The sequence below is a fragment of the Pseudonaja textilis genome, chromosome 1 (assembly GCF_049901715.1).
Source record: "Pseudonaja textilis isolate UNSWEBS1 chromosome 1, rPseTex1.2, whole genome shotgun sequence".
In the NCBI taxonomy this organism is placed as follows: domain Eukaryota; kingdom Metazoa; phylum Chordata; class Lepidosauria; order Squamata; family Elapidae; genus Pseudonaja; species Pseudonaja textilis.
In genome coordinates, this window is record NC_141990.1 from 38,905,582 (window position 1) to 39,033,715 (window position 128,134).

At 38.0% G+C, this 128,134-nt stretch overlaps 2 protein-coding genes and 1 long non-coding RNA gene across 10 annotated transcripts in view; 2 read left to right on the forward strand and 1 right to left on the reverse strand.

Annotated features, from left to right (window-relative positions):
- LOC148127567 (uncharacterized) overlaps positions 1-11,774 on the forward strand; it is a 37,972-nt gene extending 26,198 nt beyond the window's left edge. Inside the window, exons 2-3 of the long non-coding RNA XR_015743279.1 lie at positions 7,797-7,963; positions 10,097-11,774. This is a non-coding gene — a long non-coding RNA (uncharacterized LOC148127567). The remainder of the gene's footprint in view (positions 1-7,796; positions 7,964-10,096) is intronic.
- The window catches only part of ANAPC1 (anaphase promoting complex subunit 1), a 56,971-nt gene extending 30,383 nt beyond the window's left edge, over positions 1-26,588 (reverse strand). For 2 of the 6 annotated variants that reach the window (XR_015743278.1, XM_026695927.2), the window contains exons 1-27: positions 26,429-26,588; positions 25,174-25,410; positions 23,849-24,010; positions 22,476-22,527; positions 22,208-22,311; positions 21,899-21,981; positions 21,327-21,400; positions 20,369-20,517; positions 19,829-20,049; positions 18,743-18,949; positions 17,783-17,878; positions 16,231-16,321; positions 16,064-16,129; positions 14,587-14,724; positions 13,282-13,422; positions 12,362-12,422; positions 11,768-11,955; positions 10,074-10,148; positions 8,057-8,322; positions 7,338-7,429; positions 6,253-6,401; positions 4,706-4,784; positions 4,544-4,580; positions 3,741-3,814; positions 3,105-3,283; positions 2,403-2,629; positions 491-609 (exon numbers count right to left, since the gene is read on the reverse strand). Coding sequence is in view for 5 of the 6 variants with exons in the window: in XM_026695927.2 (XP_026551712.1) it covers positions 491-609; positions 2,403-2,629; positions 3,105-3,283; positions 3,741-3,814; positions 4,544-4,580; positions 4,706-4,784; positions 6,253-6,401; positions 7,338-7,429; positions 8,057-8,322; positions 10,074-10,148; positions 11,768-11,955; positions 12,362-12,422; positions 13,282-13,422; positions 14,587-14,724; positions 16,064-16,129; positions 16,231-16,321; positions 17,783-17,878; positions 18,743-18,949; positions 19,829-20,049; positions 20,369-20,517; positions 21,327-21,400; positions 21,899-21,981; positions 22,208-22,311; positions 22,476-22,527; positions 23,849-24,010; positions 25,174-25,386 (3,343 nt within the window). In the remaining variant the exon portion in view is untranslated. The remainder of the gene's footprint in view (positions 1-490; positions 610-2,402; positions 2,630-3,104; positions 3,284-3,740; positions 3,815-4,543; positions 4,581-4,705; positions 4,785-6,252; positions 6,402-7,337; positions 7,430-8,056; positions 8,323-10,073; positions 10,149-11,767; positions 11,956-12,361; positions 12,423-13,281; positions 13,423-14,586; positions 14,725-16,063; positions 16,130-16,230; positions 16,322-17,782; positions 17,879-18,742; positions 18,950-19,828; positions 20,050-20,368; positions 20,518-21,326; positions 21,401-21,898; positions 21,982-22,207; positions 22,312-22,475; positions 22,528-23,848; positions 24,011-25,173; positions 25,411-26,428) is intronic. The other 4 variants (XM_087931569.1, XM_026695930.2, XM_026695929.2 and 1 more) reach the window with 4 other exon arrangements.
- Positions 26,589-42,501: 15,913 nt separating this feature from the next.
- Positions 42,502-121,598, forward strand: MERTK (MER proto-oncogene, tyrosine kinase). 3 transcript variants are annotated; one of them, XM_087931606.1, is made up of 20 exons: positions 42,539-42,758; positions 45,389-45,495; positions 48,152-48,587; positions 49,746-49,846; positions 52,418-52,591; positions 56,837-56,923; positions 63,194-63,309; positions 67,951-68,134; positions 69,287-69,438; positions 78,050-78,203; positions 80,320-80,476; positions 93,970-94,055; positions 95,232-95,327; positions 97,610-97,690; positions 98,380-98,472; positions 102,307-102,425; positions 114,166-114,275; positions 116,578-116,737; positions 118,346-118,482; positions 120,901-121,598. In XM_087931606.1, the coding sequence occupies exons 3-20, from the start codon at positions 48,220-48,222 to the stop codon at positions 121,400-121,402; spliced, it is 2,877 nt and encodes a 958-aa protein (XP_087787732.1). In that variant the 5' UTR covers positions 42,539-42,758; positions 45,389-45,495; positions 48,152-48,219; the 3' UTR covers positions 121,403-121,598. The 3 variants fall into 3 exon arrangements, with proteins under 3 accessions (XP_026551709.1, XP_026551710.1, XP_087787732.1); XM_026695924.2 differs by lacking the exon at positions 45,389-45,495 and having other exon boundaries at positions 42,502-42,758; XM_026695925.2 differs by lacking the exon at positions 45,389-45,495 and having other exon boundaries at positions 42,502-42,758; positions 80,353-80,476.
- Positions 121,599-128,134: the final 6,536 nt, after the last annotated feature.

The window sequence follows — 128,134 nt, forward strand, 5'->3', positions numbered from 1 at the left end:
CCACCTGTGGCACGCATGTCATAGGTTCGCCATCACGGCTATAGGATATGAAACACCTCTCAGGTCCCAAAAGCAAGTAAACCATACGTAAACAAAATAGTTTTAGCAATTGATGTGGTGGTTGCTGTACCTGTCTTGGCTGGCACTCTCCCTCACAGTGCATTCATCAGTTTAACATCTAAAGATCCTGGTTCATAAATACCCCTTTCCCCAAATGTACTGAAGGCTTGGGATGGGCAAATGTGCGATAGCCAGTGGCTGCACTTAACATGGGGCTGGAGGCGGAGGTAGGCTAGCACTACAAAGTAAACAAAGCTGGAATTTGGGGTGTCCTTTAATAGGAAAATGCCGATTTTAGGCATCACGCTACAATTATCATTCCCTAACTAGCATGGTAAAATACTGTTAATAAAACACAATTTTAGCATAAGTAATTTCATGTCTTAACCCAAGCATGCATCAAACCTATGCATCACACTGCTGAATATACCTGTCAGGTTCAATTTAGGAATAGGCAACGGCTCCGTTGGAACTGGGTGATAAGAAAACAAAGTAAACATCCCCCTTCCCAAAGGGAGAGCCATAGTTCTTTGACATAATTGTAGAAGCCTGTAACAGAAAAGAGGGTGTAAGCAACAATATTTAAAACAAATGGAAATATTTTAAGGACCAATTAAAAACTATGGTTCAGGGCTGGGGGAGGGAGGTTGTGCTCTTAAGTTAGTGTTGACTCCTAGCAGCTTCTTTGATGAGTCCTTGCAGTTTTCTCTGCAAAACAATTTCAGAAGTGGCTATTCATCACCTGCTTCCTGGGATGTGAGAGTAACTGGCCCAAAGTCACTCAGGTGGCTTCATGCCTAAGGCAGGATTAGTCTCACAGTTTCTATCCTGATACTTTAATCATTACACCAAACTGGCTCTCAATAAATATGTTCCACAACGTATATAGGAACCAAAGTTCTTCCATTTAAAAATGCCTATTTTGTGAGCTGCTTTGGGAAAGTTGTTTTATAAATGGGAAAAGCAGCATATATATTTCTTTAAAAATTCAATAAATATGAATGAATAACAAGAGAATATAGTACAACTGTAAAAGAAGTTATTGGTTTAATTCAAATTATAACTGAGGTGCATCAGTACTAAGCTTCATAAAAATATAAATATATAGTCTGGAAATACTAATTTCATGACTATATGTTTATATCTTTATGAAACTGTTTCATGTTTCATTTTTACATTAAGGCCTTGAATAACTCTCCAAATATTTGCTAAAAGTTCAGTAGCATCTTCATTGGTTACCTCTATATATCTGAAAATATTCCAAATTCTATTCATTGATACCAACTGCTGCTTTCAATAGTGACTACCACTGATACATTATGGAAAGATGCTTATTTCAAAATCCCATTTTCAAGACCAAATTTTAAGAGTACTTTTTTTTAGTTTGTCGAATATCTTAAAAACATCAAATGACAACAAAGTTAGTGGAGTTTTAATCTACTGCATTTAGCATGTTTATATTATGCTCTGTTACATTATGCCAGATTCCCACAACATGCTAGGCTAGAACAGGTTAATTTGGGATTCATTGTGCTGTGTGAACACTGCTGGTGTCACTTCAGGGTATTTTTTATCTTCATACATTAAAAGATGCTGTGACCTCAAGTTCACCCATTTCCTTCCTCAGACAAACTTTGGCAGTGGCCAAAATCATGTAGACAACCAAATCTCCCTGGGATAAAGATTTACCCCATGCATAGGCAACACATTAACAAGGGAGAGAACACCTATGATCAGTCCTCCCAGGTCTGATTGGGAAGCTATCTGTTCCTTCTCCCTCCACTTTCTGTCCCTCAATATGCGCCCCCCCCCCCATGTAAAAGCTATAATGAGTAGTAGTGGAAGTGGTTCAGCCACCATCCAGCTCTTTCTTCACATTTTCTTATATCCCTGCAAGGATATAAGCCATAAAAAAAACCCAGAGAGCCTGAGCTTCCTAGGGTAGCCCCATTATTCTGCTCTCATTGCATGTCACTGTTTCTGTTTTGACAACAGGGAGGAAATGTAAGTTGCCAGTCAGTGATGGCAATTTGGTAAGATAAGATTTCATGGTTTCCTTCTATTAATGGCAGCAAAAACAGAGGCCTATTTGTTTGCCAATTAGTGGACTCTGTTGTCTTAAGCAGCCAAGGGAAAAAGTGGGAAGAACTACCTAACGCTGCAAGGGCTGTAATTGCCATAGTGGAGGCATTTATGCAGTATCTTAGATAGGATGATGATTTACTCTGGCAAAAGTATGAGAACCAGTACTTTCCAGTATAATGTTCTGTAATGCAACAAAATACAGATCTTTGTACTTTGTATAAAGTATAGAAACTTTAAGAGGCAAAAAAAAAAATTACCGGTTTTCTTTTTCTTCAATATATTCATGGTCACTGACTTCTGGCATCTGAACTACATTCACACGAACTGGATGGGCACTTTGTAGAAGCCTGCGCACCTCTTGCACTCTCAGGTCTTCGCTCCATATCAGTGACATCACTTCCTGGTTCATATCATTCATCCCATCATCTTCCTCCTCTGACTCCACGGTGGGAGGCATATCAGATGACAACATTTGCGGGTCAGACTGTGGAAAAGAAAGATTGTGTCATTCCCACTAGATGGACATGACCAAGGAATCAATTCTACAAAAAAAGCTTACATCTACTTTTACTGAGATGAGCTATTACAACAGAAACTTGCAAATCTGATCACGATGTACCTCCTCATTCTTATTGTTCAGTGAATTAGGGAGACATCTGTCAGTTGCTTCCCAATATTATCTGGTTGTTCTGAACTTAAAAATAGCCACAGCCCTTTTTGCCAAGGCAATAGCTCCTGCATTACTCCATCAAGGTCATCTTATTTTCTAGAGATACGCACTTTGACTCTATCTTTGACTACAAGGATGCACAGTCAAATATTTGTTTGATCTTCTTTCCAGGAAAATTTAAGATTGATTTAAATGACAAAAAGACCTCTAATCAACATCATCAAATTATAGAACGCGGTACTTGAAAATGATTTTCTTGGTTTTGCTTTTTTGAAATTCAAGTACTTACTGCTTTACATTTTGGAAGGTTTCCCTCACGAGCCTGTTTGGAAAGATCTTGACGACCAATCAGAAGGCACACTGCTTCCGGCCAATCAGAGGCAGGCTGCTGTCGACAGTGATAGATTGCATCTCTAATAGGAAGAGCAACTCCAAAAGGCAAAGACTCCAGGTCTCTTAAAGTGAATCCTTTTTAGAGAGAGAATGGGAATCATTTCACATTCTGTAAATTCATATTTACAGAATATTCTATAAGTCCATTTATAGCCCCAGGAACAAAAAGAGAAAATTTCCCACAGAACAGATCTGCAAGGCTATTCTTAAGCTGGACATGCATATTTCTGGTATCCCATTATTGTCCCATACCAAATTGGAATAACTAAACTATAAAATCTATTTTGGTCTATGACAACAATAGGATATTTTACAAGCAGCAGTCTACCATTCAAACTGCCACTGGTTCACTAAAGCTACTGCCTGTTTCTAGCTTTATATATTAGCCATTTAAAAATGAAGTTTCCAGTCTCCAAATATATTTAGGAAGCCTAACATTGCATGTCAAACCTATTCAAATGTCTTTGGTTTGATGTACAAACTCCTTACCCTCTTACAAAACAAAAACAGAAAAAATAGAAGATCTCCTTACCTACATTTGCCATCCAGACAACTAGTTTTTCTGCAAGACTAGAAGCAGATGGACTGTTCTTCACACTGCATCTGCTAACAAGGAAATAAATATAATTGACTGATTCTTTTGACACACAAAGATATATCTGCTGCATCCTCTCCCAACATGTTGCGCCTTCAAAAGGACCTCAATTCCCTACTTCTACTGTATTCTTGCCAGGTATTACTGAAGTCATAAAACAACACGTCTGGAATAAATAAAGTTCCCAGAAATTTACAAATGAGAAATAAGGGAAAGGCAAGTCAGGATGCTTGAAGAGAAAATGTTTACAAAAATTTCCAAACACTTACAACTACTCTATGAATCTCCACAGACATTGATAACTATGAAATCTGTGCTGCTGAAGAGAGCAGAAGGCAAATTTCTTCTAGCTTTGCTACTGTTATATAATAGATAGCTGATAAGAAGGGCTGTAACTACATGTCAGAATACACGATTTCAAGAAACCTTGAGTCCCAACACTTTTATTTAAAATTCCCTGAAAGGGGAGTGGGAACCTCCACAGGGATGGAGCCCTGCAAGCCAATCTAGAAAAATAAGGGCAAGATCCTTCTTCTTAGAAGGTGAGTCTCAGTCTTTCTATTCACTCTAACTCCTTCATTTTTCAGCCTTGCAGGGAAAAGAAGTACAGCATACAAAAATAGTGAAGGAGAGGGTGCAAAAATACAAGGGAGCCCCTTAAATATCCTTAGAGCTACATTCTTATGTTATTCATGAGAGCTAACAAATGGCAACACTCTTTCCTCCACCAAATAACATACCTAGATTCTTCCTGTTCAGTCTGCTGCTTTCGCTGTCCTAAAAGAGAAAAGGAGAAGCCATGGAAACGCAAGCACTCCCGTCTTTTTATAGCAAGGGGTGTTGCAACCGTAATAAGCAAAAACATCCATTTCAGAAATTGTGTAGCTCTGAAAGTGTATTACCTGAAGTTATCCTGGACAAATAGTTGGAGGCTTCATTTGAAACAGCACTTTCATCACCAAGTATATACAATACAACGCTCTGCTCGGGAGAAAGTAATGCTGCATTACATAAGAGTCAGCAAATTCATCTTAGCAGGAAAAGAGATGAGCCAATAGTTGAGCTTAAAAGAATCTGGACATCTTTACTAAATACACATGAGAATGCACTTCTATATTCAAGGCCAAATAAGCCAGACTCAGTGACAAATTTACACGGAGATATGAAGCAGCATTATTTAGATTCAGACTATTAACCTATTAAAATCAGTATTATTTATAAGCAGTAACCATTCAGGACCTTAGAGTCTTTCTAATTCTGCATCTTCAGATCTTTTCAGCTGGTAGTGCCAAGAGTATTATTTGAAATCTGTACGTTGCACGTAAAACAAATGTTGCCAAAGGCAGGAGACTCACTGTTGGGGAGTCGCATCCTGTTGCCATGGCATCAACTTCACAGCTCACATAATAGTGCTATAATTTAGGAAGGTTATCCATGCTAATACCTAAATTATGCTTCCAGAATTTTGGCTTCAGCACAACTGATGTAATGTTACTACTCAAAATCCTACTTCAAATAAATATACGTAAAACTTTTTTGTTTGTTTGTTAAGGAAAACAGGTGCATTTCTATATTAGGCATCAAAATTTAATAAATAAAATACATATTGAAATTTCAAATCCCAATATGTATTTCTCTCTCAAAGAATAGAAAAAAAACTATTTAAAGGTACATTATACTGTTTCCTAATATGATTTGATTGCTTAATGTATCCTATGACTACTTTTAAGTGTTGTACCTTATGATTCTTGACTCTTGATGAATGTATATTTTCTTTTATGTACACTGAGAGCATATGCACCAAGACAAATTCCTTGTGTGTCCAATCACACTTAGCCAATGAAGAATTCTATTCTATTCTATTCTATTCTATTCTATTCTATTCTATTCTATTCTATTCTATTCTATTCTATCCTGAATCTGTTCAAGTGTAACTGTTCTTTGTGTAGAAAGAATCCAGAGTTAAATAGGGAGGAAGAATATGTCCTTTTCTATATTAAGTAATACCCAAGGTATTTTCTGGCAGAAACAAACTAATATAATATAAACTAATATAAGTGGCACCTGCCTACATTTTCTTTAAAAAAAGCCTCCAACAGTTCACTGATATCACAATAATTTTGTGCATAAACATATAATCTGAAAGCACATGCTGAGTAGCTGTCTGTAGTCAAACATATCTGAATAGTTTATACAAACAAATATATTTACTCCATTATTTGAAGCAGAATTACAGCCTAACAGCAATTGATTGTTGAGTAATTAGTTCCTAACAAATCAATTCTCTGTGAATTCAGCCAGTCTTCCTCCCTTCCTTCAATCTGTTTTTTTCTCGTATCCAGAAAATTCTAGGTGGCCTGCAGCTGAAAACCTTTTTTCATTTCTTAATCATTTGAATTCATACTCAATGTATCATAACACTTCTCTAGATTGTCAGTTTAATACATACCAACACTACCAGCTTGCTCCTTTCACAAATTCCAGGCAAATAAGGATAGGGTGGCACACTTTCTCCCTTTAAGCAAGAGCACAGCCATTGAAAGATACTTGGTGGCTCAGCCGAAAAAAAGGAAGGATGATGCATAAAGCCTGTTTGGGCTTAAACATACAGAACAGGAGTCATTCATGTACCATTTTAAAGATTATATCAAAGCTGCCTTACTGCCTGAAAAAATAGAGAATGAAGCTACTTTTTCTGGGCATTAGACTTTCTATATATAAACCCAGCATTTTTCAAAGGAGGCAACTTTAAGATGTCTCAACTTCAACTCCCAGAATTCCCCAGCGATCATGGGAGTTAAAATGTACCGACTCTATTCTGGGAGTGGAAGTTCACACAAAGATGCCAACTTTGAAAAGCACTGATATCAATTGACATTGGTGATACCCAAGTCTTTCTTGAATGAAAAAAAGTCAATTGTTTCTGGGCATAAACAATGCTAATTTGATGGTGGGGTACTTATTTCCCCTGCTTTGATTATAATAATGACAATCTGTTTCTTTTTCTTGGGTGTCACCTATCATACACAGCATGGGCACATTCTTAAATTATAATAAAACTTATATAATCTGTGGTAAGATGGGTTATTTTACTGACAGAGGTTAAAAAGACTGAACTTTCTCCCATTTACTCAGCAGGCAAAACAGTATCGCCCCAAAAAAACTCCTCAGGATTCTCTTCATTTCCAAAAATTCAGGTTTATGAAATAAACATTCTGAGAGCAGCAGCTATTTTTTAAGCAGAAGAAAAAACCTGTTATGTGTGTGTATATGTTTAGAAGAAATATAATAATTGTTTATGATGGGTTATAATAACCATAAAACATTATATATTTCTTGTTCAACTTCACACTAAACTAAAACAACGTTACTAGATTTCCCACAAAAGTCAGGAAGAAAGCTCACATCAGCTGAGATTTGATTACTTTAATACCTCTATGATAAACATGGGGGGGAATCAAATATTTTTATTAAAATTATTAATAATGCACACTATCTTTTGTCAAGAATTCTGATTATTTTCTGGATACTTACTGGGATCAATTATGCAAGTTTGCTTAGAATCCTTGACAAGCATGGGATAATCTCTGTAATAATAATCAAGATACGCTTCCAGTTTTAAATCCCTAAAAGGAGAATATAAAAATTGAATGATGAATACAAAAAATATAAGACATGTATTTACTTATTATTATATTTCTAATTTATCTGATACTTCCCTTGTTAGGGTACCTATTTGTTAAAAACATGCAACATATAAACTTTGGCTTACAATAAAAATGCCAGCATTATATAGATCAAAACAAAAGCAGTGATTACAACAGTAATAAAACAATATGCAGCAGCAAAAAATACAGTAAAACTGGAATAAAACAATTATTCTAAACTGTTTTTTTTTTAAATTTTGGGGTAAACAAAAAATATTTTTGGTGCCAGACAATCCATCAGATGAGGTTCTCTAGGACATTGCTGACATAGCTTTTTCTTTTGTAGAGGGAAATTGTTTCACTGGAGGAAGCATTTGGAAAAAAATGTTTGTTGAAGTTCTCAACAATGAAGAGGCAAACAAAAATGAACCCAGCAAAAGAAGACTTATCTCCTTTCTCTCTGAAGCTCTTATATTTACTCTGCTGATTGAAATGTAGCAGGTAAAACTCTGGGCAAGTTATACCTGTTTACATGTTTCTTTCCAAGCTGACTTAATTGTTGCCAAAGAACACAACTAGCCCAATTTTTTTTCAAGGAGATCGCACCTTGCTAGTTGTACCAGAAGGACAACAAGAGAACGAATTCCTTCACTCATCAAGCAGTTCAGCTTGAGTTCCTCGTAAATTAAATGCAGCACACAGAAAATTACAGGGATGTGGGGGAAGAGAATAGTGGTGGAATCCAAGCAGTGGTTGTGTGAAGGATTATCCTTAGGGAATTTGGCTTCCAATGGATCCAGTCGCAGAGCTTTAGCCAAAGGGTGAGACTCAATATTTTTATGGTAGTCTGAATTTAGTAAATATTCCCAGTCCTGGTAAAACAAAAATAACAAGTAATAGAGTACTTCATACTGGATTGTTACGTTTGTTAGCATGTTGACACAGTAACAACTGAAGTCTGAAATAACAAAGGTAATGTTTAAAATGTACATATTAGTATCAAATGCTGGAATCCTAAAAAATTGAGGCATCTTAAATATATTTCGCTAATATTTATTATATGGATATTTTAACGTTTGATCTTATTGCTTTTATTTGGTTGTAAGCTTCCTAGAATAACTTCTAAGTGACATGGGCAGCATATAAATTTAATAGATAAATAAATATAATTAGTATCTGCAGCATGGTACTTCATTGGGAATAATAATTACAATATTTTTTTTAATTTATATGCTGTCTGACCTCCAGCAATATTGGGTGGTTAATAAATTGTTAAAAACATTTAAAAGGAGGAACAAAAACAAATACAAAAACATAAGAACAACAGAAAAGAACAGAGATGGCAAGAGAAAATAAATTCAGAAGGGAACATTGGCATCTCCTGCTTGGACTAGTGCAATGCACTCTACATGGGGCTACCTTTGAAGAATATCTGGAAGCTACAGCTGCCACAGAATGCAGCCACGAGGACAGTTCTTGGGATTCCTAAGGCAGCCTATGTTACATTGCTGTTCCACAAACTACTCTGATTGCCGGTTTATTTCTAGGTCCAATTCAAGGTGCCGGTTATCACAGCATGAGTCCAACTTACCTGTCTCACCATGACTGAATTTGCCCATCCCACTCATGCCTGCAGAAAGGCCATAGTATAGGCACAGTAAAGTCAAGGAATTCCAGCTGATGGGGTCCAGGAAAAGAGCCTTTTCTGCCAAGGCTTCTGCCTTTTGAAACATTGTGGGGGGGCCCCCAGTGAGATCTGCATCCACCCTTTTGACATTCCAAAAAGGCCTGAGGACCTGGCTCTGCCAACTGGCCTGAGATCCCAATAGGGATGCAATGTTCTGGAGGTGGTTAATGGACTAAATTAAGATCCCACCTGCCCTCATGTGCATCTTACTCCCTTCATCCCAACTTGTTAATTTTAAATTAATTTAATGTTATTATATACTGTTTCAATGTTTTTATTGGTTTTAATAAGGTGAGATGGGGGTACAGTATATAAGTTGAATAATAAATAGATAAATAAATAAATAAATAAATAACACAGAAAAGGAAGAAAAGGCGTGTCAATTATCCTCATCAAAGGCCTAGGCAAAGAACTACACATTCAGGGCCTTCAAAATACCAATAAGGTGGGGACCATATACATCCCTGGGAGAACACTCTTCTAAACAGCAGGTATTACTATAGAGAAGACACTTTTCCATGGTCCTGATAGGTGGCATCCTTTAATCAATGGAACCCAAAGTACATCAACCTTGCCAAATGAAACCGGCTGGGCACACGCTATGGGAGACAAGTTTCTAACATGGCACCTTTAACCACTGTACCAAACTGGTCTCAAGGTCAGCATAGCTTATTTCAAACTCAAAATAATTGTTTTGCACATCTCTATTTGTAAATGATGTCAATTTCCTTCAGTAACAGATGGAACCTCTCTGAAGATTAAAAATAAAATTGCTACTCATTAAATCATTAATCAACAAATTATATTAACCTTCAGACAAAAACAAGTCTCTTTTTGCTGTGCATATATATGATCCATTAAACAAATTCCTGAATAATATGAATTCAGACATTTTTAACCTGTCTGGAATGATTAACTAAATAATTCTTCTCTTACTTCATCTGATCCTGTCTCTGAAGGCCGAGCTTTTTTGGGAGCAATGACTGGTGAAAGAGATCCTTCAAAATCAAGCTAAAGTGAACAGAAAGAAACAATCACACAGAAATTCAGGATATCACAGGAATATTTGGAGCCATTCGTGATGAAATTCAGAAGTTCCACATACAATTTGCCATTATTCCTTTACATGTGTTCTACTACAAGTAATTTCAAAGAATGAATATATTACTGTATTTCCTAGTCCACAAATTATGGATGCAAGGATTCAATACATCAATTGATGATTGCAACTCTGTTTGAAAAGTAAAAACCCCCAACTTTGAAATAAAAAGCTGGACCCAATGAGCTAAGGACAAGCAATCAGATGTAACCATCTTATCTGGTTGGTGAATTGCCTCCAGATAACAATTTACTACCGTATTTCTCATATAATAAGGCCAGGTCTTTTTTTTTTTTTTTTTGAGCCCTGAATAAATGGCTAGGGCGTCTTTTCGGGGGTGACTTAATTCCCCCCCTTGCATCTTTGGGTGGGCAGGCGGAGACGGCTTGGATGTTGACCTTGGCGTTGGTGGGGCACTTCGTATTGGGGTCAACGCAGGCAGCACCATATCCAGGTGTGCAACAAAAGTACTTCCTAATGGCAAGCCCCCCCCCACCATTCCCCCCCATTTCGCATGTTTTAATATAGGCCTTAATTTGGGGGGAGGGGCTTAATTTCATTTCATGCCTATAAAATATGCTGGGACTTCCTATTGGGGGAAGCCGTATTGTTGGAGAAACAAGGGTACATTGTCCTTGACCACAAAGGATGGAGCAAAAATGGACACACAATTATTCATGTAAAAAAAAGGAAGTTTATGAATTGTTTTCATGTATCATTTTTTGGTACTGTAACACAAATTTAGTGTGAATGGTTAGGACAGTAAGAGAAGAATTTCTAATAAGATTAACATGCTAACATATTTAAGGAATAGCCACTGGGAGATTGCAAATGAGATCTGACCTCTGACAAAAACAGCAAGCTCACATCAAGTTGTAGACTGTTGCTGGTGTTGTTTATAAAAAACATCTTATGTTTCACTCACAAGAAAAATATTTGTAAATTGTAAAACATAGAGAATTCATATTTCAATGTTACACTTACATTAAATTCAAAATAATGAATAGTAACGCTAGAGATTTATTGATTACTTCTATTCATGCACAAAAAATCATTATGAGCAAACGTTCCTGTAAAAAAAATTCATGTGTCCAATTTTTTTATATATATAAGATCCATCTAATACCAAATAATACTGTGTATTCAGTCAAATAAAAAGCACTAGGATATTTCTGTAAAATATAGGACTTGAAAGTAAAACATGGGGAAGAGATGAAACGAGAAGAAGAGTGCAACATTATTTCAATAATCTCTTTTATTAATATTAGCAAGGCAAGTACTATTTTACTGGGGGTATCTGAAAATAATAAGCACTTATAGAGAATTACTTTTCTTAGCAGGTGACTCAAAGTCAAGAATCACAGAATGGAAGGATTAGAAAGGAACTTAGAGATCAGCCCGCTACTAAGAATCCACTCCTAAATCATTATAGATAAATGGTCATTCGGTCTTTGTTTAAACACCTATAGTAAAGATAAGATCACACTTTCAAGGCAGCTACTATCATTTATAAGATTGCAAGTTTACTTACATTGCGTGTCCATGCCACTCTCTCTGTGTTATAACCCATCATGTTCAACAGACAGGTCACAAATAAGGTCCATTCTGAATAGTAGCTTGGCCCTCCAGGTGCATTGTAGGCATTATACCATCTGACAAGTATTTGGACAGCAATCTCTTTGGGCAAGATACTCTTAATGCCTTGTAAACATGTTCTGACTATTTAGGGTAAGGCAGAAAGAACACAAAAAAAGAATGTTAGTAAGTCAGTAATCCAGAACCTATTATTTGTAAGCCAAAGACTTGCTCTACGCTTCACTTGGCATATTTGAGGCCAATACAATTATTTCAGCAAAAGAGCAGCTTGCTTATTTCAATAAAATCAAGATAATTAAGTTTCACATTGCATGTGGAAGAATGTGACAGGTTTCCAATGAAATGAGATGAGATTAACAATAGCATCTTTAACATTAGCTGTTTTTGTTTTGTTTTGAACTTAGTTAGACAGAGAAATAAACTGATTCAGATTCCACAGCTGTTCTAATGATGGCTTGCTTTTAATTTGCTCGATTCCACAGCAGTTTTTAATAAAAAAGAAAAGGAGAGTATGGAATTAATGTCATACCCAATTCTGAACTTGCAATTTCAGGAATGGTGATTCTAACCATTGAGCCATTATTAAATTCCTAAAAGAAGAAAGATAGATTACATCATCCCACAAGGAATGTATTCAGCATCTGCAATATATATTATTATATAAGCTACAGCAGCTTTAAGGTATCCCAAAGAAAGCTGTTGTCACCACATTGTGTGGGTTTTAGTTTGAAAGGATTGTCATCCTCCATTTTAATTGTTCAAGACAGTTAATATGTCAAGCAAACTAACTAAAGCAAAAAGAACCATCTCTTTATAAAATTTAATGATACAGTTATTAATTGTAGGATACTTTTAGAACTAGTGGGATTAAAAATCAATCAATCCTATAGCAGTAAATCACTCACTACATTGTACCATGTTGTAAAATGTAGTTAAATATGGTAAAAGAAACTTGCCTAAGAACCTAAATACTAACATGACAAGGAAACAGACAGGTTTCCTTGGACCAATACTTTTAAATGTTCTGATCTTTCTGTTTCAGATAATCACAGTCAGGGATGGGATCTGACAGGCATAACTACCGGTTCTGTTGCTCTGCGTTGTGCACACATGCGTGTGCGCGAGAGAACAATTTACGAACTGCTGAGCTGCCCAGATAGTTGAGCAGCGCTATGTGCAAGTGCACAGCGGTTGGAAAAGCCCTTGTGTCGCGCAAAGCAGCTGCGGTTGAAAAAGCAGGAAATAAAGGTCAGGTAAGAGCCTGGGCGGGCGGGCCAAAACAGCAGCAAACCTAGAACCGGTTCTATGTATGCTCTCTGTTTGCTGCTCGTTAGAGCAACCGGTTCTACAGAAGTGGACAGAACCGGTAGAATCCCACCCCTGATCACAGTAGATATATGCTATGTGTATATAACGTTATGTGTACATTAAAGCAATTTTAGGCTTTACCAGAGTCACTCTGTTCTGAACAGGATCTCTTACAGAATGAATAAAAGTTGAAAGTTGCTGAAAAGTACAATCATCAATATAAGAGGAGTCTTGAAGTTTGGAGGAATCCCTCAACTCTGGAACAGGGGACAGCACACCTTGCTATAAAAGGAGAAAACGTTTTGCAGTTATAAAAACCATTACAGGAAATCATAGCTGGAAAAAATCTGAGATGATGTAGTTCAGCCTTCTCTTAAATTAGCAACTCTGACTGCTATTTGAATCAAACTTGAGTTAACATATAGCTCCAGTGAACATTCTGAACTTCAATGATGAGTAGCAATGGGAACAGCAGTCCACCAACACATTGCCTGAAGACCTGGTTGAGTTTGGCTTCTGATGACTTCCATGTAGTTTTCTTAACCTGTAATCAGGCCTAAATTTACCATTTTTGGACTTTGTAATAAAAGTTTATGTGCAATCCTCAGTATAAACCAGTGTGTCATGTCCTTGTCGGAATTTGATTCAAAGGGAGAGGCCGAGCAGCTGACAGGGAGTAGGAGTGTGGCTCCGTTGGCTGGGGAAGAAACTGGGGAAGGGCAAAGGCTGGCTGGGCACAGCACGGGAGAGGTAGATCAAGGGAGAGGGAATTCGGAGGAAGACCCAGGCCCTCCCCCTCTTCATCCTAAGGCACTCAGGGAGGAAAGGGCCCTGATTCCCTTCATTAGCTGCAGCTGGGAAGACAGTGTTTAAAAAGGGAAGCTGCGCATAGCAAAGTTGTTGGGAGCAAATTGTGAATTATCTGGTATTGTCGAGGCTTATCTGGATTCCTGGCATCTTCCCAACTGTGTGTGTTTTGCTGGCCTTTCAAGTCTGCAATTCCTTCTCCTGCCCTGTTGAGTTAATTACTGCAGCATGATTTGTGTGGATTTTTATTTACAGTTTGCATGTATTTTGTTTTCGGACTGAATTCCTTCCCCTTAAAGACTGTTCTTGGTAGAGTTTTTTCTCCAGCCGAAGGTAACCTGGACATTGGAGGCAAAGTTGGAGGTAATAAAAGGACACTTCTTGCTTATACATTACATAATGTATAATTTGTATACATTAATTACAATCTTGGGTACTGACAAATTGGAAGAGGTGATTTGGCATCTACTGTATGTACAAATAAGTCTGAGTACTGCCGATACAAAGATACCCTATGGGGAAAAAAGACCACACAGTAAGGCAAAATTTCTGAACTGCTTCTTTAATATTAATATAGAGAAATGTGGAAAAATAAGCAATGCAAGCCTTGCCATCTAAAGAATTACCATTATTCCTTACCTCATCTAAGGGACCAAGGAGTTTGTTCAAAGGCTTGGAAGGAGTGCTGATACTATCCAGAGGAGTGCTTGGGCGAGGCATTTGATTTGACATTGTCATTGACGGCACTGGTAAACCAGGTATAAATACTTTTCCTACCTTTTAATAGGAAACAAAGCAGACAGTTGTTTCAATATAGGTAGCTTTTAAAGGTAAAATATTCTTAAGACATTCAGCCTAAGTAATTCTTTTTAGAACAATTGAACAGCCCAACATCTTAAAGTTGTCAGATTTGAAGAACATTGATCTAGAATGCTGGAACAAGAGCTATACTTAACAACTATTGTGGTAAACTGAGTATTGAAAAATGTCCAATGTAGAATTGGATAATAATGTCTCATGTGCGAGAGCAAAAACAAGCAAAATCGGAAGATTTCTGGTTTAACATATACAGGTGCCAATCACTTCTCCCAATGAGAAATTAACAATTATCATTCATTACATGGTAAAGGTGAAAGAAATAACCTGTATATAGAGCTTAAATCTTAAGAACCTTGTTATTAAGAGTTTTCTAATATCTACAATAAAAGTATTTAATCAAGCTGCATTCTTGAATCTCTAGATGCAGATCTTCTAGTTCAAGTCTGAATGAATCCTGACAATATGCAGCCACCTTAGATTTTACCTTAACTACTACTTAACCTATTAGTGTCTACTCAAAGAACTGGCAATGTTTGCACATCCAAGACGTACCAAAATAAATAAATAATGCCCCAAATCTGTCTCCTTTCATTCTAAGACTATGCAAGAGTATATGTTTATAATGTATGTTTTAAAATCTTACAAAACTTTTGTTTATTCCTTTCATTATTAAGTTGAAAGAAACAGATATTCTCTACAGTATAACAGGGGATCTAGTTCCTTCAAGTAAATGTTGTTTTCCCTTATCAGCAGTTGATTTAATGATCAGCTTTTAAATTTACTGTTCCTGTATTTTAATTTTTCTTTCTTTCTTCTGGAGCATTGTCTGTTGGACATTGCCCTTTTTGTGTTGTTTCCCTGAGCGATATGATTTCTACTATAAAAGGGGAAAAAAAGCTCTCCCAAAGTGGAAAAATTAAAAGGCACTCCCTTTTTTATTGTTCATTGCAGCTTTCATTTTTTATATTCTTGTTTTCAAAAACAAGTGGGAGTAGGAAAGAGGAAGAAACCGATATGACTATCACATGTCAGACCCTACTGCTCATTTGAAATAGAGGCAACTGAATACAATAGCACACATCTGAAGAAAACAAGTTTCACAAACAATACAATGAAAGGGATATGGAAAGAAGAACAGAGATGCTATTACACATAGGGGAAACACTACAGAAAAGAGAGAGCACATAAACAGAATAGAAAGGGCTTGCACAAGATGGAAAAAAGGAAAGAAATGTTACAAAAGAGACTATGAATAAAACATACATAAGCTATTAATGAAGAAAAATAATGTACATACTCGAACCACTCCAGTATAGAGCACTAAGTTTCCATTGCCTTCCAGAACCAACATTGTATCAACGTTCTGTAAATCCATCAAATGAAGAGAATACATTAATCTTCAATTATCTGGGTAAATGCTGTCAATTAATACAACTTACATGTAATTCACACACTCATACTTACATCAACTGCAGCTGCATCCTTTGCCTGGATGTTGGTAATGGCACCAAAGATCAACTGTGACTTGTCATTACTCTGCTGAAACTTTACACACCTAAAAGTGGAGTTGGGGGGAAACAGAGCAATCTTACATAAAAATGACTGTTAACATAATAGGAACAAAATGTCTATCAATGAAATACAATACAATATGTATAAATATTTGACCTAGACTAGAGACTCAAGCCTTTAGCCTTGACAAAAAAAAAAGTTTTCCTTTGATTTGGAGCAAATGTCACAATTGGAAGGTTATGCTTTGTTATTATGACTAAGATAATCAGAAATGTGATTTATACATAGGTACATATAACTCATACCCATGAGTTGTTAAGTATAGTTTGGCATAAGTGAATGGTAGAGCAGTGGTGGCTAACCTTTTGGGGCTCCTGTGCCAAAAATTGTGTGCGCGCTTGCATGCTCACATGCCAGCACCCAGAAGGCAATGCGTGCACCCCCATGCCCCCTACGCATGCGCATGCTGTGAGGTAAGTTGGCCTGCAGCTCGCGTGCCGGCACAAATGGCTCTGCATGCCACCTGTGGCACACGTGCCATAGGTTCACCATCATGGGCATAGGGTATTCACTTTAGCTCCAAAAATGAAAATTCTGAGCAGATTCACCCAGACAATTACCAATTAGCAATAAGATTTATATATTGCTTTGTAGTGCCTTACAGCACCCTCTAAGCAGTTTACAGAATCAGCTTATGTTGCTCCCAACAATCTGGGTTCTCATTTTACCAACCTTGGAAGGATGGAAATCTCAGCTGATCTTTGAAAACTTGCAGATTTGCACACAAACCACAAACCACCATGCAGAGCAGAAAGCAGGTTTCAAGGGTTTTTAATGTCAAACAACAAATTTTCCATCCAACAAGAATGGTATCCCAACCGGTTTAGGTTAGCACTGGAAGTTTCTGCCTTACAGTGTTATTTAAAGGTATAAACACACCCACCTAAAGGCTTCTATCTCCTATCCATGCCCCTAATTATTCCCTTCATCACCCCTTATTCCCATCATCCGGTTTACCTAACAAGTCCACTATTTCCTTCCCTATCACCTATCCATCGCTCATGATTCCTATCTCCTCGTGAGTAAACTAAATAGTTAAACTCCCCCTCCAATTGCCTGTTCCTTCATCACAGTTGATTCAACAGCCGCACAGGCTTTGGCAGAATCATCAAATTAAGTCCAACAATCCATCAAACACAGACAGGACTTTCCTTTCAAGTTACAGATGACTGAGGATCCCCTCACAGGTCATGAGTCTCTGACACTGCAGCTGTCGCAATTACCAGGCAGGGTGCGACAGCTCCTGCAAATCATTTGACGGGCTTAGATCATCTATCATCCCTAACGGAGCCCAACAGTGAAGGCCGAGTCAACCTTGAGCTGCTTAATAAATTAAATGTGAAAAAAATCCAAACAATATGCATTTCCTATGCATTTGGAAAACTAAACTGTATCTTTAAATGTATACAATAAATAAAAATAATAAATATCAAAACATACTTACCGCAATTGGAGCTGGGATTCCACTAAGTAGCACAAAAACTTTTGCCCACAAAAATCAGTTGTAATAAATACTTTGGAGGCTTGACAATTCTTCTCTCTATAAATATTTATAAGCAAAAAAAAATAAATATAGACTTCTTCAAGTAAAAAAATTAAGTATTTGTCCTATCAGTCTAAATGCTAAATATATATTTGTATATATGAACTCAGAAGAAAATCACAGAGTTCAATCAGACTGATGGGTAGCTATACTGTGGATTTAGGTTGTGACTAAGACAATCAGAAATGTGAATTATATATAGGTTATAAGCCATGAGTTGTTAAGTATAGTTTGGCATAACTGAATGGTAGAGCATATTCACTTTAGCTCTAAAATGAAACTTCTGAGCAAATTCACCAATTAATTACAAATTAGCAATAGCATTTAGATTTATATATTGCTTCATAATGTTTTACAGCATTCTCTAAGCCAAGAGTGTCAAACTCATGGCCCAAGGGCCAGATGCCACGTCTACTCCCCAGTTTAGCAAAGGAGGAAAGTCATGACACATCACATGACACCGCGAGTTTGATTACCCCTGCTCTAAGTTTTTGGGGGAAACACCATTAGTGCTCTTCACTGTTTCAGTGCAATAACTGTATTTTACTTCACAATAAGCTTATGACCGTGGCTTATTAAATCACAATGTAAAAGTTCACTCATATGAACTCAATATTGTCCTGTCATTTATACAAGAAAATAAATATATTAGCCAAAGAAAACGGAGATAGTGGTTTAATGCATTCAGGGTTGCAAGAGAGTTTCAAGTCAGAGGTTGTTGTTCCCCCAAATGCTTGGCTTATCATTAGATGCAAAAATATGGCCACATAAAAGTATTCTTCTCTGAAAGTTAAATCATTTAGTTTGAGGAAGTCAGGATTGTGCAAAGACTTCTTTTAGATGGAATAGATTCTTCCAAACCTCAGGGTAGTGAAGGCTTCTGTCCATAGATGCTCTATGCAAAGCTCTGGAACAATGAGTTCAGTTTCTGGGGCAAGAAATGACTCAGTAGCACTGTTTGGAGAATGGCAGACACTGTGCCTCCTAGGTGACTGAACATGACTGGAGAAGTTGAATCTCTGTACTCCTGAGAAAGAATGTACCCCTAAGGCTGGGGAATGAGATCGGCTGCAAAGACAAAAAAATACATTTATTTTCTCTATGAGAATACATGTACAGCAGCTAACTTCCCTTTCCACTAAGGCCCAAATTCTTACATCTTAGGATTTCAAGCACTACAAACTAAGAACATAGCATAAGAACATAAGCAATGCCCTGCTGTATTGGAACCCTGTCCTACCTAGTCCAGCTGTCTGTTTTCACACTGGCCAACCAAGTACACAAGGGAACCACTAGTCTCTCAACCAATAGAGAGGCAGGAACACTGCCAAATCCCCATGACTTTAATAAATTGGTCCAGTCCAATTCTGAAGCCAACCAAATTAGTAGCCAGTACTATACCTCATGTTAACTACTACTATGGACCAAGGATTCATATATCCCAATAAACTAAATGAAATAAAATACTGTGGGATCCAATCTGGATCGGTCATGGGACCAGAAGTTTAATCTTCCGAGCTTTTGGACTCGTGCTAGAGCCCATCCTCATGGAACTTCTTTCTCACCAGAATGTGACATGACTAAACCTCTGGTCCCAGTGACCGACCCAGATTGGATCCTGGAATATTATCCTGGGACATGCATATTTGTCTTTGTTCATGAAATAAAATACTATATGAATTTATGGCAATATGTAAATATAACGGTGACACTGAAATGATTCAGGGTTACTCCAAAACTGAGAAGGAGAAATTAAGAAATCAAGTATTTATGACTACAGCAGGAAATCCTAAACCTCAAAATTTTTGAAATCTCACTTAGTTTCATTGTTTACAAAATAGTCATAAATAAAGGAAATGTAGATCTCAGCAGCATGCCTGATCTCTGTTTATAATTAAAATCCTGAAATAAAAGAAAGTACAAGGGCAGGAAAAGTAAGCAACCTACCTCAAAGCTGCCATGTTGGAAATGGAAGGTGAACGGGAATGGATGCTGGGAGATGATGCCGACCTGCTTTGGCTACAAATAGAGGAATAGTTCTGGAATGGAGAAGCCATAGGTGAGTCACCCTTAGACAGATTCTTAAGATGGACAGTGAAGGAACTGCTGGCAGCTGCATGCTGTGGGGTCCATGCCTGCTCAGGGACCTTCAAGACTGCACTTTGCTCCTACAGATAAAAATGTTTTATGTGATTCAAATAATCATATGCATAACATCACATTTTAAGACAGGAATTTTAAAAAGTGACCTTTCAGATGTTCTAAGTATCACTTCCATAAATTTCCAGTAATCCAGCCAATGGTCATTAATTATGAGAGTTATAATCTAAAACCTTAGGAAGCCACTAACTAGCTGACCTCTGTCCATTCGGGTGACTGTGCAGTGTCACAAACTACAAACAACATCCACTCACAAAATAGGCAAGCCATTAATTATCATCTTTGTTTTCTATACCATGCTCACTTCACCCTTAATTTTTTTTTTACCTCTGCTTTTACTCTTCGCAGGGCCCATATGGAATGCAAGCACTGAGAGGTATCATACGTCATGAGAATGGAGGGCTCAGCATTGACGAAAACAATTCTCATGGAATAATCAGCAACATACTGTATTCTGGCAGTGGTAAACAAGGCTGCTAAGTAGAGAGAGGATCAAACTGATTACTTGTCAAGAGACAAGGTTTAAAAACAATTATATGTATACTTTGATAACCTTTTAAATAGCTTCAGTTATAAATAAAACAAATCAATTTTCAACTTATGCCCCTTTATTTCTTTCACCTTGGTATGTCTGTTATGTCCCTTTTTCTTTTGTAACTAAATTCCACTACTAAAAACAATGGGATAAATGTCAACATTTTTTTTAAAGTGAAGATTAGCCTCCTCCAAGTCTAGCTAGACTTTGGGTGACTTCATGAACATGCCCATGTTTTTGGCAAAAATACAGAAATGGTCTGCCACTGTCTTTTTCAATATTTTTTCAACTTTCCCACTTAGCTTACAGCCCTATATTCCCTATAGGCCTCCCATCCCAGTATTAATCAAGTATAGTCCTCCTTAGCTTTCAACAAGGTTAGCCAGCTGCTGAGCTGTTTTCTGATAATCCTTTTCCAATTTAATGTCTTCCAGATGTATTGCACTATATTTCTAATCATCTAAGCCACTGAGTACAGTATGGTGACTGAACTTATGGGATTTTGCCAAAATATCTAAATGGCACTAAATTGGGGAAATCTAAACAATTCAAGTTTACTGTTCTATGAATTCAATTTCAAGATAAATATCAAATATGTATATCTGAACACATATTTATAAATAATTCAGTATGTATCCCAGTATCTCATATTTTTAAAAGCTATCAAATGCAGAGCAGTCAACAAAGCTAAGTGTCTCTGATTACAGCTGATCTAAAATTATCTTTGTTTTTGCGCATTACATAATTTACCTCCAGACTTACAAACCATTGGTGTTATTTCATCTAATGGGTGAAGCATGCTGAACATGGTAGGCAAAGGTTCTCTAAAAAAAATGAACAAAAGTTTTAAATACATCCACAAATGTTCTGATAACAACTTCAAATTGAAGTCATGTCCAAAATTACCATGAGCTCCAATGTGACAATTTGCATATTAGCAATGAACTGTGATTTGATCAGAAATGTTCTAAGTCAGGCATATAAGTTAATGGAAGGAAATACGATGCTATGCACACACACATGAACATTTGCATAATTCCCATCCATTATTCTGAACAATAGCTTGAAAACTAGGAATATGGCAATCGTGATATTTTGTCTTTATATTTCACTTTTTTTCTGACAATACATGTAGCCTATTTGGGAGGGTCTCCTCAATTTATAACAACAATCTTGGGAGATGTGTTGTGATTGACAAGTCCCGCATTTGCCCACTGTTCACACAAATGGGGATGCATGTGTGTGGAACCATCCCCACCATTGGTCCACAAAACTGAAAAGGTTGAGGGACTCGGATCTAAGCAATGAGCATCTTACTTTACCTGTTTGGATTTAGAGACACTTCATGCGATGAACTACTACGTTCAAATAACAAGCCGTATTTTGTTGGCCAGACATTCGCTACCTATAAAAAGTTACATTAAAAATATTTCATTATAGTGGAAAAATATCTAATTTAATCCAACTAACAGAAATTTCACGTTTTAACTATTTATCCATAATTTCTATTTTACTGAAAAATTGTCCTTTAACCATGTTCAATTATAAAAAGCATTTCAAAAAATCCAGAATCTACTACAGCTACTTTTCTGGTTAAAAAAGAGGTGAAATAATACTTCGATACAGCTTACCTGAAAGGGTAAAGAAGCAGTGTAATCCTTTCCTTCAATACTGTGGATATTTATGCAAGAGCTTTGTAATATGCAGATACATTTTTCTACTAACTGACAGCTATCTAAATTGGGAGACAAGTGAGATTCAAATTATCTTCCATTCATCTATTTTTGTCACAAAAGGCTGCATTTTCTGCACTGATTTCTGGAGCAGCTTCATATCAACGTGGACAATGCTTTTCCAATTCCAGATCTTAAATCAAATGGTCTAAAAGATTACTTTTACCTTTATTTCTTTCAGATTTTTCCTGGGGTATTGAAAAGTCACACCACAATGCCTAAAATAAAATAAAAATCAGTGAAATAAATAATTTGCTTTGTTTTCTTCTATGTTCTGAAAACAGTCCTATATATTCAAAACTAGTTATCAGCAATTATGGTATTATTATTTTGATTTTCAAATTCTGGCTCAGTATAGCTCCACTAAAATGGCAACATCCCTACATAATAGTGAGCTATTAGAAGGCAAAACAAAATGAAAAAAATATCCTGAAAAAGAAAAAAAAAACTTCTCACCCCACCAAAACATTCTTAATCCATTAACATGGTGCTTTACACAGTTACATCACTCCTACTTTAGAGATGAGTGAAAGAGAAAAAAAAACGTTGTTCTGAAGCTGCATGCTTTTCTTATGATTCCATTGATTGAGCTTGGAATGCCAACATTCTGTCCTGAAGACTAAGGCTAAATGTGCAGGTTACAGAAAGTTCTCACTTAACAACAGTAATCAGGATTGGAAACTAAGCAATGACTAAGCAATATGGTTGTAAGTGGCAATGTCACATGACTGACTTACAAGTTGCTATTGTTAGGCGATTCCTGGGTGGTCACAGCATCCTGCAGTCATGTAATTGCCATTTGTGGCCTTCTGCCAGTTTCCCCTTTGACTTTGCTTGTTCCAAGCAAACAGTGAAGGTTGCAAATGGTGAACACATGAGGATGGGATGCTGCAATGTGATAACTGCGAGCTAGTTGCTAAGCACCTGAAGTGCAATCACATGATCATAAGGATGCTGTGACAGCCACATCTCTGAGGACTCATTGGAAGAACTTGTATCTCTGAATGGTTGATGACCTTAAATGAAGATCGGCTGTCTTGCCAGATTTTTTTTAAAAAGCAGAGATGTGGGACGTTGAAATTGGGTCAGGACTTTATGAGAAATTATAAATCCTTTTCTTTATCACTATTTTCCTCCTGAAAATCATTTGTATCTCATGCTTTTTTTTTCCCAAGTAGAAAAAAAAATGCTCTCGTTATTAATAGGACAATAACAATTTCAGGGGAAATTTTTTTAAGCAGGATACAAGCTGAGGAAAAAATCCCTTTTTTAAAGTCATGCAACCTTGTTCTCACATTCCATATTCTTCTGGACAGATACTTTTTAAGATGAAGTATATAGAAAAATCAGGAAATGAAATTATAGATCACATGAACATTAAGCAGTTTGTGCTAATGAAGCTTTTTCTCCATTCTCTGGTTGTTATTTTCAAAACAAATTTGAAACAAATCTTAAAACATAAAGCATAAAGGCAAGCATGACCTTAACTTTCCTTGGCAATGTAGCTAAACAATTTCTATACTGTACCACTTTTCGTACCTGCAGAACAGTACTGTCAACAGTAAATGCTTTATAAACTGCTGAAGATTGGTTTTTACTTCCTCTGCTCCAAATGACCATATTACCAGCCACATACAGTTCTTCATCATACTCTACTTCTTCCCCAACCTCACTGATGCCCTTCCTTAACTTCCAACTTTCCTAAAAGGAAAAAAAAAAGAATATCACTATTATTGTGCGGTAATGCTCATTTAGACAATAAGTGTAGTTTGAAAAAAAATGATGATACACTGCATAACTTATTTTAGTGGTTCTGGTGATTTGAAGATCAGTAGATTTAGCTTTCTAAAAAGGCTAATGCAAAAATTATTTTAAAAAACTAACCATAAATGTTTAGATTTTTTCTAGCATCAGTTACAAAAGCAATCTGTGTTCAATCAAGTATCACCCTGTTTTCCTGAATTTCTCAACAATTTTTGGTTCTAATACGGTATGCTTAGGGATAAAATACATTTGATGGGTAAGACAGCACAATTACAGAAATAATCTATAGTAATCTGATAAAAAAATCTGACAAAAAACTCAGAATATTTCTTTCAGAACAGAACTGTTGTTATAGTCAAAAATAGAATGCAGAAGATACAAAACATTTATTCTATTTATTTTTATCCTGCCATTATTATTTTTTATAAACAATTAAAGGCAATGAACAGTCCTTCCTCCTCCTATTTTACTCACAACAACCCTGAGAGGTGGGTTAGGCTGAGAGAAAGTGGGTAGCCCAAAGTCATCTAGTCCTAAGCAGTACTAGAACTCAGTCTCCTAGTTTCTCGTCTGATGTCTTAATCATTATTATCCAAACTGGAGAATAGTCTCAATGAAGTCTCTCAACAAATCATTATTGTACTTAATATTTTAATGTTGCTATACTGTTTAATATTTTAGTCCTAACAAAAAAAAGTGATAGCCTTCTTCTAAAGATTTATACATGAATGCTCTGGGCCAGCTCTAAATGTTGTTTTGGTAGAAGACAGTGAACAAAAGAGATTAAAAGTATAGGAGCAATTTGGCAGATAGCAAACATTCCCAAAATAGAGAATTGGTCTTTAGTGCTGTCGTTTATCTGTTGATTAAGCTCTCTAAAGCTCTACAAGCCTGTTTATGTTCTACTTGTATGATCAATGCTTTTAGTCACTTTTTAAATGTTGTATCAATTCAGTGTTTACCTATGTATTTCTAAAAACCCAGAAACAGGTTTAACAGAATATATTTCCCCTATCGTATCCACAGTCTTACCACTTTCTCATTCTATGCTAAGTACAAGTTTGCTAAATATAAAATACTGCTTTCAAAAGTATTTCTACCTTATGTCTCTCATGGATGGTAACTTCCTGAAGTGACCCCACCAAACCAGCTGCTCCATCTGATGACCAAAGTTCTGAGGCTGGTTGCAGCTGCCGTAGTTGCAGGTTCAGCGCATTAGGATGATGTTTGCAGTGGTCACGGCCAAAAGGGACAAACTCCTGCAAATCCCCTGCTGCAATCATTGTTAACCTCTCTTCATAGATGTTCGACATGAGTTCTAAATATCAACATTATTTCTAAAGCAAGTCCAAAACAGAAACCAGATTACCCAGGATCCTTCAAAACATACACAATACTGTGCAATTCTTACAGTTTTTGTTAGCCTCATTGATATCAATATCCCTGAAAATCATAAAGAAGGAACTAAACTAAAATCTCTTAACCCCAAAGTCCACCTTTCATTGCACTGGAAACCATCAACCCAAATATTCTTATAAAAATTCTACCAAATAATTGATGCAAATTGTTCTCTCTAGTGATTTAGCACAAGTATTTGAAATGGATTGCTGAATTCCAAAGTATTCGCGATAACACACTCCTTATTATATGTGCAGGACAATCCTTCGGAGATATAATAAAACAATATATGTTGATATTCTAAGACAAGGGTCTTCAAACTTGACAGCTTTAAGACTTGTGGGCTTCAACTCCCAGAATTCCTGAGCTAACATGACTGGAGGAGGAATTCTGGGAGTTGAAGTCCACAAGTCTTAAAGCTGTCAAGTTTGAAGACCCCTGTTCTAAGATATAATAATCATAAACCATATACAACACTCAGAAGGATCCAATGAGTTAAAAAAACACTGCAAAATAAATGGCATAAATTATAGAAAAATGCAAAATTGTTACACCATTTTACTGCCTACATTATATTTAAAAATCGTAAGAGTGAGATTCTTCCTCACTTCCTTTCAATACAACTGTTGATATTGTTTCTACTTATGATTTACTCATCTGTAGATTCAAATAAAAATATTGTCACTTTTCCCCCTTTGGTACATCCTTTGAAAATTTTGAAAAGCCTGAAAATGCCAACACATGCCAATTCCAAAAGAAGCAAAATAACTACAACTGCCTTGTATATCAGAGCACAAATTTGTCACAACTACTGATGACGAATGAATGAAAGAGTTAGAAACACTCGGAGTCGTCTCTGGGTATGCAACGTGCAAGCCAGCCCTTGATGGACTGGAAAGCTAAAGGAAGGCGGGAACTAACTGTGATAAACTGTGGGAGGCAGAGGGACCCACGGACCTGAGTGACACAGGAAAGGGCGATCGGCTGCGGGCCTAAGCTGCAGCGGCTTCTCCCCGTGTCTCCCCTCAGATGGCGATTGCAGTTGCAGCAGCGAGTTCTCCCCTCTTCCAGGTTCTTAAGCGGGCGCGGCCATCTTGGAATTCCCATCACCCTCCGCGAGAAAGGAGGGGCGGGGACTACAGCGGGAATTGATGAGTTTCTCGGGTTGGCGAAAGAGAAAGCCTAGAAAGCGCCTTTCTTCCGTTTCGTCTTATTGGGAACAGGGTGCTGGGGACGAAGAAGCGATCGAAGGAACGGAGTCTTTCGGTTGTTACTATGGTGATAAGAAGGATGATACTGTACCCTCAGCTGTTTCTATGGCAATTGGTTGCCTGCTGTAGGGAAGGACGACGCGGTTGGTTATAGCACGGTCCAATCTCCGCTTAGTGATAGCTCAGAAACGGCCTCCCGCCTGTTATTTGACATGCAAATGGTGATGCGTGCAATCTGTTGAAATATTGGCCTGAGATAATAGAATAAACTGATAAAGGAGAATACTTGTAGCTCAGGGTTGACATGAGGGGTCCTTGGTGCTCTCTGACCTTGCTTGTTTTTGTTGCAAATGTTTCATTACCCAAACTAGGTAGCATCAGTGATCAAGGACTCCTCAGAATAAACTGAATGATCTTAAGGCTGTTTTTTCTCATCCCTGGCAGCTTGAAGTTGTGTGAATTTCAACTTCCAGAAAGGGAGGCTTGGGAATTTGGGGAGTTAGTCAACATCTATATTGTTCTACATCTACACTGACGTGCTTCATGCTGCTTTTTTGTTATTTGCAAAAAAATATTTTCTTTTTGTGAATGCTTTTTAAAATAAATGGATTGTGTAGATTAGGCCTGATTTCTAAAATGAAGCATGTCAAAATTACTTGGATTTTTTTTTTTTTTTTGCAACCGAAGCAGTGAGGACACTGTAGTTTGTTGCCATATTCTGTTTCTAAAAGAAATGGTACTCAGGCCTTAATATGTATGCATCGCCACCAGATTTGTTTGGATTATAGCTCCCATGCTGTGAATGAAAGCTGTAATTTAACATATCTGGAAAGTACCAGTTTGTTCAGTGAATTACATGATAACTAATCCATACTAATAGAATTTTTGGCTGGGTAAATGAGCAGAGATCCATTTTAATCAATCTGTTCAGAAAAAAAATCCAATTTTAATATCCAATCAACATGGCAACTGTTAATAAAGCCAATGACTGCTGTCTGTGCTTCTTCCACCTGATTTAATAAATGTATAGGCCTACCAACCTCCATCCCAATTCTGCATGGAATACAATGTGAAACAAAAATAGAAGAATACAAAACATGTCCAAGAAACCATGCTAACAATTCCCACTAGGGCTATATCAATCAGGCAAGAGGGACCAGATTTTAGAAGCTTAAATAAGGTCAGGTAGAGGTCTCATAAATCTCTGGTATACATCATTCTAAGGGACAAGTGTTGGGAGACCTTACTTCCCATTTAGCTTACTTCCCTTTGGTCTCATTGTAATCTAATCTAACTTAATCAAGAGAATGTTGGCCATTGGAGAAGATAATTGTACTATGGACAAAATTGAATGTGTCTGATAAAATAGAGTATAGGCCATTAAAGATTAGGCAATAATAAATGCATTAGTTCATAAGATGAAGCAAAACCTATGCATGATTTTACATAACTTGCCTTTTTTCTCATTTAAATTGAACTATTTGAGCCCCTTAATTATTTTAATTGCCTCTTTTATATATTTTTCCTGCTATATTTTCTTTCAAATGTGGAGAGCCAAGATATATGCAATACTGCAGATACATGTAATTTGTTTAATATACATTATTATATTGATAATTTTAGTTCCTTTCCCACTGATTGATCAAATTTGCCTTTGTCAAAACTGCCATGCATCAAGTTAACATCTTCATTAAGTTATTTGCTATTACTCCAATATATTTTTCCTATCTATTTAAAGAAGAATCCAACCTCATCAACAGATTTTAAAAATCCAAACATTAAAATATTGTTATCAAGTATCACCTCCATTCATATGCTCATTGACACTCAAAAAAGTTAGCTGTTTGATATAGCAAGGTTTACTTTGATGGTATCCTTCCTGATTTTTTTAAACAAGACATAGAATCATAGAATAATAGCTCTGGAAGGGATCTTCGAGGTCATTCTAGTCCAACCCCCTGTTCAAGGCAGGAGTTCTTCGTGATCTTCTGTATGTAGCTTTTTTTTCTCTTTAATTACTATTTCTACCAGCGTGTCTGAAACAGATACCATGTATTAGCCTGTAACTCAGAGTTATGCTGGAGATGTAATCAGAACAATGTTTCTTTAAAACATGTTATTACAATGTCTCATAGTAAGTGCATTTGGGGAGAAAGTAGTGGACTATATATAAGTGTGATTGTGCAATAAAAGCTAAAACTTTCAGAGAATAATATTTCTTGAATTATATACCTAGTATCTGGAATTTGACCATTGAACAACATTAATGGATTCTCTATGCCCTTATAGCAATAGCAACCTTGAACCTGGCGAGGTTCGATCTGCCAAATTGCAGTCAGCCAGCAGTCAGCTGAAGTAGCCTGCAGTACTGCACTCTAACCACTGCGCCATCGCAGCTCATATATATATATATATAGAGAGAGAGAGAGAGAGAGAGAGAGAGAGACCTGATTATTCTTGCTACTTATGAGCAGATTACCTATACACAGACTTTTATTGATAAATATGATACTGCATATAAATGTGATTTTAGCAATGATCTGTAATTTAAAAAGATACAAGAATTCAGATATGTAGAAGTCATTATCTGAACATTTGTACTTAGTTTATTCAGTTTTATTATGCTTGTAATTCTCATATATATAAACTTACATATTCATATAAATATAATTCAAAAATTCTTAAGAAACTACATAAGACAGTTTGGCCAAGGAAAACCAAAATACTATCAGGCCTAAAAACTAAAGACAGAGAAATCTCATTGAATGATTGGAATGATAAAACTTTTAAAATCTTGAATAAATGTAAGGGACAAACTAGTGATGTCTGTAACTCACAGGTTGTAATAGTACAGAAGAGGGACATCATACATGGAGCAAACTACCTTTACTTTGAAAGGTATACTACCTATCTTTTTAATTATTATTATACAGGCTTCAATCATAATCCCAGCTATATATTATAAATCTTGAGGATCTAAATTACATAGAGAAAAAACACATTCTTTGGTTTAAGTTGATTATATTGTACTTTGTCCTCTGCAAGGAGAGTACTATATTATAAAAATGTTTTTCCACAATTACAGGAAAATGTGTTTTTGGTTTTAAGAGATTGCAGCAGGTGCTAGGTCTATATACCATCCCTACTTTCAGAAGCTTTTCTTAAAAAAAGCTAGGAAAACAAGGACATAAAACAATACTGTAAAAATTAAAACTAAAAATAAATAAATATTGTAATCAACCTTCTGGAATGGGGGAATTCTACCCTACTGAAATTATTCTTGTCAACATCTACCCTACAGAATATTCAGCACAATTCTAAATTATACAATTTAGAAATCAAACAAATTTAATATCAGTGTGAAAACCATGTCCATGCTGGTTTGTTTGGGTTTTTTTGGCTAAATCCTATACATAGGAATCTTCTCAGTTAATAATCAGGATTTGGTTAGAATTAAATAAGTGTTGATGGCAATCAAGTGGGGAGGTGGGGTCAGACTTACCAATTGTGGACCACATAACAACTCTAAACCAATTCCTCTTTTTACTCCTCTTCCTGGCTTTGCCAGTCCTCCTGCATTTAAGTAAACTAACCAAATACGGTTTTCAATTATGTCTTAATTGTTTAATTATTAGATTGTAAAACTAACAATTTTTAAAAGTGTATCATTCTATTTTTAATAGCACATTCATTAAATTGATATTCAGTGACTTACTGCCAGGAAATGGCTAACAAGCAAACCTCACAAATTTCAACAAACCCACCAAAGCAAGTTCTTATTATTTTCTCAGATACTATATTATTAGAGCAGGTTGTTTTCGGCCAAATGAATACAAATGCCAGAGTTATGCAAGCGTTCAATAAAGGCTCATCTGTTGAAGAACCCTCTTCTTAGTGACAAGTCCCTGGACATCATCCAGCACATTAATATGCCAAGCGATGCTTCCTGCAAATTGTGCCTTGGACTGAGACAACTCATTCAGAACTTGTGGGATAAATCAATTATTCTAGTGCAGCAGCTGTCTCATTCAGTCCCAAAGCACCACTATTGTAAAACTGTAGCAGACAATGTATCAAAATATGAACTGATTAAAACCCTTTTTTTTATATTGTTGAGGAGCAGAACTAAATGTACCAATAAATTCACTTTGCACAAATACAAATAACCCTTTGAAAAGTTCACACTCTGATGTTCTTTGTTCATTAACGAAGAACAGAATATAGTTCACTCTATAGGAATGATTAACTGTTAATCTAGTTACTAGTATCATGTGGGAGTGGAAGGAACTTTACTTTTTCTTCAGGTATAGCATGGCTACTCAAAAGAGATTTTTACTTTTTCTACTGCATTATTAGTTTTGCATGTCACATCCATCTAGTTTGTTTTATTTTTCCCTTTTTCACATATTTTTGACAAGCTCTATGTGCAAATGTACTATAATAAATGTGCTGGCTTTTTAAACATTAGAATATTATTTGCTGGTTGTACTGCTATGTTTCAAATAAATTAATGTTTTCATATTAACCTGATTCTAGGAATGATCAATCAGCTTATTAAGCTACAGAATATAACAGCATTTAATAGAACAAATGTCCCCAACAGAGGGCTAATCTCAGTTCTTCCATGATAAATTTAAATAACTAATAACTATGATTGGTATTTTAAAACCACTCAATATAAAATAGTCACATTAATCATAAGCACACGTTTTCCCCATAATAACTTCAAAGAGAAAACACTGCGCTGTTTATGTTGTTGCTGGAAAGCACTTGGTGATCTTTTGGAAATTTCAAAATATGGGAAATTCTATGACTTTTCTTTAAAAAGATGGATTACAAGAACTTTTCACTGGTACTTCAGTCTCTCTATACTCTTTTAGGTCTGGTTTCCGATGTTGCAGATGACCAATAAATCAAACCCTAAAGAGCTCATATTTGAAACAATTTACAATCAATTTTCCACCATGATCTTTAAATTTGTACAAGAAGATGCTTTCTGAAATACATCATTGTTGTACCAAATTAGTATGTAGAGAATAATTCTTCAATATGGAAATTATTTAGCCCTGGAAATTGCACTGCTTGAAGCAATTGCATTTCTACATGCTTTTGGGGAAAGGAGATTGGAGCAAGAATAATTTTAGCATTCCCTTTCCTGGTTTTTTCTTTGTTGGATTCATTAAGCCACTGGAAACTTTTGCAATCAGTAATGAGTATGTTGCTTTTTTATTATATGTCCTACCATTTTCCTTGGTTGCTGAAGAGTCCTCAGGACTATTTTTTAAATTTAGAATAAACAAATAACCATTCATTCCTATAACAAATGGAAGGAAGTATTCTTCAGAATATATAATTGTAGCACAATGTTACAAAAAGGATATGAAAATCTGAGTCACAGTTTAGTCTCATGTTGCTAAACAGCTAATTTGATGACTTTTTATTTGAAAGACCGGGGAATTATAAAATTGGAATTGGAAAGTCATATAATTGAATCCAAGAAATTCAGAACTAGAGAGTCTTTAATCAATGGATAGTGGCATTGCTGAACTTGTGGGACAGAACTTTGTTGGTCTAAATTCTCAAACCTTGTAGTACTGAAGTATATGCCTCTCTCTTGTATATAGAGAGACAAATTAATCTCACAAGAAATAAATATAATCTAGCTTTGTTTTGTGAGAAGGCCCCCCCTCCCCAGAGTAAAATATTCTACAGAATATTAAAAGAAGGAGAATATAATATTTCCCCTAAGGGAGAAAAGAAGAAAAAAATCTCCTTAACAAAGGCAGAAAGCAGCCCCAGCCTTCTGCTATAGGAAAAGAGCCTCAAGCAGAAGCCTGAAGCAGCTAGGCTTTATAAATGGACATTTTGGGCATTTATCCATAAAGTTAGGGTAGCCGGCAACTCCGAAAAAGCAGCACAATAGGCAAGGAGCCAAAACTGACAAGATTAGCTCAGACAAACTGTAGGAAGTAATATTCTTCTGGGTTCAGTTCCAAGTGGGGAAAAAGACACTGGAAACATGGAGGCTGTTTGGAAAGATGATTTAATGGTGGACAAGATCACATGCCTTGGATCTCCAAAATGAAAAGAACAATCACATGCTTCAAGATGAAGGAAAAGAAGGAAGGAAGGGCTGATATGCTGAGTGTGTCTGGGTTTTATACCCTCTGTTGGGATTTGAATTTGAGCTTGTATTCTGATTGGTTGTCAGACTCTCATTGGGCCATGCAGGAGTCCCAGGCTTGGTTGAGCCTTGCTGGATGATGATATAATGAAAGGGCTTTGGGCATTTCCTATTATAGCTCTATCTGGAGATCTTTGTTATGTAAAATAGACTGGCCAAGGCCAGAGTAATGGCCCATTAGCAAAGATGGGGGAGGCTGAGTTTTTGCTTATGAGTTTCTACTCTTTTTAGGGGAAATATTCTGCCTTTTTAATATTTCCTAGGATATTTCATTTTTCTAGGAGTGGGGTGGGTGCTAACGTCCTACAAAACAAAACATCTAGGACCGTGTTGGAGAACCTTTTCAGCACCAAGTGCCAAAACGGGACCGTGCGCATGTGTGCAGGGGAATGCAGGAAAACAGAAGACCAGCTCCCTGGCGCGCACATGCAGAAGCACCAGAAACCAGAAAAGCAGCTCCCCAGCGTGCTTGTGCTCCCAGCATGCGTGTGGGACTGCCAGAAACCAGAAGAGCAGATCTCTGGGACATATGCGCATGCTGGGAAGCTGAGCTTCTGGTTTCCAGTGCGTGCATGTGCGCCGATCACCTGGTCTTCCAGTTTCTGGCATGCATGTGCACACAAAGACCAGCTGGCACGCCAAAGGCATGCACACGCCAAAACTCAGAAGAGAAACAGGTGACAGCTGGCATACCCGGAGAGATGGCTCTGTGTGCCACTCCCGGCACATGTGCCATAGGTTCACCATCACAGATTTAGGATTTGCATTTCCCCTTTTGCCGGTAAAGCCATGACACCTACATGATCCCATAGGAATCTGGCAACAGTCATTAAAATATTAAAAGACATATTCTTGCACAGGAACAGACATCTCAATCACAAAGCACCCCAAAATTGTATAAAAGCCCATCTACTCTCAATCCCAATTTGTCAGCCACCCCAGAAACATGCTGCTGTCACTGTTGTTTCTGGCTAACAAATAAATGGAGACCTCCTTTCCAAACTGCAGCCTGCCTCCAATTAATTTTTTAAGTAGGAAAAGAGAAAAGATAAAATAGTTACATGCAAAATAATAAGCGATGGAAGAATAGAAATTGAGTTGCTGCAATCATCTCCCCTTGGTAAGAACCCTCTGGAAGTAGGAAAACGTATCATATAACCATTTTATAGTTAGTTCCATTGTTGAACTGCTTTTACAGTTAAGCTTCTCCTAACGTTCAGCCAGAAGTTCATTTCCTACCACAAATTCTCCTTTGTCAGGAAGGATTCTGTTCTCAAGAGCAGTGGTCATTAAATCTTTTTTTTCCTTGTGTGACAGCCATCCAAGTGTAATGACTTCCCTTCATCCTTCAACTTCTCTTCTCGTGGTATGGTTCATTTTTGTTGTCTTCCTCTGAATCTAATTATATTTTCTGCTTCCTTCTTAAACTAAGGAGTCCAGAACCAGAGCACAATTCTCAAGATGACCCTTCCTAAAGAGGTATTATTATTTCTCACTTGGATGCTGCTATTTTATTTATGTGGTTGGTATTCTGTTGGCTTTTTTTGTAGGCACATCCTATGACCATATTCAGCAGTGAAAATTAAATATATGTACAATGGAAATACAGAAAAGCAGGGCCTCAACAAGAAATTTAATAAATGCTTTTGAGGATGAGCTTGTACAGTCTATCAATACATAATGCAGTCTATCCTACTTGGAGGAAAAACACCAGAAAGTTGGGGGAAAGCCAATATAGCAGTAATATGTAAAAAGAGATAATATTTTATTTTAAAAATAAATCCTAGATTGATATAATTATTGAACAATTGTTACAAGTTATTCACAACCATTCTAGCTGTTATACTGAAAATAATTTTGGAAGAATTTATTTGTGAGAATAAATGTGGCTTTTTACCTTTAAAAAACCATTAAAAAACAAAGTCAAAAGTGTGTTGGATATTTTAAAATATTTGGAGCAACACAATGAAAAACAAGTCACAATTATTTTCTTAGATACAGAAACCTGTGAGAATTTAAACTAGAATTTCCTGTTCAAAGTTTGAGAAAATAGAAATTTTTGAGAGAATTTTATAAAATGGTAAAGTTTTTGTTCCAGTATCCCATTTATGAGCAGATTGTCATGATTCCCCAACATCTGATGCAGGCCATGTTAATCCATGTGACATCTGAGCCAGTATGATGCTCTTAGTTTGTGTCACTGTAATATTTGAGGTAAACAGGTTAAGCATTAGGGAGTCTTTATCCAAATACCCCCTACAATAAAGTTTGTACTCTAACCACTACATTCAATTATATATAAATACACATACAGATTCACCCCATGACATTTGAATCTCTATAGATGTGATCAGATTCCTTTTAAATGTTTTTAGGGAGTTCTATAAATGTAATACCGTAAGTTATTTTCTGTATAGATTTGGAAATCAAGTAGAAATTCAATGAAAGTCTTACAAAGGATTTAAGAAGTTCTCCAAAGTGAGGAAGAGGCTTCTTGATCACAAACTCCAGACATAACAGTTCCAGATATGAGCTTGGGGTTATATCAAGATTAGCATGATTTTCACCTTTGTTTGCAATATGATTATATCAATATTATGACATCGAACATGCAAACAAGCTAAATACACTACTAATATGGGCAGCATCCTGCCCACACACTTTTATCTTTCTTGGTGACTTCAATCTACCTCATATTAACTGGACCCTAAATGAATGTAAAACTGAACCCATACATGCAACCTTCTGCAATGCTGTAGCAAATCTGGGACTGGAGCAACTAGTAATCAACAATACTAGGCTTAACAACTGCCTCGATCTCATCTTCTGCAATAGTTTGAATTCAATTTACGGAATACAAATTAAAGAACCCTTTTCCAACAGTGACCACAACATGATTGACTTTTGTCTCAACATATGTCCACACAAAAAAAATCAACACAACATGATCCCCAATTATAACTTCAAAAAAGGCAACTATGATCTTATAGACAACGATCTCTCATCCCTTGATTGGCAATTTCTATTCACTGGATGCAATACTGTAGAAGACCATTACAACATATTTTTACTTGAAGTCAAAAGAGTCATCAAATTATATGTACCAATAACAACTCCAAAAACCAGAAAAAAACAGATTACCCATAACAATAAGGAAGCTTCAATCCAAAAAGAGATCACTTTGGCGAAAAAACAAATCTGGTTACATTGCCAACTTCAAAAGCCGATACAAAAATTTATGCCACCAGATAAAGACTGAATGCACAAATTAAACAAGAGGAAAACCTTCTATGCACAAATTCCACCCACGCTTTCTACAATTTTTTAAACAACAAACTAAAAGACTCAAGGTCCATCCCACCCCTGAAAGGACCTAATGGTAAAGACTGCAATGATGACACCATTAAAGCCAACCTCTTTAACACATTCTTTGGCTCAGTATTTGTAAATAGCAATGGATCATGCCCAGTATTTCCTAGTCGAACTACAGACAACTACAATGATCTAATACATATCGATTTTACAGAAGACAATATTGAAAAAGCACTACGCAATATGAAACCATCTCTATCTATTGGACCGGACGGAATATGTGCCTACTTCTTAAAAAAGCTATCCACTGCCAAAGCCAAACCTCTAAGCATAATCTTTGAAAAATAATCCCCATCAAAAAGGGAGACCCCAGCCTAGTTGAAAATTACAGACCAATCTCTTTCTGCTGCGTCACCTCTAAAGTCATGGAATCAATTATTAACCAATCCATTATCCCTCCACTTAGAGACAAACAACCTACTCTCTAATAAACAATTTGGTTTCAGAAAAAAAGTATCCTGCAATCTGCAACTCTTACACTGCAAAAACATATGGACTACACAACTCAATCAGGGCAAAGCAATAGACGCAATCTACATACACTTCTGTAAAGTCTTTAATTCATTGTTCCATGACAAACTACTACTAAAACTAAAATCTTATGGTATCTCTGGACACCTGCATAACTAGATAGAAGCATTCCTGTCAAACAGACAACGAATAGCCAAAATTGGGAGCGTCCTATCGAATTCTGTACCTGTCAACAGTGGTGTCCCCCAAGGCAGTGTTCTAGGACTAACTTTCTTCATACTCTACATAAATGACCTCTGTGATCATATTAAGAGCAACTGTGTCCTCTTTGCTGACGATGTAAAGCTATTCAACACCACAGACAATACTACTACACTTCAAAAAGACCTCGACGATGTATCAGAATGGTCAAACAAATGGCAACTTCAAATCTCAACAAATGCTCTGTCTTACATATTGGCAAAAAAAATCAGAAAATAAAATACAGGCTGAATAGTCAAGACCTTGTTGATGATCCAAACTCTGTCAAGGACCTTGGAGTACTCATCTCTAATGATCTAAGTACTAGAGCACACTGCAACTACATAGCCAAAAAGGCATTAAGAGTTGTTAACCTAGTCTTATGTAGCTTTTTCTCTGGTAATATCACACTACTAACTAGAGCATACAAAACATTTGCTAGACCAATAATCAAATACAGCTCATCAGTCTGGAACCCACATTGTGTATCTGATATTAACACAGTTGAGAAAGTCCAGAAATATTTCACAAGAACAGTTCTCCGCTCCTCTACTCGTTGCAGAATACCTTATGCCACCAGACTTGAAATTCTTAGACCTAGAAAACCTAGAACTACGCTGCCTTCGGTCTGATCTAAGTATAGTATATAAAATCATACATTGCAATGTCCTACCTGTCAATAAATAGTTCAGCTTCAACCATAACAATACAAGAGCAAACAACAGATACAAACTCAATGTTAATCGCACCAAACTTGATTGCAGGAAATACGACTTCAGCAACAGAGTGGTCAATGTCTGGAATACTCTACCTGACTCTGTGGTTTCTTCCCCAAACCCTAAAAACTTCAACCTTAGACTTTCTACTATTGACCTCACCCCTTTCCTAAGAGGCCTGTAGGGGGCATGCATAAGCGCACCAATGTGCTTACCGTCCCTGTCCTGTTGTTTCTTTTATTTTTCTTATATGTATCCATGTATTCATAACTATGTTTTACTTATACCTATTATCTTGTAAGCAATTGACAAACCAAATTTTTTTAATAATGTGTTTCACTCGAAAGTACAGAAAAAACCCTAAGTAATTTATCACTTGCTTCAAGCAAATTTTCATAATGGATGTCAATATCATATTGTCAATCCTCAGATGAAAAACATTGAAATTCTGGAAAATGACTGCTAGTTTGACAAGATAACAATGAAAAACCCTGTAATCTACATATGATGCTAATTCTAGAAAATCTGGCTTGCAAATTCCACTAAATAAAGTATTGATATTAATATTATTACAAGACTCTTTATCAGTTTTCAGGTATCTTTTTAGATATTAATCAACTTAAATTAAATTCTCTGCAACTCATGACAAGTAAGCAGATTCCTATTAGTGACTTTGAAAAAGATTTGAAATAAGCAATGAAATAATTAATGATTAAATTCATCTCCACTAGGTGTCAGGCAATCTTCATCGTGCCCTAGAGTAATGATGGTGACCCTTTTGGGCTGGGTGTGTCAAAAATTCAGAAAATGCCTAGTTTTTGCTGGCATGTCATCCCCAGCCACTGAACAAAAGAGAAACAATTCTTTACATATTCATTTATTTGAAAAAATATAGCCCAATCATGTATGTTGCTGTGTGTTATGTAAAGAAACATCAAATACTTACAAAAATGAAATACGAGTGAACGAAACAAACTCCAGAGGCTGTGTGAGAGCACACCTCACTCTTGTGCGGCCTCAGAAAATTGCATGAGAACAGAGTGCTTTTGAATAGTTGTTGCTGGATGTTGGTGCATGTTGATATGTCACTCAAAGCATGGTGTATTACCTTTGATATGCATGTCATAGGTTCACCATAACTGCTCTAGGATTTCTTACTAAAGGATTTTTATCCTTGATGAACAATTTCTGATCTGCTTCTCAAAATATATGTGTAGCAACCCATATGTTCCTTCCTGACAAATTTTCTGTAGCAGTAAAAAAAATGGAAACAATCATGAGAAAAGAAATCAAGGTTAGTAACAAAGCAACACTGAACTGGAAGAGTCCATCTGAACCAGTATTCCTTAAGTTATGGTCCTTTCATGAGCTCACAAAATCAAAATGATTTGCCAGCATATCATAAAATAATAGAAAATTTAAATCCCATCTAATAATTCTGAGTGAATGCATCCACTTTAAATGTATAGCTAATTTCAAGCATTCACTCAGTCATAAACCCATAAAAGAAACCTTTGCATTTGTCAATCCTGAGAAGGAAATAGCCCAACCCTGAAACATTAACACTAACATCCCGCACCCAGCAGATCATGAAACTGAAAGTCTCAATTCTTTTATTGTTTATCTTTAGTAAGCTTTGCTATGTTATAAAGTTTAAAATACTGTAAGGAAACCTATAAGTGTCTCTCCATATTTTTTCACTTTCCAGGTTGTATCTATTGCTTTCTTGGTTCCTGCCCTTTCCCGTAAACCACTAAGCCCTTTACAGATTATTGTTCAAAATTGTGCATATAGACTGTGTTTTTTCCAGGGAAATTCTTTGCATTACCTGCTTTGACAGCTTCATTTTTCTTTTTACCATACTATGGTCTCAAATACCCATAGAAAAAAGTTTTCCTTAAAAACATTAAGTAATTGACATGTTTTTTTTTTAATCTGAGTTTTAAGGGATGGACATTCATTTTGCTTTTTTGCCTTGTATGCGTTGGTGAGTTTCTAAAGCCTATTTATCTATGAAGCATGAATGCTAATTCTGTGATAATCATTTACCACAGTTTGTGAGTATGATCAGAAATTTGAACTAACTCCCCAAAATGTTCAAAGATAAGTATTATGCACTTTACACTTTTGTGAAAAGCTCTCATATTCCAGAATTAGTCCATACACCTGCACAAACAGGTATGAAACAAGTGCCTGCTAACGGGACTTTCTGAATGCATATGGTCTTTGCATAAAAGCCGGTTACTTTTGATTAAAAGGATAATATTATCCCCACATGATTTGATAAAATGTTGCTTGCTGAAAGTCAGTGTATATTACTTCAAGATAGATGGGATGAAGAATCTGACTTAGTAGAAGGCAGTTGTCTCTTTTGGTAACGTTGTCATTATCATCATCATAATCATCATCACCATCATCAGGCAACAGTAACAATAAATCAATTGTTTTTTTAAAGAATTTTCAGATTCCAGTACCAGGATGATTAGGGGACTGGAGGCTAAAACATTTGAAGAACAATTACAGGAACTGGGCATGGCTAGTCTACTGAAGAGAAGGACCAGAGGACCACGATAGCACTGTTCCAGTATCTGGGGTTTCCACAGAGGGGAAGGGATCAGGCTATTTTCCAAGGCACCTAAAGGCCAGACAAGGAATAATGGATGGAAACTGATCAAGGAGAGATTCAACCTAGAAATAAGGAGAAATTTTCTTGCCCTCAGAAGTTGTGGGACTTTCATCACTGGAGGCCTTCAAGAAGAGATTGGACTCCCATCTGTCAGAACTGGTGTAGTGTCTCCTGCTTGGGCGGCGGAGGGGGGAGTTGGACTAGATGACCTTAAAGGTCCCTTCCAACTCTGTTAATCTGTAAACTACTTGATAACCTAATTTGGAAAGAAAAGGGTCACCATAGGTTTTCCAATCATTTTGTTAACTAGATTTCTCATCTGTGAGAGCCAGCATGTCAGTTTACTGTCCCTGCCTAATTTTCTAAAAAACAACAACAGGAGGGGAATTAAAGCGTAAGAATGGGTGCTCAGTTACCCCTTCCCCAACTGCCTTTTTCTGGTTGAAACTGCTTTTCTCAAAATGTGCATTTCCCTTCTTATGGTACAGATTAGCTCACTCAAAGAAAAACAGCCAGGAAAGGGAAGAAGAAATTCTGAAGAGGATCAACAGCCCCTCTCCATCCCTGCATTCTGTGCTTTATGTTTATTTTCCCCTCCCTCTGTTTCAGAGGAACCTGGCAGTAACATATGGCTGCTGCCATCATGTCTAGCTTGGCCCTTCTTTGCTAGCGGCGGTGGTAGCAGCAGCAGCGTGTGCCTTTTCTTAGCTGCTGATTACTTCAAGATGTTAAACTGTTGCTGGGGCCAAAGGAGAGAAGCAGAAACTCAGTACATTGCCGGAAGTACAGCTTGGAATAGATACTGAATTGGAATATATACTGCACATTTTTCAAAAAATTTAAAAACAAGAATATATTGGTTTCCTGTCCTTGTTTTTATTTATTTGCTTTTGCCATCCCTTTTACAAGGCCCCGTGTCTTTGATGTTCTTCTATTTTACGACAGAAATATATGTTAATCTATAGCAGCAACTATAATGAAAGAATCTTGGAACCCCTAAAATACGAATATATTTATTACTAAATCAAAGATATCTAATGTAATGCTAATCTAGCAAAATCATAGAAAATCTTTCCTGTCAAAAAGTAAACATTTCAGATCCTATGAAAGTTCAGGTCAAATTTAAACTATATGTACCATTAATAAACATGTAATCATGTCTCTCATTCTCTCCCCTCACCCCTGCCATACCATTCCCCATTTCATGGAAAAATAAACATTGTGGATTGAATCTTGAATGTGAAAGCTGAGAGAAAGCTTTTAATCATTTATTCCCTGCTGGGTTTTCTTTCCTGATTAATCATTTAGATTCCGAAAAACTCAATCTTTTTCAGGGGACTTTTTAGGACAACAATGATTTGCATAACGAGCCTCACTTGAATTACTTTATAGTTCTCTGGTAAACTTTTTTTTTTAATATGGCAGCTAAATCATACATCATTTATAGGGCAAAGTTTATAGCTTGGTGGAGAGGTCATAAGTTCTAGAGAATTTAGAAAGTCATAGTTTTTTAGAAAGATAATATTTTAGCAGATATCAGGTTATGGAGAAATCATTCTCCAATTATCAGAGGAATAGTAGAGAGAATCTAAATAAAGCCTATTAAATCCCACCGGTGACGTAAATCCCATCATTTTATCTCTAAAACTACAAAAAGAATAGTTGAGATTCAAGAATTCTTTATAACACCATAGACTTTCCTCTGATGCTACCTAACCATGCAATGCCTGCACGTAAACCTGCATTGGGGAAGAAAATTTAAATTTTTTTAAAAACTTGGGAAATGCAAGTAACATTCCAGAGTTCATTTCTACAACAATCTCAATATTAAAGTTTGACAAAGTAGTATCGGTGGTTTGCATTTCACGAAGGTAACCCCGTTTGCAGTCTTCTGCAATCAGAGGCCCCAGAATACCAGGACGCTTATCATCCTTCTCCATCAGACTCCATCAGGTGACTGCAGTTCTCCAAGGGCGCGCTCGCTCGCTCGCTCGCTCTTTCCTTCCCTTCCCTCTGTCTCTCTCCTTCTGGATGCTATTTCTCTACATTGCCTCCAATCCCGCTCTCCCAATCCAGAATTCCTCGCCCCCCTTCGCCCCCACCCCCACCCCGTCCTCCTCTATCCGCTCTCAGCCGCAGGGCAGAGGCCCGTCCCACCTCGCGTAACCCACCTCTCGCCAACAGTACCGAGTTGGAGGCGGGTCTTTCTCCTTGGATCCGCCTCTTCGCGAGTTGCCCGAGAACTTTGTTTTGGGCCAGCAATCTGGCCGGAGGGAAGTTTTGTGGCGGCAGCTCCGAGCCCGAGGCGACCGCGGGTCGGGGTGGTGAGAAAGGGGGAGCCCCAGGGTGCCCGGATCGGATTCTAAAGAAGCCTGCCTGGCCGCCATGGAAGGGTCTCGGGGGCTGCCACTGTTACTGCTGCTGCTGCTGCTGCTGCTGCTGCTGCTGCTGCTCTCTCCCGTGGAAGGTAAGGCGTTCCTCCCGTCTGCTTGGCTCCCACGGGCGGGGCGCGAGCAATTCTTTGGTTCCCCGCTTATGGAGGTGGTGACGGGGGGTCCCCGGGTCCTCTTCTCCGCACAGGTGGCCAAAAGGCACTGCGCCTCACCGAGGGGCGATCCTGAATATCAGAGGGCGCCCCAAGAGACTTCCCAACGTCGGGGTGGAAGGCTGTGATGGGTCGCGATCTGACACCTGCAGTTGTATAAAGAGAAAATGCTACAAGCCGGTCCACTCCGCAGAGGCTGGTGGTCAGAGTACGCAGGGGTTTTAAAACACCCATAATGAATACCTATGGAGATTCTCACTCATTCAGGCCCTGGTTGTCCCAAACTTGCTTTTTTCAAAACAACAACAACTGGACCTTCTTTGTCATGAGAAGTCCAGATGCCTTTTGAAAAAGCACCTTTAGGACACAGTGTGAATGCTGATTTCCATTTCTCACATACCAAGTATCTCTGACTAGTTTCTATCGCAAAGACAGGGCTATGCAGAACCAGAAAGTAGGACGTGGGTTTTGTCTGAATTCACCAAATTCTCAAATGCTTCCCAATACTAACGGGGAGCCAAGTCCAAATGCAAACCTCAATTGGAGGGGCGCGCTAGGCTTCTGGGAATGCATTGGGCGAAGACAGCTGTCTGCCTGGCGCCTCTTTTCCGTCCTTCTTCTGGAAGAGGCTCTAGTACTCTGGCTGCACTACTTAGCCAGGCGCTGCAGAATCCAATGGGCACTTGAATCCTCTCGGTGAAATTGTAAAGAGGAAGCTGGCATCTGCAGAGTAAGCCCCTCTGAAGCCCTTCTCGATGGATGATGAGGCTGAAGCTGGTTACTTAATACTTCTTCCACTTCTTTATTCGAGTAAATGTTCAAAAAGGCAGCTTAAATCAGACAATGGTAGATGGGGCTGTTGAAGAATGCTTTGTTTGTGCCTATTTTGAGTGAGACAAATTTATGTAAGACGAATACTGTGTTTAGAGAACCATTTGGTCAGGGTGAGAATGAGATATGTACAAAGATAATTATTTGTATTATATTAAATTATTTGTCATGAAGGGCAGAGTGTCCTAACTAAACAGAGATGATTTAGATTAAGGTATTTTTTAAAATTAATCTTAGATCTTACACAAATACACTGTATAAGCTGTGCTTGCATTGATTTCACTGCTAGCTTTTCTTATAAAAATAAAGAACTAGGAATAATGGATGTGTCCCACAGTGATGTGTTAAATGGTGTACAATTTAGAAATCCCAGTTCTAAATCTCATAAAATTATCTTCCACTCAGTTTTATCAGCTGATAAAATTATTCTTACAAAACTTTATTCTGCATTTCTTGGATACAAATGTGGTGAGCTAGAATGGTAAAACATATACCAAACCTGCATTTAATAATGCATGTGTGCAAGAAGGTTGAGATCCGGTACTGTTTTTGGCATGGGTATAGGAAATGCATGTCAGCTGGTAATATGACTCATTCATATCTGAAGAAAAATATGCCAAAGAAAAATATAGTGGCATTAAAAGGCTAATCTACAATAATCTATTCTGGGGATAGGAGAGAGGTATCCCTAAAAACCAAAGCGAATTGAGTTCTTTCGTGTGTGCCTTGAAAAAGTCCTCTGGAATAACAGTCATGAAATCTGGAATTTGGAAGTAAGGCTAGAACATGTGCTTCTTCAGCCTTTAGTTTTTTTCCAAATCATAGTAAAAATGATTTGTTAAGCAAGTCCCCCATGGATTCCTCCCTAAAGGCAAAATCCATACTTCCCATGCAGTGAGTTGTCTGCACAAATGGTAGATATGTCAGAGATGCTTTGTCCATTCATGCTCTCTAAAAGCAAAGTGCCTGCTAGTTCTCCTCTGAAGACATCTTCAAGCAATGTCCATCTCCTGTTAAAGTAGAGTGATACAAGCTACATCTTCAATCACCCCTATTAGCCATGCTAGCTAATCTGATTGGAATGGGGTCCAGGACTATGTGGAGATTCATGATTTGCCCTGGTAAAATGTGTTTATTGATACTATTGCTGCGATGGAGAACAGCTCCCCTGCCTTTTAATTAGAATATCCCATCTATTCTTCCTAAGAATAACTTTTCAAGATTTTCTGTCTTATTAATTCCTGTTCCATGTGGAATGTAAACTATTACTATACAGTCATGGACAAATCAAGAGAAATGATAATGCCATGTAATACTGCAATAATAAGGCCACACTTGGAATACTGTGTACAGTTCTGGTCACCATGATACAAAATAAGATGCCAAGACCCTAGAACAGGGGTACCCAACCCCCCAGTCTATGGACAGGCACCAGTCTGTGGCACGCCAGTAACTGGGCTGCGCAAACAAGCAAAGCTCATCCACAGGATGCAGGCAATATGCGAAAGCACCCCCTGTCCAGTCGATGGAAAAAAACCTCTCTCCATGGAACCGGTCCTTTGTGCCCAAAAAGTTGGGGGCCTCTACCCTAAATAGTTGCAGAGAAGAGCAATAAAAATGATAAAGTCTCTGGGGGCTAAGTCATATGATGAACAGTTGAGGGAGGAAGGTATGTTTATCTATGAAAGAGAAGAATTAGGAGTGACATAACTGTTTTCCAGTTTTTGAGGGGCTGCCCAGAGAAGAGGGACTGGCATTGCCCAAAGCATCAGAGAGAAAAACAAGAAATAATGGGTGGAAGATTGTTAAAGAGAGATCCAACTTAGAAGTAAGGAGAATTTTTTTGACATTAAGCACAATTAATCAGTGGAATAAATAGTCTCCCAGACTTGTGGATGCTTTATCAGTGAAGGTTTTCAAAAAAAAAAAAAAAAGACTGGACAACTGATTGACTGGGATGATATAAAGCAGGGGTGTCCAACCTTGGCAACTTTAAGACTTGTGGACTTCAACTCCCAGAATTCCTCAGCCAGCTTTAAGTCTTAAAGTTGCCAAGGTTGGACACCCCTGATATAAAGTTTCCTGCCTTGAGCAAGGTGTTGGACTAAAATACCTCTAAGGTTCCTTTCAGCCCTATGATTCTATATTCTGTGTTTTAGTTTTGTTAGTTTTCCCTTCTTCTTTTTGTCTGCAATTGTAGTGGGGCTGTCAGCAATAATATTAAGGGGAAGTTATACAAGTTTCATTTTTCTTTAAATCAAAAACAGTCAAAATGCAGTAGAGTTGGAAAGAAGCAGGCTTAACATGATCATCTGTCCTATAAATTTCACCTTTTTTTTTGAAACTCTAAAGTAATCCCTCCATTTCCAAAAATGGGCTGCCCCAAATCCAGAAGGTAGCCTTACTCTAGAGCAAAATAACAATGGGGAATAGGTGAGGTGACGGGTTTTTTTACCATGAAGGCACATATTATTGAATGAGTCACATGTCATATCTCCAAATAAGATGAGATATTAATTATATACTAGAATTCAACTGAAAATGCAGTCAAGTTTTGACATAAACATTTAAAATCCGTACTAAGAGTTCCTTAAAAAATAAGATATATCCGGGACAAATTATGGGAAAGCAAATGTTCAGAAGATCATGGATTCTGAAGAATAAGTAAAGAAATGCAATTAATGTGAAAAGAAAGGGAAATGTGGGTGCCTCTTTCTGGCACCTGACTGGTTCCTCTGCATTCTGGTAACATTTAAGGGAGAAATCTGTGACGTTGAAAGGTAGATGAGGGAAAATGCAGTTAACTTTTTCTGTAGATGAAGTTTGCAAATGTGCAGGGATTAATTAATCACAGTGTTTGTGTTTAAAACAGTGAGTTAATGGTTTCACACGTACAGTCTTCTATAGAAGTCCTATTTTGGGAGCAGGAATGATTTCCAATTTTATGCCTGCTTCTCCTTTGACTTTGTGGGAAGCTGGCAGGGAGCATTGGAAATCACAATCACATGATCATATTAGCGTGGCAGTGCTGCAGTGGCCACAATTTTGCCAATGCAACTGGTGTGAGGATCCTTAAAATTTCAATTACACAGTAGTGAATTTTATCAGCATTCTTTAAGTTAGTGGATTTCAGGTCCTTGATTCAAAAATTATTGTGCTATCGTGCACAGTTTGGAATAATTAAAGGTTACAAACAGATAAGCAGGCAGGAGAGTTTTAGTACTATATAGATTACCAGCATCTTGAACTGAATTTGCAAGCAAACTGGCAACCAATGTAGCTCACAGAGCAGAGGTGTAATGTGTGCTGATATGTGTGCTCACATACTGTGCTGGTACACTTTGGAATGTTGAAACTTCCAGGTACTCTTCAAGGGCAGCCCCACGTTATATATTGGTCATGTGGAACTTTAGTTTTGCTGAAGGTTATATATGCTATTTATGCTGTGTTCACAACATTCACATGCAAGGGTGGGATTCTACCAGTTCGCACCTATTCTCTAGAACCAGTTGTTAACATTCTAAGCAGTTCAGAGAACCAGTTGTTAGAAGAAATTATTGGCCTAATCCTGTAAGGAAGGCATGAAGGAAACATTCTGGTGCTGCTTACAGAAACTGCCTCTCCATTAACCCTTATTATATTCTTGGCAGGACTAGACTTCCTGTCTCAGGAACTTCTCTGGAGTTATTTTCCCCTCGTTTGCTGGTACTTTGCTTGTGTGGAGTGACCATTCAAAGTTACAGTGGCACTGAAAAAAGTGACTATGACCATTTTTCACACTTACGGCTGTTGCAGCATCCCCACAGTCATGAGAGGCCAGGCAAGGAGATGCGTGCCTCGATGTGAGTGATGTTGAGTTGGCCACGCCCAGCCAATAACATGACCACCAAACCACACCTACCAACTAAGCCACAGAACCAGTTGTTAACAAATTTGAATCCCACCCCTGTTCACATGTATAAATGCAATGCAATCTACAGATATTTCTTTGTGAGAAAAAATGTTAATAAATGTTTCTTGGGTGTCTGTCTATCTGTATATGTGGATAATAAATTTTCTAAAATGAAATTAAATAAATAAATACACCTCTAGCAAAGTAAAGCAGTTGGGAGAGAATCTTTTCTTCCATATTCCTATAGGACGTTAACTATCAGAGGTAACTATGGATTAATAAAGACCTTCACACAAACACCCCCACAAAAGCACCCTAGGTGTTTAGTAATAATTTTTCACATCAGAAATTAAATTGAGGAAAGCAATTCAGAAAAAAATAATACTTACAAAACTATTGTGAAAGAAAGTTTATAAAGAATTGTTGTAAAAGGAACAGAAGTAGAAACTAGCACACAAATACAAAACCAAAACTATTTGCCTGAAATATGGTGAAGGCCATAAGAAGCTTTGAAGATAACATGGAGGGCAATGTTTCTGAATGTGAACATGAAACAAAATATAATGATAAAACTATATCTCTTAATTTACAGGTCTTGCTAGTGGAAAAAAAGAAGCAAAGAAATTTGGCTTGACATCTACCAAGTCATATTCACATGAGATGGACTCAGTAGGTGTACAACCAGTAGCCCAGTCTTTTCTGGCCTGGTTAAATTATACTTCTCCAGTCAGTACATTGTCACCTCCTATGGATTCCAGGCTTATTAAGATCAATACAGTCACCTCACCAGGAGATCATGCAGGTCATCTTCTCCAGTCAATTAAGTTTAATCCTACAATAGGAACCATACTAAGCGCTGAACATATGGATATCACATTTAATTGCTCGATCGATGTTCCCAAGTCACTGGTCAACCAAGACTTCCCACCTATTACCTTGTGGAAGAATGGGAAGGAAATTCTTGACGTTAGCAGCCACTATTACCAGTTTGATGATAATGAATTAACCACTATGAAAGCTGCTTTCAGGTAAATCAATGTTTATTCCATTTATTTTTAATTTTTAATTTTTTCTGGAGTTAATAATTATTGAATGTAGAACCCTAAGATTACCCTAAGATTCACATTTACATTTGGAAGGCACACCAGATTTAAGAAATCTAATTTTAGCACTATTGTAACAGAGTCAAATATGAAACAAAATGGGGACAATGAGTGAATTGATTTCATTCTCTCCTTATCCTAAATAGTGGAACATTTATTTCCTGAACATCCTTGAAGAGATTCAGAAACTACAATGCAGCAGCAAGTGTTCTCTTGCTAAAATATTTTTGTACCTTATGGGATGAATGCATTTGTACTAATTTGCAAAGGAAAGATTATCTAGAAATGTATTTAGAGAGCTTCCAGTACTTTGAGTTTGGATTGTGTGAGCAGATGCTCCCCTTGTAATGGCATGTGGAAATGACCTTAGGAGATAGGAAGAAGAGCCGTAGCCTAAACAATGGTCTGATAAACAAAATACGGGTCTGAAGGAGGAGAGGTGACAAAAATGTCTCAGAAGGAACCTTCCCTAATTTTTCAGAGCACAAAAGTGAGGGATGCAAGAGGTACTTTTAGACTTGCAATATTCTGTTAATGTAACCTTACAATAAGGATAGAGCTAGTAGTCTTAGGTGTGCTTCTTATCTGGACTATTTCAAAAGGCTAATAATCTTCTATTACCCATGCATCTTTCCCCTCTCTATATATATTAAGCAAAATGAAATTTCAACCCATGAAATTCATAGAGTAATAAGTTCATCCCAACCCATGAACTTATTACTCTCTTGTTACTCTGTCTAGCCCATGAGGCTGCCTGAAGGCCACATGTTTAAAACTATCTTGCTCTTGCTCCTTTAGTACAGTGAATGAGAGTTGCACAATCCATTTTGGGACTATGAAGAATGAGGATACACCCCAGTATTTCCACTACTTGGAAACATTTTTAAGTGCTGAGAATTCTCTTTTTAAAAAAGTAATTATTTCCCTTGTGGATTGCCTTCCTACAATATTTATTTTTAATGAACCTTAAAATACTGCCGCATTTATTTCAGTATGAACAAGGAATACCAGAGTCTTGACTAAGTCAAGAACGAACACTGATGGCCTTATAAGTCTTTTTTCTCTCTTCCTTTTCTTCTATAGTATACCCAATGCTCAGCATTCTGATAAAGGGTCTTATAGCTGCAAATTGACAATTGAGAATGTGGAAATTGAATCAGATCCTATTTTGGTTTTGCTGGAAGGTAAGTTTATATCGGGAATAAGTACTTGTTGGCTAAAGTGGGGTGATTTTGCAAAACAATCTGACAGTGATAATTCCTAGAGAACCAGAGGTAGAGGAGAAATGGATTAAACTAAGACAGGGAAATTATTTATAGAATAAGTAAGGAGGTGGGTGGCTGAGGTGCTTCTCATCACACTAACTCATTGAAGATATTGAGATTCCACCTCTCTCCCTCCCTCTCCCCCCCCTCTCAACTTCTAGAAAAAAAGTAGAAATTGACTCCCCCTTGCCCCTCTTCATAGATGCTACTTACTACAACTTCTAACACCCCTCATTTTGGTCTTTGTTGTCTAGATAATTGTAATATAGCATCACTTAGGAAAACACCATATTTCTCACATCTGTTCTAGTTGGAGGGGAGAAACTCCACTGGCAGGTGGTATTGTTTTTAAATGCAAAAACATTGTCTACATTCTTATATTTTCCTTTGCCAGGGAAAAGATAGAAATATAGTGGTATTACCTGAATGATAGAGATTATTTTGGTTGCCCCCCGGGATATTTTTATTTTCTTAGACAACATCATTGGTTACATACTGGTCAAGAGAATGGAGACCAGTGTCTTCCCACTTTAGTAAGCAAGTAATTAATGTAATCTAACACGTATTCACAGTAGACTTCAAGCTCATTTCTGTTACACACTTAGAAATCACTGCCTTGTTAGGTTAAATGGATTTCTAAAGCAAACTTGGGGACTTTAAGATTTATGGATTCCAGCTCCCAGAATTCTATAGATAGCATGCTGGCTAGGATATTTGGGGAGTCTACACATCTTAAAATGGTTGAAGATGGTTGAGAAAACTGACTTAAAGTAACTTTTCTCAGGCTGGAGCCCTACAAGTGTGTTCATTGACTGGGAATACTGGAAATTGTAGCTCCTAATGCACCAGTTTGAAGCTGTTGGGAAGCCTTAGGTTGTGACAACATAGTTTCTTACATTTGATGATTTGCTCCAATAACGGGCAGGAAGATTTATCACCAATCCATGAACTTCCCACTTCAGATTTGCTTAATAAGAAACCAAGAGCTAGTATTTGATGCTTGATCCATGGAGGATGTTGACCTGAACCACAGGATACTTGACTGGGCACATCTAGATTGAGTGAAAAAGGCCTTGGGGAATCACTGTGACTCTCCACCTTAATGCACAATTTCCATCTAAGTAGACAGATTTTTAAAAAAAATTCTATAGTATGAAAACAGGGCATGGATGGCAGCCAGATTAGCATCAGACTGATAGAAAAAGCAGGTTACAGAAGATCTTTGATGGACTATCAGATTGATCTTTATAATCACTTATATTATCTATTAATTAAAATATGGAGGCAAAGAGGAAATGCTCTAAAGATGCACAGGTTTCAGATTGTGTACATATCTCAATTGATATGGATAAAGAGTGGGAGTAGCAAGATTACTACTCCATCCTGCTCAATTGCTTAATTCTTCCATGCAATGAAGATCAGTGGAAGTTATTTTGAAAGTACTATTTTGGGGCTTAAGTTTCAACTGCTCCTATCCGTTTTGGCTGGTGCACTTAACTTTGTTGTTAATAAATAAATAAATAAAAATAAACAATCCCAGCACACCATTAGTCATTGTGCTGAGTCTCAAGAATCTTTCCTTACCCTGTTTTTTAAATAACTCACCATTTTAAAAATATGTTCACCAATGGATTGCTGAAACTTGAACACAATACGAATTGGTTCATTGATCATTCATATATGTGTATATTTTCTTATGTGATTTTTAAAAATACTATTTAAAAATACCATAACTGGAAGATTACCCTATGAAGCATCAAAAGAAGCCACAACCTCCTTGACTGTTGCTTGTTTTAAAATTGCATGGTGGCGGGAGAATTCTGGGAGTTGAAGTCCACACATCTTAAAGTTGCCACATTTGAGAAACACTGAACTCTTGTTTGTCCCTTGATTGTATTAAGGTTGCTCAATTCTAAGGCTGGACAGCTATTAAATATGGGACTTATTTTTTAAAATATTTTTTTATTACATTTTCACAAATACAAATCTCAATTATGTCTGTGACAGCGTTTTTGCATCGACAAATATGTATATCTTATAGTTCTTATTATATACATTTTATTTATATATTAACAGATATCTTGTGTGATTTATTATAAGTATCTATAATTATTTCTATCTTATATACCTTATTGTCTATATGTCTACAATAATATTCTCTTAAGGCCTCATATTTTAATTACATTAGTCCATTTTTCCTACTTTCTATATTTATTTTCTAACCATTCATACCATTTGTACCATTTAAATAAGGGACTTATTATCTCAAGTCTAAGACCTCTGAATGATACTGCAGTGAAAAATCATTGTACTTAATGCTTAAAGCTTAATCGTAGAAGTCCAGTCTTTCCAATCTGAGGAAATCCAGATGTCATGGCTTACAACTCCCGTCACTCATAGTCCTACAACGGAGAAATCCTCATGGGTTGTAGTTCTACGTGTCTCTTGTTTTCAATGTCTTAGTAGTGCTTTTACTTCTGCTGCCTGCAGGACTGCCACATTTCATTAAGCAGCCCCAGGGGTTGAATGTTACCCGAAATGAACCATTCAATCTCACATGTCATGCTGTGGGGCCTCCTGAGCCTGTTGAGATTCGCTGGCATTGGAACAGCAACCAAATCCCGAAGAAAACTGACATTTCTCCATCTGTGCTGAGCATGCCAGGTGAGTTAAATCCATTTATCCTGACACAAATTTAGCATGATCGGTTTGCTAATCTGCATCGGAACAGGGGAACATTAAATATAACTGAAGCATGTAATTGGTCATATAGTTGAGTCCTGGACATTCTGTCTTGTTTTTAAAATGAGCAGATTAATGATACATTTATTTTAAAAGGAGTAGCCTAAATGGACTAAAACAATTATTTTTTTAAAAAAATTGCCTAATGCTATAGGGAACAATTTAACAACAGAAAAGTATTTTTAGAGTCAGCATGTGTGTGTGGGCGTGTGTGCATAATGGTATATAATATATAGTATGTATTGTGTGCAGATGGAAAGAGATATTTTATATGAAGATTAGTGATGTGTTGTAGTTAAAAAACTAAAAGGATATTTACTATGCTGTGAGATTAAAAAGATGTTTTAAGATGGATGACTATACAAATGTTAGAAATCAATCTATCCTTTAGGCTGTTATAGTTGAATCCATTAGTAGATAATGGATTTAACTAACACTTTAACTAGTGATGCTACTACTATCAGAGTGAGTATTGGTAGATTGATATTTAACCCCATCATTTCTGATACTACTTCAGTATTTGGCAAAATCTATTCATTATATCAAGATGCATTTAAGTGAAACAGTGTAGAATGATAGCTCAGGTATTAAATTTGGAGATCCGTTCAAATGTACCCTCACTTTGGAACATCAGATTATAATTTTGGGTTCATCAATCTGGTAGGATTGTTATGAGGTTAAATGAAGGGAGATCCCTATGTAAAATGATGAGAGTGCCTAAAAAAAGGCAGAATATAAATCTAGGAAATAAACAATAAACATGTACTGTGAGAAATGATTTTAAAACCCTAAGAAACAAATCAAGTTTTCAGTAACTGGATAAACTTGGAAATTGTGTAGCTTCACAATTGAGGTTCCTCAGAGTTATTGCTGAAAGTTTTTATATGTGGGGCTCAAAGTATTTTTAAATAAGTTCAGAAAATCATACTATTTCCTTGATTTGATGGATTGTTTTAAACAGTATTATCCTTCCAAGTGGCTTATTTGTTGTTGTTTTTTAAACTGAACCTTTGGAAAAGTTATTTCAGTAGTATAGAATGAACATTGCCAATCTCAGTTTTTTTTAAAAAATGTTTAGTTTCTTAATAAATTATCATCTGATGCAAATGTTAGACAGACACTAGGGATTGCTTTTGTATACATTGGGGATTCTTAAGAATTCAATATTATAATTGATTTACTACCATGTCTAATATTTATTTAAATGTAATTTCAAATGAAATATAATTAGCTATATATATATATATGGTATTCAGCTTTGTTCGTGTATTTTCCCACGTCATTATAGTTGTGCTTTTAAAGTTGTAGCAACGTTTCGGCAGAATCTCATCTGCCATCATCAGGCTTCTGTATTGTGTTCGTCTACAACTTTAAAAGCACAACTACAATGACGTGTAAGATTGAGAGCATCTTGGCAACGTTTTGACAAGGTCCCACTCGCCATCTACAGGCTGGTGCTTTCAGCTTCGTGCTTATGCTTTGTTCGCACAAGCACGAAGCCAAAAGCACCATCCTGAAGATGGTGAGTGGGACCTCATCGAAATGTTGCCAAGATGCTCTCAATCTGACACAGGAGAAGACCCGAACACACCAAGACCTTTGAGTATATACTTTGAGTATAGTGTGCTACTAGAAAATGCAATCTGCAAATGATGTACTTTAGTGATAGTAAATTCTATAGGAGAAGGAATGGCAGCATCTAAGGGCAGTGTTAAAAGAGTGATCAGCCTAGAATCCCTACATAGCCACAAGAGGACTAAATCTAACCCACCTTGAATCTGTTAACCTTTATTTAACTCCAAGCAGTGCTAGCTGTTAGTTGAGAAGATTCCAATGCATACTCATGATGAATAGTAAATCAGTTTAATTGGAATTTGAAATGTGGTCCTAATCTTTTGTGCCAGACAAAAATGTTAGTTATGGGTTATGCCAACATTTAAAAGCTGTATTCATTCTGAAGTCGAGGAGTGAAGGAAAACGTGGTCATGCTTTCAGTTCTGCTAAGAAGCCAACCATTTTTAATTCTTCTTGAACCATTAATATCATTTATGAACATAGCATTCCCATTTTTTTCCATAGTGTGTTTAAAATTTTAAGTCTCAGTCAGAGGCTGGAATATAAGTCACTCATATAAGTCCCATTTGGAGGATGAAGAGTAGGCTAAACATGTTAATAGAAACATTACTATTAATCATCTCATTAATAATCAGTTAATTAACCCAAATCATAATGGTTGGAACTGACATGAACTGAAAATCAACAACACGGGGGGTTGGTGGATCACAGACATCACTGCAGTAATGGAGAACAAGATCCTTCAAATGATAGCTAGCCCATTATCATTGCTCGTTCCCTGAATAGGCTAACACATATATTCTAGGGATATTGTAGGAGAAGCAATGGGGTTAATGTTAAGTGTGAAAGATTAATTCCACAGGCAAAGACAATTAAACTGATTTATTGCTTATCATACCTACACACAAGAGTTTTCTCAAGAGTTTCTCAAACTCTTTCTCAAGAGTTTAACACATGCTTGGAGTAAAGGTCAACAGAACTGTGGTGTGACCTTGAGCCAGTCACTCTCAGCCCTAGGAAGAAGGCCAGGGCAAACCTCTTCCGAAATCTTACCAAGAAAACTGCAATCACCAGGAATCAACATAGATTTGGGGGAGGGGGGGACCCAAAGGCCCTGCCATTTTGTTTGGGGGCCTATAGAGAAGCACACAGCCATGGGGTTGGTTAGTGTTGTGAAGGGTGTCTCCCTGCCTTTAGTAGTTAACTTTTAATATTGAACTTTAACTATCTTTGCCTCTTATCTAAATTTTATATACACTTTTTATATTGTAATATGTTAGTTGTACACCACCCAGAGTCTCCTGTGAGAGAGATGGGCAGTTTCTACTGTGAGGGAGATGGGCAGTTTCTAAATTCGATAGATAAATAAATAATGCTGATAGAGGCTGATTCTAGGGTAGTTAATTGGTAAGTTTGATTGTGGTACAGTTAGTAGCTTTTTCTCTCAAATGTGGGAATCCGAAGCAAAGTTGTGTGACCATAATCAGCAACTGACAGCAGGTTGTCAGAGGGTGGCCTTTTCCAGATCTCTTTTTAAGTTTTGAACACAAAACTTTTGTATCAATGCTTTTCTTCTTGAGCAATATTCTGGGAAAGGGATTGCGTTATTGAACAGATGAACAGCATGTAAATTTAATAAATAACTAAATAAATTTTGTTGTTGTTGTATATAGTTGGAGATATATGGTTTGTATAGAGGAAGGAGAAAGGAGGATGATATTTGGGATGCAAACATATTCTTGGAAAACCTTGGAACATCCTTGAGTTAAAATACATTGCAGTGGCCACATTGTATGAAACTATACTCTGTGCCTTCATTGTTACACACACACACACATACACACACAGAGCGCCTACAACTGCACTTTAAGTCATATCAAAAGTAAAACTATTTTTTAAGAGTGCAATTATAGTCTTTTAATACCAGCTGAATGGCAAACAACTACTGGAGAAAGTTGCAGTAAAATCACCCAAGAGATGCAGGGCTGGAATGTCAAAGTTCAAGTTTTAGCAGTTAGAAAATGTTTATATGGTTTTAGTATATTTAGTATGTTAATTATTAACTTCAATGCACATTCCTCTTTTTACCAAAAACTAGCATGAAAGTTGCAGTTCTGTCTCTTGTTAGATTGCTACTGAAATTCCTGTGGTTTAAAAAAGATTCGCCACATTGCATGCGGGCTGCACAAAAGAGGTTACCTATCTCTGTACGCTTCTTTTTGAATTATTTGCTACAATTGGTTTGCTGAGCTTTTCCATGCCTTGACATTGCTGTGGCCCAAAGCGGTAGCATAAGGCATTAAAATAGCTCTGTCAAAGAATTCAGTTATATTTTAGGTAAAAGAAAATCTCTTAAAAAAGAATGAAAAACACAAAGAAGACAAAGCTTTCTTGTAAATACTTGTGGTATTTATGTTGTATTTCAAGAGAGATTTGCTCAAACTGTAAAATAACACTTGAAAGTTTGTTCATAATTTTTGTTCAGGAAAGAAGCCAAATAAAGTTGCAATTTATTTTATTGCGTGCCATGATCATGTCTTCCCATTTAGCCATATTCTTAGTTTGTATGTTTATTTTAATTTGGGTTTGCAGGTCTTAATGAAGCTGCTGTTTTCCACTGTGAAGCTCATAACAAGAAAGGATTAGCAACATCATCTGAAGCCCGAATCTATATAAAGGGTCAGTCTTATGTGTGAGAATATCTTTATTGTTCTAAAATTTTGTTAATATGCATTCTGGAAAAAACAAGTTGCATTTCTTACTAAGGTCCACTGCTCTTAACTATAGCTATTTCATAACGTACCCTATAAAGTGCCTTTTAAATTAAATTCAAATCTTTAAATGTAGGAAGGGATACATACGTATTTTCTACAAGAGTGGTTCTATAAAAGTGACTACACTAATGAAAAAGCTCTGTATTTTTAACAGCTTTGCATTTCCCAAAGGAATCTGGTCTACCTGAAAGATACAAGTTAGATTCCGTTAAGTATGGAAAAATCAGTAAATACTAGCAGTGGATTCATGAAATTGTTAAGATGGAAAATGTTTTGTGGCTTGATTTATTCAGTGAATTAAGCCTAGACTAGCTTTTACTAAACTGTTGCCTTTCAGATGTATTGGAAAAAGAAGGCATAACTGTCAAATAACTAACTGGAAAGCCTTACGTGTATGTTTGAAGTTTCAGGAATTTGTTACAGGTCCATTTGTTAGATTGGTTTTCCTAATTAGATTTTATTCTTCTTCAGTGCTGTATACAGTATTTCTGTGTGAGCCTAAAATTTCATCCAATATTCAGTGATAATATTAGGAGCATGAATGGATACATAGACTTGGCTGGTTTAGAAAGATTCTGGAAATTAAATGAATTGATTTAGTGTAGCCTCTTCTAATACTATATACTACAACAGATGAGTTGGATCTCTAACTCCCAAAATTCCTAGCCAGCAGGCCTAGATTTTAAAGTCTTAAAATATGATTAGAGGGTGATAGATTGGAGAAGGCTAAGAAAGAGATTTTTCCAAATACAGTTAGTTGGCCAGCAGCAAACCTGGATGAAAGTAGATCATCCCACCACAGTTCCTAGTTGCAATACTACATAGCAGAATGTTGCTTTTTTTAAATGCATTATTAAAATTCACTCTGGTTTGTTTGTTTCAGATTTTTTTTCAACAGTAAATTAAACATCCCTTTTCCTCTTAGATCTTAAAGAAAATTAAGAAAGAATACGACCTTATGATAAATTGTTCTTTTTGGCCATAGCAGTATATAAAGTCTATTTTCGATGCAAATGTAGCATGCTATACTACCATTCATTTACACTGTTACTCCCAAAATCGTCCATCCTAATGTTTAAATGTATTTGTTATTCGTTTCTGGTTTATTTTGTACCACTACTATTATAAATCTGATAAAATTAGAAATACTTTTAGAAATATGAAATATACAGTAAATAAATAATAAAAGATAAAATCATCAGAAAGTGTGAATGCAATAATGCTGATTACTGTGCAGGTCTGTGCGGAAGCAAGTTCCATTTAATTTAATTGAACATAATAAAGAATAAGTTCCACTGAGTTAGCAGAATTTATGTTTGAATAGGAATTATAATTTTGTACACCTGTTAGTCCCTCCTCCTCCTCCTCCTCCTGCTCCTCCTCTTCCTTCTTCTTCTTCTTCTTCTTCTTCTTCCCCTTCCGCTTCCCTTCCTCCTCCTCCTCTTCCTCCTTCTCCTTCTTGCCTGATGCAGCTCTCCCAAATTCATGTCCTATAAATGCATTAGGACTTTGGCTATACTAGTTGGGAATTCTGGGACTATACCCTAACTATTAGTAATGCTTTATCTAGAGGATCCAACGAACTGTTTGAACTCAGTAACTACCTGATAATTACCTCAGTAAGAGACTCATTACCTCAGTAAGAGACTATCATGTTTACCAATCCGATCGTGAAATCCGTAGAGGAGGTGATGTTGCTATCTTCTATAAAAAGTCACATCTAAAAAACATCTAAGTTACCCAAGAGCTTGCTCTTCCTGAGACCATTATCTGTGAACTGACCTTAAATATCACATTTCGGTTCTTACTATGTTACAGAGCCCCAGATTATGACATCAAACATGTAAACAAGCTAAATACACGACTAACATGGGCAGCATCCTGCCCACACGCTTTTATCTTTCTTGGTGACTTCAATCTACCTCATATTAACTGGACCCTAAATGAATGTACAACTGAACCCATACATGTAACCTTCTACAATGCTGTAACAAATCTGGGACTGGAACAATTTGTAACCAACAATACTAGGCTTAACAACTGCCTCGATCTCATCTTCTGCAATAGTTTGAATTCAATTTACAGAATACAAATTAAAGAACCCTTTTCCAACAGTGACCACAACATGATTGACTTTTGTCTCAACATACGTCCACACAAAAATCATCACAACGACAAAATCCCCAATTATAATTTCAAAAAAGGCAGCTATGATCTTGTAGACAACGATCTCTCTTTCCTTGATTGGCAATTTCTATTCATTGGATGCAATATTGTTGAAGACAATTACAACATATTCTTACTAGAAATCAAAAGAGCCATCAAACTATATGTACCAATAACAACTCCCAAAACCAGAAAAAAAAGATCCATAACAGTAAGGAAGCTTCAATCCAAAAAGAGATCACTTTGGCAAAAAAACAAATCTGGTCACGTTGTCAACTTCAAAAGCCGATTCAAAAATCTATGCCACCAAATAAAAACTGAATGCACTTTTCTGTGATCGCGAGCCTAGAGCCAGAAAACAACGCGAGCTGCTGCCGCCCCCTCCTCCTCCCCCTTCTCCTCCCGAGGGGACTGAAAGCAGCTAGGGCTGAGGAAACGAAGCCACCTTGGCTCGCGTTGTTTTCTGCGATCGCGAGCCTAGAGCCTAGAGCTCAGAAAATAACGCGAGCTGCTGCCACCACCTCCCCCTCCTCCTCCCGAGCGGATTGAAAGCAGCTAGGGCTGAGGAAACGAAGCCACCTCGGCTCACGTTGTTTTCTGAGCCTAGAGCCAGGGCGCTTTCATTGCACGGCGGAGCTTCTTGTTTCAGGAAACACCGGGCATCGTTGCTGCCCCCTGAGGGGAGGGCGATTCTGGGCTGCACGATTGGGGGACTTCGTGGCTTTGGGTGGGTGGTTGGGAGCGAGGACGGATGGAGTCCGCAAAGCGGGGCTTGCCTGCCCTTGCTGGCTGCCTCTGCTTCCTTAGGGGTGGGGAAGGGGGCTCATCTGGACCAAGGGTGAGTCTCCCCCTCAGTTTCCCCTGAAGGATCTTCCGTCGCTTTTGCCTTCTCCCTATGTCTTCCCTCTGTTAAAATCCCCCCCCACACACACACACACACACTTATTTTCAGGCGGATAGATTTCGTGTCTGAGCATTCTCACATGACAGTGGGTCTTTCCCCCCCCTAAAAACAGTTAAATAAAGAAAAAACAATATATCCTCATGCAAGAACTTTTCTGCTTCCGACTACCCCCATGCTTACAAGTTGCAAAGGAAGCAGGGAAGCGGCTGCCCAGCTCCGGAGCTCCACACCATTTTTTTTTCAGAGGGAATCTCACTTGAGTATAAGCCAAGGGGGTTTTTTTCAGCACAAAAAATGTGCTGAAAAACTCGGCTTATACTCGAGTCAATACGTTTTCCCAGTTTTTTGTGGCAAAATTAGGTCCCTCGGCTTATATTCGGGTCGACTTATACTCGAGTATATACGGTACTTTATTTAATAAAGTTGATTAATTAAATCTATATATCAACATCTCACTGTCAAGCAATATATAGAAGTGATCTTAAGTTTGCAGTCCTATTCTGTTAATCAGAAGGGTTTTTTTTAAAATAAAGTTTTATTTGGGTTTCGCACACACAAAATACAAATAAAACATCTTTTTTGAAAATAGCATGGTCCTGGGTTGAACTTCTTTATACAGACACAAACTCAATTTCATGCTCATTTTTGTGTTCTATTCCATATCCTACACTATTCTACATTTTCTATATAGTTTTTCCCTCTTTTAATTTTCTCAATTTTATTTTGATTATCTCATCTCAATTCAAATCATTATATTTATACTTTTGTCTGTTCTTTTCAATTTCATATTATCTTTTCTCATTAAACAAATTTTCTCCTGTAGTTACTAATTGGAGTATGACACCTTTATATCTTTTAATTATATCCATTCAACTCTTATTTAAACTTCAATATATACCTTAAGGTCATGATCTTCAATATAATACATAATACATAACTTCCAATCGAATTCTGCTTGGTACATTCTTATAATACACACTATATTCTTTTTTAAAAAAGGATTATAAATATATGTAATTACCGTATTTCCCCATGTATAAGCCACCCCTTTTTTCCAAAATTTTCAAGCCCAAAAAGTAGGGGGGTGGCATATACAAAGCAGGTACACTTTTTATACGTGAAAAATGCATAAAATAATAAAGTAGGAATAAACTGGTTTTCCAGCAGTATGCTATACTTTTTGTAAAAATTGTACGTGATGATACGATTACGAGTGCGAGTACGCGATAGAAATGCATACGCTAGGCATCGGCCTGAATGCTTCGTTCCTACTCTCGTTCGATCGTAGATTGCTAGCGTCGCCGCACCGCTTTCGCGCCATGACCGAAGTTGTAGATCTAGACGTCGAATTTTGTTTCTTTGTAAATTTTCTTTCTTCATAACTTGTTTCTCTAATAAAATATTTTTTTCAAAACTTCACAGTCCAAAAATTGGGGGGGTGGCTTATACAAAGGGGGTGCTTATACATGGGGAAATACGGTATAAACCCTCATTCCATTCCAATTCAGTTCTATCATTAATAATCATTAAAGTCTTAACATCTTTAACATTTCTTTTCAATTAAATAACATACTTCCTTAAAGACACATATAATCTCCATAATTAATTTTTCCCTTATTTCTCTTCACATATGTTTGTAAATCATTAAATATTCATTTTGTTACATTTATTTATTGACAAGCATTCCACTAAGTTACAATAACTATTTTATCAAACATTTTAATCATACATTGTTTCGTATTTTCTGAAATTATTTCTATTTCTAATATAACAATACTATCTTATGTACCTTTGCAGAATCCCTTTTTCCATTAGATTTTCACCCATTATCTTTAAATAGGCCCTGTTTCTCTATATTTTGTTTCTGTCCTTTATAACTTCTTTTCCTTTCTTTCTTCCCTCTCTTCTTCTCCGTCCCCTTTTTACCCCCTTGTCTCTACTTCTAATTCTCTCTTCTGCATTTCCTTCTTCTGTTGCTTTCTGATTTTTCACTCTATTCTTTTTTGGGGTTGTTTTTCCCAATCTTAAACTTTCCATTCTCTTTCCCCCTTTCCCTTTTTCCCCCACCTAAGATTACTTGTTCATTAAAGATGGCTTCTTCTTTGTCTCAATCTTCTTGTTCTGCAGCCATTTCTTGTTGTTTCTCATAGTTCCAAATCTCCATTTCTGAGAAGTTCTTCTTTGTGGTGGCCATTTCTGACCACCGCTACAACCGCCTTCAGGAAGGGGAGTAATGGCCAGCTGGGGAGGAGAGATGCGGGTCTCCTCAACCCTGCAGGCAGTCTCCCCCTTCTTCACCACCTCTACGGGGTGGCTTAGCCCCGAAACCAGCCAGCTCGGGGCGCTCCAGCAGCGAGCACGGATTGAAACCGTGCAGAGATGCAGTTTTGGTCTGTCGCCGAAGAAGCTCAAACTGGAGGCCCAATCAGAAGGAAAATTGATGGAACTCAGGCTAGCTTTCCTTTCAGTAGATCTCTACAGGACTGCACTGCTCAATATTTGTTTTAAATTTTTAATTTGAGGGTTTATGGCTACAGGATAAAGTCTAAATTAAAAGTCAACGCTCCGGGTAAGGGCAGAGTTCAGATTTGGTGCTCAAACAGTCATGTGAAGTTCCCATACTTTCCTGGCTTGGCTACCTGATAGAAAGCTGAAGTAGCTTTCTTAAACTTGGATGTGTTGTGCATTATAATTCCCATCATTCCCAGATAACTCTGGACAGGGGAATGAAGGTTATATTCCCAAACAAGTGGAAAGTGCTTGCTTGGAAATGGCTGAGAAAGGATACTGGATTTTTGTCAGATAAGCTTAGGTTCAAATCCTCATAAAGTTTACTGAATAAGTTTGGATATCAGCCCAACTCACAAGTTTGCTGTAAAAATGACAATGAATAAGAAAGCTGCATTCATCACCTTCAATTCCTTGAAAAAAAGCTGAGACAAAAATCAATATGGAGTAAAATGATATTGAGGGGATCCATTGAATCCAATATGCTTTCCAATACATTGGCAAATATCCATCCCAAATATCAAACAGATTTTCTGGACAAGTTGACAATCATAAATGAGAGAATTATTTATGAATATCTTTTTGTTTCTAACACAGGGCTTCCATCTCCACCTATGAAGGTTCATGTTCTGAGTGCAAGAGCCCACACAGTGCTGCTATCCTGGGTCCCAGGGTTTGATGGTTATTCGCCTTTCAGTTCCTGCAGTATTCTGGTAAATAGAAAATCATATTTAGCATTATTGTAGTGCTTTTTGATGTGAAGTTTTATATAATGTTTACTTTTTCTGTTTTCAACAGCAAGGCTGCAGAATAAATAATTGCTGATATTCTCCTGAGTGTATTGGGATTGCACTCTTCTTTTTGCTAAAGCAGCCTTCCAGTCGCAACAACCCCAGTCAGTGAAACCAAGGGGCCATCTTTTATTGGAATGATGAAAAATATGATCTAGGAAGAGAGGAGATAGGGAAAGCTGGTTTGGTAAATGTAAACAGCTCCACATCCTGAAGGTTGAGATGAACATTAATAATAGCAATAACAACAACATCTTAGCAAAAATAATGAAATTCCCTGACAGCCTTCCTTCCTTTATCCTTTCTGTTAAGTGGGGATGAATTCTTATAGACATTTCATTAGTCAACTAGGTATGCTAGAAGGGAGTGGGGTTTGTTCTCTGTTTATATACAAGTAATTTGCCCTGTCAATGTTATTGGGAATGTTATTGGTAGTTCCTTTATTAGTCTGTTGTTTATTGTTTGATTGTTTGTCTGAGTTAGTGATTCCTTAATTGGGGTATTGTTTACTGCTTGTAAACAATAGCATTTTTTTAAAAAAAACAAAAAGACCGAAGCTCCTCCTTGCCAACAATCAACATCCAGATAAACAGAGATTAACACGATTAATACCTGACCAACAATCAAGTAGTCCTTGGCAAGATATGAACAGATGTAGCTTTTTGCTGCTGTTAAAGAGGACAAGTTTGTAGGGATCACTCCCCCTGCAATGAAATGCAGGCCTTCAAATGTTGGCCTTGAATCATGCCTGCTCTGAAGAGTGCATGCAGATTTCTAGATATGGTTCTAGTGAATCATGGTTGAAGCCATGAAAATGAAGCTGGGGCAGTTATTGCAATGCTGATCCATCTCTCTTAGCATCCACTCTACTCACAACAAGCATTTGCATAGGAGGATAGGTGTCAACTTTTGTGAAGTCTCTGTATTTTATTTTATTTTTGAAACTGTGCCCCACTCACAAGGTCCTATTTTTTTCTTTCCCTTTAAATGTTTTTACTTCTTGCCAGATTTTTTTTAACCACATTATCTGTGTGGGCATGTTGTTTATGCTGGCTTCCAAATGCCCTGCCTTTTTCCCACTGCTATTGTGTTTATTAGGCTGGTTTTAACTGCATTCCACATTCTGATTACTGGAATGTTTGCTGTATAAGCTCCTCAACAAATGAATTAATGAACTTTTTGAACATCTATCCATTTTCCTTTGTTTAGTATCTATTCTACAGGATTCCTGTAATTATCAAAGGAGGAAAACATAGAAATAATCTAAAGTTGCATAACCTTAGGCAGTAGCCACTTAACATTTAAATATCTCAAGGTGCTGCTATGTACATTTTTATACACAGTCCAGCCATGTCAAGAAGTATGGGCTTCTGTGTAAATAAGTGCTCCTCAATCATTTTTATTTCTACTGAAAAGTGGGAGACTTTCTTCTTCTTTTTTGGCTTCTCTGAGACTTCTGGCTTCACAGTAACTGTTCTTATTTGTGAGATTCCTGGAAGAGAGGACTGCTTAACTTAACTCTTTGAATTCCATTAGCTTCTGGTGAATTTAGTGTAATTATAGATTGAACAGGATTACAGCCTTAGGCAAAATTTAATCCCAATTGGAGCACAGCAGACTCATAGAAATCAATTCCATAATTTCACTGCGCCTGTTTGGATGACCGAAGTCTGTTTATCATTCATAAATGATAAAAGAGGAAGATATTGCTTGTATATATTTTGCCTGAAAGGAAGCAGAAATAAGAGCTTTATATTCTGAAAATATAAAAACACAGCAGGTATTTGTATTGGTTACTGTACTAATCTATCTGTGCCCTTATAAAGCTGTGCAAAAAGATATCTTACCTTTATAACATTTCTTTTTTTGAGAGAGAATACGTCTCCAGGGTCACCCAGTACACTAGATGTATTAATGGAGATTAGAATGGTTATGGTTCATCCAATATTCTAGCTTTTACAATGCAATAGTGGTAATAATTGACAAATCACATTCCCTAGGATATTCAGAAATTATTAGCTTTTAGAGAAGAAAATGTTGTGCAACCTGTGGCAAAGAAAACATTTTGTTACATATATAGGATCCAATTAGATCAACAATCAAATTTTATGTCCTAAAGTTCAAATTACTTTGGGGGTTTTATTACACATATTTATGAGTAATATATAAGTGAGCTTTAACTCTAGATACATCCTTTTGGTATCTGAGTTAGGTTTTCATTTTGGGACTCATCACTTTGGGATATTTGCTGTGTTTTTTTAAATTATTCTCATATATAATTTTTATTACAGAAGGTCTTTTTACCACAGAGTAAAAACAATATAGTTTTTAAGTTAAAAATAAATGAAGAAAAATAATAGAAAAGTGAAAAAGTCCTCAATGTCTTCAAATATGGCTGAGAAAAAGATTTATTTGAAAGCCTGAACTTGCTGCCAATTAGTTGGATTAGAAGTCTAGTTCCCTATACTGTTGAATGGCTTCCCATGTCTACTGGTTATTAGCTGAGAAGTATCTCCAATCTCTTGATGTTAGTTGTACTGTGAGAAAAGTCTAAAACATCTGAATACTACATTTGAATAGTTTGGATTAGAGCCATAAAGCCATTGCTCCTTATTTCTTTTGGGACTGTTTCTTGACAAATGGAAAACTCCAGAGATGGCAAAGTAAAAATTGCACATAGACAGAAAGCCCAATTCCTCAAAAGAAAATATAAGAGCACAGAGTCACTTCCACAGAGCAGGTTTGTAGTCTTCACCCTTTGAGATCATGCTATGGTTTTAAATAATTGCTTCATGCTGCCAAGGAAGTGCCTTTCCTTGTTGATAGCCAGGCCTCATCAGCATTTCCTGAAACATGATTCATTCCATTGAGTGGCCTGGACAAATGTTTTCGCTTTTAGTACCTAAATGAAACTTAAGGAAAGATTTCCTGGCAAATTTATGTGCAGGTGAGCCTAGCTTTTCAGTTTCCTTTTATATGATATTGGCATAAAGTCCATTTAAGCCACCCTCATTACCTTTTAACTATTCTGAATAAACAGCTTTTAGGGACTATCACGGCTGGTGGAAAATGCCGTTCTTTTTCCGGATGTCATCATGTTGATGGTATTCATACTGCATTGTTACTGAAGCTCTGGCAATAGATTAAAGAATTTAAAAAATAAGCCTCATTCCAAATGTTAATATTTTATATTAACTACTACATGCACAAATGAAAACTGTAGAAATAAAATTCTGAGCCAGAAAGTATAAAAAAAATCAAAGTTAATTTTTAAAGCAGTGTATGTAAAACATTCAAAAACTGGACTAAAATTACTGAAATGTTGATCTTTTAAAAGGTATCATGGTTTAGTTACTATGTTTAAATCAAGTAATCTCTTCCACGTCCTTTTTTACTACATAGAGAAAATTAAAAGTCAGAGGTATATATTTATAACTCTTAGAAATGAAACAATCCAAAAATAGGAACAGCTGGTTATAATTACCTCTCCATTTACTTGTCAAAGCATCTCATAGCACTGTTGAATGCTTTTTATGCTTTTCTTTACAGAGGGTACAATAGTATTTAATGCTATTATTTATTGAATGCTGCAAAGGCTGAAAAGAGACTGAATTGAAACGGTACCTATTTTTGTGCATGCTTAAATGCATGTGTGTATGTGTGTGTGTGCTCAGGTATGGGATTGGGAATCCTGTGAAATGTATCTTCCCTTATTCACTAAGACATTGAAATGCCTATAAAAGGGAGCCAAGCAGTTTTTCACTACAAGTGGGAATACGAGACAGTGCCATCCTTTTACTCTCTGATGACCTCCATAGTCAAATCTGATTGGCTAAATAATTATATGACCTTGCCTCACTGACTGTTCCTGATGGCCTTGATGTGTCTCCTGAGAGAATGGCCTCCCTTACATTATAATTGTATAAAGCAAGTTGCCAAAACCTATAACATAATGGAGTACAGTACAGTGGTGGGATTCAAAAAATTTTACTACTGGTTCTGTGGGCGTGGCTTGGTGGGCGTGGCTGGGGAAAGATACTGTAAAATCTCCAGTCAGAGCTGGTATTTGCCGGAGTACTACTCAAAATTTCTGCTACCGGTTCTCCAGAACTGGTCAGAACCTGCTGAATACCACCTCTGGTACAGTAGCAAGTAAAAGGCAATGAGTTTTGTGGGAGTCATAGAGAACCTGAATATATGAACATTTTGGGCTACTTCCTTCAAAACAATTTCAATCATAAACCTAATTCCACCCGAGTCTCTTTGACTTTAGTTCTAATCAACTTTTGTAAAAAATAAGCAAAGCTTAGATTGTTAACAGCATTACTTTCATTTACTGGCAGGACTCCAGATAGGCCTAAGTCATTCTTACAATCCATCCAGTGCTCATCATGGAGGAGTACCCTTTGCTGCTTTTTGTTATCAAAATGCTTTCTGTCAGCCCAGGCAAAGAAGGACTCCTCATCCACCTTCTTCAAACAGAAAATTAAGCATGGATAATTGAAAAGATACTTTCAGAGCATTCTTTCCTTAACCGTATTTGCTTAACATTTTTTAAACTAGGTAAAAGAAGTCGATGCACCAAGTAACAGTTCTACGATGACTTTTAACACTTCTGTACCACCGCATGAGTATCTTATTCAGAGTCTATCAGCCATGAAGGATTACAACATCAGTGTTTCTTGTATGAATGAAGTAGGATGGTCAAGCCTCAGCCCTTGGATTATGGCCAGTACAACTGAAGGAGGTAAGAATTATCAACAAGGCAGCATGATGGTAGCAAACAGAGGAATGAAGGATCATTCTCCAGGATATTTGCAGTGGGTCAGCTAAAAGTTCTGATGCTCTATGATTTAACAATAAGCCCCTTTCTTCAGTGGTGGGATTCAAAAAAATTTACTACCGGTTGTATGGCGTGGCTTGGTGGGCGTGGCAAGGGAATGATGCTGTAAAATCTCCATTCCCTCCCCACTCCAGGGGAAGGATACTATAAAATCCCATTTTCTCCCCATCCCACTAGCCTGCTTTCCAGCTCCGTTCTCCTGTGCAGGGCAACAAAAGAAGACCCAGCCGATCAGCTTGGACTTGGGAGGCAGAGAATAGGTGGGAGTGGGGCCAGTCAGAGGTGGTATTTTCCGGTTCTCTGAATTACTCAAAATTTCCACTATCAATTCTCCAGAACTGGTCAACACCTGCTGAATTCCACCTTTGCCTTTCTCCTTTAAATTTGTGTACTGAAATAAAGGCAAGGGCAAACAAAAATAAATGTGGCGTGAAATGAGACAGATGCATATTCCAGTCTGTACAAACAAATCTCTGGGCTGATTGAATGCCCAGAGGCACTTTGTTCTATAGAGCAATATTCTCTTTCCTAGCCACAGTTTTACATTTGATTATAATTGGTGGCTCAATAATGAGCCTCTCCTATTCCCATGCCTATTCCATTTTGTTAATATATGACTATCTGCACAATATTATGCAAGTAGCATATATAACCCTTTAAAAAAAAACTTTCTAAAATGAAAAGCACTAACAAAACTATGGACTCAGTAAGATAATGACCTACAAGTAATTATTTTGTCATTATTTTGCTTTTCTTTTTGAATGATACATACGCCATTCCTCTGGATCTTTAGTACAAATTGTTCTTAATGAAAATATATGTTATGATTCTGCTATTATTCATAAACTATAATTTAGGGAGGATTGAACATATAGAAAGAGATGTAGGAAAATACTTATTTGTAAAAGGCAGCTTGCTAAAATTCCCGCCCCCCCGCCCCCCTTGATCTAGAGAACCAAGCCAGTAAATATTGTTTTTATTCCTGTTGTTTCTTTTTTTCTGTTTCCACCCAAAAGATAAATTTTATTTTGTTTGTTTCTCTGTTCTGTTCTTAAGCTCCATCTGGTCCCCCTTTGAATGTCACAATCTCTATAAACGAATCCAGTTCTTCAGTAATAGTCAAGTGGATTAAGCCTCCTGCTTCACAGATGAATGGTAAACTTCAGAGCTACAGGATCTCTCATGTGTGGCAAACTTCAGAACGATCTGTACGTATGAATTAATATCGATTAAATAGTCAACACTGGCTATCCCAAAGAAAGGATTTTTAAAAAACATGAACAACTGCCAGCCTTTTAGGTGCCATAAGAAATATCATGTTATGAATCCAAGCTATTTTATCAAGAATCAGACTGTATCCATCTAATTATGCCTTCTATCCTGTCATTAGCTACAGGTTTTCAAAATCTGAACCAAATAACTTTTTCCTTCCCTTACACTTGATCTTAGCCAAAAATCTAAGAAGCAATCAGATGTGGATCACTTTACATGATTCACATCTGAAAGAAAGCTTTACATGCTTTCTTATTTTTTGTGCCTCGTGCTGTATGATATAAAAGGAAATGATCAATGAGAAATTGTGTCAAGAACATAAACTATCCATTTCTCTCTTTCTGATTACCTCCTTTTTTATTCTCTCTCCGAGATCCTCTTTCCACAGAGAGCAAGAACCTTGAAAAGAACAGATAGTTCTTACATAGAGCAATCAGACTTCCCACAAAGGAAGGACATGTCATCATTTTTGTTCTCTTATCTTTGTCCAGTAGGCATGGCCTTAACATCAAATATTGTGCAGCTTCTTGAGTATCTCTTCCTGAGCAGTTTTTCTCCTTGGTGTAATGCTTTCCTAAGAAGTCTTAATTGCAAGTTAAGAATCTCAGCTCTTTGACCTTAATTACAGTTACTCCTTGAGTTAAAATGGCAATTGGGACTAGAATTGCTGTCGTTAAGGGATGTGGTTGTAAAACACAACACTGTGACTGTATTCTTTAACTACAGCAATCACAGCAGTTCTGGTTGCCATGATAATTCCAGTCATTAAGCAGGAAGAGATAGGAGTTCCAGATGATGAGCACAAGGAGGGTACAGAGGTGTCACAGGCAGGTGCTAGGAAGTGCGGGCAATATAGTAGAATCCACAGGTGGGTCAAGAAGGGCTAGTGGGAGGTGGGGGATGCTGGGAAGCATGAGGAGGCTGACTAGGAACTCATAGTCTGTAGTGAGGTTCCTTGGGAGAAAATGTCTCGGGAGTGATTACAGAAGTGACTTGAAAATTTCCCTCCCAGCTTCCCCATTGACTTTGCTTGTGGGAAGCTGGCAGGTAAGGTTGGAAATGGCAATCAGGTGGCCAGATCATGGTCATGTGACCATGGGGATACTGCAACAGTTGCAAGTTTGTGGATCAGTCATAATTCCCACTCATTCAATACCAGCATAATTTTGGATGATTGCTGAACAAGTAACCTGGGGACTAGCTATAATTGTTTAGTACCATCCAGGAGGCTTGCCTGCTGCCACAAATGGACAAGATCTTAATTTATTATATGCTGAAGGCTTTTTGCCTCTTAATTGCTGTGGCAGATTCCTACAATTGAAAAACCAGTTTTATTGATGCTGGAAAAACTAATTCCATATATATGATGACCTAAGTATTTTTTTAAAAAAGTCCTTTGAATGCAATTGGTCATACAAGTTCCCCCTCCTGGTTTATGGACTCTGTTTCCTGAAGCAAATTCCTCTCCTGTACAGGTAATCCTTGATTTATGACCACAATTGGGACTGGAACTTCCATCACTAAGCGATGTAGTCATTAAGTGATATATCACAATGCCATGCCCAATTCTATTATTATTATTTTTTGCTATGATCATTAAGCAAATCACCATAGTCACTAAGTGAATCCAGCTTTCCTCATTGACCATGCTTATCATAAACTGCCTGAAAAGATTACAAATTGTTATATATGATCTGAGAAACTGCAACCAATATATGCTGGCTGCCCAGTTCCCAAATCGTTATCATGATCAAAGGGAATGCTGTGATAGTTGTAAGTGTGAGGACTGGTCATAAATCACTTTTTTCTGTGCTATCATACCTTTGAATTGTCACTAAATGAATAGTAAATCAAGGACTACATGTACATCTTAGCCATCAATAAGGGATATCATGGTGAATGATAGCTAACTCCTCTAATTTTATTTTCGGGGAATTGTTTAGTATTACAGTAATCACATCAGATTAGTGCTAACCTCTCCTTTAACTGTATAAACAGAAATGAATCCCTTTGCCATTGAGATTGCAGTCACAAGATTGAGATTACAATCGTATATTGCATCTAAGATTCATTATGGCCCATCTCACCGCTTTATAGGAAAATTCTGCAACAATGAATTCCTTCCCTCTAGTAGCCTGGCTGGCCTATTCTGTTCCAGCTGTGGCTTCCAAACTATCTTCAAAGGCAGCCAGCCCTGTGTATGCAATGGGCTGTGTATGCAATACAGCCCTGTGTATGCAATGCAATAATTCAGACACAGGATGATAAATTGCTGTTTACTTCCAGATGTGTTTTGGCATTGTGCTTTTCAAATAATGTTATTAAGCCACTTGAACCTGAAGATGTTGCATAGTTGGGAATCTTCCTCCAGAGACTTTTCATCTCTGAGTGTGGCCACCCTCAGTATTGTGCTAAATGTGTTATACAACAGAGAAACAACGGCTATGCTACAGAAATGAGGTTTTCTGGATAAGTGGCAGGGGGAGAATAACTGGTGTTTTTTTACATTTCTTTACCCCAGATGACTTTATTTATCTTAAAGTTAATTTTCTAATCCAAAAGTGTAGCACATTGTACATTCATCAGTGTGGTATGAATATCTGCTCAGAGTTTTATCACACTGAGCTATTTAAATATGGTACGTTTTCCATAAAAGATTATTTATGTTTGTTTTCTATAAAACTTTAGCTTTCTGTTCCCTTTTTAGGTAGTTCATTTTAAGGATTTAGAAATCACAGCATAAAGATACTGAAATCAGCACAGTAGTGTTACAGTCTTCTGACTAGCACAGAGTAGAGACGCTAACTCAGCAACTTACATTACAGATGGTGAGCTAAAGGTTACTTCCTGATCCTCAGAACAAGATATAAATCTGTGTATCTAGTTTTCCCAATAAAATATGCAATGTCAAAACTTTTTCATATATAGATTTATCTTTTAATACAGTTCATCCCCAAATCCTTTTTTTTTTTGCCTGATCAAAGGTTAGACATTAACTGGAAATCAAACTGGACTGGCAACTGAAACTGATTTGCTAATGACAATTTTGCCTATTCCATGACATTTAAATGCAAGTTTAGAGAATTCTGAGCAATTGTGTGGTCACTTGTTCCCTCTCTGAAGAGGCTGCCCCATTCTCCAGTTAATAGGACTCAGCCAGAAGTATCCAACACACAGAATCCAATGAGGTTTTTTTTTTTTTTTACAAAAAAGATGAAAACAAGCCTGATGTTGTTGTTATACTCATTTTGTCCTTTGCCTGTCCCTTGACCCCTTTTGTGGACACTTCTGTTGCTCAGCCTGCTCTCCGGTGTAATAAAGTTACCTCTGTTCTTTGTTTTTCATCCTTACGTAAGAAGGTGAAGTCAGTGTAGGTGAAATGTTTTTAAGTTTGACTTTCTAAAGGTTTAGTTGGTGTTTAAGAAGAGGAAAAATGTATTAAGCAGAAAAATCTTTTAGATAAAATGGAGATGTATGCATTATACATTTGTATCAGAGGTGGTATTCAGCAGGTTCTGACCAGTTCTGGAGAACCGGTAGTGGAAATTTTGAGTAGTTCAGGGAACCGGCAAATGCCACCTCTGACTGGCCCCACCCCCATCTATTCTCTGCCTCCTGAGCCCCAGCTGATTGGGTGGGTCTTCTTTTGTTGCCCTGCACAGGAGAACAGAGCTGGAAAGCAGGTTAGTGGGGTGGGGAGAGAATGGGATTTTGCAGTAACCTTCCCTCAGGCGTGGGGAGGGAATGGGGATTTTGCAGTATCCTTCCCCTGCCCTGCCCACCAAGCCACTCCCACAGAACCGGTAGTAAAATAATTTGAATCCCACCACTGATTTGTATATGCACTGCTAACCTCAGAATTGTTAAGAGATTGGACATAACAGAATAACAGAGTTTGGAAGGGACTTTGTAGGTCTTCTAGTCCAGCAGTCGCCAACCAGTGGGCCACGGCCCACTGGTGTGGCCTTGAGAAAATTTTGGTGGGCCTTGAGAAAATTTTGGTGGGCCGCAGAGAAATCTCACCCCCAGAGCACCTCCCCAAAGCAATTAATCCAAGCTGCACAGAAACACAAGGCTGTACCGCCCACATGGCCCGTAGGAATGCTCCCCCCACTTCACTCCTTACCCAGCAAACTTGCCTGCTAAAATTGCTATTTTTCCTTTTTCCGAGCATCATCTGTTCTGCTGTGCCAGGAGATTTAGATTAGCTAGGAAGCAGGAAATGGTTGGATTTCTTGCTTTCTAGCTAGTCTTTAGATCTTCAGCTCTGCTTCCCTTAGGACTGAAGGTTTGCTTGCAAGCAAATTCAGTGCAGACTCACAGCAAGCAAATTTGAGAGATTGAGCTAGTCAATGGCAGATAGATAGATCACTGAATGGATTCTGTGATCAACTCAATCTGCCTGCTTTGCCTGATTTGAGGTAAAAATTGCTTTTTTATAAAAAAAAATTCAATATTTACATACATGGTGTGTTGTGAGTTAATTTTGTGAGTTTGCTTGCTAGTAAATTTTGGAAGTTTCCTTTGCAAGCAAATTTTATGGGACACACTGATCTAGCCAATGGCAGATAGATAGATCTCTGAATGAATCTGTGATTCTGTGAGCAACTCAATCTCCCTGCCTGCTTTGCCTGATTTTGGGTAAAAGTTGCTCTTTTTTATAAAAAATTCAATATTTATATAAAGATTTATAATATTTACATACAAGCCATGCCCAACCAGTCACATGACCACCAAGCCACAACCACAAATTAGGCCACGCCCACAGAACCGGTTAGTGGTTCCTGGGATCTAAAATTATGAGTTTGATGGTCCCTGAGGTCCAAAAGGTTGGCGACCCCTGGTTTAAAGCATCTCAGCTTTTCTCAGCCTTCAATATGAAACTGGAAAAAAACAGCTGCTGCTTTAAGGAGTCAGTGGTTAGGACTGTTAAAGTAGTAGCACTTTCTTTCAGACAACTGTTGTGAAAGAACCTTATGTGAGTTCTGAAGCACTTCCTCCAAATTATTTTTAAAGCATACACAATTCTTTCAGTTTCCCATTGTCTTCTGGGTAGATAGATACAGTTCCAAACAGAGTTCTGAGCTGCAACCACTGTTTCTAAGAAAGAAACCAATCCCAACGAAATTACGTAAGGTCTTTACTGTAACCACAATGGGATTTAGGTAAAAAGAAAAAGTCTTCGTGTCCATTACGTATCTGATATTAGCACAGTTGAAAAAGTCCAGAAATATTTCACAAGAAGAGTTCTCCACTCCTCTACTCGTTGTAGAATACCTTATGGCACCAGACTTGAAATTCTAGACCTAGAAAACCTTGAATTACACAGTCTTCAGTCTGATCTAAGTATGGTATATAAAATCATACATTGCAATGACTTACCTGTCAATGAATACTTCAGCTTCAACCATAACAACACTAGAGCAAATAATAGATACAAACTCAAGGTTAACCGCACCAAACTTGATTGCAGGAAATACAACTTCAGCAACAGAGTGGTCAATGTCTGGAATACTTTACCTGACTCTGTGGTTTCCTCCCCAAACCCCAAAAACTTTAACCTTAGACTGTCTACTATTGACCTCACCCCTTTCCTAAGAGGTCTGTAGGGGACATGCATAAACACACCAACATGCCTACCGTCCCTGTCCTAGTGTTTCTTGTATTTTTCTTATATGTACCCATTTCATGTATTCATAACTATGTATATACTTACACCTATTATCTTGTAAGCGATTGACAAATCAAATAAATAAAAATAAATAAATAAATTCTAAATTAAAAAAAATAGAGTTGCCCAGAGTCACCTTACAGGGGAGATGGGCAGCATAAAAATGTAATAAATAAAATAGATAAAAAATTATGACAAATTATTTGTAAAAAATTATCTATAGTGGATGATAAATACTTTATTTTGCACTCTTACAAAGGGATACATCCTATTGAACATAGAACTTATTTTTGAATAAATATTCAGCATGAAAGGATATTTTTATCACTGTATCTTATGAAGTTCCTCTGAATGCAATTATTTAAGTTGACATAAATTACTTATTCCCATTTTATCATACTTTTCCTGATAATCCCAGCCTGTCTTTTTTTTTAATTTTTCCTTTTTCATATATCTGTGATAAATTATGTTATGTGTGGTAACCCTTATGACTTTTGCTGACCAGGACTGAAGGACAGGCTGTGAAGGATCTGTTTAAAATAAGGGATGAGATATGGATAAAGAGATTGTTTGCTACATTTTACAAGAAGGTTGTTCAAGTTGTTAAAATTATTAAGACTTGTGATAAAGGGGAAGTCACAACATATCTTACTCCTTCCCCCTCCTATTTTCCCCACAATTTCCCCAACTCTATTTGGGAGCTGAGGTGGGCTGAAAGAACAAGATTCACTCAAGGTCACCCAGCTAGCTTTCATGCCTAAGACAGGACTGGAAGTCACAGTCTCCTGAGTTTTAGCGTAGTAGTGTAGTACCAGTAGACCAAACTGGCTTTTAAAATGTTTTGTACTTGTATTAATTTTTAATCTGTATAACTGTAATTTTAAATAAAATTATTTATATAAAAAAAGAAAAAATCTTTCTGATAAATTCATTTTGTCAGAGTTGCAGCCTTAATCATTTTTTCTTACTTCCTATTTACAGAGAATTTTATACTGGCTTAAACAGTAGCAGCTCTGTCCTTCAACCATGTTATCATACTAAACTAGTTTTTCAGCTGCATTATGAGTCACAGAAAATGTGGAGGGTGGAGACTAGGTGACAATTTACTAGGAGGTGGTACCTACAAGAACTGTTTTGGGTTTTTTCCCAGTTCTTCAGCTGATTCATAGACTCTACTGAAAATTTACAGGAACAGAAATTTATTTCAAGTTGGACGTGCTAATGCTATCAGATGGAACCCATATGTAATTGGCAGGTTGATGCCTAAGTTTGCAGATTTTTCTGTTTGATGCTATTATGACTAAACTAGATGAAAGTAGATGAAATCTCCAAATACACATTTCTTCACAAACGGCATTCCATCAGGGTGATATTTAAGACAGACAAAAGGTATAACTTAAATATTTCTTTGATTTCATTGAAATCACAAATATAGTAGGTAGCACTTGTTGAAATAATATTGTCATTGACTATATACAGTAGTAACCTTTTTGAGATTTTCAGGTCATTAGTGTTGTGGCCTGTTGGCTGCCATCAGAGCTAGGAGAAGAGTCAGATGAGGAGGAGGTTGAAGGGAAGCCTGGACCAGATTCAGAGCCTTTCAAGGCTCTGATGATGAAGCAGAATCAGAGGCAGATGCAGAACCGGGGCCTCTGTCCGTCCCCAGGTAGAGAGGTAGCTGTCTGCAGATCTGAGCTCAGTGATGGGGAGGAACAGATGGGGGCTGGCCATCCCAGATGCGTGTATGCCTAGAGAGGAGAGGAGAGCAATGGAAGGCAATAAGCTGGCTCTCAGGGAAAAGAAGTTGTAGATGCTAGTTTCTGGCTGGGAAATAAATGGGTTTGGGAGTGGCCTGTTGTCATTCGTTTTTCCTTGTATATCAATCAAGTTGGATTCCTTTGCCAGAACCAGATTTGTCAGGACTTAATTGCTCTGTATTTGAGGTGCCAATGGAGTCTCCCTGCTAGGAAATAATGTTCCTACCCGGTTTTAAAAGGGGGGGTTGTTTTACTCATGAGTAAGTGGTTTCTCATTGCTTGCGAAGGCTGGGTCAGAACAATTAGTAAGTATTCTTGCCAATTTCACCTTGTACATGTGTAGATAGGAGTAAATTTATTTTGCCCACTTTGACTTTTTCTCCAGTAAGCAGGCAGAGATTGCACACTATTCTAGAAGGTTAATCAAATGATTGTTGGCAAATTATTATTTGATATTAAGTTGTCTTAGGACTCCCCACAGATTTGCCTGTCCAATTTCTTTTCTTTTTTCTTCTGTTTTCTATTTTGTAGAAATTAAATCTATTCCTTTTTGCTTCTTTTTAAAACAATACACCAAGGATCAGTTTAAATGACACATCAGTTCTAAACCATCAGGAATTATACAATTAGCATGATGGAAGCAAACAACAGATTTTCTGTTTCTGCAATTAGGCAGGGAAGAAGACTGAGCATGGAAATATAAAAAAGATCAATTGTACAAACTGCTTCCTACAATGTGCTTTGTTTGTTTTTATGTTAAGTTATACTTTTTTACTATTTTGTCTGCCAGTCAGATGACAGATTTGTAATGAGTTAATTTGATCGCCCACAGCTGTTTATTGTTTACAATGGGAAAAAAATTAGTATGGGTTCCAAACAACAGTGAAATAGATTTAAATAACTCATTGTCAACTTTTTTGTTATTCCTATCTAGTGCTTGAAGTACTATAGTTATCAAGATAGTTACTGTACATGAATATATAGTTATTGTGCTGGTATTAGCAAGTATCTGTTAATCTTATTTGTAAGCAAATAAAGGCAAACATTTATTGGCAAAACTGTTAGGTACCTATGAAACTTGTCCACTAGCTAGAATAAAAATTATTTTTCTCTTCACAGAAGAATCACTCTTTTTCTACCAGTAAAGATACGAATGTCATTCATATTCCATTTATGACCACAAATGTCACCTGCATAGTGCAAGTAGCTGCTGTCACTAATGGTGGAGTTGGGCCTTTCAGCGACCCTGTAGCAATGTTCATTCCAAGCAATGGTAAGTCAGATCAATACAGTGATATGAGTTAAGTTTGAGAACAAAAGTAATGCAAAATAAAGTTGTTGAAATTCTAGCCACAGTGTAACAATAGAACACTAGCTTTTTATATGAAAAGCTCCAAATTCAGTATGAATTGAAATTCTCAGCATCTATATTGCTACAGTCAGTAGGAAGAATCTTTATAGGAAGATTCCAAGAAAACACATGTTAGAAAAGCCATATAGGTTAGGTCCAGGAAATGAGCAACTGCATTGCAATTGCCCTGAATTTTATGGGGGAAAAGTGTCCTCAGCATGTGGGGGGGGGGGTGCGCGCACGCCACACACATGGACATTTTCAAGTCAGTCTTGATTCCTGGCAACACCTGAACAAATCCCTGTAGTTTTCTTGGCAAGATTTTAGAAGTGGCTTGCCATTGTCATTTTACTAAGGTGGAGAGGGAATAACTGGCCCAAGTTTACTTAGTTAGCTTCATGGATAAGGTTGCACTAGAACTTACAATGTCCTATTTGCTAGCTTAGTGCCACTGTTTCCTTTTGTGGTTGTCTGAATATTTTGGTGATGAAATTTTGGAATTTGGACTCCTCAGGTTAGAAATATTGAGGCTAGGGATTACTGTAATGACAACTGATAATAGCTCCTTAAATTGGAACAGTGTCAAAGAACAAAATTAATAATAACTTGTGAGTAACTATTAGAGTTTCTGTGAATTTTTGGCTATGACTATACCAAATACACACTTCTCCCAAAAAATTAAAATGTTGAATTTCAAGTAGCAGTGAATACCTTGTCACCCATAGATTTGGGTGACAAAGGTTTTGGGGAAACAATCAAATTCCCAACCTCCTCACTGATATTCTCCAAACTTATGAAAGCTTTTTTCTGGGCAAAGCATAAAATTTTCCCTTTAACATTACTACAGAGAAGATGTTCTAAAATTCCATTTGAGACAAATGTTTCTCCATGTGGAACTAGAGCTGTCCAATCCATGTTACTTTATCCTACTATGAGACAATCAGTGAATCTCTGGATCATTGTTTCAGAGATACATCCTTATTGGATTCTTCAATGCCTTCAGCAGTACATTTGAAAAGTTGGGGTACATGTTTTATATTTTATAAAATTTACCAAATTTCAGTTTTATGGAGTGATAGGTCCCAGTTTTTGAATGCTGTGCATTAGTCCATTTAAGACAGTGGCCCCCAACCTTTTTTGTGCCACGGCCTGGTACCGGCATCACAAAATGATCCACGGCCCGGTACCGGCATCAGCTCACATGACAAGGCAAGGCGAGCCGAGTGACCGGCCAGCCAGCTGTCCCCTGCTTCTCCCCGCCACCTTCAACTCCTCCTTTGTACCTTTGTCGATGGGCTTCGCTTCGGGATGGCTTCAGGACAGTCGCTTGGCTCACCTTGCCTTGGGTGCTGAAAGAATCCTCGCACCTTAGTTTCATTCAAAGTCCCCCCTTTCGATGAAATTAAGGCGCAAGGATTCCTTCAGGACCCAAACGCTGCTTTCCAACCGGAAAAACTCACCGGGAAGCACTTTCTCGTCAAACAAGATGGCGGCGCCCAGCAAACCGGCGGCCCGGTAGGAAATGTTCCATGGACCGGGACCGGTCCGCGGCCCAGTGGTTGGGGACCCCTGATTTAAGATACTTTGGTTCAAAACATGTTGCACTAAGATGCACTGTTTTGTCTAGTTAACAATTACAGGAATGTATAGTTTGGGATCTACAGGAATTTTTGAAATATCTGTAATTTACTGTTTTATATTAGTGTCATCGGCAATCTGTCAATACTCATATATTCAACCTTTTCTCAGATTACAAATCATTTATAATTCAGACCATAGCAAAATATTGTGCAGCAGCTATGAAAATCAGACATGAATCCCAGAGTTATAACATGCTTTTCACATCAACTATCACATTTGTCTTCAGTCCTCTCCTTTTCATTGTTTTAGTATACCTTTTATTTCTAACATTTTGGTTATAATAAAGATTCCTTCCTTCCCTCCCTCCCTCCCTTCCATGAATTTTCAAATAATGCTCCCCGCTAACTATAACAAGATGGCAGTCTCCCTTTCTTTGTAACTTGTCTTATTCTTATAGGTTTTATATCTGTTGCACCTTCTACTACACTAGAATCTAGAAATACAGATTTACTTACAATAGTCCTTGGATTTATATGTGGAGCTGTCATCATTGGGCTAATCCTGTACATATCTGTGATTATCAGGAAAAAAATTACAGAGGAGACCAAATTTGGGTAAGTGCCTAAACAAAAAACAAGATAAGTAAACTCAATCCTTGATACATGGTTTCTAAAATGTAATCCAGGCATCAATTTGCAGTTCTTTGATGGGTGATAGGGCACTTGTGGCAAACACTTCCCCAGACAGCTGATATTCATGTCCACTTTCCATGATCAAATGGATCCACTTCATGTAGAGTTTCATGTTCTAACTAAATAATCATGATAATTAAAATCTAATACATTTTGAGAGTAGGATTAGAAGTAGCTGATTCTCAATGTTTGTAATTCCCTATGGCAAAATCTATGGCGTAACTCTATACTAAACAGGATCTTGAATAAAGGACAGTGTGTTAAATTTGGTTTTAAATTCAAGCTTGGCCCGGCTTCTGGTTTGAGCTTCTTCAGTGACAGACCGAAACCTCGTCTCTGCACGGTTTCGATCCATGCTCGCTGCTGGAGCGCCCCAAGCCAGCTGGTTTCGGGGCTAAGCCACCCCATAGAGGTGGTGAAGAGGGGGGAGACTGCCTGTAGGGTTGAGGAGAGCCACATCTTTCCTCCCCAACTGCCCATTACTCCCTTTTCCGAAGGCAGTTGCAGCGGTGGTCAGAAATGGCCACCACAAAGAAGACTGGAAAAGAATGTGCAGGAGGAACATAAGAAGAGAAAGTTTTGGTTGACCGGGTCAAACAGCAAAAGTAACAAATAAGGTACCCTGGAGTTGAAACTATTAAAAAACAATAACATTGTTATTTTTAAGCTGCAAAGGAGAGCGAAAAGGGAAAAGATTTGAACAAGTAATCTTAGATGGGGGAAAAAAGGAAAGCGGGGGGGAAAGAGAATGGAAAGTTTAAGATTGGGAAAAACAACTCCCCCCCAAAATAGAGTGAAAAATAAGTATAAAATCAGAAAGCAACAGAAGAGGGAAATGCAGAAGAGAGAATTAGAACTAGAGAGACAAAGGGGTAAAAAGGGGAGGGAGAAGATGAGAGGGAAGAAAGAAAGGAAAAGAAGTTATAAAGGACAGAAGCAAAATATAGAGAAACAGGGCCTATTTAGAGATAATGAGTGAAAACTTAATGGAAAAAGGGATTCTGCAAAGGTACATAAGATAGTATTGTTATATTAGAAATAGAAATAATTTTAGAAAACATGAAACAATGTATGATTAAAATGTCTGATAAAATAGCTATCGTAATTCAGTGGAGTGCTTGTCAATAAATACATGTAACAAAAGGTATATTTAATGATTTATAAAACATATGTGAAGAATTAATATGGGAAAAATTAATATGGGAAAAATATGGGAAAAATTAATTATGGAGATTATATGTGTTTTTAAGGAAGTATGATATTTAATTGAAAAGAAGTGTTAAAGATGTTAAGATTTTAATGATTATTAATGATAGAACTGAACTGGAATGGAATGAGGGTTTATAATTACATGAATTTACACTCTTTCTTTCTTTTTTAAAGAATATAGTGTGTATTATAAGAATGTACCAAGCAGAATTCGATTGGAAGTTATGTATTATGTATTATATTGAAGGTCATAAACTTAAGGTATATATTGAAATTTAAATAAGAGTTGAATGGATGTAATTAAAAGATATAAAGGTGTCATACTCCAATTAGTAACTACAGGAGAAAATTTGTTTAATGAGAAAAGATAATATGAAATTGAAACAGAACAGACAAAAGTATAAATATAATGATTTGAATTGAGATGAGATAATCAAAATAAAATTGAGAAAATTAAAAGAGGGGAAAAACTATATAGAAAATGTAAAATAGTATAAGATATGCAATAGAATACAAAAAAGTGCATGAAAGTGAGTTTTGTGTCTGTATAAAGAAGTTCAACCTGGGACCATGCTATTTTCAAAAAAGATGTTTACTTGTATTTTGTATGTGTGAAAACCCAAATAAAACTTTATTAAAAAAAAAATTAGGCTTGGCCCAAGACTAATTACTGAGCTGCAGTCCAATATAAATTCTGTTTTGAATATAGTGGAACTTCTGTGTAATCACATTCAGTGCTATGAGTAATTACCTAAGGGTGTTGTGCAGTGGTGGGATTCAATTTTTTTTATTACCGGTTCTGTGGGCATGGCTTGGTGGGCATGGCAGGGAAAGGATACTGTAAAATCCCCATTCCCTCTCCACTCGTGGGGGAAGGCTAATGCAAAATCCTATTCCCTCCCCACCCTACTAACCTGCTTTCCAGCTCTGTTCCCCTGTGCAAGGCAACAAAAGAAGACCCAGATGATCAGCTGGGACTCAGGAAGCAGAGAATAGATGGGGGTGGGGCAAGTCAGAGGTGATATTTGCTGGTTCTCCAAACTACTCAAATTTTCTCTTACCGGTTCTCCAGAACTGGTCAGAACCTGCTGAATTCCACCTCTGGTGTCGTGCTAGTGTATTGATGACACAACTCATGACACAACTCATCAAGATGAATAACTCCAAAGATTGTTCTTTTGAAGCAAAAGTTCTTTGAAAGTTAAGTGCGGTTAAAAAAAATCAAATTTAGCCACAATGTAGGACGGCAATGTTCAAATGTACATTCTAGATTACTACACTAACAACTTCAGATTGTGAGCACTGTTTTACTTTTCATTTACTAAAATCACTAAGATTGGAATAAGAGGAATGCTGCTTTAATGATGCTTGAAAAAATAGTAAGAGAAAATAAAGGATGGGAATTCATATAATCAGCAAGTTTAGAAAACAGAGGTCCTGCTATACAGAATGTTTGTGAATCATGATTCATGGCATTAGAAACAGCTTTGTGCACACTAAATAACATAATCTCTCTTTGTTACTTTCACTGCAAAATACTCCATACAAACTCTTGACCTTTTTATTCAATTTTCTCAAATTTATGTCTCCTTCACTAAATTGGCAAGATGTATATGTTTGGCTAGGCATTGTTTGGTCTAGTAGTTTAGATGTTTGGATTAATGGTTAAAGCACCAGGCCAGAAAGCGGGAGACCATGACTTCATGTCCCACCTTAGCCTTGAAAACCAGATGGGTAACCTTGGTCTGTCACTCTCAGTCCACCTCACCTGATAGGGTTATTGTTGTGGAGAAAATAATAAAATCTGCCTTTGAACCAGGTTAGCGTAATGATTATGCACCAGACTAAAAGCAGGAACTCGGTTCTAGTTCTGCCTTGGACATGAAGCCAGCTGAGTGACTTTGGGCCAGTTATTATCTCTCAACCATAGGAAGAAGGCAATAACAAACAACTTCTGAAACTGTTGCCAAGGTAACTGCAGGCAGTAGTCCAGGCAGTTATCAAGAATCAAGAATGACCTGAAAGCACACACAGACACAGACACACAGACACACAGAGAGAGGATTGCTGTATTGCTATCAAGAATTCCAACTGTATCTTTAAATGTGTTTCCATGCATCAGGAGACAAGGCAATTCCAAAATCACTTGCTGGTTTTTCTGTTTCTCCACCCATCCATTCTTTTTCTTACTATTTCCTTCCCACAAGAGTCTTTAATTAGTGTTCTTAAGACTATTGTTATGCGGGCAAATGAGAAACCTTGGCTGTACATGTGATATTGAAGGTGAAAAATGCCGCTTTTATATCAGGCAATGTGGCAGCACTTACTATAGCAAGAGCTGATTTGCAAAAACAGCAAAGCAGGCCTATAGTCAGAAAGTACATATTTTTTTCAAGATCCTATGGGCCTTAGGCACATGTGGCAAGATATCTAGGTTATTATTGACTATACAGAAGCTTCCCTAACATGTAAGAGTGACATGGATTTCCTAAATAAGCTAAATAAACATTTTTTTGACAGTTTGAGGCCTCAAATAATGTTCCAACAAGAAAGGCTGTTCCCCTGCCTGACGAACTAGTGCTCAGGTTTAATACAACTGCCATTTGGAAGATCCTATGAAAAGTCAATACACAAAAGGCCGTGGGTCCTGATAATATCCCTGGGCAATTACTTGAGTGTTTTGACTAGCTGGCCTCTGCTCTTACAGACATCTTCAATCTTTCACCGCACTAGGCTATGATTCCATCATTTTAAGACTGCAATTTTTGTAGCAGTCTCCGAAAAAAAATTATAATTACATGCCTTAATGATTACCATTCAGTTGCTCTCACTCCTATTATGATGAAGCGTTTTGAAACATTGGTAAAGGATTATATTGTTTTATGCCTTCCTCCTACGTTTGACTCATTACAGTTTGCTTATCAGAATAACTGGTCTATAGATGATGCACTTTCTTGTGTGCATCATCTTAGTTTGGTGCTCCTCCAAGAGAAGAATACTCATGTGCGAATGCTGTTTGTTAATTTTAGTTTGATGTAAAAACAATCATTCCTCAGCATTTGGTGAACAAACTGGGCCTATTAGCTTTTAATACTTCTTTATGTAACTGGATACTTGATTTCCTTATTGATAGGCCCCAGTTTGTGTGAGTTGGAAGAAAAGTTTCCAATTCCATCTCCTTGAGTAGGGGTTCATCACAGGTCTGTGTCTTGAATCTGTTATTGTTCACCTTGATGATCCATGACTACTGTGCCAAATCTGCGACGAATGAAATATGTGAAATATGCAAATGACACAGCAATGGTGGGATTTATCCAGGATGACAGTGAAGATTCTTATAGACAGGAGGTGAAAGCTTCAATGAACTAGTCGTGCAATAAAAATAACCTGGTTTTGAATGTTAATAAAACAAAGGAGACATTGTTGAATTTAGAAAGAGCTGGCATAGTCATACCCCATTTTGTATGAAGGCTGCAGCTGTGGAGGTGGTCAATAGTATTAAGTATCTGGGGGTGCAGATAACTAACAATCTGACTTGGTCTCTTCATACATTATTTTTAGTGAAGCATTCATCGAATGAGAAGAGCACATCTTTCTCCTTCTCTCCTGGCCACTTTTTAGAGAGGCACGATTGAGAATGTTTTAACAAATTGCATCCCTGTTTGGTTTGGTGGCAGCAGTGCCTCAGATAGAAGGTCCCTACTGAGAGTGGTAAGGACAGCTGAGAAGATTATAGGAAGCTCACTTCCTGTTATTCAGGATACTGCTTATAAGCACTATGTGCTTAGAGCTCAAAGCATTGTTTGAGACCTCACACACCCTCTTCATGGTCTGTTTCTGTTGCTCCCATCTGGGAGGAGGCTTCAAAGTATCCATAGCAGGACTATTAGATTCTGTAACAGCTTTTTCCTTATGCCATCTTGTAAACTCGCAGGATTCTTTTTTTTCACCATGTACATGTGTTGTGACTCCGGAGTTGGAATCTGTTCCGTTGGCAGATGTGAGCTCAAGCGAAGAGGACATGGCAGTGAATTATGAGCCGGCACTGCTGAGCGATTTGGATTGTAGTCAGGATGAGGAAATGGATTTAACTAGGAGAGACGAACCTGATTTAATAGAGATGTCAGGACCTTCGACCTCCTCTGATTCTTCTCCTCTGGCTGAGCAACAGCCAGGAATAGCTAACCAGGAACACATGCAAGAGTTTTCCAGCGAGGAGGAGAATTTTGAAAGTTCCTGGTTAGATGTGAGAAACAGACAGTGGATGAGACGTCAATCTCAATTAGGGAGAAGGCATCAAGCCAGTGACTAATTAAGGAGATTAACACGCCCTCATAGAGGATAAAAGGAAACAGCTTGGCTGGCGAGCTTTGCCAGAAGCAAAGTGATTTTTGGGAGTGAACACTCGAAGAGAACTCTTTGAGGCTTTGGGATTTATAGCCACGTCAGGTTTGCCGGACAGAGTTTGGATTTATTGCTGAGGACTGAAGATACTTCATCGGTCCTCTTGTGAGAGTTTGCTTTTTGGTTTGTGATATTTTGGAACTGCTTGTTTCGTTTTGCCCTCCTGCATTTAAAGGGGAGACATAACATTTTTGCTTCTGGCCCAAAACAAACCATCTTTCAACCAAGATGGATTCAACTCAACTGCAGCATTTGGTGGAGCAGCAACAGCAACAAATAAACCAACTGCTACAAAGTAACCAGACCCTCTATAACCAGGTAACTCAGTTGGTGAATCATATTTCAAGTTTGCAAATTCCTGCTGCTCCTACAGCCCCTCCCTTGAGGAAAAGCCCGGTATCCCTGCCGGAGAAATTTTCAGGACAAATGGACATGTTTCCGGCATTTTGGGGGCAGTGTCAGTTATTTATGTCCTTGAGGCCTGAAGACTTTCAAATGACCGGGCTAAGGTAGGATTTATTATTAGCCTTTTGTCTGGGCAGGCTGCCAAATGGGCTACTCCCTTGTTAACTCAAGATAGTCCTTTATTAGATAATTTTCAGGGTTTTCAGCAACAAATGAGGGTTATGTTTGAAAACCCAATTAAAACTCAAACTGTGGCAAGACGGTTATGGGACATTTATCAGGGGAAACGTCCCCTGCAGGAATATATTGCAGAATTTCGTTTACTTTGTATGGATTCCACCTGGAATGAATCAGCCCACATGGATGCGTTTCAGGAGGGCTTGGCAGATAACATCAAAGATGAGTTAGTGCATGCGGAGCGGGCTGCAACTTTGGATGCACTAGTAACACAGTGTTTGCGGATTGAAGCCCGCTTACAACAGCGCGGAAGCAAACGGCCTGTTGTGGAACCATCTTCTCTTCCTCGTTTACAAACCACGCCACCAAAAGTTTCTCAAACTATGGTTAAGACCGAGGAGCCGATGGAGTTGGGTGCACTCCGCCCTCGCTTAACGGTGTGAGAACGTTCTAGAAGGTTTCAGGAAGGCTTGTGCCTGTATTGCGGGGGTTCAGGACATTTTGCTAATTCCTGCAAACGGAGAGGGACCCGCACACCTGTGCCTGAATCCATTCCTGACCCGTCGGGAAACGGGGTAGGCCCGACCTCGGGGAAACCCTAGGTCGGGCACGTTCCACACCCCCACCCCAAATTGCTGAAGTGAATCCAGGGCCTCCTCGGCATTTACTTTTGGACAGTAAAATCTTTTCACAGTCTCTGAAGGAGGGAATCCCTGCGGTTGCGTTGGTGGACTCAGGGGCTACAACCAGTTTTATGGACCGGGCTTTTGCTACGCACTATGAGATCCCATTGTTTGCTATGGAACCACCCATTAAGGTGGAAACCGTGGATGGGCATGAGCTCAAGTCTGGGCCCATTCGTTTCGCCACCCAGCCAGTGTGTATGGTCATTGGGGATCATGAGGAGGCGATAAGTTTTTATATCACCTCGAACCTTCATCTCTCCTTGGTACTCGGTGTGTCCTGGCTATGTTTGCACGATCCGTTGGTGGCCTGGGCGCAGAATGCCATTTCCTTTCCAAGTCTCCAATGTGTGGATCATCTGAGACATATCTGCACTGGCCAGGATATCACCGCCGCTCCTGCTGTTTCCATACCTCCGGAGCTATCGGACTTCTCCGACGTTTTCAGCGAGAAGGAGGCAGATCAGTTACCACCGCATCGTGCTTATGATTGTCCTGTAGACCTGATACCAGATGCTCCACTGCCCAAGGGTTGGTTATACTCCATGTCGGAGCCTGAGTTGGCTGCACTTCGAGAGTTTCTAGATAAAAACTTGGCTCGGGGGTTTATTCGACCATCGTCGTCTCCTCTTTCGGCTCCCATTCTTTTTGTTAAAAAGAAGTCGGAAGAACTTCGCTTATGCTGTGATTACCGTCGGTTAAACTCCATCACAGTGATGAATAGTTATCCTTTGCCACTCATTCCGGAATTGATGGAGCGATTGCAGGAGGCTACTATCTTCACTAAACTCGATCTGCGTGGGGCCTACAACCTGGTTCGGATGCGCAAGGGGGACGAGTGGAAGACAGCGTTGGCACTTGTTATGGTCATTTCGAGTACACCGTCATGCCATTTTGTCTGACCAGTGAATTATGAGCCGGCACTGCTGAGCGATTTGGATTGTAGTCAGGATGAGGAAATGGATTTAACTAGGAGAGACGAACCTGATTTAATAGAGATGTCAGGACCTTCGACCTCCTCTGATTCTTCTCCTCTGGCTGAGCAACAGCCAGGAATAGCTAACCAGGAACACATGCAAGAGTTTTCCAGCGAGAAGGAGAATTTTGAAAGTTCCTGGTTAGATGTGAGAAACAGACGGTGGATGAGACGTCAATCTCAATTAGGAGAAGGCATCAAGCCAGTGACTAATTAAGGAGATTAACACGCCCTCATAGAGGATAAAAGGAAACAGCTTGGCTGGCGAGCTTTGCCAGAAGCAAAGTGATTTTTGGGAGTGAACACTCGAAGAGAACTCTTTGAGGCTTTGGGATTTATAGCCACGTCAGGTTTGCCGGACAGAGTTTGGATTTATTGCTGAGGACTGAAGATACTTCATCGGTCCTCTTGTGAGAGTTTGCTTTTTGGTTTGTGATATTTTGGAACTGCTTGTTTCGTTTTGCCCTCCTGCATTTAAAGGGGAGACATAACATTTTTGCTTCTGGCCCAAAACAAACCATCTTTCAACCAAGATGGATTCAACTCAACTGCAGCATTTGGTGGAGCAGCAACAGCAACAAATAAACCAACTGCTACAAAGTAACCAGACCCTCTATAACCAGGTAACTCAGTTGGTGAATCATATTTCAAGTTTGCAAATTCCTGCTGCTCCTACAGCCCCTCCCTTGAGGAAAAGCCCGGTATCCCTGCCGGAGAAATTTTCAGGACAAATGGACATGTTTCCGGCATTTTGGGGGCAGTGTCAGTTATTTATGTCCTTGAGGCCTGAAGACTTTCAAATGACCGGGCTAAGGTAGGATTTATTATTAGCCTTTTGTCTGGGCAGGCTGCCAAATGGGCTACTCTCTTGTTAACTCAAGATAGTCCTTTATTAGATAATTTTCAGGGTTTTCAGCAACAAATGAGGGTTATGTTTGAAAACCCAATTAAAACTCAAACTGTGGCAAGACGGTTACGGGACATTTATCAGGGGAAACGTCCCCTGCAGGAATATATTGCAGAATTTCGTTTACTTTGTATGGATTCCACCTGGAACGAATCAGCCCACATGGATGCGTTTCAGGAGGGCTTGGCAGATAACATCAAAGATGAGTTAGTGCATGCGGAGCGGGCTGCAACTTTGGATGCACTAGTAACACAGTGTTTGCGGATTGAAGCCCGCTTACAACAGCGCGGAAGCAAACGGCCTGTTGTGGAACCATCTTCTCTTCCTCGTTTACAAACCACGCCACCAAAAGTTTCTCAAACTACGGTTAAGACCGAGGAGCCGATGGAGTTGGGTGCACTCCGCCCTCGCTTAACGGTGTGAGAACGTTCTAGAAGGTTTCAGGAAGGCTTGTGCCTGTATTGCGGGGGTTCAGGACATTTTGCTAATTCCTGCAAACGGAGAGGGACCCGCACACCTGTGCCTGAATCCATTCCTGACCCGTCGGGAAACGGGGTAGGCCCGACCTCGGGGAAACCCTAGGTCGGGCACGTTCCACACCCCCACCCCAAATTGCTGAAGTGAATCCAGGGCCTCCTCGGCATTTACTTTTGGACAGTAAAATCTTTTCACAGTCTCTGAAGGAGGGAATCCCTGCAGTTGCGTTGGTGGACTCAGGGGCTACAACCAGTTTTATGGACCGGGCTTTTGCTACGCACTATGAGATCCCATTGTTTGCTATGGAACCACCCATTAAGGTGGAAACCGTGGATGGGCATGAGCTCAAGTCTGGGCCCATTCGTTTCGCCACCCAGCCAGTGTGTATGGTCATTGGGGATCATGAGGAGGCGATAAGTTTTTATATCACCTCGAACCTTCATCTCTCCTTGGTACTCGGTGTGTCCTGGCTATGTTTGCACGATCCGTTGGTGGCCTGGGCGCAGAATGCCATTTCCTTTCCAAGTCTCCAATGTGTGGATCATCTGAGACATATCTGCACTGGCCAGGATATCACCGCCGCTCCTGCTGTTTCCATACCTGCGGAGCTATCGGACTTCTCCGACGTTTTCAGCGAGAAGGAGGCAGATCAGTTACCACCGCATCGTGCTTATGATTGTCCTGTAGACCTGATACCAGATGCTCCACTGCCCAAGGGTTGGTTATACTCCATGTCGGAGCCTGAGTTGGCTGCACTTCGAGAGTTTCTAGATAAAAACTTGGCTCGGGGGTTTATTCGACCATCGTCGTCTCCTCTTTCGGCTCCCATTCTTTTTGTTAAAAAGAAGTCGGAAGAACTTCGCTTATGCTGTGATTACCGTCGGTTAAACTCCATCACAGTGATGAATAGTTATCCTTTGCCACTCATTCCGGAATTGATGGAGCGGTTGCAGGAGGCTACTATCTTCACTAAACTCGATCTGCGTGGGGCCTACAACCTGGTTCGGATGCGCAAGGGGGACGAGTGGAAGACAGCGTTTGGCACTTGTTATGGTCATTTCGAGTACACCGTCATGCCATTTTGTCTGACCAGTGAATTATGAGCCGGCACTGCTGAGCGATTTGGATTGTAGTCAGGATGAGGAAATGGATTTAACTAGGAGAGACGAACCTGATTTAATAGAGATGTCAGGACCTTCGACCTCCTCTGATTCTTCTCCTCTGGCTGAGCAACAGCCAGGAATAGCTAACCAGGAACACATGCAAGAGTTTTCCAGCGAGGAGGAGAATTTTGAAAGTTCCTGGTTAGATGTGAGAAACAGACGGTGGATGAGACGTCAATCTCAATTAGGGAGAAGGCATCAAGCCAGTGACTAATTAAGGAGATTAACACGCCCTCATAGAGGATAAAAGGAAACAGCTTGGCTGGCGAGCTTTGCCAGAAGCAAAGTGATTTTTGGGAGTGAACACTCGAAGAGAACTCTTTGAGGCTTTGGGATTTATAGCCACGTCAGGTTTGCCGGACAGAGTTTGGATTTATTGCTGAGGACTGAAGATACTTCATCGGTCCTCTTGTGAGAGTTTGCTTTTTGGTTTGTGATATTTTGGAACTGCTTGTTTCGTTTTGCCCTCCTGCATTTAAAAGGGAGACATAACATACATGTATACCTTCTAATCAGGCTGTGATGTTCCTCTGTGTTATACTGTATATGTGTTTATAGCAATAGCAATAGCATTTATACTTATATATCGCTTCATAGTGTTTTACAGCACTCTCTAAGCAGTTTAGTCAGCGTATTGCGCCCATCAATCTGGATCCTGAAATATATGTATAATAATTATCTTTTGAGATAATGATTGCAATGAAATTTCATTTTAATGTGTGCTTATTATTGTAAATTTAAAGTGACAGTAAAAATTCTATTCCTATTTCCATTCCATGCCATTTCATTTTATTCTATTCCTTACTTCAGAAAGCAAGGATTAAGCAATAGGATAGAGGAGAAATAAATAAGAGAACTTTCTATTATCATATTTCATGCTATTGTAGCCAGATTTTGCAATCTAACAGCCTTGGATTTTATGGGCTTTTCTGTTCACTATTGCATGGAACAGAACCAAAAGGAGTTCTTGAGCTTCTTGACATTGTTTCCTTTTCCAGCTTGACATATGGAAAGTTCTGGGAAACTTCCTTACATAGCTGCTAAAATTCTAAGACAGTTACATATTTTTAGCATGTTAAGATTTCTAGGATTTTTTGGGTTTGGGAATATTCTTTCTAACTGAATTTGTGAAAGAAATTCTGTAAATCCGGCTTAGATACAGATTGAAGCACCTAAACCAGATTTGCATATCGTGCTAAGATATTTTTTTAAATCATGGTTTGTTGAATGAGTTGCTGAATTCACAGATTGTTAAATTATGAACTAATTTGCCCGCATTTAATTCAGGCAACCAAAGAGTTTTATGCTACCTTAGTAATTTATTTTTGTATTATCTTTATTGGACCCGGTTCTTCTATTTCAAGTACATTTGTATTTTCAGAGCAAATGTACACATAGATGTAAGGAAATATTAGCACTGAAATCAGAATGCATCACATCAAATATAGAAGGTGTATCGTAACTTAGAAGTATGTAAAATAATTACAGATAGCACTAAAAAACAAATCCTGGTATTGACAAATTGTAATGTGATGAATCAGCTTAAAAATATGACTGGTTATATCCTGTTTTTAGCACATAAATTTTTGATCTCTAATCTTTTCCAAAATGGGAGGGAACCACTTTCAGTTACACTTTGTGAAGATCATTTTATATATCCAACAAAGACCTATTGTAATCTCAGTTCATAAACCTTGTGATCAGTTCTTGCCTTTCCTTTTTAAACTTTTGAAAAATAGCTAGCTGTTCTAAATGTACCAAGAATATTTTTTCATAGCATGCCTCTGGAAATTCAGCTCTGCTGAAAACCTACTGCAAAACCATTTTTTTTACAGCAAAATTTCTCAATCTAAGGCACTTTAAGATGTACAATTCCCAGAACAAATTCCCTTTGTTAGAAAATGGTACATTATCATATTTTAAATCCTACTGTGTGTTACCTTATTTAAGTATAAATGTAGCTCTTTTTCAGAGCATGATTCTCTAATAAGAAAGATGATGCCTAGAATCTCATATCAAAAGTTGTGAACAAACTTTTATTCACCTCATCCCACAGTATTTTGCCACCCTAATTGTTCCCTGAAGAAGATTTGAGGGCAATGACAATAAATGTAGGCAGAGGAAATGGCTCTTTCTCCCTCTGCCCAGTTGCTGGAACCATCCTGTTGACAGAAGGAACTAACCTATTAAAACACCATCTATAATTAGATGTACATCTCCTTTTCATTTAATAGATTCAAATTGTGAAATGAGGGTGTTTTTAAATTCCTTTTGCTGGACTAAGCTTTCTTTTTAGAATGTCACAAAAAGTTCCTTTTGAGTGCACTGGATAAGCTGACTCAACAAATGGTGATCTCAGCTTATTTGGGCATTTCCTTCCTGGGACTAGGAGCAGTTGGAGAGGAGGGAATTTGTTTAATTGGACAGTGGACACAAGAGGAAGGAAAGAAGGAAAGTACTGTTTTTGTGAGGGGTAATTCTGAAACGACTTCTCCACTGACACTTTTTAAAATAGAATCTCAATTGCATTAACTGTCTTGGCCTCTTTATTTTTTAGAAGCTCTGATTTCTTGTTAAAATGTTGCAACTGTAAGTCATGAGAGGGAAATTAAGTATGAAAATGAAAGTTTTAGGTAGCACACTGCTATTTATGGACAACATTTTGAAAATGAATATTTAAAGTAGTTTTCCAGTTCACTAAAATAGTTGAATGACTCAGCCTTTCTTTTATATGGAAGATAAGTGTAATTATTGAATGTTTACAGAGATAAATGAATGGAAACAAGTATATCATATAACTCAGTCAGAGGAAAAAATGAAACATAACTGGAATTTCCTTTCCTTTTTCATTGTTTTGATTCAACCTGAGCCAAACACCTGCCTGTAGTAATCCCAAAGGAAGACAATAATTGCTCATAATGCAGCTGCAATCCCTATATCCCCAAATTCCTAAAGATTCACAGGAATAAATGGATTATGGAGGCATTATCATATTGTATTTCTTTCCCCACCAGGTATGCTTTTAGCAGACAAGAGACAGAACTGGCTGTAAATTACAGAGTCAAGAAATCTTATGGCCGCAGAACTGTGGAACTGACATGTAAGTTTTAGATTGGTGTTACAATCCTTTATGTCAAGGGAGGAAGGGAGACCATTCATAAAACAGAGCATGGAAGATGAGAGGAGAATTATGGATAAATACATATTCACACACACACACACACACACACACACACACACACACACACACATTAAAAGAAAATAAGCTCAGAGATAAACTGTGAAATCCTTGGAGCTTTTTGGGTTTGGTTGTTTGCTCACCCATCAATAGACATATGAAGATAAACCACATTTACTGACCATTCAAAAGAGGCAATTAAAAGAGCTAAGAAGGAAACCAAAAGACATATCCTTTCTATCAGCCTACACCCAGATTAACACTAGACAAACAATCAAACAGAAAACAATACCTTAATCAAGAAACTATCAAGGAGAAAACCACATCCCTACCAACTTTAGCAGAGCAAGCTACTATATATAAACAGGGAGCAAACCCCACACTCACTAGCATTGATAATGTTACCTAGTATGTGTAACTCTACCACTTGTGTAACTCAGCCACTTGCAGTACACTATATAAACCCTGTTTGTATTTCATACTAAACTATAGTGAGTCATTAAATAAACCACAATTAGATGTATTTATAGGACCATAATTCTATCTCCTATCTGACTATGAATGCTTGCAGCTAGCAAGATATTCCAGTATTCAGGAATGTTTTACTTAAGGAAACATTTTAGCCTGTAATTCTAGAATTGGCAGTTTTCAACTCCTATGGTACGACGTGAGAAACAATTAAGTTTCTTCCCTGAAGCATCCTGAAGACTATTGTACTCTGTACACAGAGACAGAACTTCAATCTATTTGCTCACCAGATATTCGAAGTTAACATCTGTAAATTTTGAGCAGTACTATCTTGGCAGAGATATTCTGGGAATTAAAGTCACGTACTTGAAGGATGGCCAGATTGGAGAAGGCTGCTTTTAAGCTCTCCCTTGATATAGGAGAGGATAATTGGTACCTCATAGTGAGACCGAATAATATACAGAAGTTACTGAGTGTTATCTATTTCTTAAATATGGGGAAATTCAGAACATTCATTCTGTCCCTCCTGGATCCAGCATTGATAGTGTCTTCCTGCATCAAGTATGCAATCAGGAAACCCACATATTAAAGATATGTACCTCATATCTCATTTGTACATTACTTTTCCAGTGGGTAGCCTAGGAGTAAGTGAAGAACTTCAAGAAAAACTCCAGGATGTTATGATTGTCCGGAACAACTTAGCCCTAGGAAAAATCTTGGGAGAAGGTGAGTACCATCTATCTATGCAGTTGTCATAACTGTCAAGCAAGATTTCTTTCCTCATCTTGCATAAGCTGTGTCAAGCAAACTCAAATTCACATGGTAAAAACATTTCATTTGCAAGCCAATTCCCTTAGAGAATTACCAATCAAACATGTTCCAAAAAGCAGCTTGTATTAAACAAATAGGCAGGACCTTTGTAAATTAAAATATATTTTTTTATTGTATCACTTAGTTTGTTACTTTATTATAGTCATGATCCAGAGCAACTTATATATAAAATAAAAAATAATAAAACAGATACTTCAAAATTGAAATATTACTAAAAATAGCAAAATACAGAAAAATTTCTTAACTTCAAACAATATTTATACTTTCCCCAAAACAAATTTATGTTCCACTGTAGCCAACATTCAGAATCTGGCTCGACTTTCTGAGATCTTCACTACATGATCAGCTGATGGGTATTTTCAGTCCCATCCAAATATCTCTATAAACGAAACAGTACAGCATGACCTACAGTTTCAATTTCCTTATTGCCATATGGTAGAGATGCTGTTCTTTAGAAATGTTGCAAAACCTCTCTGCCTAATAAGCAATGGGAGGGGAAATAGAGCAGGCCAATGTAACGTGGTATCTTAGAAGACAATATTAAAAAAATAATGGGCAAATGCAGTGCTTTTTTCTAGTCTCACTGGGAGAAAGTAAAATGGGCACAGGTTGAAATTATGTTGGAGGTCAGTATCTCTAGTATGTTGAAATGGTCTAATCAAAATCCATTAAAACTATGCATTAGGTCAAAACCCACAATTTTCTAGGCTGGCACTAAGTGATTTCCACCAAGAAAAATGAATTTTATATTTAAGGGATCAAAACAACCCAAGTAATTGAGAATTTAAGGTAATAGCTAATACAGTACATACTTTTTGCACAGTTTCAATTGATACTATTTCAATCTTGGATCAAAGGATGAGTTTGGAACTCATTGTGGAACCAAAAAGATATTCTTTAAAAAAAACTATTTCAAGGGTTTCTAATGCCTACATATAAAATAGCTATAAGGTGGCTTCAAACACTTTTAGCCCCCTTTATTATATAATTACTTCCTTTTGTACAGACAAACTTTAAGAGGCCAACTAGACTTCTTTTCACTGTCTCTTTTAAAGATTAAATCTGAGACTTCTAAGTGCCTCTAGCATGGAAAAGGTTTCTTTGAAACTATCATAATTTCCAGTTTGATAATGAAAAAATGAGGTTATTTTCCATGCTAGAGGAGGCAGCTGATCTTAATGCTATCTTCTATAAATAATGTTAAGATAATCGCTGCACCATCTTCATAAAAAAGTTAACCAATTGCTCTTTACTTTATATGAAAGTAATGTCAAATGAGGATTACCGGTATATATAACTTTTAAAATGTTGTAAACATGTTCCTTTAAGATTATAGTTCAAGATTTCTTTCAAGTATAGAACTTTGTTAACTCTCACATGACTCTTTGTAACTTATATTGTACAAAGTATTGTACAGTATTAATATGTTCATTTCTAGGTAATAAATATTTAAATATCATTAACCCAGTCACTCTGATAGTTAGAAATTTGTCTTCAGTTAGAACGCCCAACTTCTATCAGACTCATCCTTCTATCCATACCCCTTTCCAAATCCTTTTTACATAAGTTCTGCTGATCTGCAATATCTAGTAATATTGTCAATAATATAAGTTAAGATATCTGTCACACTGGATTGACCCTTTAACAGTTTCCAATGCATGCCCAAAATTGCAGTTTAATTGCACTTTGTCAGTCCACTAAAGTCTCAAAATATCATAATTGTAGCCCTTTGCACTGGCCTACTCTGTGAACCTCCTTTTTTGTCTTCTGTTCTGTTTCAACCACCTTTTTGTACAAATGCTGTCCCTGACACATTTTAATTTTATCCCTAATTGGGCTCTGAAGCAAGAAGTAAATTCAAAGGGAGTGGAGAGGCAGAAGGAAGAGTGAGTTTGTAGAAGATCATTAATGGCCATGGTAGAGATTAAGATCATTTATGTCCTTTTTACCAACGTTCCAAAGCATGTTTTACCTTTGTTTTTCCTGTGAATGTATGTAATTTCAGCAAACTCGGGATTAGATAGCTCGAAAACATGAGGGATATATTCTTCATGAAGCAGCTGAGCCTATCCCCATTAGTTCTTTGTTGATCTGAAGAATCTTCTAAGTCTTGCTAGCTAAATTTTGAAATGGGATTTTATGTATAGAGACAAATATGGTATTATTTCTCCATTTAGGGGAATTTGGATCAGTCATGGAAGGGAGTCTCAGTGATCCTGATGGAACCACCCAAAAAGTTGCTGTGAAAACAATGAAATGTAAGTATTATCTGGTCTCTACAGATCTAAAGTTATTTGTGTTTAAGAAATATTCAGGAGCATTTAACAACATAGAAAATTGAACAATGTTGTAGAACTCCTCCAAAATGAGAAAATCCTTTCCAATTAAGAATCCAGAAAATCTAAGAAGAGACAGAAGGTTGTCTATTACTCAGATATCTATTGTTAAAAGGTATATGCTATTTTTCATTTTTTCAAGTACAGTATATCAGAATAATTGAAAAAATAATCACATATCTGCTAGCAATGCATCTTGCATTCAATTCTGTAATCTCTTAGTTTCTAAAATAGAAGTTTATGTTTGAGAATACAGGTCATCACAACTCAATCGTGAAAGTTGTGGTGTTTACCCATAATTTCAGTAAAACTATAAAATTGCCTTGAAACATTCAAAGAGCCTGCTTCTAGATATGCAATTGAAGCAACAAATTTCATTTAGTTATGCTGCATTCCTTTGTTCTGACCTTTGACTAAAATCATGGGGAACAATGCCAGTCTTAATTTTCACCACAATAACCTACTCATACACCTGATCACAAGGGATAATGTTCTGTTAACAAATGCTGAGGACAAGCTAAAATTTCCTTTGCATATGCAAAAAAAAATTGTGCTGTATTTAAAATACTAACTTCTTATTAAAACTTTTTATTTATTCTATTATATTTTAGTGGACAGCTTTTCCCAACGAGAGATTGAAGAGTTCCTCAGAGAAGCAGCTTGTATGAAAGATTTTGATCACCCAAATGTCATCAAACTTCTTGGTGAGTCAACTAGAAAACAGTACTTCTTGGGTAAAAATATTTTATTCACAGCCCAATAGAAATCCAAGACAACTGTATAGTCAATAGGATGGAAGAGGAGATCAAATTAATATCCATAAATACCAATGGACTAAATTCCCCAATAAAAAGGAAACAAACTTTTACAAATCTCCAGAAACAAAAGGCAGACAGAATATGCCTTCAAGAAATCATATTAAAAAACAAAAACTATCTAGAACAAGCAAAATTAGGGAAATTATTTGTTTCATTGGCAGACCAAAAAAAAGGGATCACAGAATACATTAAAGAAAAAATAAATGCAAAATAAATCTATGCTGACGACAGTGGAAGAATATTAATGATAGAAATCAAAATCCAACAAAAATTTTTTACTAGTAACATTCTATGCCCCGAATGAAAATCAAAAAGAATTTTATCATAAAGTTTATGAAAAAATAATAGAATCAGGACAGGAAAACATTTGTTTGGTAGGGGACTTTAACGCAGTGGTGAATCTTGATGGGGATTATAAAAGTAACAAAGAAAAAAGAAAAAGAAAAGGAGGAAAATATTACCAGAAACTTTTTTTTATATGGCCCATGAGTTAAACTTAAGCGATAGTTGGAGGGAGTTAAATGGGAAAGAAAGGGGATGTACATTCTATTCAAATCCACATCAATCACTGTCCAGGATAGATATGATTTGGATGAATAAAGAATTGGAAAATGAGGTAAAAATATAGAAATAATGGTCAATCATAAGCTTCTTAACAGACAGGAAGCAGCAGGTGAAACTAGGCAGAATCATATCTGATACCTGTACAATTAGCACAGGGTCCCCCCAAGGCTGTATGCTCTCTCCACTTCTCTTCTCCCTATACCAATGACTGCATCTCAAATGATCCATCTGTTAAAATAATGAAGTTTGCAGATGATGCAACAGTGATTGGTCTCATTCAAGGCAATGAATCCATAAGCAGACAGGAAGTTGTACAACTTGCCTCGTGGTGCAACTGGAACAATCTGGAACTTAACACACTTAAAACCATAGAAATAGTGGTAGACTTTAGAAGAAATCCTCACATACTACCACCTTTTAACAATACTAGACAACACAGTTGCAACAGTAGAGACCTTCAATTTTTAGGTTCTATTATATCACATGACCTAAAATGGACACCTAACATCAAAAACATCATCAAAAAAGCAAAACAAAGAAAATTACAGCTATCTTTAGTAGGGAAAATCTCAGCAATAAAAGTGAACCTGCTACCAAGGTGGTTATACCTATTCCAGATGGTCCCTATAAAATTAAATATTTTTTGTGGGGGGATTGAATAAGGTGGTGACTAAATTTATATAGGAGGGGGAAAACATGCATAAGGTTAAAACTAATGCAAGAGAATAGACATAGAGGTGGCTTTGGACTTCCGGACTGGGAATTATACCAACATGCAGCAGCACTAATTTGGATCAAAGAATGGATTGTCTTAAGCAATAAGAGACTATTAACTCTTGAAGGACATGATCTACAAATTGGCTGGCATGCTGTTATGTGGGAGAAGAGAAATAAGACATGTTCACACTTCCTAAATCATTGAATTAGAGAGGCAATATTAGAAATTTGGAGCAAAATTAGGAAAAAAACATTATATCAAAATACCAGGCTGGCTTTCCACTATGGAAGCCATGATTTACTCAAATACTTTGGACATAAATAAAATGATTCGATATAGCCAATTATTGGATGACTGAGGAACCCTGAAGACAAACCAAAAATTGAAAGAGGAAGGGATAATAATAGATTGGTGGCCATATCTACAGCTGCAAACAAAATCCAAAAAAGACTTAGAAGAATTTGGTATAGATAGAACACCACAACAAATAGATGAAATAGTATTAGGACCAGAGGAAAAATTTATAACTGAAATGTATAATTATCTTTTAAAATTTGACAGAGAAGAAGAAGTGGTGAAACCAACAATGATAGCCTAGATGAAAGATTTTGGATGCAGTATACAGCTAGATGTTTGGGAAAGATTATGGATGAATTAACATTGGCAGCCTCATATAAAGAAAATTTGTACAAAATCTTTTATCATTGGCATGTAGCGCCAGCGAGATTGGCCAAAATCTACCCAAATTTAAAACCTGAATGTTGGAAATGCAAAAAAAACCAGGTACCTTCTTTCACATGTAGTGGACTTGCTCAAAAGCAAAAAAATTCTGGAATAAGGATACAGGAAATAACAGGCTCAAAGATATTACCCAAACCTGAAACATTTCTACTAGGGATAACTAAAGGTGAATATACAAAGGATATTGAATGCTTAATAATACATAAACAGTGGTTAGAATACTATATGCTTAAAACTGAAAATCAGATAGCAGTCCCACAGATGATATAATCATTAAAAAAAGTAATGGATTGCGCAGAAATGAGCAAACTTGTAATGGAATTGCAGGAGAGGGAAGAAAAAGAATACAGTCTGGGAGAAATGGTATGTCTGGCTAGACAATAGAAAGCAAAGATAATGTAAATGTAAAAGTATAACTGTAAATAGTGTGTATATATGTGTGTATGTATGTACAGGAGAATGGAATAACTGATGCCATTAATAACTGCAAAAAAGGTATATAGAATTTGTTTTTAAATGTGAAAATTCAATAAAAATTTTTTTTTTAAAAAAAAGTCATTATAACTACTTAAAATCCATGTTAAGCACTCTTTCTACATATCAATTACATACAGAAAAAAAATGTAAGCACAAGATAACTTGAAGCATGGATCAGGAGATAATTGTACTTTTCAGAAACCTCCAGAGGTTATTTATATTAGCAATTCATTCCTAAATTTATTATTTGAATTATCACTGAAAATATTTTTATCTACATTTGGACAATTGTAGATTAGTAACACATCTATTATGAAATTTCAATAAGATGTTGTACTATGAAGATTGCTAAATTACTAAAATTATAATCCAGTTTAGTGGAACACACTAAATTGGAGAAGATTAATTTACTGAATTTGTCATCACAGTGCTCTTATAGCCTAGAAAATTAGATAGAATCAAAGAAGATCAATTGTTTGTAACTGTGATAATTAAATAGAACTACCTCAGTCAAAAACAATATATAATTAAATATGTTTGCTAAGTAAGCAATATTAAAGGGGGGTTGTTGGATATCTAAATCATAAATCTTCCACAAGAAGTAACCAAATAAATCAGGTGGGTCTTTGTTTTGTATGGCTATTTTGTTTTTCCCCTCTCAACTGGAACATTACTGTGCATTTTGTTGTCTTTATTGTGAGATCTTCCTGAAACAATTCCCTGTTTATACTTTCTAGCCTCCTTTAATGAATGAAACAAACGAATTTGAAACTGAATTATCTTATAAAAGACAATTTTAAATAGTTGCTTCTTTTTATATTTTGTAAATATTCTTATTTTATTTGATGTTAATTGTAAGTCAGAGATCTATATGGCTTCACAGTGATGATGTTCAGAAAGTTGTTGGAAACTTCGCTGTTCTTCCAGGCCTTGGGGTAAAGATTGAACCCTTTGTAGGATGCTTTTTTGTTATTTAGTGTTTGTCTTCTGGATGCTTATATTCTATTTATTTTTATTGTTCATTGCTTTTTAAAAGTGTAATTCACCCACAATCATCTGGAATCAAGTGGCTCCTAAATTGCAATAAAAATTGTTGAGAGATATGCAACTTTAAAAAGTAAAGCTTTTTAAAGCTTTACAAGTAAAGATAAAACTAGATAATAGACAAAAAACTGAATACATTTTCTTAATTCTTTATTCATTTTCTTTATTCTTTCCAGGTGTATGCATAGAACCCAGTACTCAGCAGATTCCAAAGCCCATGGTGATTCTTCCATTTATGAAATATGGAGATTTGCATAGCTTTCTTCTTCGGTTAAGGCTTGGAGTGGCTTCCCAGGTAAGCTCAAGAACTGATTGTGAAACCTGCTTAACACATAATTTTACATGGTGGTCTTTTGATCATCAGTCATAAAATGCCTGTTTACTAAACAAACCTCACCAGCTTCTTTTACATTCCCTCTAACCTCCTACAATGTTTTCTGCCATGTCAGCTTGCTTTTGATATTTTTTGCTGGACATTAAAATATACTTTCAAACAAAACAATGGGTTGTACATTCACATCCTTCAATATGAAGCTTAAAGTCATCTTTGGAATTAAGGATGTTGCTGAGAGTTTTGTTTTACCTTTTTAATACAAAATTTTAAAAATATTTAAAGTCAAATCAAATGGGATAGAAAGCCTGAGGATGCTAATTTGTTGCAAAACCCTTTGGCATTTAAGTGTACCAAACTGGTGACCCAAGATTTAAATGGGAAATGAAGACTCTAAATTTATTGGCTTTCAACCAATCCAGTCAATATTTGAGGGGCTGCCACAGAGAGGAAGGGGTCAAGCTATTTTCGAAAGCACCTATAGGCCAGACAAGGAATAGTGGATGGAAACTGAACAAGGAGAGATTTAACCTAGAAATTAGGAGAAACTTTCTGACAGTGGGAACAATCAACCAATAGAACAGCTTGCCCTCGGAAGTTGTGGGAGCGCCATCACTTGAGACTTTAAAGAAGAGATTGGACTGCCATTTGTCAGAAATGGTGTAAGTCTCCCGCTTGGGTAGGGGATTGGACTAGATGACCTATAAGGTCCCTTCCAACTTGATTATCTGTTATCCGTTAGTTCTCTGTTAGATTTGGTCTGGTTCAAGCACAAACCAAAGCAAAACAATATTGGGAGAAAATAGAGAGCTGGCTGGAAAAAAACAAACAGAAGATAGACTGGAAACCAGAAGCATACCTGCTGGGCATAATTCCAGAGGGTTATGATAAAGGAATTGCAGACTTGGTTTTACATATACTGACAGCAGCAAGGATTAGCTATGCAAAATTCTGGAAAAATGAGAATACCTCATCAGATGAGGAGGTAATCAAGAAAATCCTAGAATGTGCTGAGGTGGACAGGTTAACCTTAAAAATAAAAGAAAAAGAAGACTCAGAATATTACTTGATATGGAATAGATTCTGTGAGTGGTTAAAGACAAGGGGTAGAAGTTAGAGAAAGAAAAATGATGAATGTTTTTATTAAAAACAGAGATGGTATATAACTATAATCGCTATAAGCACTAAAATATGAATGAGTTAAGCGTAAAGAAAAAATGTGTTTATGTGTTATTATATTATTAGTACTATTATTAGTAAATGGGAAGATATATTTTATACTATTAGCTATAGTTTTTGTTTCTTGTAAACAGTATACTAGGACAAAACGCTGTATTCAAAAATGTGTATGAAAAAAAAAATTAAAAAGGGAGTTTGAACTCTCAGCTGGCTGTGTGACCTTCATTCCTTGTCCTGGGTCATCACAGTATGGTTCACCAGTGAGATTCTTGTGATGGGGAGGTTATATCTGGTCAGGGTCATTAGGAAGTGATACTGGGGGTGGGGGCTTGAGTGGGTTGGTTGAGGGTCAGTGCTGGCTCTGGTTAGCTGTGCAGTTGATTTGGATTCTGAGGGATTCCTAGGCTGGTTGTAGGTAGATGTGTCTGTTGATAGAATTGCTTGTAGAGTGCCAGATTTGATGTTTTTCTCCATAACGGCTATCTGAAAAAATTTCATATTCTGATACACAGCATCCAAACCACAACCACCACATGAAAACTAACCCTATTGTATACAAAAGGGGTGTCAGAAATGACAGCCAGAATTCTCCAACCACTAGGAATAGCAATAGTCGCAAACCCACAGCCACACTCCACCAGGAATTATCCAGAACCAAAGACAAAATACAGAAGGATGAAAGAAACAGTGTAATTTACAAAATCAACTGTAACAATTACAACCAATTCTACATGCAAGAAACTGTCATGGCCCCATCAGAGCCCAGTTTGGAAGACAAGGAGGAGGAATTGGAACTGGGAAGGCATGCCAGGGCCTGAGGACAACGCTATCCCAGGCCCATCAGGCATAGAGATGTGGTCAGCCAGATGGAGAGCTGCCTGCCTGCACAGACACAGGGGAGATCGGCTACTGACTAGCAGTGGTGCTGATAGGCAGCTGATCGCCTCAGATGAGGAACAGCTATCTACTCCACTTGATCCAAGGGCAAGGAGAGTGGAGTATAAGCAAGCCCAGAGAAGGGCTGCGAGGCTACTTGGGAGGATGTCACCCAACCTCTCCTCACAAGGAACACCTGGAGGGGAGTAACTTAAGGAGAAGCTGTGGGGAGTTAGTCCTTTCCAGGAACAATTGTTTGCTTTGGCTTACACTTCTCTGGCTTTGACTCATGCCTGTTGCTCTTTGTCTTACCTCGCTGGGAAGATTACACTTTGCATTTTGTTTTGGACCTAGCCCTTCTCTTGTGGCCTACATTTGGCCTTTGCTTCATGTGTCGTTGGAACTGCTTCTTGTTCTGGGACCTGTTTCTTGTTGTGAGGACTGCCCTTGTGTTGCCCTTGCCTTGTGGATTGGACTTGGAACCCTAGACCTTGCCCTGTGAGCATAGTCCTACTCTGTGGGCTTTCTTTGTTATACCGGGGCTGTGTTTGGGAGACTGAGGGTGGCTGCCTTCAGGGTACTGCAGGGGTGGAGCCTTACTGATTATTGGAGGGACGTTGGCTGGAACATTTGTTAAGAGAAATAAAAAAACCCTCTAGAGACCTGTGTTGCCTTGACCACCTGAGTCCTAACAAAAACATCACATCAAATAAAAACCAGGATCCATGAATACTGGCTGGCAGTCAAATGCCATGATCCCAAATCCTTAATCTCAACCCACACTGACACCAAACAGCACCAGTTTGATTGGAGCAACACAAAAATAATTGGCCATTCTACCACCCGCCACACTTGTGAGTTCATCGAAGCCTGGCATTCCACAAGCAATTCTAGCAATCCTCACCTGACGTAACCTCCCCATCACAAGCAAAACATACCAAAACCTGTCCCATCACAAGATATTGTAGACCCTGACCCGCTGTGACCTCACCATAGCAACACCTACTGACTACACGAATCCCTTATAAACAGAGGAACACTGATACTGACATCTCCTAAACCCCACTGAAGATGTTCCTAGCCTGGTAACAAAATATTTGGAAACCAACTTTCACCCTCAAAATTGTAGCTATCAGGTGAAGCTAATACAAGTAACTTTGAGCCACTAAGGTCCCTGTGGGTTGATTTTAATCATAATGTTGGATAAAAATACATGCTTAGATTATAAAGTTGATTCATTATGCCTCAGTAGACAATTTGGTTCTTTCCAGATATTTTCAGAATTGTTTTTCTAGAAGATTTCTAGAGTTGATGGGAGTCTGAAAGATACCAGATTATATACTCCCAATTTAGCAGGAATGGAAACCTACCTAGAACAACCATAATTAGTCCATTACAATTGTTTGGTCCTGGTTCAAAATAGTCATAGCCTTATGTATCATATATTGCCCGGAGCTTCCCAACTACAAATCTCCATCATCTTGGCTAGGAAGTGAATGTTAGCCAGTAGATATAGTTATGTTTTAAATATTTTTGCCTGGCATTTTGAACACAGGGTAGCCTTGTTTCAAGCAAAAGGCACTGTTGTTTTCCTGACCTTTGTGTTGTGTTTACTGGAATCATGTTCCACATGCCACAGTCCTCTTGCCAGAAAGGAACTTGGCATTTCTCCCAACCAAAGCCTGACAGTATCGTCATCCAGTTAGGGACTGTATGCCAGTACAGGCATACCCTGTAATTGAAAGGCCTATGGTAATTTCTACTATCATGCATGTAATAGATATTGTTCTTGCACCAGAGAGAGTACACAAAGGTTTTAATTGTTGAGAAAACAATGCTTTTTGCACACTTTATGACAAAAGCAATTGCCTCATTTTAACCCATTCTTTAAACAAAGATAGGACCACACATTATAGAGCTTCAGCATGTGAACCTGCCTAAATAGCACATTAATGGCAAATGACATTTTCATACATAATTTGGGTTTCCTCAAAGAGAAGCTTTTTTCTGAGCTGTTATGTAGGAATGAAAACTGGACAATTTTCCTCTCTGTGGCTATGAGAGTTCAGAGAGAGTGGGTAGGCTCGAGTCCTCTGCCTATTGGATTAAGTCTGTGCAATTGATTAAAGCTCCACCGTGCGCCGTAGGCCATACCCCAGTTTTTGACTCAGTCCAAGCCAAGATGGATGTGAATTCTAGGGCTCCACTTCAAATTGGAAGCCTTTTTTTCCAAGAAATTTCTCTCTTAATCAGCAAGCAAGAAGATCAGAAGGAAAACAACCAGAAGAGAGGGTTTTTTTAATAATCCCAGTCCAGATGGGAGCACTTAGGGCAGAAGCCCTAGCGCAGAAGCTGCAACCATGTGAGAATGGTAGGAATGGCTTGCAGCGATTGGGCCGATTAGGGCCCCAGCTGTTTGGTGCGGCAGTGCAGCAGCAGAACAGGTGATCGGCCCAATAAGGAGTCAGCTGCAAAGCATGGTAGCTCAGTAGCAACAGCAGAGCAGCGATTAGCCAGGAAAGGAATTTGCTGCGAAGCGTGGTAGTGCAGCAGCAAGCGGCTGGAGCGGGCGATCAGCCCAATAAGAAGAAGGGTGATGCGCCACAGCAGTGCAGCAGCAGACCACTCAATCAAGCAAATTGGCCCGATCCCAGCTGGGCAGCACAATCATGTGGCAGTGGTTGCTGCAGAAGAGGAGGCAAACTGAGGCCCAGCTGGTGGCGCAGTTGTCAATCACGTTGCCAGTGCTGGGAGTCCAGTTAAAGCACTGAGGTAACGCGTGGGCACCAGAAGACTTGTACACAGGTCCTTATGATTGTGGTGATTGGCAGGGCATGGCTGCAGCCCAGCAATAGCCTTCTAAGGCCTGCTTTGCTGGTTGGGAGGTAAGAGGAATGGTTTAATCCAGATGGGGCCTAAGGGGTAAGGTAAGAGATTGAATGTGAAAGTAACTGCTCATCCCCTCCCCTATCAGGAACCAGTCTTTCCCTTGGGTGGTTCCTCAGCCTCTAACCCACCAGATAAGATGACAGATGCAGAGAAAGAAGGTGACCATAGCCTCTCTACATCTAGGGGCAGATCTAGTGCCAGGCAAAAGAAAAAGGCTCCTGAACCTAAAAAGCCCCCCAGGGCAGAAGAGCAGGATGCCTTGAGAAGACAAAAGGCTCTGGAGAAGCAAGTTGAAAAATGCCAGCGTGCTGCTGGGGGGAAGAGCCTCAGATCACCACCCCCAGATAAGTCGGTTCCTTCTGCTCAGCCTCCAGTGTTACAGATTGAGCCTCATATACAGGCCTGGTCCCCTGATGAGTCATCTGCATCTGCTAACCCACAGCGTCTAGAAGGAGGCAGGGATTATGAAAGGGAACCTCACACGGCCTTCCAGGATGATTCGTGGGAACCCCCTCCTAAGAGGTCTAGACCAGCAGCTTTTACCCCCAAAGCTGCAGGCCTACATGACCCTTAGGGGGCAGAACAAGAATCACCTCCTCACATGGAGGCAATTATCTCAAAAGCCATTAGACAGGGAATTGTGGAAAGTCTTCAGGCTATGAGAAGGCCTGAATCTGTGGGGTCTGAATATTCAGACCCAGGTCCTTCCATCTATTCTAGGAATAGACAGTCCTTGAGGGATAGGGCTTCTCCTGACCCATCCCTACATAGCTTCCCATCTAGGGCCCCACAAGAAGACAAGAGAGAATCTGACTTCTCTGCAGATGAAGACATGGCCCTTGAAAGACCAGCCTTTTCGAGTCTCTTTGAATCCCATAAGTTCCATGCATTACTGTTTAAGGCTAGGAAGACGGCACAGTTGGGACCGGAGGAAGCCTTGAAGGTGAAGGATAAAAGAATTGAACAGTCCCTCCAGTGTATGTACCAAGCGGCTGCCTGGGTAGTCAAAGCCGCATCGGCTGCCTCGTTCTTCATGAGGGCCTCACCGCACTGGCTGCACCAACTGCAGGACAGGATTTCTGTTATGGATGCCTGGGTCCATCAGGACATCCACAAGCTAATAGCAGCAGCTGAACTTATAGCAGATGTCACCTTAAACAGTGCCAGATTCACAACCAAGACCATTGTCAGATGGTGCTCCATTCAAAATCCAAGAAAGAAATACTTAGACTCCATTAATTAGAGAAAAGATATATTTTACTGGAAGTCAAGTGGTAGCAACAAAAGAATTCTGAATCTGAGAAAATGAGCACATAAATCACATATACAAAGTGATGGCAACATTCCCATCCCCAATAGTTCAATTGGCTCATCCAATTAAAAGTTGTGTACCACATCATGTGGGTATCTCCAGGTGGTGATGAGGCCTCCGTCCATTGACCTTGACATATTTTGATAAAGAGCTGCAGCTGAGCATAGGATAGAAGCCTAAGCAAGAAACTTTCCACCCCAACTTATACAGTTCTGTTTTTTAAAACCTCCAGCTCGCTTCCCATAATCATGTCCCCCTCCTCCCCCGGTTACTTATGACAGCTGAAAGATGCAAAGCAAAGGAAGAAAATCTTGAAGGCTGACAGCCATTGCCAATCAGTGGCTGCACGCAGGATGGTTTGGCTGAAAAATTGGCAAGCCAATGGATGGCGCAAATGGAAGGTGGCATCTGCCCCAATAAAAGGGGATAAATGGTTTGGGGAAGTTTTGGATCCCCATCTTGTAGAGATCAAAGACAAGAAGTTCCTTCCATCTCTGACAAGGCTTTCAGGTTTCAGGGCAGTTCCATACTCCCTTAGGTCAACATTCAGAGCAGTACTGGGGCTCAAGGGCCATAGAGGCAGACCTTTAATTGCCAGGAATGCCCACAGGAAAGCGTGGCCAGAGACAGGCCTCAATTCTCAGACAAGTGGCCCTTTTGTGTGGGAGGAAGTCACTTTTTCCATTGCTCCCGTTAATTGTGGTAGTAGTTCTCCCATTGGGGGCAGATTATCCAGTTTTGTTGCCCAATGGGAGACTACAACATCTGACGCTTGGGTCCTAAATACCATCAGACATGGCCTTTTCTTAGAATTCAGATCATAACCCCCAAGATTCTATGTGCCTTGCCCTGTATCCAGGGAGGCAACCTGAAGGAAACTCATGGAACAAGCTATTCAACACCTACTGGATATTCAAGCCATCCAGACAGTTCCATTGAGTCAGCAGAGTAAGGGATTCTATTCCCGGCTGTTTGTTATTCTTAAAGCCTGGGGGGGGGCAGCCATTCTTGACCATAAAAAGCTCATTAAATATTTATGTTACAAGCGTTTCAGGATGCATTTTCTACAATCTATTTTGGAGAACGTTAGGGAGGATGACTTCCTCACCTCAATTGATCTTACAGAGGCATACCTGCCAGGATTTGCCAGGAGCACAGGGGGTTTCTACGCTTCAGCTATGCTGGGAGATAGTTTCAGTATAGGGCTATGCCCTTCGGTGTGTCTTCTGCTGTTCAAGTATTCACTAAAATTTTGGCTGTTTTGGTAGCTCGCTTAAGAACCATCCCGATGAGGGTGTAGTGTTACCTGGATATCTTAATTCAATCATCCCCACAGATCTGGGCCTTAAAGGACCTCCAGGTGACAGTTTCCTTTTTGCAAGACCACGGTTTCTCTATTAACCACAAGAAGAGTCATCTCATACCAACCAGACGTTTATTACATCTAGGAGCAAACATTGACACTTTGTCTTGCAAGGTGTTCCTTTCCCAAGAGCGCAAGTATAGTCTTCAAGGGAGATCACAAGGGTAGATAAAACTCCTTTGGCACTTCTCTCCCAACTTTTAGCCACACTTCTCTCCCAACTTTTAGGCAAGATGGTCTCTTGCATATCCATTGTGCCTTGGGCTAGGTTACATTTTCGAACGTTACAGTGGTTCCTCTTGCCCTACCAAAAGGCAAGCAAAAGCCATTCCTCATGTAAAGTCATGGTCCCCAGGTCAGTCAAGCAGTCTTTACAATGGTGGTCTTCCCAGGCAATAAATGAAGGTCACTTGTTCAAGGAGCCTCATCACCTGGTTATCACTACCAATGCCAGCCTCTTTGGCTGGGGGGCTCATCTGCAGTCACAATTAGCACAAGGCCGATGGTCTGGTTTGGAGAAAGGAAAAAATATCAATTGGGTAGAGTTGAGAGCAGTAAGATGGGCTCTCAAGAAATTCAGGGGCACTATACAGAATGAACAAGCTCTGAATTTTACGGATAATGTCGCCACTAAGGCACATATTAACAGGCAAGGTGGCACCAGATCCAGGGCTTTAATATTGGAAGTGGAATGCCTGGGTCTTTGGGCAGAGAGGAATCTCTTGTCCATTAGAGCAGAGCATATATCTGGGGTAGAAAATGTACAGGCTGACTGGCTCAGCAGGGCCAGAATTGACCCTTCAGAGTGGAGTATTCACCCTCTTCTATTTCAGGAGCAGACATGATGGTTCGGACCACCGGTTGTGGACCTTTTTGCGTTTCCAAACAATGCCAGCTTTCCCAGGTTTTTCACCAGGCTCATGACATGGTGGGTGGAAGGGACCAACACCCTCAGAAGCAGGTGGCCTCAGGGTCTCCTGTATGCCTTCCCTCCTCTTCCACTTCTATCAGCGGTCATCAGAAAGATACTGGAGGAGGAGGAGGAAGTCATACTTCTGGCTCCTTACTGGCCCAAACGTCCCTGGTTTGTGGACCTGTGAATCTCTCAATCACTCAGCCATGGAGGATCCCCCCTCACAACGTTTCCTTACACCAAGGAAAATACCTCATCCAGAGCCTCTGTGGTTCCAACTGACCGCATGGTGGTTGAGCGGAGAGCTTTGAGGCAACAGAACATATCAGAGAAAGTCATCTACACTATACTAGCAGCTAGGAGGCCTTCCACAAACCATGTTTATGAGGCCACTTGGAAGGTTTTTCTGTCAGTGGTGTAGCAAGACTGCACTCACTCCCACCTCTGCCTCAGTAGCCAACGTATTAGATTTTCTACAGGAGGGACTTGACCAAGGGCTCTCGGCCAACTCCCTTCACAAACAGGAGACTGTGTTCTCCTCTGTCTTGTACATTCATAGGAAACAGTCCTTGTCTCTTAATCAAACTATCCATCGGTTCCTAAAGAGAGTGTCCAATCTTAGACCTCCAGTGGTCCATAGGTTCCCAACTTGGCATCTCTCTAAAGCATTAAAGGTGTTAATGAGTGAACCATTTGAGCCTCTCAGATCCATTAGTTTACATCTGTTATCACTTAAGGTAGCCTTCCTAGTAGCCATCACTTCAGCCAGAAGAATTTCCAAAATGGCTGCGCTTTCAGTCAGGGAAGATCTGTGTATTTTCCACCCAGATAGGGTTGTTTTGAGATTAGACCCTCTTTCATCCCCAAAATCAGTTTGAGGTTTCATAGGGCCCAAGAGCTCATATTACCAAATTTCTGTCCCAATACCACACATAATTTGGAACGGGCATCGCATGCTATGGATGTTTGCAGGGCATTAAAGATTTACATCTGGAGAACCCATCCAATATGTAAGACAGAGGCACTTTTTATGTCCTTTCAGCTGGGCACATTAGGCTCAAGGGTGGCTCCATCTACAGTGGGTAGATGGATTCGTGCTTGCATATCTAAAGCCTATCAGAGTAGGTCTCTTCTGGTGCCTTGAGGAGTGACTGCCCACTCTACCAGAGGTGTGGCAACGACGGCAGCATGGGCCACTCAAGCGCCCATTGAAGAGATCTGTTGAGCGGCTACAAGGTCATCACCATCACCATTTATCCAACATTACCGATTGGATGCCTTTGCATCGGCTGATGCAGCATTTGGCAGAAGGGTTCTGCAGAGCGTATATACACACCACTGTAAGCAGGACCAGACACAAGCCCTCACAGGGACAGTCCAGCTTGCAGCATAGAGAGTCCAGCCCCAGCCATATCCGTCTGGTCTGGGTGTGGGTTGGGGGGAGTGATGATGTATGTCATTTTTGTCTTTGAATCTATAGAGTCATGTCCAATCTGCCAGGTGCTTCGTTGAAAGCTGGGGCATGGCCTACAGTGCAGGGTGGATCTTCAATCAATTGCACAGACCCAGTCCAATAGGTTGAGGACTCGAGCCTACCCATTCTCTCTGGACTCTCTACACCACAGGAGAAAAGGAACATTCAGATAAGCCAGTGTTCATATTCTTCCAATTATGTCATCCATTACATCTTTCAAAACATCAACATTTATGAACTGATTGAAAAATAGATTTTTTAATTAGGAGCATTGTTTCTAAGTGAAGATTTTCTTAAGACTGTTGTGGCCCGCTGGCAGCTAGCGGAGCTGGCAGCAGAGTCAGACAGTGAGGAGGAACATGGGCCAATTCTGGAGCCTGAGGAAGGCTTGGATGAGGGCTCTGCGTCAGAGGCAGAGATGGGGCCAGGGCAGTCTGGCAGTCATCAGCTGCCTTCGGAGTCAGACAGCAGTGAGGTGGGGGAGCAGCTGGAGCGTATTCGCAGAGCTGCCAAAAGAAAGGAACAGGTACAAACTAAGGATCGATATGGGAGTAAGGCCACAGGTGGACAGTGAATGGCCCCTCCCATAGGGATTAAAAGAGGGGCAAAAGGGGAGGGAGCTTTTGCAGGAAACAATTCATTCATTGCAGCAGCGTGAAGATCTCTCTGTGCATCTCGGAGACACTGTGCCAAGCCCTTCCTTGTCAGCACTGTGTTTGAAAATATTTACTTGGCAGATAAGGTCTATGTTCCTAATTACACCCTTGAAAGACTGTTTGCCAGGCCTTTGGCTGAATGTGAATGCAAGAAATTATTATTTATTTTTGTTGTATCAGTTAGACTTGATTATATTTCACTGAATTTTTCTTTATTTTTTGTTGCTATATGTCATCTTGAGTTAAATAGCATCCCCTAGCTGGGCATTTGGGTAGATAGAATCTGTTTTTCTTTCTCTCTCTTTCTCTCTCTCATATCAATATATAAATTTATGTAGCGACCCAATTCACAACTACAAATCTGGACTTTGCATATAGGATTAAAACCAAACAAAAACAATGAAACAATAACTCAAATCTTAAAAAGCATCCTATTAACAAGCTCATCCAACCTCCAGACCCAATAATCAAAGGAATATCCAGGTCTTCAGGAATTTATCCAATGCTAGCAGGATCAGTGAGTGTTTTCACTAGGAAACCATCATAGCTACTATGGGAAGTGAAAAGAAATATTCCTGAAAAATGACTACTTTTGAATTCTTACCAAGAAAAATGATACAGATATTTCCTTGTAGTCACCGTGCAATGAGAGCAACTCAAAGAAGACTTACTTTTCCCTGCCATCTTGACTATCTTGCTCATAGTGCAATCCGCCAATGAATTACTATAATTGCAACATATTTACATATGAACTCACTTCGATATTTCTTTAGCCTAATCTTTCTCAATCTATCTGAAAGGGTTATGCTTTTATTAATATCATTTGTTCAGAAGTATTTGTATTCCAAGTTAAACCAACATGGATACACTGCCTCTCACTCTAGCAGTAGTATATTAAATAAGTTATCTTTGTATTTGAGCCAGACCTGTTTTATTTGTCTTAACCACAAGCCTATTAGACTTATTTTTTCATTTGTTATTTAGTACAATGATTAATCAGTATCATATATTAAGAAAAATGTGCATCTTATTCTTTTCCCAGTATGTTCCACTGCAAATTTTATTGAAGTTTATGATCCATATTGCTCTAGGAATGGAATACCTCAGTAGCAAACATTTCCTTCACAGGGACCTGGCTGCCCGAAATTGCATGTGAGTTCTGTACTGTTTTCTTTTCTATTCGGAATTCAGTTTGATTTTCAGTCAGAAACTGTAAATCTTAAAGTGGAAAACAATAATGGTGATCAAAATCTAGTAAATATAACTATAATAAAAAATCAAGGAAAAGTGTTTTTCAAATTATTTACTGCATTTTGAATGTTTGAAAATTTAATGTACAGTAACTACACAATTAATTCTGTTGAGATTCTTATACAGTACTTCAAACTCCAATCCCCAAGTGTACTTTATTCATGATAAAAGAATTCCTTATAAAACTACATTAGGCAAAAAAATACTTCAGAGCCTAGCTTTCTCTATGGCATGTTACCTGTATGCTGATCTAAATGCATAGTTACAGCATTTGTTTTTGTGAAAAATATAGAAAGTGTATTGCAGGGATTCTGATGTAATGAAGGGAGGGGTGCTTTAATCTTAGTGCACCATTTTCCCAACCTTTTTTCTCTGAAACTTGGGAAATAAATATTAATGAATATAACCCAGAGGTGTCAAACTCACGGTGACATCATGGACTTCTTTCCCCTTCACTAAACCAGGCGGGGCCAGCACATGACACATCCGGCCCACAGGCTGTGAGTTTGACACTCCTGATATAACCTCTTGGAAAATAACAGGAGAAGAAACTGAAGGGAAAGAATAAAAGCCACACACAAGATGCCGTTTGTACATGAAACGTACAGCAGTAATATTTGTGGAAAGGATTTCAGTCACCTTGACTCCACCCCGATCAAAGGGATTACAGAATTGTAAAGAGAAAAAAATTATTTCACACTGGACATAAGCTACCGTAGCAGAGAAAGAATTGAACTATATTTTCCATGTCCTCAGAGGCATTAGTTCTGCTTTACATTGAAAAGTATGAGTTAATCTGTAACTCATTCAAGTGTATTCTACCTTATGAAGGAAATGATTTGGAATAGATTCAGAGAAAGACAGCAAATATGAAGATATGAAAAACAAGGCCTATGAATTTGGCCTGAAATGAATAGTAGATAAAAGGCTAGAGGTTATGATAGCAACCTTCAGGTACTTGAGAGAGACACAGAAGAGATTGAAAAGTAATTTTTTTACTAAGAACAAGGTTTAATTTCACACATTTTAAGTTACAGAAAGAGACATAACAAATAACTGTTAAGATAAAGATATTGACAGTTATTTAGAAGGATGGTGAACTCTCTGGATGAGATTTTCAAATAGCAGTTAGATAACATTTTCCAGTACAGCAGAATCCTGTAGTCTTGGTTCCATACATTAATCAAGGGAATGGATCAGTTGACTACAAGGTTACTACTAGTTCTGGGATTGTATAAAGCAATAGTAGAGAATTTAAGCATCCTTTCCCCCCCTGCTGCTTCTGTCCTTCCTGTCATAAATGTAGGGCTCTGGAGACTGAAGCAAAGATCATTAGATGCTGATTGATTAAACTGTTCTGATTTAGGCCTTCCCATTTTCTTTGTTGTGTATTGCACAGCCTATGCTTTTTCTCACAATAACCCTCCATGGAAAATGGAGAACAACAGTAACAATTAAATATAAGAGTGAGCAAGGACTGAACAGCATGCGACATGCAGTTTTGTAAAAACCCTACCATTTGCTTTTTTAATTTGAGGAACTTTCCATACTTGCAAATAATAGATGGTAAAGTAAAGTGCAATTCTGAAACAAGCTATTTGTATCAAGGGTGGTGGGGGGGTAAATTTAACCTATTATATGCCCATACTTTATGGCATTATCTCCATATTTTATAACATGCATATCAAAATCAGAAACAAGTATAAAAGGAATGGAATTACAAAAACCACTCTCTGAGATTCCCCAATAATTATAAGGACAACTAGATAATTTTACATTCTGCTTACCTCAGTCTCTTCTGCTTTTGTTATTATCTTTCAGTGATAAACTAGGAGGTAGGGGGCAATGGAAGAATTTTTGTTTTTAAGCTACTCTAGAAGCTGAATAACCTGAAGAACAGGGGGAAATGCTTCAAAGTTGTAATACATTCCGTATCATCCTTAGTCTGATACATGTCAGAATCAGAAACAGCTTTAATTTGGATTTTGGGAGGAGGGGCTGGACTCTCGATTGATTGTGTGCCATCAAGTCAATACTGACTCTTAGCAACCACTTAGTTCCTCTCCAGAGAGAAAGAGACTACGTAGGGAAGTCATTTTGATTCTTTCCCAAAGTATACAGACATATGAAGTAATACTACATCTTTGAGGAGCCTCTTTCTTGTAATATGAATTCATATTAACTGGCATACATTAATGGACAGGTTGCGGGATGACATGACAGTGTGTGTAGCAGACTTTGGTTTATCCAAGAAAATTTATAGTGGAGATTATTACCGGCAAGGGCGTATTGCAAAGATGCCTGTTAAATGGATTGCTATAGAAAGTCTTGCAGATCGAGTCTACACAACAAAAAGTGATGTGGTAAGTAAATGAGGAGACGATGTTCCAATTTAACAGTTAAGTCTGGCTCCAGGAGGAAAAATTGTCAATTTGGTTTGACAGAATTCTTATTATAATATAAGAAACATACTATATAATGTGCCCCTGTTTTTTACACAGCAGTATTTATACAGAGTAAGCTGGTTTGAGAATAAAAGGCTATGATACTTATATTTGACCTGTTCATTTTAATAGCACATAAATTATTCAAAAATTTTCTGCAGACAACTATGCCCTAATCTACATCACTTTCTTCAAATTTTACAAAATATTGTATTTGTTGCTCTGAATCTTCCTTCAGTTTTCTAGCAAGGATTAGTTATTTAACATTATAATGTTGAAGAAAAAAAGTCCAACTGGTTTACTTTTAAATAATACTAGCATGCCTTTTTTTTAAAAAAAAAGGTGCGATGAACCATAGTGATAAAAATAATTGTTTGATAATACAGTATCAATGTATCAAGCAGTTAATTACATGATTACAGTACAGAAAAATTGGGCATCCTATCCCTAAGCTTATTTGTCAAATAAAACTAGGGGTGCAACTCCCTCCACTGAAAGAGAGAATATTTATTAACGTTTCAGACAAGTTCTAGAGCCATTAATTGTCCTTTTCTATGATGCTTTTGTAGGTGCAAGTTACCAGCAAAGTTAGGTTAAAGAACAAACCTGCCACATCCAAAATTATTCCTTTAAAATGTGGTAAACATAGTCTAGATATCTGTGAGAAGAAATTCAATGTAATTTTTAAAAAATGGCCGGCTCTACTTTACAAAAAAATGGCCAGCTCTACACTAAAAATCTCCACAGACCGTTCTCATCCTGGACATTCATATTTCGAACTGTAACCATCAGGGAGGCGCTATAGGTGTCTTAAAATGAGGACTAATAGATTGAGAAACAGTTTCTTTTCCAAGGCAGTAATTGTCTTGAATCAAACAGTGCATTTGTGATCTAGTCCTATTATTATTATTTTAATTTTTAAATACTCTGTAGTATGATTGTGGTGTGGTGTTTGGGGCACTGTGCTGGAGTAGCTTTCAAATTTCATTGTATTTGTGGAATGCAATGACAATAAAAAGATATTCTATTCTATATTAAACAAAATATAGCCAGTTCCAACTAGCAGTGGTTCTCTTATTTCCAAGCCTCATTAACTGAAAAACTTTCAGTCTCAGATGCCAGAAATTAAATTGGTATGTTTCTGCATATTAACATTCTACCTCTAGTATTAAAGTGTACTTTTTGTCAAAGAATTATTAGTTAGAATTACAATCCTAAAACATTAGAACTGAAAATTAAATATCTTGGTCAGTTTCAATATTTACTATTCACTCTTTTTATGTAATAAAAAATGTAATTTGCAATCAGGTGAAGTTACTGTGAATACAGTATCACCAATATGATTTTCAACAATGAATCAGAAAATGCAGCCTAGTTCTTTTTAATGGACAAAAAACAATCTCAATATGTTTGGTGGGACTTATTCCCCAAAAAGTGTCCATAGACAAGATAATTTAATTGTCATTAAATTGTTTTTTTTTTTAATGCTGTTTAAGTAAGTTATTCCTCTATTTTCTTTTCCTGTAGTGGGCGTTTGGTGTTACAATGTGGGAGATAGCAACTCGAGGAATGACTCCATACCCAGGAGTGCAGAACCACGAAATCTATGATTACCTACTTCATGGGCATAGACTAAAGCAGCCAGAAGGCTGTTTAGATGATTTGTAAGTATGTTGTAATTGTGATAATAACAAAGCATAATTGTAGTGATTAAATACATGGCTTGCTTATGGCAGTAGTTATATTTGCAGCTTGGAAATATGGAAACCAAGAGATGGTTTTTCTTTGCTTTAACAGACTGTTTTTGCTAATGCCTTTAGACTATAAACAATTGCTGTGATAAAATAAAACAACTAAAATTCTCTAATTGCAGCCACTATGTAAAAGGAGGGCTGGATTTGAGAAACTGGTCTCCTTGCAAGATTCTCAACTAGACTCTCTTTTTGCAACTCACTTTAAACAAACCCGATGTTTCACCTCCACCTAGTTCAGGACACTAATATTAAAAATTCACAGCAAAAACAAATCAAGGTGAAGATCTAAAAGCACAAAACATGATTAAAGTCAAACCAAAACCCTTCATTGCTTGGTATTAAAGAGTTGCCTGTGATGGGCGGCAAATAAATTTAATAAATAAATAGATTAGAAAGATATGTTCTCAGGCCAGCCTTTCTAGAGACAGCATTCAACAAACGGGGCGTCAAACTCTTCCTCCCATAGTTGCCTGCTTCATCTCACCCAGCAATGATACCTGGATTATGATTGTAAGGTTAACAGGCTATATGGTAAGAAATGCCCCAAATCATTTGAATATCAGCTGGTGTCTCTGCTTGGACAGAACCATCAAGGCGCTTCTACTGGATTGCCCGTTGTACCAAGTCTCAGATTTAATATTGCCACCTCCTCCTCCTCACTAAATGCATGGATTGACCTCAAATGGATGTTACCTATTTTCTACTGGTGGATTAATCTATAAAATGTAATATAAAATGCCCCTTCATCACAAGGACACAGCTTTTAAGAGTAAAGTCCCCCCTAAATATCTCTTCCAGGATGGCTGTTCCTAGTCCATTAAAATATTCTATGGTTAATGCTGTCTTAAATTTAGAGATAGGTATTTGGTTTAATTATATTAGTAGTGTAAAGCAGCAGAGACTGACTACTGAAAATCATACCTAGGAAGGCCAGCAAATCTAATTGCCTATCCACCTACATAACATAATTTTAAGGCCTGTTTATAGCCCATCATAAGCACTACATCCCATGAAAAGCCATAACACAGCAATTTCCAAAGGATTAGTCAATTAAATAATGTTAAACTACTTTCTCTCCACCAATCTGGACTAAAGCAGAATTAAACCATATCTGCTCCTTTGTTTTCTGAATGGATTTTATAGGAAGGAGGCTTAATTTCACATCCACACACACCAGCCACTTCCCATTCGAAATACCTCATTTAGGAAGCATGGAGGAGGTAGTCAGCAACAACAAAACTAACTCAATATCTTCCAAATGGGATAGGCACAGAGGGGGGCAGGATTCTTGCTCCAGGCTACTTTAAAATGCTTTAAAGCCCAGTTCAGCTCCAGCAATGCTTCCTGGAACAACTTCTTGTCGCACTGAGCTCCTTGGCTTTTATTTTGAAATCCAGCATTCTTGGATTTCAAGAGTGCAGCTGGAGAAGCAGTGCTGGATTTTAAAAAGCAAGCAGTTCAGTGCTACAAGAAGTGCCAATGAATTAGTCAATTAAATAATTAAACCATAAGTGCTCCTTTCTTTTCTGAATGGATTTTATAGGAAGGAGGCTTAATTTACGCACGCACACACACCAGCCATTTCCCACTCGATCTACCTCATTTAGGAAGCATGGAGGACGTAGTCAGCATCAGCAAAACTAACTCAATATCTTCCAAATGGGATAGGCGCAGAGAGGAGGGTGGAGGAGAGAAAGGGATTCTTGCTCCAGGCTTAAAGCCCAGCAGCTCCAGCAGCATATCTCCAGCCTCATCAGAGGCGAGTGGCCTGGAAGGGGTGGGGCGGGGTCAGCCAGGGGCATGATTGGCCAGTTCTCTGAACTGGGCAGAATCTGAACATTCGGTTCTATAGAACTGGTGGGAACCGGTAGAATTCCACCCCTGCAGTTGTTGTGCTTAGCCCCATGTATTTGGGGTTAACCATATTTACAATTTACAAATTATTTTTAAAGGCTGTTCTTACATATAACTCATTGTGATATGCTGAACTGATTTAATATTTTTAAAATTAGGCAAAGAAGTTATGATTCAAAATAAGCCAGATTTGTCATTATTGACATGTTCAATTTGAAATGGATTAAAACAAAATTATGTTATCCATTCAATTGCAATACATTACTCCCAAAGGTAGTTTACTTGTCCTCAAAGGATTAACTCTATCGCCTTTTTATTTTTAACATTACCAGGTACCCTAACACAGATCAACCCAATGTTTATACGACATTCACAAATGAGTGTCTGCTTCTCTTTTCCCTTAGCACTGATTAAATTCTAATAATAAATAATTATCCAGCTTCCTTCTTCATGGCACATTTCTCATCATTTCAGGTTTGAAATCATGTATTCCTGTTGGAGGGCAGATCCTGTGGACCGACCAACCTTCTCAGAACTTAAGCTTCACCTGGAGAAAATATTGGAAAGCTTACCTGCTCTGAGTGAACCAAGCAGTGTAATTTATATTAACACAAACTTGCAGGAAGAGAATGCAAAAGAGCTAATGGAAGATGACGAGTTTCCTCAAATAGACACAGTCCTTGATCCAAATGAAATCATACAAGTTTGTTCCCAGAGACCAGAGCCTACAGTAGTCACTGTGGATATCCACGAAAGCAGTGGAACAGGGTATAGATACATTTTAAGTGGAGTCAATGATGAGCACCAGGCCAGTCTGGTAAGAACAGAGGAGGAAAATATGTCATTGCTTCAGCCCACTCACTTGCAGAATGGAAGGCAATGGTCTCAAGCCAGCACACTCCCTGTTGGAAGTGCATTGGCTAATGAACTGCTCTTTGCAGATGATTCTTTGGAGGAGTCTGAAATTCTACTATGAAGAAAAACTAGCATTCTCTAATGAACTGCAGATCAGAGACCCTTCTGAGCTAGAAGTGCTCTGGATAGCATTGGACGTTCTCATCACGGAAAGCCATTCCTGTGTAGCATGGTCTCTACTCTTTGTGTAGCGGATAACTTTAGAAGAAACGTTTGTATCTTTATAGAAATTATATTTTAATAAACAAATGTGGTAATGGCCTGTTTTTATTTTGAACACAAGTTTAATATTTTTGATCTCTTTCCTGTAACAGGTTCTGTCATGGATGGTTTTTCAATAGATTATCTTCTGACTCCTTCACAACTTCTGTGTTACAGTAGATATTGACACAGACACAAACACATACACGATACATACATACACACAATTTCTGACCATTTTTTTTCATTGAAAAATATGTCCATTCTCTTTTTGCCAGCACTTTACACAATACATACACCATGCACGCACACACACAATTTCCTCCTGAGAACCCCTTCCAGAATTGCCAAGCCTGCACTCTTAATGCCTAGCGGAGAAGGCTTAGGTGTCTTCTTGGAAAGAAAGGAGCTTTCTGACTGTGGGTCAGGACCTGAGAGAACAGTTCAGAGGGAGGATTGAATGTGATCTATTTGTGCTGCCACCTATTTCTGAATCTGTACACAATGCAAATTTTTAAAAAGTATGGTATCTAGTTTGACCCTCAATTCCTGCTACTTGGAAAAGGCAAGGAATATATTTTATTATAAAAATATTTCTGAGCTCACATCATATTCTATTTTGCATTTTTTCCTAAATATCTGGCCTACCCTTCTAGTAGAAAATTCAGTATTTTGCACCATCCTGAAATGGAACTATTTCTAACGCCAAGAATAGAGCAGCACTTTATCTTCTCAGTTAAACTAAAAATTGTAAAAATAAAGTCATGTTAAATATTTTACCAGCCTTTCCGACAGCTTTCCTGTGAAAGTTGATGTTCATCAAGGTTCAACATTACCACCATTGCTGTTCATTCTCATCATGAATACTATCACAAAAGAACCACAATGTGCCATCCCCTGGACCTTGCAATATGTGCAGAAATGGAACAACTGCCTTAGCCTATTTGGCCTCTGCCTCAACATGAAGAAGACTGAACAGAGAGCAGCCCGAGCATTTCCACTATACAAGTCAGCAGTGAAGATCTAGTGAAGACCAACACCGTCAATTACTTAGGATCTCATCTACCAAGTGATGGCAGCATTAATGACAAAATGCATGCAAGTGTGAAGAAAGCATGGCTACAATGGAAGGAGATCCCTGGAGTGCTCCGTGATTGAAACATGCCAATCAAATAATGGTATGCCCAGTTGGTTTATATGGTGCTAGCCAATCACCAATCACCAATCACCAAATGCATTGAGTGCTCTTTACACATCATGAAGATATGCATGCTTCACTGGTCATTAGGTGTTTCTTGACTGTCAGCAATGTCACAATATAGCAGCAAATGGATATTCCACCAATATCAGAGAAAATGTGGAAGAAAGACCTATAGTTGTATGGTGATGTCCTATGAGCAACACCCCACACATTTGCCTGCATCACTTTACAGTTGGCAAGTGCCCATGCGGAAAGCTGAAGCAAAGACGGCAAGGTACAATACAGACATGAAAATTGGATGAAAATTGGATCCAGATGCTATGTTTGATCATGCAAGATGGCATTCATTGAATCCAAAACGTGGACTCTGCGCCTAGGAAATAATACTAGGAAGATGATAATAAGTGAGATACACCGATCATTTTCAACTTGGGCCTTTAATCTAGCTGAGTAGGCATGACACAAGTGTTAATTGAACAGTTGTGGATTACAATTCCTATCGCCATTTGGGAAAAACTAATGTCAAGAAGCAAGAAATTGTTGTGTCACATTCAAATCAGCAAATCAAGTAGCTTTATATAGGGCTTTTGTGGGACGGTCTGGCTTAGTCCCTGCAGTTTTCTTGTCCAATTTTTCAGAAGTGGTTTGGGCCTGAGAGAGGAACTGGGCCAAGGTGAAGCTGGTTTATACCTAAGGCAGGTCTAGAATTCATTTTCCCAGTTTCTTGCCTGATGCCTTAACCACTACAGCAAACTGGCTCTCTTAGTCTTTCTTGATCTAGGTTGTGAAGAATATTTCTGCAAATTTTAAGAAGATAGTCTGCAGTGTTAATCATTAAAAGGGAATTAAATTAAATTAAAAGAGAATTGATAAACCAGGAAAATGACCTGAAAAATGTTTCTTTATTGATCTACAAAAAGTAACGCCCCTTGCAGAAATATGTGATGAGATAAAAAAGAGAAATTGAATCCTTCAGCATATTTGATTGAATTACAGAGTAAGACTGTTGGAAGTAAAGGAAGGTGTGTGTGTGTGTGTGTATTAATATTACCAGGGTTAAAATAAGGTATTTTTTATTGTTGTCTTGCAAAAAAACAAAAAACCCTTTTTGAACTTTTGGCTAATACCAGAATTGAAAAAAAATGATTTTTTAGTGATTAATATTGAAAATAATTTCTTAATGTAATTTTCTTTTTTTCATCGTATTCTTTCCTTTTTTCTGCATTTCTTTAATTCTTTGGTTCCATTCTCTTTTTCTAAGCTTAGTTTGTATAGTTTTTCCTATTGTAATTAAAATTTGTTAATAAAATAAATATATTAAAAAGTTATTAAAATATATAGTACGGGTTGGGTTTTTTTGGATTTAGATTTTGGATTTGGAGTTAGATTTTGGACTAACAATCAGCCTGAAAAAAACACGAGTCATGGGTCAGGACGTGGATTCACCTCCCCGTATTACAATCGCTGCACAAGAAGTGGAGGTTGTCCATGACTTTGTGTACCTAGGCTCAACTATCTCCAACACTCTCTCTTTAGACACTGAGCTGAATAGACGTATTGGTAAAGCGGCTGCCACATTTTACAGACTTACAAAGAGAGTATGGCTTAATAAGAAGCTGACGGATCATACAAAGATTAGATCTATAGAGCCTGTGTCATGAGCACGCTCTTGTAGTGCAGCGAGTCTTGGACACTTTATGCATGGCAGGAGAGAAAGTTAAACACCTTTCATATGTGGGAAACCTTGACCTCTGATTATCCAGCTTGGAGGCTAAATATGCAAAAACCTTATAAAGGTTTATAAGGCTAAGGTTACCACAATGCTCTTGTATGGAGCAGAAATTTGGGGTCTTTACTCAACCACAGTCCTAGAACAAACACAGCTCCAGCATTTGAGATGTATTTTGGGTGTAGAGCCAAGAACATCTGCTGCAGCAGTAGGAGCTGAATTAGGAATTTATACAATTCAGGCATTATCTAAAATTAGAGCTTATAACTACTGGTGCAAAGTTAATGAAATGGAGACTGATAGACTACCCAAATTATGCCTACTAGAGCAAATAAGCTACAATCACAAACCTCCTGGACCATTAAACTAACAAATTTTGTAAGAAGCTGTGGTCTTCCTATCTTTTGTGTAACAGGAGAACAATCTAAAAACAGAGTTGCCCAAAGAATTAAGGATATAGATGCACAAACTGATATAGCTATCCTTAGTAAGGTAGGTGACTTGAAATGGTTGAGTAAATACAAATGTACTTTCCAAGTAGATAGTTACTTGAAGTCACAACTCCCAAAACATCTTAGGGAGATATTCACAAGAGTGAGATTTGAACAGCTTGACACAGTGGTTAGATACGGGAGATTTCATGCAACACCATACAATGAGCATCTCTGCATTTGCGGAGCGGCAGAGGTAGAGGACCTGGCTCACATCCTATTTGACTGTTGCCTGTATAAGAGGATGAGAGATAGGTATGTTGGTCTATATATCAGACGAATGACCTATTGAGATACCCATATCAAAATAACTTATGTCCAGCCAGAATTTGAAAATAACATTTAAAGTAGCACAGTATTTAAAATGATTCAGTTGAGATCTGCATATGTGGGATTAATTGGGGTAGATTGCAAGGGCAACTCTGAAATATAATGTTATTATATTTAATCTATATCTTAAATTATTGTACATTATTACAATTTTATTTTGGATTGTATTTTCATCTTAAATCGTATTTTGTCTAGATTCCATTTTAAATTGTATTTTATCAAGTTCCATTTTAAATAGTATTTTATCAAATTTCATATTGAATTGCTTTTATTAAATTTTAGTAACAAATTATTGCTGGAACTTTCCATTTTGATATGGCCCAAGGGCTAATCAATAAAAGACTTATAAAGATAAAGTTCCAAATGGCGCAGTCTTGGAAGGTGCTGGAATTTCTAGCATGTATATATTATTGAAACAGCGACATCTGTGCTGGCTTGGGCATGTCATGAGGATGGCTGATGGGTGGATTCCGAAAGACCTCTTGTATGGAGAATTAGCGCGGGGAAAGCGCCCTAGAGGGAGACCACAGCTGCAATATAAGGATATCTGCAAGAGGGATCTAAAGGTCTTGGAAATGGACATTAACAGCTGGGAAACCTTGACCTCTGATCGTCCAGCTTGGAGGCTAAAGACGCAGCACGGCTTCTCCAATTTGAAGAGACACTTGTTCAGCAGGCTGAGGCAAAGAAGCAGTCCCAGAACCAGCAAAATCTGGACAGGGGACAGACTGTATCTGTCCTCAGTGTGGAAGGGATTGCCACTCTCAAATTGGCCTTTTTAGCCACACCAGATGCTGTTTTAGGACCTCTTTTCAGAGCACGATACCATAGTCTCTTTTGAGATTGAAGGGTGCCAAAGAAGATGGGTTGGGTTTTATTTGTAAAACAAATAGGTTGTGAAATAACAGTCAGAGGTACACTTTTTCCATAGTCCTAGGGAAATGAAACACTGTGACTATATATCTTTAGTTTCTTTTCTTACTGTTAGCATGGGGTAAAATAATTTCACAGTAGATGGTGCTAGAGTTAAGGATAAATTCCTACTGCTTGTATTGCATAAGAGAGTACTGTACCTAATCTGACATTTAGAATCTGATTTTGGGGGGAATGCTATTGTTTAGCAGAAGCAATTTTTTTGCGGGGGGGTTTCTTTTCTAGTCTGCAAAAACATTCCACCATAGTAGAATACAGCAATAAAATCCTCAGGGTTGAATATCAATCTGAACAGTTTATTATTTTATCCCTGTGAAATTAGAGCCAGCATGAAGATCTTTTTTTCAGCTAGTTTTCAATAGTTAAGGACAACAGTGGGGTCAAAACCCTGTTCTCTGATACACAATAAAAAGAGGTGGAGGTTCAATCACATAGTTGTGGTGGACATCTCGACTGTTTTTTTACCAACCTCCTACGAACCCCTTTGTACTTTTGGTTGACTGGTTGAGGTCATGTGGAAAAGGAAAATGGTGGTTTCTGGAAATAGGTCTGTAGATGTAATGGGAAATTGGAATAACTTTTAACAACAGGAGGAAGAGCTATAGCTAAGGCAATGGTCAAATGAAAAAAAAATCTGGGGCAGAAATGTAATTTAAGTAAGTGTCTGAGTCACGACCACCTTAGTTTTCACGAAGATACGGTAAAGGGAGGAAGGGAAGCACATTCAGACTTGCAAGATTCTGTTACCCTAACATTATAATGAAGAAAAATTAGCATTCATAACTCTGGCATCCTAGTCTGGTCTACTTTGAAGCACTGACAAGGGGCCTGAATGCTAAACAGAAGTTGTCACTTATATCCTTGATAGCCTGCATTGCTTTACTGCATTCTGCATTAGGATCTATTTTTTGTTCAATTGTCTTCTATAGTAGTACATTCTCAGTTTCTTAGAGCCAATTCCTTGCCATATGAAACTTCCTTTTTATAGTTTTACCAATTGCTGGTCCACATCTACATACAATTCAAAGTGCTGAACAGTATAAGAAGGAGCCTAGTTTTCAGATGTCGCCCCCCCTTTCCAATCTCCCAAGCCATTGCATGCCTCTCTCCTGTGTCCTTATTTTATCCTCCACATCCTTTTGAATTAGTGAGAGAAAGAAATTAAAAAACAAAAAGATTAATGGGCAAGTCAACATTCAAATAAATTTCAAACGCTTTTATAGCATCTTCTAGAGCAGTGGTCTTCAAACTTGACAGCTTTAAGACTTCAACTCCCAGAATTCCTCCTCCAGTCATGTTAGCTCAGGAATTCTGGGAGTTGAAGTCCGCAAGTCTTAAACTTGCTAAGTTTGAAGACTCTTGGTCTAGAGCAAATAGGTTCTGGAAGGCAGTAGATTTGGGATTGGAAAGGATTCTATGCCTCTTAAATAAAAATCACCAACCCCTTAAGCATGCTTGCATAGAGTTGTTTCCAGTTTTGTTTTGCTTCGTGTTTTTTTTAAGCATCCGCAACTTTTCCTTTGGGCCATTCTGCTGAAATAACAAAAGTCCCACAATTGTACAGTAGCAAACTATTTTGCTAGGCTGTTTGTTATTACTGAGTTAATTGTTTAGTATCAAGTAGAAATTAAATGATTATGATAAAACCCTGAGTAAAGGGACAAATTTAATGACTGTTTAAGATGCCAGTAACACGGTCATGAGGGGCTATTTTATACAATCGTCTAGAGAAAGGGGGGAAAAATATCAGGAGAAAGTGCAAAAGCTCTTGGATGAAATCAGAAAGAAAGACATGGAACTGCAAAAGACACCCATGCTTTTTTTTTTATCTCCCCATCCCGTCTCCTGGTTGGCCCCAGTAAATTATTACGGCGACTTCTTGGGCAGGAGAGGACATGGCCAAAACTC

Excerpts from the sequence above, each read along its gene's own strand:
- MERTK (XM_026695924.2), top strand. The coding sequence starts at position 42,677 with ATGGAAGGGTCTCGGGGGCTGCCACTGTTACTGCTGCTGCTGCTGCTG. Across the intron at positions 78,204-80,319 it reads AATGTTCATTCCAAGCAATG|GTTTTATATCTGTTGCACCT; the intron begins GTAAGTCAGATC and ends TTATTCTTATAG. Across the intron at positions 80,477-93,969 it reads ACAGAGGAGACCAAATTTGG|GTATGCTTTTAGCAGACAAG; the intron begins GTAAGTGCCTAA and ends TTTCCCCACCAG.